This window comes from Ptychodera flava, chromosome 18, assembly GCF_041260155.1.
Source record: "Ptychodera flava strain L36383 chromosome 18, AS_Pfla_20210202, whole genome shotgun sequence".
In the NCBI taxonomy this organism is placed as follows: Eukaryota; Metazoa; Hemichordata; class Enteropneusta; family Ptychoderidae; genus Ptychodera; species Ptychodera flava.
Window position 1 is genome coordinate 28280146 of NC_091945.1, and position 144179 is coordinate 28424324.

General features: G+C 37.6%; 2 protein-coding genes and 1 long non-coding RNA gene across 3 annotated transcripts; all 3 read right to left on the reverse strand.

Moving 5' to 3' along the window:
• Positions 1 to 699: 699 nt before the first annotated feature.
• LOC139117296 (ATP-binding cassette sub-family C member 8-like) lies at positions 700 to 28843 on the reverse strand. Its single transcript, XM_070680277.1, has 30 exons — positions 27875 to 28843; positions 27296 to 27532; positions 26196 to 26384; positions 23887 to 24039; positions 20870 to 21025; positions 20516 to 20650; positions 18090 to 18252; positions 17418 to 17458; positions 16466 to 16744; positions 15521 to 15703; positions 14834 to 14912; positions 14402 to 14507; positions 14023 to 14121; positions 13612 to 13777; positions 13085 to 13222; positions 12716 to 12932; positions 11712 to 11920; positions 10715 to 10954; positions 10207 to 10364; positions 9437 to 9529; positions 8958 to 9060; positions 8197 to 8310; positions 6878 to 6989; positions 6281 to 6411; positions 5996 to 6074; positions 4166 to 4274; positions 3550 to 3653; positions 2822 to 2955; positions 2164 to 2226; positions 700 to 1650 (listed from the first exon to the last, which is right to left on the reverse strand). Exons 1-30 carry the CDS (start codon positions 28466 to 28468, stop codon positions 1510 to 1512), a joined length of 4725 nt encoding a protein of 1574 aa, XP_070536378.1. The 5' UTR covers positions 28469 to 28843; the 3' UTR covers positions 700 to 1509.
• A 4767-nt stretch (positions 28844 to 33610) lies between these two features.
• LOC139117301 (uncharacterized) lies at positions 33611 to 45775 on the reverse strand. Its single transcript, XR_011548493.1, has 4 exons — positions 45681 to 45775; positions 37516 to 37607; positions 36465 to 36923; positions 33611 to 36223 (listed from the first exon to the last, which is right to left on the reverse strand). It is a non-coding gene; the product is annotated as an uncharacterized lncRNA (long non-coding RNA).
• Positions 45776 to 45922: 147 nt separating this feature from the next.
• On the reverse strand, positions 45923 to 120893 carry LOC139117697 (atrial natriuretic peptide receptor 1-like). The gene is made up of 19 exons (XM_070680942.1): positions 119699 to 120893; positions 63805 to 64106; positions 63138 to 63273; positions 61266 to 61360; positions 59973 to 60111; positions 59014 to 59098; positions 57722 to 57824; positions 54580 to 54648; positions 53332 to 53412; positions 52881 to 52988; positions 52190 to 52261; positions 51057 to 51258; positions 50079 to 50231; positions 49574 to 49748; positions 48728 to 48874; positions 47559 to 47682; positions 46777 to 46845; positions 46279 to 46453; positions 45923 to 45957 (listed from the first exon to the last, which is right to left on the reverse strand). Exons 1-19 carry the CDS (start codon positions 120390 to 120392, stop codon positions 45923 to 45925), a joined length of 2964 nt encoding a protein of 987 aa, XP_070537043.1. The 5' UTR covers positions 120393 to 120893.
• Between the last annotated feature and the right edge of the window lie 23286 nt (positions 120894 to 144179).

Here is a 144179-nt window from a genome sequence, read left to right on the forward strand (position 1 = left end):
AGGCTCATGATAACAAGGTGAGCTCAAATGAATGGACTGTTCAGAAATTTTATTGCGTATTCCGTTTAAGGGGGGTGTAACAGTACACACCAAAATGAAAGTGCAAGTATTACTGACTGCGAATTGTCCATGACCTAGCTGGGTTGTCGCGGTGAAAGGTTGCAATTAGAAATTATCGTAATCGTTAGCGTAGTACGATAGTTTATCGGCTTGTAAAGTCAAGAAGTCTGAGACCTACACAACAAAGGTCTGGGCGATTGAGTGCAGATAGAACAGCCAAAAACGACATAAAGTTTAATAGTTTTGAATTCGTTGAACGTGGCTCTTGATATCATTCTAGAGGCCCCCCGATGGTAAATGTCGGAGGGAGGGGTTCATCACATTTGAATAAGCTTAATTCAAATGAATTTCATCCTGCTAAGACCAAAAGACATTTTTACATTTCAGACAGGTTCATAAACTCAAAGTGCAATTCACATTATTTAGCCATTCATAAGCACTTATCTTTGTTTTCTTGGATTTTTTCGTCGATTTAAAAAGAAGATTTCTTATAAATACTGTAAAATTGGCATGACGTGACGTTATGCCACACTGTTATAATTTACGGGGGGGGGGTTGAAAGTAACCTTCACTGCATATTTTGTGCAATGACTTTCGGTAATGTATGTATATTAAAAGAAGATCCTAAGTAACAAAATGCTATAATCACTAGGAATATGTTTATTTATACAATAATGTTGTACAATGTAATAAATCAATGCCAAACCATTATCGTGATGCGCGGCAGCTAGGTTGTGACTGGCCTGATATATGCATTTACGCAGTGAAGGTTCATTAGCATGTCACTATGCGATCTATTAAGATACTCATTAGGGTCTTCTCTAACTCGATGTCTTGCCTCCTATAGGATGTAATATCGACACAACAAATGTTTCTTTGTGATGTTATTTTATTTACCTCCAACACAGACTGGTCACAATCTCAGAGTAGTGTTCTTAATGATGTCGATTGCCATAGTATTGCACATTAATTGTAAACAAAACATTGTTTTACATAATAATACAATAATGCATCTAATAAGTTTAAGATTTTAACCACATGCTGAACGACAAAGGACAGAAACTATAGGAAAGGCCTCTGGTAACGAAAATGTTCATTTTACTACTATAACTTTTCTTTCTTCGGGTCAAATTTAAAGTTGAAATAGAAGATGGCTGCTGCGACACACTGACAAGGCACAAGTTTGTATTACATCTATCTATTAATCGATCGATCTGTCTTTCTGTCTTTCTGTCTGTCTGTCTGTCTGTCTGTTTATCTAGCTAGCCAGCTAGCTAGCTAACAAATTATACCGTGCTTTTTATCCAAGGTTAATGCTCAGAGGTGCTTTGAGCTTTGAGGAGAATGAAAATACTCTCTAAAACATGTAAACGTATTTTGGAAGTGTTGGCATTAGTAGGTTTTGGTTGATCTTGGGAGAGGTGAATGAGAGTTTGATATTTTGACTACTCATGTCACACTTTTGTTGACAAGCTGAGAAAACGCACTGTCCTCTTGACTCAGTAACTTGTGCGGTGTATCATATTCCAAAACTTTTCCTTCACTTAGCACCAACACCATATCGGAATCCACTATCGTAACGATGCGGTGCTGCAAGTAAAACAATGAATTCAAGTTACAAAGACAGTTTTAGGTAATTTAAGTTGTAAGTAGCGAAATACAATTGTTAGAATGTCCCTGATATATTTTTTCTGAAAGATTGTATCACGCGCTTACATCACAAGCAAAGTGTCCGTCTCGTCGTCCAGAATTAATAGCAACAAAGTTGGAGTTGTAGAGAAGAACAAACCGAACGAGTGCTATAAAGCAAGCCACTTTGTACGATTTGAAATGATGATCTAGAATGTATCCACATGGACAGATATTCCGACTCTCAAACTTTTACAATTCTTTTCTGATATACCACTGTTCGGGGCTCATTTCAAAGGTCTTTGCGTAAGAAAACTTTTCGCCGCTTAGTTTTTCGAAATTCGAAAATTTATTATTCTCCGTGGAGTTAACCCAGAGATGGCGGCCATTTTAATTTTAAATATCGGTAAAGTTTAAGTCTTTCACTTTCGAGGCGCATACTACCTTAACGCACAGAATGTCCTTTTTACTTACTGCTATGGTCAGCACAGTTATGTCTGCAAAGGCGGTCTGGATAACATTTCTCAATATTGCCTCCTGAAATGGAAAAATCCCTATTGACCAGGACGATATTGCCACTGGATATGTAGTCAAGTATACTATCTTATGCAATACGTAAATCAAATCCAATGTTTTCGTTTATGAAAGTAGCATGTTGTAAATTCTATTTTTAGCTTTCGTTGCGATATACAGAAAACCATATAACTTGTAAAATCAATCTGAGTGGGTATCGATGGAAATAAAAACAAGAACACCTGTAATCCGCCTATCACGTTAAACAAACACGAACCCTCGGGTGATATAACATATCTTTAAAGATTAGCATGCATGCATGGATTGATTCTCAAATTGAAATGAACTGCATTCGCTTTTGAAACACGATTTATCATGTTTGTTTTTGAATAGATGAAATGTATGTTTTCTATATGAAAATTTGAAACTATAATATCTTGCACTTTTCAAACTGTAAATATATGATGCAATATAATATAATTTACAATATGCTGTTATAACCTAAATTAAGGGTTTTGGAACGGGTTAATTACTTTCCAACTCAAATTGTACCCATTTGAGTGTGCAGCTGAGGTGAAATTTCACCGATACTAACAAAGTCTAAATAAGATGTACATACCGTTTTCATGTCAACCGACGCTGTGGCTTCATCCATAACCAAGATACGTGCTCTACGCAGAAAGGCCCTCGCAAGACAGAACAGTTGCCTCTGGCCGACGCTGAAATTGTCCCCCTCCTCAGTAACTTCGGCGTCTGGCGATAGAGTTTGCGAAATAGTCAATGGTCAATACAGATATTGGACGAAGGAACATCTGTTGATTTCAATACTGATTTACTCAAATATACGGAAAATACATCAAATTGTACGAACAGCCAATGGAACAGCCAAAAGGGTAAGAGAGAAAATTTTGAACCTAAAAATCACTTGGCCAATCATAGACTGGTCGTTTCTCTAGGGTCTATGGGCCTACTCTTCGTTATTCGAACAAATCAGGTTTTGTTGCATTGGGGCCTCTCCCGCTTTATGGCCAAACTTGACGCCCTAAGATTATGGTGATATGTATTTTTGTTCAATGTTGATCAAATATTCTTCCGTCTTGCCAAGTCGATAGTAAAGAGTAAACATTTAATATTTTGTATCAAATGTTGCTCCAGACTTACGGTCACTGTCAGCTGTACTTACGGTAGTTCAAAAATCAACAAACACCGCTCTGCATTACACTGAAAGATTCGAGGGCACTCTAAACGCCCTCTTTGAGAAGGGGGAGCGCCCTCGAGCGACAGATCTTTCAGTCAACGCTCTGCATGTAATGAAAACAGTAGCCAAACAGAAATTCAAACACCAACCTAACTGCTGATCTAACTCCAACACAGTTTGCTTCATCTGCGCAATCTCCAACGCATTCCACAGCTCATCATCGTTTCGAATTCCGTCCGGATCAAGATTGTACCTGCAGTCGCGGACAAAATCATGAAGTCATGCAAAATCCCCTTTGATGTTACGAACGATACATGTATCAAAATATAATCATCGACATCTGGAAATATTTGATTTTATGAGCAAACATCAATATAAATTGTATGCCAGTGTGTATAGTGATTGAATATTCCTGAAAGCTAAATTAAGTTTTTCTTGTCAAAATATTGCATGGTTTGCAGTTGACCTTTTTCACAAAGTAAGACATTTGTGAAGAATTTTGATTGAATCCCATTTTGCTGAAAAACCGTTGCCTAATTAAAAAAACAACATAACCGGCTTAGTTATTCAAAACTATAACTTTTTTTTTGCTCGAAAACATTAAGAAATTGCAGGATGAGAAAATTCCAAAGACGTTTTTGTAAAATGTTTTCTTAATGTACAACTGCAGTCTACCTTCGTTTGTGTTTGGGGCTAACTCGTCTACCTGTGCTCTGGGAATTCATGTTCCCTGGAGACGAACCTAGAGTTGGTTCATGCACTTACCTGATGGTGCCCGAGAAAAGAACTGGATCCTGTGGGATAATTGCTAACCTGCTTCGAAGAGTCAACAGCGGCACATAAGCAATATTCACATTGTCGATCGAAATCTCGCCTGTACAGACAAAGAGACGTGAGTGAGAGAGAGAAAAGAATGAGGGAGGGCGTTCCAGTTGGTTTCCCATGCAAATTTTAAAGAGGGCGCTTGGCGGTTCACCCCTTCTTAACCGTTTTAGTGCCACAGGTTATTAATAATACATACATGATTTACCTAGTTTGAAACGCAGTGATATTCAAATAGAAGAGGGGAAACAAGCTATCTATCGAACACGGACTTTGCTATTCCTAGTATTCCATAGCACCCAGGCACAAACCAATGCTTACGACATGGTCAAATCCAGGAAAGGAACCGTGAACCTGGACCGAGAAGTAAGTAATAGCGGCGGTCAAGAAAAGCCTCTCTTTTGCATTCCTGTGACTTAGAGGTATATTTTTGGTCCATATCTTACCTACAACCTTGCCTATATGCATCTAAAGTCAATCGCTTTTGGGTGAACAGTATGGGCGCCATTACAATAATATACGTAAAACATGGCTAATCGTACCGTACATGCTAGTCGTACGTAGCCCAAGAAGAGTTACGCTTTTTGATGAAAACGGAGTTCAACATCCATAATAATAATTTCCGAATGGTTTACATCAAGGTAATATCAAATAGTTGATTAAAATAATTCATTCTACATTTGTCGCTTCATACGAAAATGTTTTGTTCTGGCATTACATATATTGTCTTGGTGATTGCGGTGTGCACATCATGGGTTACGGAATGCTGTGTAGATAGCTCCATGAATAGAGACCATGAATGCCGCAAGATGATCAACCTTAGTGGCTAGCTATATATGGAGCACATCGCCATTCTCCCTGACAGCTTTGCGCTGGCCAAGAAGATCTTGAAAAGTTTTCTTTGTTTTTCTTTTTTTCTTTTTTTTTGGGGGTGGGGGAGATTGGCGGCAGCCTCTTTACAGGCGGCGACAGCTTAGACATGTTACGCCTGATTTTTGCATAGCATCGTCGAGAAGAGATGATTGTGCAGAGCTATCAGCAAGGCTGTTTGTTGTACACAGTTACAAGTAGCTCTAAGCACCTATTTAGGCTGTATTGAACCCCGGATACGCAAATTGAAAGAATTGGGTTTTTTTTGGTGAATTGTCTACATTTTCTCAACCGAGTTAGGAGCGCGTGGTAGCTGACCAATCATCGGCCATTTTTTATTTGGATGTCAAGTTTAAAACCCCTTGCTATCAGTGAGAAGATATTGAAAGAACACCTACATTAAAGGTATACTGTCACCTGTTCCAATTTTGCCATAGTTACCATGGAAAGAGAAAATCTAACCAATCACAGATTTTAAGCGGTCGGACACTTTTTAAAAACAGCGCCCTCACATGGGCATTGTCAATACGAAGGAACGCCCCTTTGACCATATATGGCCATATTTAGATTACAGGTGACTGTATACCGTTAACAGATTATCAGTCAGTACAAAATTTGCCGTCATGGAGAGCGGAGAGAGAAATAATAAGAGAAGAATAAAGATACAGATAGTTAGTTCTGCAGACAAACAAGTCCTTTAAATCCCCATTTATATGATTTGTGTATCTATACATATTTTGTACATAGTATACCTAATGTGACGCTAGCATTGCTGATATAAACTCTTTAAAATTTTACATTATCATGGTGTGTACGCAAGAACAAGTCAAATACATCGTATATTTTGAGATACAAGATCTCGACAAGACAGGGTAAACCGAGAGTGGATTTTTGTTTTTATACCTTGAAACGTGTCGATCATTCGAAATAATGCCAGGGTTAGCGAAGATTTGCCACTTCCCGTGCGACCACAGATCCCAATCTGAAAAACAGACGTTATAAATATCAATTGGTAGAACATCAGAGAATAAGAAAATTCATTGCGTACAGCATAATGTTACGATATCGATTTGTGTCCGCTGGACAATTTTTTATAAAGTCTCAACAGTTGTGTTTATATGAAGCCTATTGCAATGTTGGCCTAAGCTACTGATAATATAAAGAAAAGATAAAATCAGATCTCATTACCTTTTGTCCACTTTGGAATTTGATACTCAGATCTTGTAACACGGGTTCTAATTCGCCACTGTATCGAACGGCGACGTTCTTGAACTCTATGCTGCCTTCGTTCGGCCAATCGCGTGGAGGCTCGTAGAGACCTGTTTAAGATCACCGAACCGAAGTAATAAATTAAAATTTGCGTTTTCCGGTAACTCTTATTTTCAGTGTTACAAATGCAACTTTGGATACGTTATAAAATAGTTTATGTCTCGTAAGATAGAGTTCCGCGATCAAGATCGACCCGCCATTGACTACAAACATGCACCAGAATCTTATATTAAATAACACCTATCTACGTGGACCCTATTAATTACGCCATCATACTCAGTTGCTTGTCTTTTGTCATCACTTGCAATATTAATGACGCAACATTGAATAATGTTACATGCCGAACGACCTAGAAATGGACGCGGTTGACGAGGCATCGGTAAAAAACTACGACACAACTTAATGCGAAGATTTACAACGTCACGTGTTCTTCTCTGGCATACTAGGTCAAGGGCAATTACTGTGAAAGTAACACTTAATGTAATATAACTTCAAGTTGAACACGAAAGGAAATACCTCGATACTCTTCTCTCTTGACGTTGGTGTAATAATTGATTCTTTCAACAGCATTCATCTGTATTTCAAAATCACCCAGCATACGCACAAAACCGGATATGTAGCCGGTTAGCTGTAATTGCAAATTGAATGATCTAACTATAGGCCTGAGTTGTGTTAAACGAAATCTATCGAATAAAAAAGACGTAAGTTCGAACTCATTGAACAGAATGGTGGCCATAAAATTATGAAAGAAAATAGCGCCAATATACCAAAGGAATAATTATACAGAAAGCGAACGTTAACTTTGCACGACATAATATACGAGGCGAAGTCGGGTACATTATGGAGTGTTTGCTTGAGTCCGTTATTGGAAGGGAGGGGTGCAATAGTGTTAATATTTTATATTTGTGGCGATGCCAGTGAATTTGCAAAGGTAGAAATCATCTAAGGCCGTAATACTGGACAATCGGATATCAGTAATAATCAGTGGATGACGTAAAAAACTACGCTGGTTTTGACAAACTATAATAATATGATCATACCCAGTAGGGCCTAGATGTAGAGAAATACACAGACCGCTGTTGTCCGAGAAAGACCTTGCGATGAATACACCACATGCTGACACAGTTAATGTTTCGTGTTTTGATTCACGCATCGTAACAATACATTATAACCGGTTCACTGAATGAGTTTTCCAAAGCCGTAGTACATGCAAATGTCTTAGCAAAAAAGTTAAATCAATCTCGGCAAACCAAGCATTGTGATAGATTTGGTTGAGTGCACCGTCCATTATCGATGCTTTTCGTCGCTGATGTCAAGGACCCATCATTCATTGCACCCTGACCACGCATCGTTGTTTCAAAGATGCAGATGAAAACGCGAGTTCAACAAGACACTTTTCAAGAGCTGTTTCCTTCTAATAGGCATTAGCTTAATATACTGATACCCTCTGACATCAAACTTTTTCAGATAAAGCCAGCAAGTGATCATTTCTTCCGACGAATTGTAGAATAGAGAGAGCATTAGGCATAAATGCCCACTGTCCCTCACGGCTTTATTGCATACGTATGAGTTTTGTATGTATTAATGTTTGTATCTTCATTAGAGCTGGTGTTGAAACGTTTGGCGGTACAAAATGCCGCCTCATTCTACATCAGCGAAACAGAACAGGTACATGTGACACCTTTTATAACCAATCACCTAACAAGCAAGTCAAATTATATATTAAGGATACTACAGGGCGTGGTATGTTCAAAGAAGTCATCATTTCTATTAATATTTAAAAAATCTGAGTTCAACGACAACAGCCAAAATTTGATGTAACCCTATGTACTTACAGTCAATGAATACGTAATTGCAAGTCCGACTTTGCTTGGTTCAAGGTCGCCGAGGACACAGGTCAAAAGACTCGAGAGTCCGGATATTATCATTACCAGTGCTCCGACGAATTCCTATGTGCAGAGTTAGAGGTATGTGATCAAGTTTTATGTTTAAATAATGACCATTTATGCACAGATTTCCACAACCTGTTGTCTTTGGGTTAAGCTTATAGAAGCTTTTAAAGTTTGGTGCAGATAACACATACCCCGTAATAATTTCAATTTAATTACATAAGATTTTGTTCACAGACAGGTGCCGGTACATTTCTCGCAACTTGTTTGAACACGCAAAGCAAGATGTTACACATTTTATGGAATATTCTCAGCTCAGTCACCATGAAAATCTGATTTTATCATCTCTGTAGTCGAAAGGAAAGAGTATTTGTGCGCCCACATGATGTGCTCAACAATTAATTACGAAACAAATATTGATAAAAAGCTGCATTAGTCTACTTTCAAGTAATTTAACTGAATTTAGCTGAATGCCTGTAGATTTTTAATTAACTTTTCATTAACTCTCTCGAGTTAAGTTTATAACTCACGAACATCTAGTGGAGAACATTTGCCTTGGAATACGATATATTCTTAGTCAGTTACATCTTATATCATTGTTAAGGTACTTTTTACATATTTCTTTTGGCTTGCTTACGCAAAATGTCATCTAACTAGTGCTATTGTCTATACAATTCGTTAAGTTTATTCATCTCTCTTCGACTCACCAACCGAGCTGCCATCCATCGATTAGCAGGATATAAGTACAGTTGTGTGATGATATTCTTATTAATCTTCTCAATGAACCTCTGTCTAAATCGATCGTCATCTCTTAGAGAATTTAAGATAAAACAGAAATGCAAAAAAGTTATTGTTTGGAAGTGTTGTTTCAGAATACATAAACTTTCTGAAGCACTGTCAAAAAATACTGCTAGTTCCTGATACAACTAAAAGAGAACATGATTTTGACTCTAAGATGCTATTTGCTTTTAAATTCGAAGATTTAAACTTTTGCGCACACATCCTATATAAAATTTTTTTATTATTGTATTATTGGCATGCCAAATTTATAATATAAATCTTGGCTCACCGGACCGCAAGTTTTGTTGTAGAGAAACAAATACCGATGATTCAAAATGGCCGCAATCCCTGAGTGTATTATTTTCGAAGGGAATCGTATAATTAGAGAAATAAAGTGAACAATTACCTATAAGCCCTTATTGTCGTCAGTCCACCCAGTGTTTCGGACAAATGTGCAAATACAGGCGATATGGAAATGCTTTCGAGTCTTTTCAATTCTCTATCGATAGAATAAAGAAAAGTTATTGAAAACCTTCGGTGACGAACGGTAAGCATTTGATTCCTTACCATTTTGGTAACTTGCGCATGTCATAAGTAGCATAACATGAGACCACGTTCGAACTTTAAATCTCTGTTAACAAGTTGCCTCGGGAAAACTATCGTTGACAAAAACACAGACTTCGTCTGAAACGCAAACTTCTACTTTAAATGACGCAAACCTTCAGTAATATCTGATTAAATAATACATTAAGTTTTAAGATCGAGCGTGATCTCTACAAAGGGCGAGGTGCGAGAGAAACATTACTGCTGATGTGCCGCTAGCTCGGAACTTTATATCTGTTTGGTCAATTGTCACTATTCACGGCAACCTAGGGAGTCAATTTTGTAAATTTCAATGATAATGGTAACATTCAGCCAACAAATTGGATAACAACTTCCGAGATGCTGCACATTAGCCCGAAAATTACCGACTCGGGTCCTGTCACAAGATCATACATCGGTTCATGCTCTAAACATTACGACGTTTATTTTAAATATACTGAGTTTGTTTTGATCATTGAACTGTGAAAAGATATGACTTTTTATTTTGTGCCCTGGTGAGCTCAAACTTAAATGCCAAGGAAACTTGAATGTTTATTATCGTTACTGAGACTGGCTTTCAAAAAACCTCCTTACCTTGAAGCGGCTATATAGTACTTCATAACCAAGACGTACAGCACAACAACGGGAATGACAACGACTGTAAATATCGGGGTCACTACCGCGTTGACAATAATAGCAGACAGGCATGTGGATCCGTTTATTATCAGCGTGAATAGCGTCAGCCAAATTCTCTAGCAAACAATAAACAGATCAATGTATATGGGACTAACCAGAAAAGAGAGTATCGGCTTCACAGTCTTTTTGAAAAGGGAAGTCTGGGTACGAAACCAAGGATTGTTCTTGAAGCATGTTATTTCTGATATAAGTAGTCTGCGAGTATATTCAAATAACATTTGTATAATTGATTCCTGAATTTAGCGCCATGCCTATGAGACCATATTCTGCATCATTTATGAAGATAGTTGAAAAAGCACTCAAAGTTATTTAATGAAGTGAACAATTGTAAAAGTTCTAGTGAAATTGAATTTATTGTGCACGTGGTACTAGAATACTTAATGAATCATTAAATAGCGTAGCTTACCTGATCAACCAATTGGGTGTCATTGGACATTCTATTCAGAATTCGACCGACAGGTGTTGTGTCGAAAAATCTCATTGGTGCATGGAAAATATTCCGTAATAAATTAACATGAATTCGCTTGGCTGCCAGCAAGCACAGTACTATATGACAGCTAGTTGCGGCAAGTGCCGCGACAACATAAAATGAAGACAATATACCATAGCCTCTGAGATAGAAGTTCAATTCTGCATCAAGTTCACCCTACAATGACAAGGAAAACATTTTTATCTGACGTGTAATGCGAATCTCTGTGTAACATCGATAGCTGCCATATGACCTTCATAGACACGATGTTGTCAAAAACAGCAGACGGAAAACATGAAAACTTACGCTTCTAGAATGCAATGAAACATCTATGATCAGAAAGCGTTAGAAAAGCAGAAGTGAAATTTCAAAAACGGAAAATACTGTATTAAAACGAATGGATTGAATAGTAACAGATAGATATGACCAGAATACAATAGGAAATAACACGGAAGGACATTTACCCTAAGAGAACTTTAATACATTTCAACTTGTGTAAATTGTATAAATGACCTATGCTCACCGAATTGCCAAAGATAAGACTTGTTAAAAGTGTACATTTGCACAGCATTTTGATCCTACGTGCAAACTTTACGAAGAAATATTAGGCATAATGCAGTGTAAAGCGTCATCACACATAAAAGTAACTGACTAGCTGAAGCTGTTCTTTATATGATCGTCATATTACATTACGAGTTTTTTGCCAACTTTGACAGAATAATGGTTCAAGCATGAAAGACATGAAAACATGTTATAACATATTTAACCTTGGATCGTGGATTATTACAGGACAAAGTGGTAATAAAATGTTTTGTAATTACGTATACAGGTCTAATATATGTGCACTTGAACGTCACAGTTTATGTTTCTCTGTAAGTGAACACAGGAAACTACATATTTAGAACTCTGTCTTTCATTTCATATTTGGCCTTACTTTAGTTTTGTTGTTAAAACCAACTCCCGACTCAGACCAGTCAGCCAACCAGAAATTTGTCATTATTTGCAGCGTCGCTTGTGCAACAAATAACGACAATATTACAACAACCAAGGGAAGCCTTATTGCTTTGGCGTAGACGTAGTAAATACGCCAAGACACAGATCCACGCTCTCTCTCTTCTCTTGCTATAAAACTAGTTCCAGCTCCTAAAATCAAAACCAAAATCAAAGTTGCCCGAAGGTTTACAGGCACCAACGGTGTATTGTCGCATTCTTTATATCCTGCAAAGACACTACTCTACTATTGTTAATTTGGGCAAATGTAATGAGCTACACATATTTGGGAAAAAATAAGCCTTTTTTACATCGAGAACATATAGCTCTAGAACATTCTGGTGCTCCTTGCAACTTGGAGTAAAGCATATGCGTAGGTAGTATAACAGCTGGAAAAGATAAATCTTTCAACAGCACCTGATACCAGAACAGCCCTGTTGTCTTTTTTGACGTAATTAAAAACCTTACTTTCATGCGTTTCAAATTCTGAATTTAGGGCCGGTCATTCATTGTCATGTTCAAAATCGTAAAAAAACTATAATTTGCAACAAAGAAACACAGTCAAATGCATGAAAGAAAAATAAAAAAAGATTTACGATCGTGTGAAAAAATTGGTGTCAGGGGGTATCGACAGAAATAGCTACTTTAACTGCGCATGTGACTTCGCCAACCTGTATTTTTTTAAATTATGGTGAAAGTTTTTCTTCCTTTATGGTACCATTAATTTCTGTAAGTTTGGTTCGATGACGAAATTTTCAGAAATATAAACACGAGAACACGGTTTATATTATTTGGATATTTGTAACTATTGAATGTATAGTGTCTTTTCCATAACTTCGCTTCATTGGGTTTGATCTCGGTTGTGCATATTTCTATGTCACCTCAGTATCCCGGTTAATTTATAACACTAGAATAATCATTTCTTATCATTAATCATTCTACACCTACCTGTCTTCTGTTTTCCTTCGTCTAAGTTGGTAATTTGTTTAGCGAGATTCTTGCGTTCTAGCTCAGAACTCTTTTCCAATTCATCTTCCGATTCTCTCTCAGACTCACTGATTTTCTGGATCACGGCTTTCAAACTTGTAAAGAACGCTGGACTTTCATCTCTGACCTCGTTTGGATCGCCCTGCTCTATGATTTTGCCATTCTGCATTATGATAACCTGCGAATAGTAAGTATATCAACGTTACCAACGTAAAGGGCATCATTTTTAACAGAACATTATCATTATTACACTTGGAGTACACTTTCAAATAATCACCAAAACCGAGAAAATGACCGTACATACCCAGTTGCTGACTTCTTTATACCAACCTTATCTGCATACTGTAAATACTGAACTTGATGGGTGACAAGAATTACTGTTCTGTCTTCTTTCAGTAAAAAGTTCATAATGCCCCTATCCATTAGATATGACCCAACATGAACATCGACCGCCGACAATGGATCATCCTGAATGGTCAGAATACAGGTGCAAAATCATGTACCTTTTGTTGTTAGCGAGATTTTAATCATTTATTATTTTCTACTTGATGTGCTTATTAAACTATGACTGTCTGTCTATCTGTCTCTCTCTCTCTCTCTCTCTCTCTCTCTCTCTCTCTCTCTCTCTCTCTCTCTCTCTCTCTCTCTCTCTCTCTCTCTCTCTCTCTCTCTCTCTCTCTCTCTCTCTCTCTCTCTCTCTCTCTCTCTCTCAAAGTTTGAAAATGAAGATGGTCAATTTGTAAAAATTAAATAAGGGACCATATATGTTTAGAGTTATAAGAGTTACCCTAAAGGTATCATTCATTTTAACAAAAACGGATTCTCGATGAATATTATCACACAGTGTAATACATTACCATCACAACTATAGCTGAATCACTGTATAAGGCCCTGGCCACACTGACTCTTTGTTTCTGGCCGCCACTCAAATTGATACCTTTCTCACCAATCTCAGTCAGATCACCTCCAGGTAGGATATCAATATCAGGCTGCAATGCACAAACCTCGATCACTGTTCTATACCTATGCAAAAAGAAACACATTTCCTGTGTCTTATTTTTGATGCACGTTTTTAAAGGCATGGGGCAGATATAATGTCTAAAGTCCATTGTTATTTCTATTTTCAAACACTGACGTGCAAAGTATTCACACGGAAATAGACGTAATTCCAATATCAATGCATTCTGTCTGCAGAAAAGACTGAAAGTTTCAGTGGACAACGTTGTAAGTTCATGAATAAAATGTGGTCTCAAAGAATCTTTAAATACCTTTCGAAATTCATCTTGTTTCCAAACAAAATGTTCTCTTTCAGAGTTGCGTTCTGTATCCAAGGCTTCTGGGGAACATATGACACCGAACTGTGAGATCTAAAGAAAGTTCAGCAAAAAAGTGTACTTTGCTGAAAGATGTTAAGCTCACTTTGATCATGGCGGTTTTTCGATGGTTGTTTATTCTTATAATGATTGTAAGGCTTTATAGTGTTATTATAGGAATGAAAGTCATGACACGCGCAGAGAATACGGAAATATATTATTTTTGATAATAAAGAAACCATTTATTTACTAAAGTGATAAGAGATAAAATGCTTTGAAATTGATCAACAGATTAGCACATAACCCTTACATGGCAAAACTATTTGTTACATACCTATTGAAGTTGACTCTACCGGAAATAATATTAATCTCTTCTAACATAGCGCATAGTAGTGATGTCTTGCCACTGCCAACAAGTCCAATGACCATCGTAAGTTTTCCTACAATTAACAATTTTACAACCGTTCAACCTCTTCCGACTTGTCAATTTTTAAGTTGAATGACATAAGTTATTTTAAACGACAGCTGGCAAATATTTATTCATCAAATCCGTCAACAGGAGTTCAAAAAGAATATTTGATGTCTAGAGGGAAGGTAAGGAGAACGAGGGTCTTTGGAAATTTTCAGATTGACATGACTACGGTATGTTCTTACACTTGCATCGTGCATCGTCTACAATTGAGCTTTCTGTGGTGTCTGACATGACAGGGAAAGCAATTTGTATAAATAGAATGCTAAAAAGATGTGGAAAAAACTATATACCTACCGATGGGAATGTCTACGTCGATGTCACGTAGTGTTGGCATCGACGAGTCAACTTCCCATGAAAATGTTCCATTTTTTATCTGTGAGATGAATATCAATATGTACATTTAAGCTACAAACCAGTGCGACAGGTACATTCAGAGAGTTTTAGCAGTTTACGAAATGAGTAAAAGTACCATAGCAAGTGCATATATTGACTCCGCGTTAACTGGTCATATCAGTATACCTGTATGATATAATTATCAATAATGAACGTCGAGCGAAAGCTGAAGGCGATAGTGGAAATTCCAAACTAGTTGTATTGTATTTATGTCTAATAAGGAAAGGAGTGTTTTATTTTGAAGTATGTAATATAAATAGATTTGCATCAGTTGTATTTCTATCGAAGCGAAGCCTGTATCTTTAGCTAAACTACTCCAGAGAATGCCACAACGATTTGCCATCGCGTTGTTTCGGGATATCAACCTTTCCTGTTGATTATTATACGCCTTGATTTTTAGATAAACCAACACATATATTTATGATATATGAAGTGTAATTACCATGATGATGAAAGACTTTTATTGTTGTGCAACACAAGAAAGTGTGACCCTTGATCTGTATACTGTGTAAGTGCACGACTATATAAGACAGGTGAAGAATGTCTATGAGTTAGTAAAAATTGCGGCATTAGATTATTATTAAATACCTGTATGGCTACGTCTTTTGGAACTTTATCTGACGGCTTACTCAAAGTGTCATTCCCAGTGATTCCAAGCTTACTAAAACCCGCTGTTGCTTCGAATGTACCATAAGTTGAAGAACTCGCTGCTTCAGAATTGGTCTTTCCAAGTGTAGTTTCTTCAGTAGATTTATTGTGGTCTTCAAGTAACTACAAAATAAAAAGAATGTGAACTCCGAAGCAGGCCAGTTAAGAGAAAGATGGATAATTATTTTAAAAGGTATTACAGTATGTAAATTTATATCATCTTTATCATTTTGATATGTTCAAGAATACAAAGGTATATATATATATATATATATATATATATATATATATATATATATATATATATATAATAGCACAAATTAGTTCAAGTACAAAGTAATAAAATATCAAAATGACATATTGTATGCTTAGAAAGAGTGAGAGAGAGGCAGAGACAGACAGACAGACAGAGACAGACAGACAGAGACAGACAGAGACAGACAGAGACAGCTAGTATACAGATTTTCTCGTATTGTTTCGTAAAAAATTTATTGCTCGATGCTAAACGTTTCTTTAGTAGATTTATTGTGGTCTTTAAGCAACACAAATTACTTCACTCACTCAGTAAAAATATTTGTTACTTCAGTTTCATGCATCCTGCAATCATCAGACGGAAGTCAAAGAACCGTCACTCTCGTGGTTTGTGTGTACCATTGTGAATTGAAATTTGATAAATAATATCGGAATTGGTTGACAACATTTTGAAAACATCTGAGTGAGTTCGTTGAACAGCGTAAATTTATCAGCATTGATTATATTACTGTTACATTAGCGATGTTTTCTTTGTATGTTAAAAAAGCTACACATAATCAAAGCTGATAACGGAAACTGAAAGAGTGACAAAATAATAAAATAATTATTGAATCATTTTGTTCGAAAACTTACTTCAGACATGTCATCAAAATCATGGTCTTCATCATTGCTCATGACAACACCACTGTAGCCGCGACCAAGGTGCTTTCGTCCGCTCTCTGCCTCGGAGAGCTCAGCCATAATGAAGAACGTCTGCAATCTTCTTGTACCAACAACAGCGTTTACAAGGAAACCCAGAGTGTTTGGTACCATTGTCATTGGCCAAACTATGAGGTTGATGAGTGCTAACGATGAGAATGCTACTTCTGGGGTCAAAGGGTCTGGACTTGTCAGCGAGTATATTGCAAAAGTCTAATTGAGTTAACAAACATCAGAGTATACAATTACAAGAATTGACTCGAAGTAAAAAAAAAATACTTCAAACTATGTATGTATGTATGTATGTATGTATGTATGTATGTATGTATGTATGTATGTATGTATGTATGTATGTATGTATGTATGTATGTATGTATGTATGTATGTATGTATGTATGTATGCATGTATGTATTTGTATGTATGTATCTATTTATCTATGTATGCTATGTATCTATGTAGTATGTAGGTAGATAGGTAGGTAGGTAGGTAGGTAGTTAGGTAGGTATGCGATGCCATGCACCACGTTGCGTTGCCATGCCTTGCATTGCATTGCTTTTGGATTACTTCGCTTGTACTGCATTATATCGCATAATATTGTATGGTATGGTATGGTATGGTATGGTATGGTATGGTATGGTATGGTATGGTATGGTATGGTATGGTATGGTATGGTATGGTGTGGTATGGTATGGTATGGTATGGTATGGTATGGTATGGTATGGTACTGTACTGTAAAGCATAAATGTCATTAGATTGTGCTGTACTATATTGAATCTTAAGGATTGATAGACATAGGAATATGTGTTTTATGGTTGTGTTCGTGTGTACGTCATAAATATCGAATGTACCATTATTAACAGCGTGCATAGAAGAAAATTTACTTACAATAAAAGTCAGAAGAATGGGTACACTTTGAGCTACAACACCTGTAATATATTAGATACATATGGGATGTAAGTGTCACACGATCATGATATCAGATGCTTATATTAGTAGCTAATAACTAACATTTATATTGTACATATGTATGTATGTATGTATGTATGTATGTATATATGTATGTATGTATGTATGTATGTATGTATGTATGTATGTTATATACATAAATTGTATTATACATGCATATATATTATATATATATATATATAATATATATATATATATATATATATATATATATATATAATATATATATATTCCGAAATATATTCATTCTCCGAAGTACTGAAATAATATCAAGTGTATGTAATTTGTATTAATATGTATTTTTTATATTTCTGTGTCTGACGCCCTGAGCTTCTACACCTACATGTAGCACTATACTCCCAAAGAAGACACACATGTTTGATATGAATATAGATAGAATAGAGTTTCCATGCGCTGGTTCTGTCAATCTAAATATTGACAATATCATACATAAAGAAAGTTTTCAGTACCACTAGATATTATAGCTTAGTTTTACAAAGTATAATGCATCAAACAAAGCATCTCTGAATCACTACAATGCATTTAAATGACATGTCAGTCTCTAATGGATTCAATTTAGTCTCTACTTACTGGTACATATGAGGTAACGACAAGCCTTGATCATTTGCGTCACTTCTTTGACGCGTATTTTTTCGATAGCGGAGCAAAATTTCTCTTCCAAGCCATATAGCTTTAACAGTTTCATTCCGATCAAGGCTTCATTTGATTTCTTCAAGCGATTGTCGGATATTTTCTATTTGATATAAAAAGTTGCAATTAAATTATAGAAGCAAAATAACGCATTTTAATAGGTTACGATTCGATCTCGATATAGTTTTGTTATTTTTCCTAAACTAACTCCAAACGCTATGTTTGTCACTGAGCTTTCAGTGTCTGTCATAATACCATGGGTTTGTTTTGTACAGCAATCCACGATATAAAGTTTCAGGGGAAATTCAACATAGCTTGGAATTACATCGTGTTATAAGAGTGTTTTTTTAAAAAAATGTTTCTGGCAATAGCAAATAACGCCAACTGCATCCATTGCAAACGTTCTCCTTTGATAGATTTTTGCAACAGTTTTTATATAATCCCATGGTATTTTTCTCTGTTTGACGTCATCGTATACGAGTGTTTTTCGCGGAGCCGTACAACTTCGAGCCGAAGGCGAGAAGTTGTGCGGCTCCGCGAAAAACACGAGTATACGATGACGTCAAACAGAGAAAAATACCATGGGATTATATATTTATCACATGAACAGTCTTCTTATTTTTCTTTTGACGTAGATGGATCAAAATTATCGTAACAAATTGCATGAATTTCGTCGCGATTTGTGTTTTACTTACGCGGATTACTTTCATTTAAAGAGTAAAGCGCCCGTCGCCCAGGAGATACTTTCATTCATAAATCCCATCAAGCTGAAATTTGCTACATGAAATGGTATCTCCACCAACCAGACATACGGATTCGGTCACGTGAACCTGTCAATCATTGTCTCGCGCTGTACCGATGCCAAGGCAAGTCAGGGTGGACATAACTTTCATCGTGCTAGCGACGGATAGCCATAGTATTCAGAGTTATTCAGAATATTTACAAATAGATTTATGAAGTAAATGCAACGACACGATCAAAATAGTAATTCTCATTCTCAGAGATTCCGTGGCTTTTCAAAATATCACACAAGTTTACGACTGTGGCGAGTGCGAAAGATTCCGTTCGATGACACACAGAGTGTACCTCATTGCATGTTTACGCCCACAACGCTGCCGTCACCGTCTCTGCCATGTCAACTCGTTCGTTAATCCCGATCTCGGTCGTCAATGTTTTCTTTGATTTTTGCAGTGACAAACATCTCACCCGTAGATACATCCTAATTATACTTGACGGAACTCTGTTTTGAGTGTTATCTGAGTCAACTTTCGAAGTACATCGAGATTTCACAGCGCTGCAATGCATATACAGCTCAACAGTCAGTTGATGTCTTCGCTAGTTACGCCGCGCTGCAGGTTTGATTCCGAGCAAGAATTTACGGAATTTTTTGTATGATGAAGGAAATTTATCGTTTTTAGTCGAATGACTTTATGCTTGTGCCTGTATGTCGCTTTCCCGAAGATTATACTGTACTCATTTATTCAGTTGAACTTCCGTTGAGGTGACGATTTCAGGTTTATCGCCAACCGGGATCGCCAGGTACGACGTCCACATTAAGCCTTACTCGACTGGATCGGCGGTATCCCCATTCGATTCTCGGGAACAGCTATAGTTTTAGCGACTCGAAATTTCGCTGGACATGCCTTCTATGTTTCCATGTGTGGATTTATCGGGTCACCTTTTTTGAAAAAGTGTCATGAGAGCACGGCATCGATCACGACAAATCGGTCTATGTTCATGTCGCGACCCGCATGTATGAACCGAACGGTACCATGCAAGAAAAAAGTTCCGGTTGATGACGTACAACAGGGGTAATTCGGATTTCTTATCCGTCCTGTCTACGTCACACAGGTGGGAATTCGGGCCAGTTCATGTGATAAAACCCAATACGACGTCCACTGTTCTCACTTACAGAATACGTTCAGTGTAGGAACTACCAATCGTTGTACCGACCCTTACACACTGTACAGCGAAAAAAATTATCGTTAACTTTCTGTGCATTTTCATCGACGAGAAATGTGATAAAGGCAATTATGAGTATGTTTAAGCAGTCAGTGTATGGGAAAGTTTTTCAATGGGAGCGCGGCAACACTAACGAGTTAGAATGTGGCACAGTGAACGTCGTATTGGGTTAAATGATTGCAAAATTTATCGAAAGAAAACGTTTGTAATGAATGCAGGCGGCGTCATTTTCTATCGTGAGAAACATTTTTCTTATCACCCAAGCACGTTGTGATTCCGAGCTATTTTGAAATTAACTGTAAATCAACTTTTACGACAGTTTCATTGCGTTTTGCTTATGTATACGTATATATCCGATTAAAATTGTATTAACTATGCAAAACAACTGGCCCAAACATACTCACCAAGACTTCCCTCTGTACTCTTGTCATGAGTTTAATCAACGCGTACTGAAACGGCGTTACAAAAACGAAAATCAACGATCCTATCAGTGGTGCAATTCCCAGTTGCCAATACAAAAGCAGCAGTACAATCACAACCTGAAATTCAATTGATATGGCATCATGTTGTATTTTCACACACATTAAGCAACTAATATATATAGATAACCGAAAGTTTCTAATCATACAAAAACTGAAGGCAAGTATATAAAATGAAGGCACATCGAACAAATGCGATGACGCGCATCATACAATAATTTCAATATGTCTGTGTTAAGGTGTGTGTCTTGATAAGGATCGTGGCGCTAAAATACTTACCCGATATGGTATGGAAACCATTATAGGGACATAGGCGAATAAAGTTTGGAGAGCCGTTGAGTCTGCCGACATAAAGTTTGTAATCTTTCCTGCGCTCGTCTCGCTGTCAGTTAGAGTCGAATTTGACAGATGTAGCGACTTTTCATATATGATCATCTGCAAGAAAACAATACAGAGACCCTGCAGTGTTTTTTTCCCCTCCATACCCCCTCCCTTCTGAGAATTGTGGTCCAAATAAAGTATCATATGGTACACATCAATTTAGACCATGCTGTGCTTCCTTCGATCTATCTATCTATCTATCTATCTATCTATCTATCTATCTATCTATCTATCTATCTATCTATCTATCTATCTATCTATCTATCTATCTATCTATCTATCTATTTATCTTAGACGTTAAACAACTGATGGCATATATATATATATATATATATATATATATATATATATATATATATATATATTATATATATATATATATATATAATATATAATACTATGGTATTTATCTCTGTTTGACGTCTCGTATACAAGTCGGTTTGATTTGCGAGCGGAATAACGGAGGCTTTTGTGTGATGAAGGACATTTATCGTTGTAAGTCGAATGACTTTATGCTTTTTGCCCTCCAATATATATATATATATATATATATATATATATATATATAATATAATATATATATATATATATATATATATATATATATATATATATATATATATATATATATATATATATATATATATATATATATATATATATAATATATATATATATCATACATACACAAAATTATACAATGTGCTCGGTATCACATATATAATATAATATATATATATATATATATATATATATATATATATATATATATATATATATATATATATATATATATATATATATATATATAATATCGATATATGTTCATACATATAAAATCCCATATGGGATTATATATTTATCACATGAACAGTCTTCTTATTTTTCTTTTGACGTGAATGGATCAAAATTATCGTAACAAACTGCATGAATTTCGTCGCAATTAGTGTTTTACTTACGCGGATTACTTTTATTTAAAGAGTAAAGCGGTCCGTCACCCAAGAGATACTTTCATTCATAAATCCCATCAAGCTGAAATTTGCTACATCAAATGGTATCTCCACCAACCAGACATACGGATTCTGTCACGTGAACCTGTCAATCATTGTCTCGCGCTGTACCGATGCCAAGGCAAGTCGACCATCGGTACGGTAGACGTATCTTTCATCGTGCTAGCGACGGATAGCCAAGTATTCAGAGTTATTCAGAATATTTACAAATAGATTTATGAAGTAAATGCAACGACACGATCGAAACAGTAATTCTCATTCTCAGAGATTCCGTGGCTTTTCAAAATATCACACAAGTTTACGACCGTGGCGAGCGCGAAAGATTCCGTTCGATGACACACAGAGTGTACCTCATTGCATGTACTTTATGCCCACAACGCTGCCGTCACCGGTCTCTGCCATGCCGGTGTCAACTCGTTAATCCCGATCTCGGTCGTCAATGTTTTTGTCTTAAGGACTTTGATGTTTGCAGTGACATATATCTCACCCGTAGATACATCCTAATTTTACTTGACGGAAACTCTGTTTTGAGTGTTGTCTGAGTCAACTTTCGAAGTACATCGGATTCCACAGCGCTGCAGCATCAACAGTTGATGTCTTCGCTAGCGCTACAGCCTTACGCCGCGCTGTAGGTTTGATTCCGAGCAAGAATTTACGGAATTTTTTGTATGATGAAGGAAATTTATCGTTGTTAGTCGAATGACTTTATGCTTGTGCCTGTATGTCGCTTCTCCCGAAGATATAGATTATACTGTACTCATTTATTCAGTTGAACTTCCGTTGAGGTGAAGATTTCAGGTTTATCGTCAACCGGGATCGCCAGGTAGGCTACGACGTCCACATAGAGCCTTACGAGGCGACTCGACTGGATCGGCGGTATCCTGATTCTCGGGAACAGCTATAGTTTTAGCGACTCAAAATTTCGCTGGACATGCCTTCTATGTTTCCATGTGTGGATTTATCGGTCACCTTTTTTGAAAAGTGTCATGAGAGCACGGCATCGATCACGACAAATCGGTCTATGTTCATGTCGCGACCCGCATGTATGAACGGTACCATGCAAGAAAAAAGTTCCGGTTGATGACGTACAACAGGGGTAATTCGGATTTCTTATCCGTCCTGTTCTACGTCACACAGGTGGGAATTCGGGCCAGTTCATGTGATAATATATATATATATATATATATATATATATATATATATATATATATATATATATATATATATATATATATATATATATATATATATATATAGAGAGAGAGAGAGAGAGAGAGAGAGAGAGAGAGAGAGAGAGAGAGAGAGAGAGAGAGAGAGAGAGAGAGAGAGAGAGAAGGGTGCTCAATAGTTGAACGAGAGTCAGAGTCCTAGAACTAGAGTTCGATGAAGACGTCAATCTACGTCCTGCTCGTATATATATATATATATATATATATATATATATATATATATATATATTATATATATATATATATATATATATATATATATATATATATTATATATATATATATATATATATATATATATATATATATATATATATATATATAAAGCGATATTCCTCATTATCTTTTTCTGAAATTCTGAAGATGTTTCTATCATTCTTCAATCTAGCAAAGTCATTTTACAAATCCAGGGTCGTAATTATTAACACGTACCTTTCCTATAAACGTAATTTTCCCTTGCGGACAGGCGATTCACGTTTGCCGTTTTATCAGTGAAATGGAACATTGAGCCCACGACCATTTCGTCACTGCTGGCAATCGTGTTGTGCCAACTCACGAATTTTCAACAAAAACGTTTGCATCTGATGGTAAACACATGCAGCTTAACACTCGCCTTGACAAGAGCATGTCGAAAATATACGCGATGCGATGATAATATGCAATGTTTATGTCATACCTGCAATGCTGGTTTAATTTGTACAGATTTCAGGGTGGCCATGTTTTCCGCTTGTAGTCTCGTGGATGCTCTATATAATGTAGCCAGGAATATAACACCAATCAGGACAAACCCATTGCCGAAATATTCCGTCACTGTAACCATTACACTTTCCTGCAGTATTAATGGAACGATATAGTCGACGATAATAAAGTCGATAAAATTTATGTCAGTGTAAAGTAATTTCGCTGGAGATACAAGTTGCACATGTAAGAAAAACATATTAATATTACAAAACACGAGTCGAGATTATTAGGGACAACTTCGGCTTGTAAGATCTATGTGCCCGAGAACGTATATCTTTTCAGAGACCGATTTTTACGCTCGCTTCGTTTTCACCTCGGTGTTCAATACTGACTTTCCTTTCGTTTTGTATTCATGTTGCTCTAGCTTGTTTTTATTGACTTCATTTATTTTGAGATATTTTAGTTAGCAAACAGAATACAAAGATTGTACCGAACAAAAACAAAGTACCACCATGCCTGCAGTGATAATTGAAGACGAGGGTAGACGGCGCAGTCGAATATGTGCTGCTGCGCTATGCTGGTATAGTAAAAGTCTGGCACAAAAATCAAAATCTCTGATGTACGAGGTGAAGCTGAGTACATTGTGAACTGCAAAGTATGCTCGAGTCCATTATTGGTCGGGAGGGGTTGCAATTCACCTTTCGCATTGGCAGTGAATTTGCAGACGTAGAAAACGAATATAAAGTCAAAGGTAAACTGAGTGTAAAGCAGGTGAAGATCGTCAGGCATGATTGGTCCTGAATCTGAATACTATACATTCTTGCATTTTGCTACACTGTACACGCACAAATACAAAAAAAGAGCGTTGCATTCGTAGTTCAATTTGAAAAACAAAAGCTACGCATTTTCAAGCAGGGGACATCAAGTTTAGATATGATGTCATTTAACAAGCTGAAACAAGTGAAATGCCAGGCAAACAGAGAACAGATTTTTTAAGGACTAAGGACATCGACATCACCGTTGGTGAATGGCATCCCCTGATCGAAAAGATCATTGTTATTTGCTATAGTAATACAAAATTCAACGACAAAGAATATCACCAGAGTTCAACAATGCCATGTAAAAGTTTAAATTTCATAAATTTAATTTTCGATGGCTTCTTGAGAAGAGCTATTGTACTTTGACGAAGGAGAAAGCTCGACGTAAATGGGTGCCTGAAAGGTCTCAGTCGACAAAAAAACTGGTGAGGCTTTTTCGGAAAGTAGTCGAAACCGATGTACAACCTGTGCATTATTAGGTTGCCAAGATGTTCGATCAACGAAGAGCTCACGACCGTCATGATTGTTGGTCGTAACTGACCCTGTACCGGGTTTCTCAATGACACCGGAGTCATTTCAGTAGACGCTACCAGACAAGTTGATTTCAGCTACCGTTGTGACCCGTTGATGGTCACGGGTGATTAGAGTAGCTTTTCACCTTGCCTCGTTTACATGGCCACTGATATGCCATGATAGGCCGTGTGTCGAACCCTGCATCACCTCGGAGTTTGCAAGCCATGGTTTGAATACAGTGGTTAGTGTAGATTTTCGGATAGTCCGGCCTATTTGCTCAACATCATGGCCCCCAGTGTACTTTCCCCTACCTGCACGCGTGAGTGACTCTTATACTTTCCAGTGCACTTGTTTTCGTATTACATGAACCGCAAAAAAGAACTTTACTTCTCAGTTCTCCGCGCATTTGGTTTGATGTAATGTATTTCATTTCTGGCATTTTCCAGAGTATTAGCTTTGTTTCTCTTATATCAACGAAGTGAGACATGTAGGAGACAACGGACGGGAATGCTGAGCGCGAGACTGAGCAGACGACAAGTGCACCCGGGAGTACTAAAACAATTCTACAAATTGAAGAGAAAGGCATTATTATTGATATTGTGCACCGTTAACATGATTTATCGTCTAATGTATATCAAATGGTTTAAGCCATAATTTCCCTTCTTTTTAAATACCTATTCCTTTAGCAGTTTCTTGTCATTTTCCCCTGGGGCCACATCGCCTGATAATTACATTATAAGTCATACTAGTAATCCAGGGGATATGTCACAAAATTGACCGGTATTGACAAAGCTTTAATGTAATATTCAACAATATGATTTGAATGAAATAAAAGTAAACATTGGAATGATTATTTGTGAGTATAGCAATGCAAATAGAAGGAATACTTGGTCTATAAGGTTTTAGCCTACAAAGTAAATGTAAATTCTGTGGACAAAATCACTGAACTATTTGAGATATCTTCACGCCTTACATTTTCTTGCAAATCATCGTAATACCAGGCGGTAGCATAAGCGACTACGCCCCCAACGGCAATCGCGGGTATGACTTGCAAGGTTGCACTGACGTCGCAAATCAGAACCGATATTAGCATTACTCGACCATAAGCAGTCCAATAGGCTCGCCAGAGGGACGCCTCGCTATTGTTCTTGGTCGCCCGGATCTGTCAAAACAAGGAAGTTCCACAATAACAGTAGATTTTATGAACATTGTTTATAGTCTTAGCTACTTTTAAAATATTCTTTTTGAAATCACATAAGCAATTTATGATGCGTGCAAAAGTTAAACTCAGTGGTCATATCGTGACTCTACTCCTTCTAAAGATGCGCAAATTCCTTTTTATAGATTCCAAAACGCTAAGTTTAAACAATTGAAGTGATTATTGTATGTTATGCCTTTAGATTATTACTGCGAAAAGTCAATGCTTCCTATGAGCAAAGTACTTTGTCTTTCTTTATAGCGTACCGGCTTAAAGGAAGGTAGGTGCACATATCTTGTAAGTAAATTCACTGATCCTAAATTATATCATCGAGGTTGCGTGTATGCTGCTTGTTTTTGGAATACTTTGTCAGTATTGCTGTTGTTGAACATTTCCATAAATTGGACTGGCAAGAGTTTGATTGACTTTTAAAAGGTTTAAATATTGTACACAGGGATACGATTTCAGGATCGCCGAGATAAGGTCAAACATGTTTGCTTGTATTTCACCTACAGTAGTCTTTCTTGAAGGTAATCTGGTGAAGGGTTTCTTTTTTAGTTACTTATCACATTTTGCCTTGTTTTTAGCCCTCTAGATGGAACGACCGACAGTAAATACCAAACACGAGAATGCAAGCAATCAGCAGTACTTCTGACACGCAACTGAATATTACTGTTCAGAACTGTGCAGAACGTTCATCGTGTGTTCGTATGCACATGGTAACATATCTCTCTGTGTAGCACAGTCATATCTATACTTCAATTATGGTCCTTTTTAAGCAAACAATTTGACAAACGAGACGACTAAAAATGACGACGAAAAATAACCCTCTTTCTCTTTGTCTCACTATCGCCCCATGTGATCATAATGTTTACCTTTTCGCGTTCAAAAGCTTGACTCAATAAATTGTATTGATAGCGGGCTTCATATTCTCCAGGCAATGAGCCAAGGTCTGTGATTTCCAGAGGGCGCTTGTATCCAAGGAGGAACAACCAGTTCATTGACCAGAGCGTAATCTGTGACATCATATTTGTGTATGCGTAGTTGAAGTAAATTGACTTCTTCCTGAGGTCACTTGGGTACGGCTTGTCCTTGTAACACCAACCAAAAACCTGTCGCGAACAACGGAGCTTAAATGTTTAGGATACCCCTTGGTAATATTTTATCTACTAAATAAGGTCACGTGCGTCATCGATATAGACAAATTTTGGAGATTGGGGACCTAGGCGAGAAAAACTAGCCTTTAATTATCCATCGTGAAGGCAAATTTAATCCAACAAAAATGTAACTTAATGTGATTTTCAACTGATTGGAAAGGACCATAAAACTCTCTGAAAACGGTCACGGGGATATGTGATTGCTATAATATGTTGTTCTATTCGTCTAATGTTTCGGTTTTTTTCAATTAGTGTGCCAATGATATCATTATGGACTGTGAAATTGTGAAGTCTTACCTTCGATCTCAACAAATTCATTTCGATCAGTAGATATCCGACGTATAACGAGATGGTCAGAATGACAAGATCAAATCTGAGTATTTCCAATGTGAACTCGATGGAAAAGGTCAGGCTAACCAATCGAAGGGATTCGCCACTTATTGCGAGAATCCAATACACGAAGAGAAACCATGAAAGACGAGGTTTGTTCCAGCATTCTATGTGATGATAGAATGCCAAAGTGAGCACCGCATTTACCAAAGCTATGCTGTCCGACACATACAGATAAGGCTTCGTTGCCGTGTTTCTCGTAACGTCCGTCAGTACGCCTTCTCCCACGGCGCCCAACAGCACAACGCCGAGCACTGACGCCAATGTCCATCGTACGTAATGACCGGGAAAATGTATGAAGCCCTTCGGGTGGTGGTGGCGCAGGTCAGTACAACAACTTACTAAAAATAAAACTGCAGAGAATACAACTAGAAAGACGGAATGTACGCATATAGTAAACACATTAGATAAGCAGTAATCATTGTACAACCTCTTCTCCTGTTCGGCCAACCTTGACACGTTCTCTCCGCAAAACCAGGTTGTGGTAGTTGAGTCAGCCATATTTACTACCGCAGTGTCTTTATCTTTGGCGGTAAATACCTATTCAGTATAGAAGCTTTGTCTTCGCCTCATGTGACCTTGTTAGTTCTGTGACCGTAACCCAACGCTTTCACGTGACAGGGCACGCAAGATGCTTCGTACTTATAGGTCAGCTCTACTTCGACAGCCGACAGGCAGTCGTGCAAACCAGTCTCAGGTTGCCAACAATGTCGACTAACTGTGCCAGCTGTACCTCGTGACAGTTCGAAGGGCTCTACTCTCCTTCGAGGACAAACACGGACCTTTCGACCTTCTTGAAGTCCTTTTTCCCCAAAAAAGCGAAATTAATTCCGAACAATCCCCAGGTGCACTCCGAGGGTACAGTGTGTATCCTGAACAGTTACTGTATGACGGCAACAACAACAACATCATCAACAACAACAACAACAACAACAACAACAACAACAACAACAACAACAACAAAACACAATTGGGGTGTCAAAGTCCACATTTTATCCACACACGTTTGAGATAAAATGACACATCAAAGGGTCGCTATGACCCGGGCGTATAGCTGTACACACATGTCAGGCAGCAGCCGTCTTGCTCCTGCAAGGATGTCAGGTGTTTGACCTATTTTCGCCTCATGTAGACTTACGACCCTTGACATGTTGATAAAATCTACAATAGACACATGCACAATTTTGACCTATAGGCTAAAATATAATGAACACCCATTCTAAAGTGTTTTGCAATTGTAAATGGTTACAGATTTAAAAAGTGAACATGTTCACCAATTTGTTGGTAGCGGAGGGTGTCCTTATATCTAATTATCTGATATTAGCAACTCATCGATTTGAAATCTTTTATGTATCACTAAGTTGGCCGACTTTGAAGTGATGTTCAAAACAACTCCAATTCAAGTAACGCGTATACGTCTTGTAATCTTTTTTAGAGTGAATAGCCGTGAAGATCTTATTAAATTTTCATGAGAGTGTCGACATTGAATAATGATGCTTGTGTTTTCCTCATTGACAGTCCACAATCTACGTAGAGACAACTTCAAAGTGCAGATATGTTAAATATGCATCTTATATTGAGTTCCGATACATTGGAATGAGTATTCCACCCTACCAATTCAAATCGACGTAGGATTTTCAGTAGGCGTGACCAATCACGTCTATAGCAATATAAACATCAATAACTCATGTCTTTTCCTTTATGTTCGTTCTTTATAGAAAATACTGATAGCCTGGCTTACCGATACGGCCAAAATGTGTGTATTGTTCGGTGATTTTGATTAAAGGTGCATTTTAGTCCAAGCTAGAATTCATTTGTCGATCGTTTGCATGCCGTTTACAATGCGTTAAACTTCCAGGGCTGCCATTTACTATAGAAACGGACTCCGCGCTGACCATTAACGTTTATTTATGGGCGAGGGCGAGAGGAAAGCCAAAAATAACGGGCGAGGCTTGCCAAACGTCAAAATTTACAAAAAAATTCTTGTGCGAACGACAACGGGGTCCCAGAACTTGTCAGTCAGTAGTGCGCGCTGCAAATATTTTGCAAATCCGGCGATTTTTTTGAAAAAGTGTCTAGAACTTGGCCCACTAGTGCTTCATTTTATTTTGTGATTGATTACGATCTTTGTACGAATCACAGTTTTCGTTTTAGCTGTAAAGTTACTATGTTTACGACATTATTCATATTCTCGGGCATTTAACAAACCATTTCTGTGTATTTGTGGCATGGGGAGTCACGTGGTTCAGCTCGACCAATCAAAATGCGATGGACAGGTATGGTAATATAATGTATATTTCAACGTACTTGTGGGAGAAAAAGAAACTGTATTTGTTACATAGGACGTAATAAACTAATATTAAGACATTAAAGGAATTACTACAACTGTTAGTTTTTCACATCTCGAACGTTTTTCAATATAATTGAAGTCGCTGGAATTTTCCTTTAAGTTGCAACTGTACAATTACCTGTTACTTCCAGCAAACTTCTGAAAGCTTTTATAAAGCAAAACAGAAAATCTCCATCAAGGCAGGCAAAACAAACAATATATATCGATTGTAACCACTATTGCTATTGCTTTTGTTCACTATTCCATTGCTTTGACTATGCTTGTGAGCGATGTTTGATAGGGAGTATGTGTGAGTGCTTCAGAAATATTGTAACAACATAGCCTCTGTCATATTGAACCACTCTACTTTAAGGGTCGGAATTTAGCCTAGCAGTTTTAAGTGCGATGTCTTAACTAGGTGCTGGGTGACAAGGTGTTGTGAGTTCGAATTCGATTGAGAATTTGCAGGACTATATGCAGTTGTTGCGGGTCCAAATGCTCCCTTTCATTGCATATACATTAAATGACTTCCGAAGCCATGTGTCGAAGCTACTATGATATCAGAACAATTTCTTTGCACGACGTTCAAGGTGCATACAGTCGTCATCTCGGCATACTTCCATCGCCAAACAAGTCATAACGTATCTTCTCCATCGTATGCTATTCTTCAATTCTTCTGATACCATGAGCTCCGAGTAGTCATTTACCAGTTATCCAATTATTATGTGGTTGTGCGCATTAAATATAGAATTAAAGACCATACTTCGAATAGGTTATGTGTTCTTTTATCTTCTAAATTTCATTCACAGCTTTCTACATACTCAAAACAGTGACAATCCGGCAATTATAAAAGCATTTACTCAGCATGCGGCAATTGTATTATCCCTATTTGTAACAGTCAACCCTATTTGTAACAAACCTAATTTTCAAAAATCCTTTGCCGTATTTGTTGAAATCTTAATGAAACTGATTTTGTTACAAATTGGTTGATTGTTACAAATAGGGGCGACACGTTACCCATAATTGTAACAATCAACCCTATTTGTAATAAAACCTAATTTTCAAAAAAACTTGGCCGTATTTGTTGAAATCTTAATGAAATATACATATTTGTATGTTTGGGGGCAATTTTCTTTTTATCCTTATCGAAACTTATTTTTTTCTGAAACTGCTCGTCAAATAGGGTGATTGTTACAAATAGGGTTGACATCTCAACCCTATTTGTAACAATCAATCCTATTTGTAACAAAAGTTAACCCCATATAGGGTTAGTATGATTTCTGTCAGAAAACAAAATTTTTGACATTTTGACCGAAATTGGTGAAATTTGCCCAGATACAAACTTTTGGCATGTATCTGCACGACTTGATTATATCTTACAAGTAGTTCTCTTATCCCCAGGAACTGCACAACGAAATTTACTCTGACGAGCAGTTTCAGAAAAATGATTTTGGACAAGGAAAAAAAAGAGAATCGTTCCCAAAAATACAAATATGCATATTTCATGAAGATTTCAACAAATACAGCCAAGTTTTTTTGAAAATTAGGTTTAGTTACAAATAGGGTTGATTGTTACAAATAGGGTTGCATGTCAACCCTATTTGTAACAATCAACCCTATTTGTAAAAAAAGTTAACCCCGTATAGGTTAGTATGATTACTGTCAGAAAACAATTTGTTTTGACATTTTTGACCGAAATTGGTGAAAATTGCCCCGAGACAAACTTTTGGCATGTATCTGCACAACTAGATTACATCTTACGAGTAGGTCTCTTATCCCTAGGAACTGCACAACAAAATTTAATCTGACGAGCAGTTTTAAAAAAAAATGAGTTTCGACAAGGAAAAAAAGAAAATCGTTCCCAAAAATACAAATATGCATATTTCATCAAGATTTCAACAAGTACGGCCAAGTTTTTTTGAAAATTAGGTTTTGTTACAAATAGGGTTGATTGTTACAAATAGGGTAAACATGTCACCCCTATTTGTAACAATCAACCCAATTTGTAACAAAAGCAGTTTCAGAAAAAATGTTTCGACAAGGAAAAAAAAGAAAATTGCCCCCAAACATACAAATATGCATATTTCATTAAGATTTCAACAAATACGGCCAAGTTTTTTTGAAAATTAAGTTTTGTTACAAATAGGGTTGATTGTTACAAATAGGGGTGAACATGTCATATTTGTAACAACCAACCCTATTTGTAACAAAAGCAGTTTTCAGAAAAAATGAGTTTCGACAATGCATATATCATGAAGATTCAACAAATGCGGCAAAGTTTTTTTTTGAAAATTAAGTTTTGGTCCAAATAGGTTTGATTGTTACAAATAGGGGTAATACAGCAATGAGGGGATTCACATTTCCATAAAACATAAAGATGAAGGAACGAATAAGATAATTTAACGTACACGTGCACAGCTATATGTCAAAATTATAGAGCAGTGCGAAAGAGTAGGTTTTCAGTTTTGTCGACAACATAATTTAATATTTGTATTCATCATAATGACGAAACCAGAATTTCCGAAGTCAGTTCACTTCAATGATCATGATTATCATGTATAATATGTCGATAGGAATTGAATTTTTAATAAGTGCACCCATTTTCACATACTTAGGGCAATTCTTTTATTAATGTAGCGCGCCTTATTTCTTTCTGTGACGGACTACTGTTTTTTTCCTTCCGGGTAAATACCTTCACTGATAACCTTAAAAGATTATACAACTACAAGTAAAAGCCAAAAAGACATTTTCGACGGAGGTGCTGACAGATTCCAATTCCAGCACAATAAGTAAATGGTCTTAGATTCTTTCTGTGGTATGTTGATGAGTTTAAGAAACAATTGCTACCACTGTGAGTGCTAGCATGTTTATACTAGAAGAAAAGTAGCAGTGAGAGAGATATATCAGTGGGACGAAGATCATAACAACTGTAAAGTAAACAACATCATCTGGAAAAAGTGCAATATATCAACAAAGACAGCAGAACGGAACGTAATCGTGATCGGATTGGGGTGTCTCTCACAGTTTGACATGATGCACCACGTGACGTACAACATCGATGAAGATCGGCTCTTTTTAAAAACAGTTAGACACACGTGTAGGCCGCTTTCAGTGTGTCAGCTCTTTTGGGAAATTGTCCCTCTAAGACTAAAAAGCACAATATTTTTCTTCAGAGACGTATACCCCATCCATACCTTAAATTGACCGTGAGCAAGCCTAATCTAGAAATCAAAGCTCAAATAAATTTTGAAGACAAGTGTAAGTTGATAATGTTTAACTATATTTTCATAATTACTCTCGTGACATCAGAGCAGTTGATTATAATACTTTTTATTAATCACAGCTCTTGCATTGATAAAATCTCACAAGTAGAATACATCCGATTTAAAATTCTTTGGTCATCCAGAGGCAATCGTACGCCTTAATTGATGGGTTCATAGTAAGTAAGTCAACATTCATTAAGATAGACGTACATATGGGGTATCTTTTGGGGAAGAAACTCCAGATGTTATTGTCGTGTGTCGATCGTGACTATTGTTTTCTTCCGTTACATATGATTGCAGTTAGTTAACTTCAGTTTAAAGGATTCGGTTCAACTTGTCAGTTTACTTGATCTTACGAATTTAAATCAACATAAGAATGTTTGGTAAAAGAGTCTTATCAAAGCTATATTGCGGACCCCCTGAAAATTGAAATAGCATATATTTTGCATCATGTTCCTTCTGTCTGTAAAGTCTCGCTACAGGAACTATATATTCCCCACTCTCATGATGATACGAATTTTGTGATGCTTAACATGTTTAGTAAAACCAACAAGAAAGTAATTTTGCAAAATTAATGTTAACAAATGATTTCTTGTGTTGATCTGAAAATCCATTCGTAAACAATAACATCGCATCTCATACTTAATGCATTGTCATTACAAGACTAGAAACGCATGTCAAGGTACTAAACGTATAAAAAGAAAGTGCGTTTATTTCGTAGATCAAAAATAATAATAATGTTGTCAAATGTGATAGAATATTTGTTGTCCATTGAAATGCCATTATATCTACCAAAAAAGAGTTTTTTTCAGAAGAACCATTCCTTTGCAACAAGGTGCAAACAATGGTCAACGAAATATTCTAGCATCTTTAAAACGACTTCTTTTCTTAGACCGTCATTTGACCATTTACATGTAAATTGTCCGTTTTGACACCGAAATGCATAATTGTATTCACGGTATGAATGGGTCAGAAAATTTGTTTATTTTGTTAATTAAGTTCAACGAAAATATATACAGGTACTGCAATTGAGTTTCTCGCTATAATTAAGTCACATGTTCAGTTCTTAGTAGATAATTAAATGTTTGGAAAGGACCAATACTTGTTGTGGACCCTTAAATGGCTAAATGTCATGAATCTTTTAAGATGTCTGTGTATATATATGCATGGATAAGTATGTGTTGGTGGGTATACGCGATTAAGTGTTTGTCAAACCAAAAGGAGCACAACTGAAAATGATATTTCTAATCTTCGAAGTTCATGGATAGAATAACATGTATATCTGCCTAGTTACTTGTGGTTGCACTAGCTTGCAGAATTAAGACAAATAGCTCAATTTATTTTTTTCTCTTATTCAATATGTGAAATATTGTCTGAACAAGTTTTGATATGACTTTGAAAGTATATATACTAAGTAATCTTAGTATTGGTAAGGCCCAATGATAGTAAGCTCATTAGTATTAAAATCATCCAGAATAAATGCACAGAATTGATCTGACTTTCGACGTACATCGCTAATATTTAGTTTCAGTTTGTCCGAAAGTTGATAAGCAAGATATACTGATCACCAGTCATCTGCATAATTAATGAAATTTTGTAATTAAGTCGAATAACACCTAAACATCCACTGTTCGGACTTCGAAGGACACCGGTCTCACGTAGAATCAGTTATGCCGAAAGACTGATGAGTATGAAAACGGTGATTATAATCCATTTACATAATAATGAACTTCTGTTATTAGATCATATATTGAAGCTTACTATACAGAACGTGATCAATCACAAAGTAGAACCGATGCTGACTAATTTGCATAGTTTCCCTTTGCTAATTCTTTCCTATGTAAATATAATGTAATACCGCATGTGACCGGCTTTGAAATGCGGTCATTACCAAAGTTTGTAAAACATTTACCGACTCTGAAAGTTAAAAACATTCGACACACAGATATAGCTGGCTGAATTCGAATCAAATACTTAATACTCGAATCTTATATGAATTTTATTTCATGCAAAATAAAAATAGATTGACTATTTTACCTCATTGTTATATTGTATCAGGAAGAACACTATCCGTATTTAGCTTCCATACGATGAGGATTCTGATATTATAAAGTTTTCAACCGCGAGCCACTTAAGTTTTATATCAATTATATTTTCCACAGTTGTTTCAATTATTGTTCATTAAAACGGCAGGTGCTCTAGGTGAGACAATTCCTTAACATAGCATGGATATGGTCTCGAACTTGGTCATTGCTAAAAACGTCATCAACAATCAGTAATAACAAGTGTCAAGTATTTCTTTTCCTGAAAGTAAAAGCACACAGTTATTACACAATCTCGTTAACGTCAGTGAAGCACAATGTTAAATGGACCAGGTTGAAGCACCTTCTAGAGTTCAGCTGTTGTTGAAGTCATGATACCGCTGGGATGCAAGTTCAACGTCATACTGGTGGAACAGGAACGGAGTGAACAAAAACAGCTGCATGATGGCTAACGATTCCCCTGAGCAGCGACATGGACCGGCATTAGACTGTTGTGGTCTTATGTAATTGAGAGGATAAAGGCATGGAGGTAGACACAAGCTGCTACAGTCTCCCTCTGTCCCCCATGGTGACCATGTAATCCAAAATGACGCTTTTAGGATGCACCTTGTAATGAACGTGACTGAAATTTAGAAGGTACACAAGCAGCCATTTGATGACAGTATGAGTGGTAGTACAAGCTGAGAAATATAGAAAATGTAAGAGTCAATGGTACAATAAAAGGTCTTAAATGATAAACGCCCCTGGGGTTAAGGCATACACAAGCTTACACAGCATAAATAACTGAATACCACTGTCACTGATCTTCGCAGATTATTTCGTCAGTGTAAATTTCTATCTGTAAGTGTCTGTGTTTGTCTTACCTCCTTCAACAAGGTCCCAGATGAGGATTTTAAGGTATCAGTAGCTTACGGATAACATTGTCAGTAATTTCTGCTTGTACTTCTGTTCTGCTTACAGCTGTATTCTATATCCTCAAAGACGAATCAACATATACAAGGTTATCACATTACTAGTTTGGAAAGATATGGACGGATGAGGTACAGCCATTGTAAGATTTGGCGCGTCGTTCTGATTACGAAGGAAGCCGGTTATTCATCAGGCTTAGTGATGTAAGCCGTCCTGTGATTGGAAGAGAGTCGCAGTATATAATTCTTCGAATTTGGCAAAAAGCTATCCCGAAATCGCCAAGCTATCACTCCGAAAGCAGGTCATTTGAGCGGCACTTATCCCTTCAGGTTATTCATAATCATATTATTCTTTGAATTGTGATCCTGTCCGTGATAAGAGTTGAGCCAGTACGTTGTGACACTACCCTTTCCCTGAAACGACAAGAAATATGCCTATCACACAACTTGGACATATTCATTGTCGACTTTTAACACAAACGACATTATACATGTACTCAGGGGGTTGTACGAGATAGTGATATCTTGCCTCTTAATGGTTGTAAAGTGAAAATAACCTAAATTGGCAATAAACTCAGCAGAGAGCTATCAATCTCATTTCCAAGTTGAGAAGAAATATCATAATATTAGAGCTTGCTTGGTATTGGAACAAATGCCTTCTTATGTATTCAATAAATATTTACAGAGTTAACTCCAATGCGCATGTATGGAATCTGAAACACATTGTTAATATATACATGAAATAACACATATTTCTCTGCTGCATTCTCTGGACTTTACTTGCTAGTAAATGTAATTTCTAATTATATAGCATAGCAGGGGCTTTAATGAAAATACAAGCAAAGGTTAAAGCCAAATAAGAGGGTTTCTGAAGAATTTAACTTCATTTTCACTCACATGGCCGTACTGTTCATCTGAAGCAAATCCGATATGTGATTTGAAACGTTTCCGAAAACGGTCGTTTAGGCCATTCGGTCATGATCAGAAGAATATAACGCTAAAATACCTTCATTTCCACCTGTCCACGCAGTTCGACTTCAAATCCATTAAAGGTATTCAACAGATTGACCGTTGGGACACTGACATGTATCTTCAATGCTGCAAGTAGAAAGGCTCTATCGTCAGTAGCTTGATACTGGTTTTACAGGATTACACGATGTCCCTTAGGCATAAAACAGCCGTTTAGAATTACTTTGAACTTCAAAACTCAGCGGGGAAATTGGGCTGAGACGTCGGTCACCGGGGATGTATCACTCCCTTTATTTAAGGTAGTACGATGCACTTCGAAAATGAAAGACAATCTTTAATCGAACTTTTACTCAAACTTTCAAATATTCTCTTGGCAAATCAAGAATGAAATTCACGGGTCCGTGTGCAAAGTTTTGAAATAGAGAAACAAATGTCCTAACATTTACGTATGTTTGAAATTCATCATGGGCGCCATTCCTGTATTTACTCTATGGGGAAAATACCATTTGCGATTTAAAGAAAATAAGACGTTGAATTTTTAGTCCTTTGGGCCAAAGGCCCAAAGTACTAATGTGATGACGCGGCCTCTGTTGTTGTATACAGTGGGCCGTATGCCGTGGACGCAGGTATCTCAGAAACGCTTCAGTAACTTTTTCTGAAATTTGGTCTGATGGTCACTCGGGCACTTATCTCAAACGGTCTTTTTTCTTCTTTTTTTTTGATTGAATCATTTTAAAGTCACTTTTTAGTTTTTTTGTGAAAATCAGTATTTTCAATTTTCCTCAAAACCACTGATTTGATCATTTCTTTGTTTGGCATGGGTGTTCGTATAGTTGAAATGTGGTCAGAAATGTTGAAATTGTGGTGAGGTATGCCTTAATTTATTTTAAATAATATTTTTATCAATTTGTACTTGAATTTTAGTTGATTTTAGTCAATTTTGATAAAGTTACCATGTGCGCATGCGCTGAATACAAGTACAGATATTGAGTTGAAGAAGAACCAACGCCATCTTCTTTCTCGGTCTCGTCTGATTTACGTTTTAAACTTTTTCACGTGTATTAAAATGTGTCCCTTAAATATGAAGTTGACAGTGACGGTACTTTGGTCGCCGTTGCGAATTTTTGGTACGAAAGGCTCCTTCAATTGACAGAAGAACGATGGGCTCCGCAGACCCTACTCACCGGGTACCGGCAAAGCCATGTCTTTGGCGGCAGATCTGTCAGTTCTACCGAGAAAGGCAATGCCACTAGCCCGTAGTAGGGCTGCGATAAGCTGGCCCAGAGCGAGGCTGCAAGGATGTGACCTGTTGAAGAATAAAAATCGACGCCATCTTGTTTCTCGGTCTTGTGCGATTTATTACTTTTAAATTTTTCCGCTTGTCTTTCAATGTGTCTTATGAATATGAACCTGACACTGATGGTACTTTGGCGGTTGTTGCGCATTTTTTGTACGAAAGGCTCCTTCGATCGACTGAAGAATGATGGGCTCCGTATTCACCGGGTACCGGCGATTCCATTTGCTTGACGGCGCAACCTTCTTGACGGCTGACTTTAGGGGAGAACCATTTGATTTCTGGGGGGGGGGGGTATGGAGGAAGAGGGTATGGAGAATTGCAATTTTTTTTCCTGTCAGAGTGGCAGCAATTTTTTTTTCTACTGTCAGACCTGCATCAATTTTTTTTTTCCAAATGGAGTAGCAGTGCAAATTTTTTTTTTATTGGTCATCAAGTTTGTAATGCGTTGTATATAAGGGAGCCGTCATTATTGACGGTCTGAAACTCCGAAATTTCGAGTGACCCTCCCCCCTTCACCAACCATGATGAATTTGAGTAACCTTCCTCTCTAACTCTGAAATTTGGACCATTCCCCACTTATAAAAGTTAAATACCAATACATGTAATTGTAAATTTACAAAATACAGCAACAGTAAAGACCCTTCAAATCCTGATATGCCATGCTAGACTATCATCAGCTATCTCATGATGGTTCAAAAAAGGTGAACACATCAAAATGAAATTCAAAGTCACAATAAAATAAAGATATAAAAGATCACGCAGTATCTAATCATATAGTATATTGTTTAATTTGGATGGATATTATGACAGGGTTTTCACTAGGATATCTGACCGGGCAGAATTTGAAAGTACAGGGGAGAACATGAGGGAGGCTTAGGGGGAAAGTGTCACAGGGGCTTTCCCCTATCTTGCATGGAAATTTTTAAGATATTGATGTGTGCAATGGTGCAGTCTGGTGCAATCTGAGAGGTTTTTTAATTTGTTTACTAAGTGAAACTGTTAGAATACCCCAAGGGGAGAGCACGAGAGGGTGTTCCCCCTCTCGTATTGGAAATTTTGAGAAATTGATGTGTTTAATGGTGCAATCTGAGAGGAGTTTCAGTTTATTTTGCACTCGGTAAAACTGTTTGAAAATGACATTGAACACTGATATTTTTTACATTTTTTGCATGATCAGTTTTTGAGTCACAATATTCAACAACCAAACAATGACAATACAATTTGTGAAAAACAGTTCTGTTTGCCAGAGACTGAAGACAAATGAATATACAGGAACGGAAAATCTGTGACCTTCTTGTGTCATTTCTCCAGCTGCCAGCTTTTAATGAAAAGCATGAATATGGTATGTTTGTGATCCGGTGTTTGTGGTCAGAAAAACAAGGCTCACACATTGTATTTCATTATATTTTGTTTTTCCTCAATTTTTCATTGTCAAGGTACATCTTTCTAACAAATTTATATTGAGAAAATAATATATTGGTTTTAACACTAGTTTATTGACTCCTGTCTTGTGTTTTAAATTTTCACAATTTACAGAAGTCAAATAGTCCCCTTTAGATAGTGCCTATGCCATTGAGATATTGCAACAGAAATCCTGAAAATGATTTCTTGGGTCAGAAAATGGAAGGAAAACATTGAGTGTACTGAGGTGTAAAGTAGACCTATGTAGTGCATGCTTATATCATAAGTGCTGGGAAAAGAAACATAAGAATTGCTTGTGGTAAAACATTTGCGCCGCCTATGGCGGCGCGCCGGCAAAGAATACATGAGAATAAGGTTTCCAAATTTTGCTTATTTCTGGTGCATTGTGACAATTTTTTTTTCTCTTCTGTCTGTTATGACAATTTTTTTTTCTCAGGCCATGACTGGATCAATTTTTTTTTCTTCTCTCTCACCTGGTGACAATTTTTTTTTTCTCAAAATCCTCCATATCCCCCCCAGAAATCAAATGGTTCTCCCCTTATATCAGGGCTACCGAGCAAGGCAATCCGCACTGGTAACGTGCAGTTGTTTTGGCGCAGCGAAAACTTCAATATTTCGTCGTAAGTTGTGTGTTTATTTTGTTGTAATTATTGACTCTGATGACTGAAGAGAAGGTGTGCGCCTATTTTGATCGATTTTTGTACGAAGTACTTGCGTATCACTATCAGGCAGAGAACACACAGTTACGAGTGGAGTGATACGTACCGGCCGCCGCGTACTATGCATATAATAATTGGAAGTTGGGAAACGGAATGGCCGTTTTACGCACCCCTCGCCGAGTTTGGAGGCCGATTTCCCTCACAATAAGCCTCAACTATATACTAAACCAGCATCGATGGCCTCCAATACATCTTAGAATTCATACCTACAAGCCTCTTTGCGTCAAAACGACCTTCTGTCCGTTTTTGGGTGCGATTTCCGTGTTTTTTGACGTGATGGAACACTTTCATTCTACAGCTGTGGGCGGGGTCAGACCAGCCGCGCTGTGATTGGCTAATTTTTTTCCGATCGACCCCATGATGACCTCTCTTGTTTAGATCGCTCAGGGCCCGGTGGTTTCATCGGGTGCGAACTCACAACGTATGGTATCTTGTCACCTAGCGGAGACATTAAAATTACGCTATAGAAAGGGATTGCTGATAGGCATATTCGAGAAGACTGTTACACCGTTACTCAAAAGCTACAACCACTGCGGGGCGAAACTATGCCCGAGTGTCTCATATTCTGCGAAGCATATTTTTACCTCAGAGCACTTTTTGGCCGGTTGCTAGTGACGACAGCGAACACATTGTATCAATTTATTTTCGATAGAATATCGATCGAAATCTGCTGGCGTATCGGCTCATGCGTTCAGGTCACGTCATGAATATGTCCACAATAACCCGTATATATTGACTTACATACCATAGTACCAACGTATCCGTTGGTTTCTTGAACTTAAATTGAATCGTCGACACTCTTTACAGTTTTTGTGATGTGTTTATGTTTCAGCACATTTTGGCGCACATTGGCCAAGTTTTGCGCTATTTTTGGCTGGGAAGGTCATGCGAGTGAGCAACACAACATAGTATCAATTTCCAATAAACAATATCGATCGATAACGTTCACCGCTCGATGACAGTGGACACTTTGCGCCCGTTCGCCTCCGTTCTGTTTTATTTTTTCAAATTTACAGGAATTTTTATCGTTGATATTCGCCTAAATTTGGTCTATATTACAACAAAATGACAGATATTTGGGCTGTACAACTTATGAGACGCATACTGGTTAAAATGCGTCAATTTAAGACCCTTGTTCTGCATATGTACACGCCGTAAGATCGCCAAATTATGGACGGCAACAGTCCGTATATTTCAGTGATCGGAATAAAAAATGCAAATAAAACATTTTCATGGAGAAATTCATCATTATTCATTCAATTTCATCATTATTCGTTCAAATTGAGGAATTTGCACCGGCGAGAGTGTGCAGTCTGTTCGGTGTATTATACGTCATTGTTTTCTATGGGAATCAAGCCTATTTGCCGCGTTGTAAAATGAAAAATATATCTGAAAAAAAAACCCCAAAAAACATTAATCTAATTTTTTCATTTCGCTTTAATTCTTAAAGTGTTTGAGATAACACAGCTGATGAAACTTTCGTTTTATTTTTTTGAGTTTCCCTCTTATTTTTATGAAATGACAAGTTAACGATCGTTTGGCTGTTGACTGTGTTTTTCACCTATTGTGTATATGAATAATAATTATCGCATAGCTATTTTCAGATGCCAAAATGTCATAATTGAAAGGTCAACATATAAGGAATTGAATCTGCAACGCTTTCATCAATATTAAACTGTGCAGGAGAAAATTTGGCGAAATTTTAAACATAGAGTTGAAGGCGGATTTGACTCTCTGTGATGTGTCCGTTATGATGTGTGGTGAAGACACTGAATCATGTACGGTGCTCACTGCGAATGTACTGTGATGTCGAGTTCTGAGACGTGAAGGTACATTTCACCAACTGTTTTTTACTTGAGACTTCCAACTGTGTGGTTAAGTTGCCGCTCATCTGTGTTGATGTATCAACTTCGTTCGGTGTCTCTCGGCTGTCTGTTTTGTACAAGCATTCTAGTGAGTCTGCAGTGTTTTGTTGGTTTTTTTTTTTTTTGTACACAGGATGTGTGTGTTTCGCAGTGGGACAAGCGTTGTGACAGGGGACGGCGCCCTTGGAATTGAAATCGGCTCTATATACAAGACAGTGAAACAAAAATTACACATTACTATACATTAAACGCAAACTACCAATCTATGGACGCGGACGATGTGTACGTGTGGAATTGCTTTCCCTTTACTATATTTATACAGGGTCATAGCACTATCGATTCGCCAGTGTCTCGCCATTTATTCCAAACAAAATAACTACAATGATCCTGTTATTTACCATATCGTAATATAAAACAACTTTGGTAGAGCAGATGTGAAGTAGCCTTCATTTGGGCCCTATATGAGTTCGAACCCGATTGAAACCACCGGGCCGTATTTATGCCTCAAACGAGCGATCAAAACAAGAGAGTCATCATGAGGTCGATCGGAAAAAAATTAGCCAATCACAGCGCGGCTGGTCTGACCCCGCCCACAGCTGTAGAATGAAAGTGTTCCATCACGTCAAAAAACACGGAAATCGCACCCAAAACGGACAGAAGGTCGTTTTTGACGCAAAGAGGCTTGTAGGTATGAATTCTAAGATGTATTGGAGGCCATCGATGCTGGTTTAGTATATAATTGAGGCTTATTGTGAGGGAAATCGGCCTCCAAACTCGGCGAGGGGTGCGTATAACGGCCATTCCGTTTCCCAACTTCCCCTTATTATATGCATAGTACGCGGCGGCCGGTACGTATCACTCCACTCGTAACTGTGGTAACATACAAAACACAGAATGAAAAATATGATCGATGACACGTAGCAGGGGTGGAATGGCTCGTGTCTGACAGACCACATATACATGTATGCACATGGAAAAACAGTGGTCGGATGTTCTTTGGAGTCGATGATTTGTGAGGACGAGGTAGTCATATAAATCACAAATTGGTTTCAGGCGAGTCTGTATCAGGCGGGTTGGACAAGGTACGAGTTAACTGGTACCCAGCATGGTCAGTTTATTCCTCTTTTGTTACGTAGTACTGTATTCTAGCCTTCAATGCGGCGATGACCTTAGAATTTTTAATTGTCCGTTATAGCACGGTCAGTGAAGTTGAACCGAGCCGCGCAAAGGCAGGCATGTCGTAGTTACAGTTGAAGCTGTAATGTAAATTGAATACAGGGAGTGCACTCTTGTTTCACTATTATCGGCCCATTGCTTGGCCTAAAGACATGTCATTCTGCCTGTCGATCGTTGTCGATGCTCCTGATTTTTTGTAACATCTAAGTATATTTGAATAAACGTCGTATGAAATACGATTTCTTGCCTGTGATCTTATTGGTTTTTAATCAATGGTGGAAGATGCATAGATATACTTTGAGGAAGGTGAGAAAAGGTGTGCCTCACAAGATTTGTCAAACGTGTTTGTATTTTATATTCATTTATTCGCAAGAACCTGTCACTGTCACAAACATGCAAATGTGTGTAAAGGCAGGGATAATCCTGCACATTTCTTAAAACTCTGTAACCACAGACCACATTGGTTTCAAACTTTGTACACAGGTTCTTTATGATGACAATTACATTTTGTTCCAATTCTGGTCAAATTTTGATAGTTGTATTTGTGATCCAATTTCCCTCCCTTTTCATTTGTCACAACACGTTTCTCTCTGCAAGTGCCATCCCATGGCCTTGAAATTTGGTATGCATGATCCTAGGGTTGACCTCTGCCACATTTTATTAAAAATTATGGTGACATTTTCATATTTGCACTTTTGGAGCATTTCCTCCCATTTTCAGTCAAAAAAATCATTTTCTCCCCACTTTTTGGATGCAGTACTTTCCAACTTCATACTCTTGATCTTCGAATTGTCTTCTTTTACACGTCTGTAGAGCAATCTTTTGTCAGAAAAATCTTTTTCTCTTAATTATTCTCAATGCATTGATACATACATGTACCAAGAGCATTTTGAATCTCTCCACATTCTGGTAAAATTTTCATATTTGAATTTTTGGGACAATTTTCTCCATTTTTCGGCAAGACATCATTTCCTCTCAAATCGTTCGATTCCTTTGAAACTTAATATTGATATTCACAAGGGTAAACTAATTTCAGTATACTCCCTCTTGTTTGCCACATCACAAACCAAATGTAACCCCAGTGTCTCTTACAGTGTTTCTACCAATTTTTATATCTATCAATATTCACATCATGCATTTATCAAAATTTCTTAAAGTGTACTTCACTTAAAATTTTCACTATGAACAAAAACTTGCTTCTTGAGGCCTACAATTCCACCTGTCCACTTTGACTACTAAAACTCAATGCACCTGTCCATCATAGGCAGACCATCATTATTTCCAGCCCTGTACAACTCCTTTGTACTTATTTTCTACACGTTGTCATCCAAAGGACGTCGGTGCCCCCGGCCCCATGTTTTCTTATTCCAAGCCCCGACAAGAGGCAGAACAGAAAAACACTGGAAGAATTTCAGAGTCCGAATATCAGTCCCCGTTGCACATTCTACCTTAAAAGAATTTAATGGTCTGGTACATCAGCTATTCGACTAAATTAATGATGGCCCAGTTAAAAGGGTCACAGATCTACATTCAAGCGGTTACGTAATTGATGATGCTATCTTTGACATCTCGTGGTATACTGCGGCCTACATTTTTCGACAAAACCGCTTTTAAATATCGCCCCTTGAGATGTCACTTATGAGACTGTTATAATAAATAATAAATATTCGGCATTACTCTCTAGGTATTGTCAAGCCTAAAATGTTGAAATATTTTCGCTTACGCAGTCCGTTTGATTCCATTCTCGACGCAGTGTTGACAGTATCGCCAAAGAGACAGTACCGGGGCATCTTCAGACCAACTACGCCCGCGCACACGGAGCCTCAAAACAGAACGACACTGATACGTCAATATGTTATAGATAAGATAATCGAAATGTTTGAAGTGCAACAGAAGGCAGCAGAGTAAATTTGTCAAAATTAAAAAGTACTTTTATCTTTGAACTTATGTTGCACAGCTGCCTGGTTATATGGTTTCCCTGACTGATAAAATCAGCAACTCTGGAAATATATTCATAGAGGGCATGGCCTTCTTAAAGGACAAACAATTTTAGAGTAGGGGAAAGCGTTTTTCCGAATTTCTGTACTGATCGACTACATTCTTACTACTGAGCATGATGTTTGTATAGTACAGATTTGCCAAACGATATAAAATTTCAGCAACGACCTTCAACTTAATCATGACATTCCTACATATGCATTTCTCATATAAAAACTCTAATGCCATATGTGTATGTATGCTAGACAATGTCGATGGACTATATATTCGAGCCAAAATGCAGTCACTGGTAGTGACACAAATTTATCTTATGCATATCATACCTGTGTGTATGCCGATGCGCAATTTCATGTGCTCGCTTGGACGATGCCTGATCTTGAAAGTCTTTACAGCATCGAGCAAGGCCAGCGACATTCGGGCTATTTCGAAGGAATGCATGTTCCCATTCCGCACGGGCAAACCAGACACAACCATGTAAGCATCGCCGATGGTTTCTACCTGATAATTAATGGTTGAAGGATAGTTTATCATAGATGTACAGTTCAGTTTGGAAATTTTAAATAAAAATGGTATCTTGTTATTATCGTTTGATGTGGTGATTAACTTCGGCGTGCAAAATTATTGCTCTACTAGTTACTTCACTTAAGAATATTCCGAAACATCATTAGGCCCTATTGGTTACTCTGGTGGATGGTCGTGTTTGACGACGAATTTTCCTCACTCATTCGTTTCATTCTACGGGCCATTGCTTGTTCCGCCCGAGGGGGCTTTTTGGATTTTATTGTTTTAATCGAATATCGCATTTTAGTTTAACCTCTGACCTTATAAACATCGAAGTGATCGATGATTGCATCAAAGCACGTGTACAGGTCATTCAAAAGGTCGACAACCTACATAGAAAGAAGAAGAGAAAAATGTGGTCAAAACGTGGCGAATCGCCTCAAACGGAGACTATGTTGAATCATGTAGGTAGGTTTACTACTGTATTCACTATGAAATGGAAACATTTACGATGTTATTTAGTCTCTGACCCTTATACTATAATTACATTGCACTAGAAAACAAACTTGCAATGGCTTATCGTAAAATTCAGAAAAAATGGGTGAAATCACTATCACAATTATAACGTTGCTATATTTGAGCAATTGTTTGATGAAGACCATAGATAGTTGATCACTCGTAGTTCATTTCATGGTGCAAAATATCAGACGAATAGCAACATCATAGATGTGAATAGTAATGGTGATTTTTAGAGTTCGTAATCACACTCGAAAATAGAAAAGTCGTCAATCTAATATTTTACGACTGGCAATTTAGCATCACTTTGACAGTTATCAAAGCGAATGAATGTTCTTATGTGCACTCCATGCTCTTTGACTACAGACTTGCAGGGGCACGAGAAGATTGTTAACGACCCTCGGTAATGATATGCATGAGTCTGTGCGTTTCGTGGAATTCAACTGCAGTCATACTGCAGCAGCTTTTACAGGTGCATTTGTTCTATGAAAGTAAATTCTATCTACTTTACAGATCCAAACTATGAATCTACCCTGCATATTATGTGTCCACTCTGTGGACTTGGTTAATCAATAGATGAACAAACCTGATAAGGCGTGCTACTCGCAGAAAGGGCAGTAAAACCGACGATATCACTAAAGTAGATTGTGACTGCATCGAAACTTTCAGCCTCCACCTCTTGGCCTCGTTTTAACTTTTCTGAAACTGACCTATCAAAAAGAAGTGCAGCAATACTTCAATACCCAAACGCATTCGTTTCCACTATTCCTACTCTCCACCTTGGAAGCGAGGCTTATAAACTTGCCTACTTTTTCTACCAACCTACCTAATGATGTTAACAGTACGTACGTAGGTGGTGTAATGAATGCGTGTCTATTCATCATACAGTAAGTTAATCAGTTGCGAAATAATCAGTCATGTCGAACAAAAATTTCAAACACCAGCTGCACTTCTCCTTTTGATTGATATGGTATGCACATGTGCTTGATGTTTTTTTTAAATCTTCAGTTCAGTCAACAGCAAACTTCCCAAACCATATCCTCGAATTAGTCCTCAGAAAGAAGATAACAGATAGATATATTGATGTCTTGTATTACTTTAATACCTCATTTCACAGAATGTAATGAACAGAAATGACCAAGGGCAAGAAGTAAATTCTAACCAAACGCTATCATTGAGACCGCTTCAATTGATACTATTGGTTATCTGCCTATGTTTACTTTTGCCATGCTATTTGCATTTTTACCGCTAGGTAAATGGGGATAAAGGGTGCAACGCCACCACGTGACATTATCCTATAGCTTCATTTTTTTTCTCTTTCACTTTTGCCTCTTTCTACAAACAACACGGAATCAAAAATAAAACATAGACATTGTATGTCTGCACGCATGTACGTAGTACGTATCTATCTATCTATCTATCTATCTATCTATCTATCTATCTATCTATCTATCTATCTATCTATCTATCTATCTAATTATCTATCTACCTATCTGTCGCTCTATCTATGCATCGATGTATGTATCTATTTATCTACGTATGTATCTATGTATATATCTATGTATCTGTGTATGTATTTATGTCTATCTATCTATCTGTCTATCTATCTATCTATGTAACTATAAGTCGATGTGTAATTATGAGTGTACAGTGTATGTATCTATGTGTGCGTTTGAGTTTCAGCTGCCTTTTCATCATGATGAAAGACATTATTGTAAAAAAACCAAATTGGATCGATTGTCTACAAGTGATTACCTTGGAAGAAGACGATCGAGTAAATCTTCGGCCCTCTTCTTTTCTTCTAAATATTGCAAAGTTCTTTCTTCAACCAATCCTTCTAAATTGTTGGCATATTGTTCCATACGGGCAAGTAAGTTATCAAGTATGTTGTCACCTTTCTTCCTATATGAGAACAATAACGCAAACAGAAGTGCATTAGAGATTAGGAAATGGAGAGTTTGCAAAAGGAGGAGTTCTTTTAGGGGTGATAGATATTTTATAGCTCATTCACTGATATCATTTGAGGGTAATAAAAGTACAAAAAAAAACAGCTGACGTGATAGTTTTATGTGCATGTGCGCGCAAAATTCGTCAGACTTCGATATTTCGTCCCCTCAAGCAACATGTCACCGGGTTTTTAAAGTGCAGATATTTTGTAAGTCGTGATTGTTGGACGATAAAATCAACACAAATACAAAACAATGAACAATGCTAGTGAAATTTAGCTCAACAATCATGCTTTTGAGCAAAGTATCTAATTTCCGACAGTGTCTTCAAGTATTCGAAAACGTTTCTGTCTAAATAACCATCTTGACTGTCGTATATGAATCGAATAATATACCATTTAAAGAATACAATGTATTGTTACGACTACATATTTCTAGGACATACTATAAATAGGATAAAATGTATGCAAATTGAAAGTCCCTGCTATTTTATATCCGCAATGAATCCCGCAGAGGTATTGCTTATACCCTTTTTATAAGTACATAGAGAATCTTACTATACAATAGGGAGAATAGAACTTGCAATTGTGATACAGGCGATTAGAATACAACAAAGAGACCATGTTTAAAGTCAATAGCGATTTATCTTACATACGTTGCGGGATTTAATTTGCGTACAATTGACTTGATACTCGATATATCTGGACGGTCAGTGGGATCTTCAGCCCAGCATCGTGCCATAAGAACGTCTGCCTCACGGGGACATTCCCCGTCACCTACAGCTGGCCTGAAGGGTGGGTCTTCACCTTCTTTGACCTTGTCGACGATATCTAGGTGAAGTGAAGCACGACGTGTAAAGGGAATTTAAGTTGAAAGCCTGCGATTCGTGTGACACATGTTTTGGTGCCGTTAATCGCAGGAGTTGATTAGAGGATCTGTGTCATATGCATAACGGTAGCTATGAAAAGCAAAACTAAGAAAATCGGAAAATGTTTGCATAATAAGGATATGACGTGCAATAAATTCTCGTCATTCAATCTTCAAAGAAGTTTACATTGAACAGTCTTAGTCAAACATTACAAAAGATGAAAAACAGTGCTTGCGACGAGACACAGCACGCCAGTGATTGACTGCTCTGAAATGCACATTTTAACGCATACCTTGGGGAGAAAGGCTCATGTCACTCTGATGAAACGTTCCGCACCGTAGGGCGATCTCCTGCATAACAATACCGAAGGCATAGATGTCTGACTTCGGAGTCCCGCTTTGAGGTATCTCACCGCGTAGCAGCTCTGGAGAGCTCCACAGGGCTCCTGTCACAGGAAAAGAGTCAGGCATTTACATGTAGGCATAGGTTCAAAGCAGTATGTTGGTTTATAAACGATCAAATAATCTGGTCTGACTAGGAACTGTCTTTAAATTTCGCGGAAATGCCAACTAACTGTCAGCTTCTTTCCCTATATCCGCTCAGACGTGTCCCAGACTGATCTTACTCAACAGGTTTTTAAGTTATCACTATGTGTCTCTTTTGTGGAAATGTTGTCTCTTTACATCAATAGTTCAAGTGGAAGAAGGTGTATAACTTATAATTGTCAAAATGAATTGTTTTCAATGTTCACGCACGTAATTAAAATCTCTATCCATGGACATTTGCAATCCCTGTCGTCCATGCGTTTGTATGATGAAATATTGATGAAGAAACGTTCCGCTTGCTCTAGTAAAAATGCAAGGTTTTCTAGGGCTATTTTTCCTTTGCTCTCAAACTGTTGGAAGTCTGAACCATTTGCTCTATATCATCAAAACATCAGATTAAATCTCTGCTTGATTGACATTATCAGATACCGAATACTGAGATTCACGCGGTAATTATACTTTTGTGGCCATCTTAAGTTAGGAACTTTACTTATATATTATACAGGATAGTGAATTCAATCGCAAAGGTTAATGCTGTAACAATTGCCTCGCGATATAGTGATTCTCTGTGCCAATACCAAATTGTATTATTCTGGCTCGTTTTTTTCCTATGGTTAGTGTATATTATTATTCATGCATGTAGCAGTGGACGATATCAGACCTGTATACTAGGATCTCATATTATGAGATTTCCTTTCATTTCTGAATAAATTTTATATTCATACTCATATATACAGCGTGTTCATCCTCCTCGAAGTCACTGTACATGCCGGGTCCGCCATTTTCAACCATAGAGGGAGCCTTACTCCTGATGTCATACAATCCGAAGTCCGTCAACTTCAGCACAAACCGACTGTCCACTACACAGTTTGACGACTTCAGGTTACCATGGCACTTCAAAAAGCTGTTCTGAAGATATTCTAGACCCTGTGGCGAAACATTAAAGTTTGGTACGTGGAAAATGATTAAAGGTGTTGGGCAACTCTAATTGTGCAATTTCATTTAAGTCTCCAAAGGCTACTTACAGTATTGCCTTACGAGTAAAAGGTCAGTGTGTGAACCTAGCAATTAAACATTGCTTTGTAATAGGTAATTGGAGAGACTTGCTAATCGTAAAACGAAATTATATTTCGTATAAATTCCTGACAAAAAGGAACACAGTGTGTCGATGTGTGCAGTTACGAGTACAAGTGACTTTTAACGCAATAATCTGCACACCTATGACCGATTCGAGCTCAAGTCAGGTTTTCAAGATATCAAACTTGTCGCCCTAGATGGCGGGGAGAAATCTCATACAGAATGATACTCCAAATATTTTCGGTGGAAAAAGACTATACTCCATTACTAAATGCTTAAATGAGATTGCAGGGTGAGCATAGATCGTAGATATTTACAAAATTATGCACTCAGTCCAAGAATGTACTACTATAGTTTTCAATTCGAACGTATGGAGAGAAAAGGACCTGACAGAAACAAAACGTGGCCCATTTTTCCATGTCTACGTCTATTTACAGACACTGCTTAATTTTAATAGGGGTCCTTTACTTAACGCTGTCGTTTCAAAATTACATGGATCCTATATTGTTTTGATTACTGGTCATTTTCACGACTAATTGGTCGATGCGATCTAAACTACAAGGCTAGTTATGCCAGATTACTATTTCTTGAAAGATAAATGAACGGGTAAACGTTTTCAATTTCCGTTACTCTTAACTTGCAATGTTGTTTCCTTCTGTTCTCAACCTGATGCTGTAGAGCAAAAAGGATTTAGCTTTACTGTGAATGTTATAAATGTTACTACGAAGGCATGAGAGCTTGTATTTCGCTGATTGGTGCAATTCATTGGCAGACTACCTACCTTGCAAACATCCAACATTAATGAATATCGGAACATCCAATCAAGTTTAATGGCGTCGTTTTCGAGAATGTCCTGTAAACAAGTCAGATTAAGTGGCTAACATTTTGCGATTAAGTCTCCAAAGAATTTGCCCGAGCACTTGGAGTTTCTATTAGTACAACGCTGATTATTCCATCTATTGTTTTTGCAGTTGTTGAAATTCCTTTCCAAGACGCCTAGTACACATCTGTCATGTTGTGCATTGTATTCGCACAATTGTGTGAGTCAGTACAAGTTTGTAAAGTCCTTCAACTTGAGTATGTGAATGCATTTGTAGGCTATGTCATTATCTTTTGTCGCACTTTGCCCGTTGTCCTTTCCTCGATTAAAACCCGTCCCATCTGACCATATCGCAAACGTTCATGCCCATTCATCAGTGACGAGAGGTTAGACCTTTGACCACACGCTACGACTTAATGCAAACAGCAAAACAGCAAGCCAATCAGCGAAACCCTATTTCAGTCAGCAATCTAAAGTTACTACCCATTAAATCATTACTAAAGTAAGCAAAGGCGTATCCCCGACATCTCAACCCTTCCATGGACATGTACATTCAACAAAAGTGGCGAATTCTGACTCAACCGCACTACTGCCATAAATGAATTACCTGTTCAGGGACCGGTTGTACATAGTGATATGAATTGTAACATACCTGCAAGCTCCCCTTCTGACAATACTCAGTTATGATACAGCTCCTCTCTGGTTGGTCAAAACAAGCCCCTATAAATCTCGTTGCATTCACGTGACTCAAGTCACGCATCTGTAGTGCAAAACATATAAAAAATATATTTAAATAATAATATTTTCTTTGATGTGGTCTGTAGAGGTATGACTTAAAGGGACTACGATATCTCCGAAATTAGGATTGCTAGATTTCATAAAAATACGCGGGAAAATTTTGAAAAGAGTCATTGGCTCGACACAGCTTATCCTGCAGCTCTATTAGCATATTATATGCCTAAAAAATAAGTTGTCATGTCTTATATATATATATATATATATATATATATATTATATATATATATATATATATATATATATATATATATATATATATATATATATATGTATGTACTGATTGCTGAAAATATGTTTTGTATTACCTGTTTCAATTCCAGCAACAGTCTCGGAGTCAATGTGATACGTTTATCAGGAGACAGAAACTTGATTGCGTAAACATTGCCCTGAAGAAAGGTAAAGATAGAGAGATTCGATTGTAGGCTGTGAAAGTGTTATATCTTTTTACTTATTCGCTCAGGCAATGTTGCGATCAATGGACTACCTGATTAACAAACTGTTAATGAATAAATTTGATTCCAAATACTCGAGTCGGTAAAAGAATATTAACAGACTTCAGTGATACGATTGATTCAAATATCAACCGTAAAATATATTTTCCCGCCTCTGCATTGCGACCATACATTAATTTAATCTGCATATAAATTTGAACTGCAATCAACTGTGGAATATCTACGTAATAAGGAACATTTCTATGTCTATATAGTTCACCTGGATTGTAATTTCATTAGTTCCGTTTCCATTTATTCCTGGAGTTTTTCCCAAGCGCGAAAATATACATATGAGCGTCTGCAATTGCAATCGTCTAGACTTTGGAAAGCATGGATGTACACGGAAAGTGCAACTTTAATTAGTAACTTTGCTGATTCGTTCTCAGCTGATCTAAAGTCGATCTCCTTCAAACGCTAAATTACGACCGAACGGAAACGATTCTACATTAGGTCGAATATTTATTCAGGCATTAGAAAAGCGGCACGAATATATATAATCCTCTCTCAAACTGCGGCGTACGAAGTTGATTGATATGCGGTATCAAATTACACTATGATAACCAAAGTGTTCCCTACGAAAGACATATCGTATAACCAATGCATTCACTTTAAAGCTTGGTTACATCCCCTCTTACTTTAAGTGTCTTCCAGCTCTCTGTTTTGACATTCTGTTTACTGTGTAGCAAAATTTCAGAAGCCAAATAATCATTAATCATGAACGGTATATATGAAAGGGAGCAAAGTGAGTGTAAAAGGCTTGCCTATTGACGCCGACGGCAAGAGTTTTACTTCGCGCAATCTGCGGCTTGTAAAACCCCTTTGCAGGACAGACAAATATTAAAGGATTTAATACAGAGAACACTATTTTGATTGAGAAGAATTGATGAATAATCGTTTTTACATCATGCATTCTTCAAATACGTAATGATTTCATACCAATATATACGGAAAGCATGGTAGCAGGTGATATTTGGCAGCTGAAAAGCAGTGGAGTAATGTTCGGACTCGGATGTGCTCTTAACGTGTGTGAATAGTAGCCAGATCTAGATCTATCGCTCTTACCTTATAAATGCAGGTCTTCGTGAAAACTTGCTCTGTGTCGACATTTGATTTGAGTGACACTGTTGAGTTCTGAAAAAGCATAAGAACATCAGAAAGCCCAAATGAAAAAGCGTATTGCTATCTCATATGGCAATAGCCAAGAACGATTAAAATACCAGGATTCTTCTTTGTAAGCAACTTTCATCCATTGCTGACCGCAAACTAGTGAATTGATCTTAAGAATTTTTCCAATCTTTGTTATACTCCAGAAAGAACTCACTTCTTTACTGATGTTTTGTTATTGAATTGAACATAAGATTTCGACGAAGGTGCATAAATATGGCAAAGGAATTATTTAGCCAAATGAAAGATGGACACATACTTCGTCAATCACCCAAAACTAAATGATGGCATTTAGTGCGTCGCATTGAAGAAACGCTGGTATGTGTTTATGAAGAGAAGGTGGAAGATAATAGCCTTATTATAGATGCATTACTTGCCGCTGGCACCACCATTATTAATAAAAGGATTAATGAAAGAAATTAGGGACATATTAGGTATGTTGTACGTAAGACATGCAGTTTTTCCAAGAATCGTCTAATTATTAAGGCGTTCCTATACCGATAACATTGCATACTAGAATGAAACTTTATTCAACCAGATATAAATACAATGTTGAACATAAACCAAAGTATTACAAACTTACAATTCGAAAAATACTGAAAAATATCTGGTTTGGACCATGGAAGTAGTCCCAATGGACTAATCAAGTCCACGGCCCAAAATTATAACAGTAATAACATTTATAAAATAGTCTCACAGTGTTGAGGAGAAAAAAAGTATAAGGAATACACAGAAAAGTTTTCACAAGCTTGATAAATATGATTTTAAATCTCTTTGAAATTTACGTCTAGATTTTATTTGTTTAAGACGATACGGCAGTGAATTCCAGTGTTTGACTGCAGCAAAGACAATGTTGTGTTGAGTAATGGTAAGTCTGGCATTCGGTATTCGGTGATTGCCACTATCAAATGATCGTGTAGAATAAGTATCGGTAGGGACTTCAAAATAGTTAAAAATATTAGTCGGGAAATTATTATTTAATGAATCAAAGATAAATAGACAGGAAGAATATTTACTGAGTTTTGGAAGAGGTAATATATTTAATTGACGAAATAAAGGTTCGGAGTGTGCTGTGACATCAGAAAATGTAATAAGACGAACAGCTTTTTTCTGGAGGAGGAGAAGTATTCAATATAGCATCATATTATACTATGTTTAACGTACGTTTTCCTATCCCTGGTGAATAAACAATTGCATGCATCACACAAAATCTCGTTATAACAGTTCTGAAGGTAAGTACAGTTTTTCTGACAAATTTGACTTTTCGTACAGTGCTTATTCCATCTATTGAGAGGGATACCTCATAACTTCTGCGTATCTATCTCCTCATGAGCGTGCCGCGTAAAGTGTCCGAATGTCAATTAAAACGTTTCACAGAACGAATTACTGTGTTCACATAATGTTAGCTAGACCTTCAAAAGCTTCTAGGGTCACTTGTACCCTTGGAAATAACAGTTGATTTAAATTCTAAAGAGATGTGTATGATATTCAAGGGACGAATTGATGTTAATCTTTGTAAACATTGCTAAGATACTGTGTCAAAATGCCATAATACAGTAATTCATTTTTCTTGCCAGTTTAAGATACTCGATTTTAATGTAAAACATCGCTACTATTTCATTTAGCAATCAAGAGGCTCGTGTTAGTCCTGAACATTGTTCTAATACAATGTCCGCATTCACTCTCTGTTGTTGCGCAGCCAACCTCAGACAATATCAGCGAAGCTTGTACATTAGTGCGGATAACACGAATGAAACCACTTAACGGTTAAGAGTATAACTTCAGACTTTAATATAAAATAGACTTCTCTAAATATTTGTTAATTCAACTTGTTCTTTAACCATTGGATTTGAAATTAAACCAGGAGAATGTAAATGCTAAATCAACTTTTGTGGAATTAAATATCTACGAATTCAGGAGACAAAAGACAAGCATGGTTAATTTCGAATTTTACGTACAATGGTAAGTATGACACTTTGAGTATAACTGTTAGCTTCTCCTCATAGCTATCACTCTGAGCGAAAAAAACGTCAACGGACAGGATAAACTTGAGAAAACAAAATTAAGGATACTATCGCTCTCACAGAACCCTACCATTTCGTATCCAAAGTAATTAAAGCGAGATTGCGTTTAAATGCAAGTGCATTCAGAGACCGTCTTCGGTGCATCAACCAATAAAGTGAAATTGATGGCTGGCATTGATGGCTGGCATTTTCAGAAAGGAAAAGTGTTTGTCTGCATAGGCGAAAGTAATATGATATGCATAAAACTGAGAACAATATTAAAGATGACAGAAAAAAAATATCGCTCCTGAGACTACCAAAGGATAACGATGTTGCCTACCAAGCGCTACTATAAATACACGCGTTCGTGCTTGCGTGCATGCCAGAATTAAGCGTCATTTTGATTGCAGTAAAAACAAAAAAGAGATTCGCAAAACAAAGCCTTATTTACATAGTACAATTATGCTCACTCTGTAAGTGGTTATTCGCCTTCAGATTACAGTGAAGAGTACAGAGGGTAAGAACACTGACAATTTCTCTAACGGTAAAATTCTCTATTTGAGTAATATGTTGCGCAAGGTGTTCCCCATTTTGTTTTTCATGCTATATTGTGATACTATGTTCCTCTTTGTCTGTCGCTCTGTCCTTATCCGTCTGTCTCTGTTTGTCTATTTCTGTCTGTCTCTTTCTACCTCTGTCTGTCTGTCTGTCTGTCTGTCTGTCTGTCTCTCTCTCTCTCTCTCTCTCTCTCTCTCTCTCTCTCTCTCTCTCTCTCTCTCTCTCTCTCTCTCTCTCTCTCTCTCTCTCTCTCTCTCTCTCTCTCTCCCTCCTCCCCCAGGCTTTGCCACCATGTCGACCGTCAATTACTCATATCACGTGCCGAGAAATTTTAATTAGCACTGATAAACTTGTTGAAAATGAAATGGAAGGTAAACTTGTGAGGGTGAACAAGTTCTTTGGGCAATAAACATATATGTCATATACAGTGTGTATTGGAAACAATGCATCGCAAACAAATATTTCACAAACATAGTTACCTTCATCGTTGCTTGAGTAGCTCCCACCTTGCCATGCAAAATTATGTCATCGTAACTTATTCGCCATAGCATGTTAGCCACAGCTTGTTGCAGTTTGTATTTTCTGTAAAGGAATGCAAAGTAGCGTTAGAAAGAGACGTCTGAAAGATGGGAAGTAATGGTAATGTAGGTAGGTAGGTGTTAGATGCGTAAGTAGGGAGGGAGGGAGGGAGGGAGGGGGAGAGGGAGGGAGGTACATGTAGGTACATGTTGGTAGATACATGTAGATAGGAAGATTAGTGCGTAGGTAGGTAGGTGTTTATCTGTTTATGTGTGTATGTTTATGAGTGTATGTATATGTGTGTATTGTTTGGCATGCAGGCCATAAGGTGTACGTTTCCGTGTAAATGAATATGTATCCATATGTAATGCTGTGTACGTATGTTTCTCTGCATAAATGTTCCGTCAAAATCTCTATCCAGAAAGTTCATGTATAAACAAAAAAGACGAATGGTAAGAAAGCCTCAAAACCTCCAGCACGCTTCAGGATCAGTTTTTACACTTACAAATGTTTTGAGATGTATGTATACTGGGTTGTAGAAAAAGAAGTACCTTTGTATGGATATGTTCCTCTAGTAACCATTTCTATGAAAACGTCTGCAAAGATATTTTTACGCAATATACCGTCAAAATTACACGGGACGAAAACTTGGGTAATTAGCAGCCATTCTTCCATAAAGAGTCCTATTTACATTTGGTTGTTTACCTTACCTGAACGGGTTTTTCTGAGAAATGATTTTAATCTTCAGTCTTGTCATCAGCACAATGACACATCAGACATGTTCACTGACTGATGAAACGTCGACAGGTAGACTGTTGCAAGCCTACAAATGTGCCTACATATATCTCCCTACTTGTCCGTGATGCTCGATATCCTACATACCTACAAACCTACAGCTATTAATTAGCTACCTACCTATCTAGCCGAGTATCTAGCCGAGTGAACGACAAATCAGTGACAGACTCACAAGCGAAAAATATTCTATCCTGAATATATTGAAAAACCAATGCCTTCTCCGCCGTCTACGTTATTCCTCAGTAAATTAGTATTAGATGATCGTTTAATTAATTTGAAAAGGAAATAGAAGCAGATAGAAATATTGGCGTGTAACAGTACTAGTCAGTACTATGTATGTTTGAAATTGTCGTGATAGAATCAAACTGCGGCAGAATTTACATGTAATATTTCGAAATATGCTAACCCGCCGCACCTTAATCTTATCTTTGAACTATCGCATAAAAGCTTTACATACCTGTACATGATAACAATGACAATCGCCAGAATTAATAGCAGTCCAGCGAAGACTGACGTCACCACGTAGGCAGGGTTTATTGGCTCTGAAGAAAAGCATTGCACGATAACAAACATTTGTTTTGAAAGATTGGTCGCTTGGTATATGATATGGACTGTAGTGGAAATGTTTCCTCTCTGCTGTCAGTTGGTACATGTATCAAGCTGCATTTAATATTATGTTAGACAAATACGTTCATAAAAAGAAAGATGAATCTAGAATGCAAATGCGAACCTAGCGAATCGGCGGGAAGGTGCAATTTGATATTTGATATATGGGTGACAGCAACATATTTTCTTCTTTACCTAAAAATGGACATATTTTTACCACTTCGCTTTTTGAGAAATCTCTCTCTCTCTCTCTCTCTCTCTCTCTCTCTCTCTCTCTCTCTCTCTCTCTCTCTCTCTCTCTCTCTCCCTCTCTCTCTCTCTCTCTCTCCAAAGGTACACTAATTGTATCGAAATGTTGCTGATCGATTGTCCTCGGGATTGGAGTAATGCTTACTCGAACATTACATATACATAAGTATATATATATATACATATATATATATATATATATATATATATATATATATATATATATATATATATATATATATATATATATGCGTGCGTGTGTGTGTGTGTGTGTGTGTGTGTGTATTATACACGGTAGGTATGCGGTCACTAACATTTCTATGTTGACAAGTTTAAGTATTGCATGCTGTGACTTCGTGCACCCACTTCCTCTGCACTACTCTGTGTCGTAACAGTGGTTGTTATTTTAAATGCTACAGGGAAGTTAGACATGCTTCATTGTTGTGAGTCTAAAACATCGTAACAATGACCAATGTAGTGTTATTTTGCACGTAAAGTATCTCTAGTATTCCATAGTAATGTGGTCATATGTGATAAGCTTTCTGATGTATATATACTGACCTTTCTCTGGGCAGTACTCGTTGAAAAATCCACAGTCAGGTTCGTCCTTTGGTGGCCCGGTTGCTCCACCTGGCCAATGAATTTGTCGTCCTGGCACTTCGACGTAGGTCTTACTGTGACCAAAATAGTGACCAACAACCTGACGAAATGACAAAGATGTTCAAGAATGAAGAATGCTTAGTCCATAATTACAGATACAATCAATTGTCCTCGGGCATACTTGATATCAATGTTACACCCATACATGACCAACGATGTATTTCTTGAGGCGAGGCCCTGTGTTCCTTTGGTGTACACCTTTGGTGTATATCAGTGCAAAGTGGGCTTGTTACTTGAACTCATCAAAACTCGTGCCCAGGCTACCAATGGTAAGTCGTTATGCTCCAATAACGGTCATATAGATTCTGTTTTCCCGGAACACTATCTTCAAAAGGTTTGTTCAGTCTATTTTAGAAACACAAATGTAGAGTATATATACGTGTGTTAAGACCTCTAATGTGGTAGGTATTGTCATACTTGAGTTTAACCCCATATCTTATTGGACATTTATCATGGGGACACCTTTGAGGTCGGAGACACTTTAGAGGTCTTCACATACGTGTCATGTGTCAGGGAACACTAGTTATCAAGAGATGGGCAGGATAATTTACCAAGATTTGAGCAAAATTGAGTGTCTTCTAAAGTTGAGACAAAATAAACGATTACTATAATGATGGTGCTTGGTGACAGGGATAATCAATTCCCAACACCTGCAGGGCATCTTAAGCGTTTATTAATGCCAAGTTAAATACATGCAACGTACTAGTTTCTTCCCATTGCACCATGGAAGCTCCATTCAAAGTTGTAATGTCGTAAACGTCCTACATTCTATACATGTCATATTCGGTGTTTGGACGATGAAATATGAGGTCATGACCCTGTGCTGATGCTGCTTCAAAGTCATGACTTAAAACAGGGCACTCCTTGTCACATAAGTATTACTTTGTACATTTTTGCCGGTTTGCAGTCAATGCTCGCTCTAAATAACAGCTTTAATGTAGGAGAATTGTTTCGGCCCGGAGTACTGACAACTCGTTAGAGCATTCATCATCTCAACCACGCTCTTTTCAAGGAGATGAAAATGTGCTCGTTCAAAATACATGACTCCTGCCGACATGTAAGATATGCATTATCGCCAACTTGTATACCCATCCACGCGTACCGTTTTACTAACCGGACATGCCTCCAAAGAACTGCATGTTAAAATGATTATTTCTGCGTGCGTAAATGTTGAAACTACGCAGGGAAGGTTACCTCGAAGGTTCCCGCCTCGGGATCTGTCATGTCAAACATCATAAAGTCCGCATCACGGTCTCCATTATCATCGATGGTGACGTCACCCTGTATACCTGAGATGACAGAGAAAACGAGTAAGAGTGAGAATCTAGAGAAGTCACCGAACCCAATTCAATTTTCGATGACAAAGTTATACACCACCATAACTTGCAAACATATCACAGAAGGGGGCCATATAATTCATTTTCTCATAGGGATGCTTTGATATCTATCTTTCTAAATCGACCTTTGTCCCTGCACCGAAGTTATAGGTGCGTCATTCTGAAATGTTGCAGATGACGCCGATTAAAAAATCAAGTTCTGCCGCCTCTTTGAACGCCAGTAAGCTATGTCAAACGGCAAGATATCTTCAGCAGTTTCGATCAAACGATCGACTGAAACATTTGTTTCTTAAAAAAGTGGTAAATATAATTTCCAAATCGTCTTGTCTTTTCCTACCAAGGAGTGATGAAAGGTCAATTTATTCTTCACACAGTCTTAACTTAGTCTTCAAAAATATCAATACGGCCTTTATTTTGATGTAATATTCAGACCATACTAAATGAAATGCTTGGAATTGAAATTGGTTACTAAACTGAAAAATGCTATCAAATATATACGTTTTTTAAAAATAATTCCTTTAAACTTCTTATTTATGTACTCAATAATATTGATTGACAGTTAAAAACGGTTGACGATTACATACAGGCGCTTAATGCATAGTGATTTGGAAAGATATTTTGAGAGAAAATATCAAAAGAAAAAACTCAAAAGTGCAGAGAGTGTAGCGTTAGTGATTTTAGTTGAGGACGCCACCTATTATCTGTTTGAGAATTAATAAATTGGTGCGCCACGTTTATGAGCTACTTGTAGCACCACTTAATTCTAAATGACACAAAACATATAAATTTAAATTCAAATAAACAAATCATAAACTCCGAACATCGCCTGTGATTTACAGCGTTTATTTGTTGCCCTGCAGCTCGTAATCACTCAAGAAAATAGTTTTGCGCCACAGACCTAATAAAGACACATCGACTGGTTGTTTTCAAATCGAGCATCTTCTCTATTTTTCCGGGACGTTGCTCAATGTGGCAACAATATCAGCCATACCTTGTGGAACCATGTTGATGTCCAATTGAGCTTTAAAAAGTGCAGCGTCACTGGACATACCTCGAGTGTTTTTCATGATAGAAAATTCTGGTATTTTAGGAAGGAGAATGTTAAACTAGCTCTTCGCTCACCACTTAATGCTCGAGCAAGTCATTAAGGTGCCCGATGACGACAGTTTGACTTACTCCGCGTGTAAAAATATTCAGCTTGTCATCAAACGCATACATAAGAAGTCGCGCAGTATACGCCGACATAATACTTTATTTTCAGATCACAATCTCAGTTTATTCCTTCACGTATTTTATGTCAGGAGGTCTATAAAAATTTCGAACCTGAAAACAATTGTGAACAGTATCTGTTATCATTTTTTCAAAATTTAAAATTGAAAACTTGAATTGTCGTAAGCAGTATAGTTTAATCGCAACTTTGGGCCCTGCTGCACGTTCATTTCGATTTCTCGCCGGAGAAGTATCCGATTCCATTAATAGGTGATACAACCCATTGGACTATTTCTACAACTGGTCTTGAGATGTTATCCAGAGCTGTAGTAGATCTATTTACAAATGCAAATAAACACCATTATGGCTTCATGCATGGTTGCAAAGCCGTCAATCCGAAGCCGACACTCGAAATCAGGTAACAGTCAGGATAAAGGCGACAGCGCCGTTACACTCGCTACACAACACAGAATGATCAATTTAACATTGCCAAATATAGTTTGGAACGGGCGAAACTCACCTTTAAAAGTCCTCCCGTAGAGTCTTTTGACGAGGGATTTTCCGTCGTATGGGTCTCCGCCAGCCGCTAATGTCTCATTCAGTGCGATGGCGTATAAGATTACGGTGTCATGAGAGATACCTGCCAATACTGATACCTGGATCAAATGAAACCAGATTTAATTACTGATGGTAAAAGGATTTTAGCAACCGAAAGAGACCAGGAATGCCCGTGGCCATTCTTCTCGAGTCTCTCATGTAAACACGTTCTGCAAAACTTCATATTCCAGGTGTAGACACTTAGGGCACTCAAGCAAACGAATTTATAAGAACTAATGCACAAATTTTGAAAGGATTCTTAAGAATCGTAAATAAACTTTATCGTAAGTAAGAGTACTTTGCAAAGGGTTATTTTCTCTCCCGGGCGGTGTTTCACCGGATCATCCGCGATCTTACATTTCTGCATATAGACTCTGGTCAAATAACAAGCGGGGCATCAGTTAAAATATTTAAAAATCTCACAAGCGCTAACTTTGTTAAAAAGTAATGACACTTTACTCTAATACAACGTTGATGAATTTCGTTTCACATGGCAGACAACATTTTTGTAATATCCACATATACACCAAGCGACATTTCACGATGGAAATCGTCTGTTACTTGGGATCAAAGTACATTTTAGGGCTTACCTCTTCATCTGGACCATACACATAACCGAACTCCTCCCTGGAGCGATTTTTCACCTGCTCGGAAAACTGTTTGAATTCTTCGTTTTCGGGTTTGTAGAAGGACAAGATGAAGAGTGCTTCATAGGCTTTCTTGGCGTCTTCGTTTCTGCCGTCAGTGCTATTCCAAGAGAAGTCACCAAACATTGTCTTCTGCTTGAAGAACTCGATGCAGAAGAAGGCGTACTCGCCGTTGATAAGACCCAAATCGTAGGCATGTAGCATGAATTTCCTTACGTGCTCCCCTCTGGCAGAAATGATGATTACTGTTTCAACAGAAGACAAAAAGTCCATAGTTGTCATTTATTCTGAGTTAATAGATGATGATGATGATGATGATGATGATGATGGTGAGGATGAAAAATTAGTTCCTATTTGACGTACGTATAAATAACTTTGAGCGTAGTAAATGCATTGCTCTATTACATACACTTTTTCATATGACGTTTAATAGTTACTACGTGATTGGGTTGACATTGTACGTTAGTTCCAACTCGGAGAAACTTCAACCGTGAATTTTTGCCATATGATCAGAACCACATATATTACCATCCTACACAAAAGGTCAAGAACATCATTGCCGTTACCCGCATTAGAGATAACAATAACAGGTAGGTCTCTGTGAGCGAGTCTGAATTGACGTAACACAAAACCTTAGACATTTTGTAATTTCATAGCTTGGTTGTAACCTTAACATAAGATATGTCAGTGTTGTAATCAGTTGAATTCGGTTTTAATCTGTCACGATACTCAATCGTTTGCGTGCAGTGCGTATCAATTCGAAACCAGTAGGAATAGTTTTAACAGTTATGCAGAGATAAAAGCAACGATTCTTTGGCGACAAACTTTCGGTAAAATAAGATGTAAAGTGGTCTTGTAGTCGCCCAGTATTGCTAGTCTCTTCTCGCCATGTCATGTTTTCCTGACGTAGTCTTGCTGACAGATTGTCTGTTTGTCGTTCTGTCGGTCATTATGTCTATAAGTCTCTCTGTCTGACTCTCTGTCTGTCTGTCTGTCTGTCTGTCTGTCTGTCTCTCTGTCTCTCTCTCTCTGTCTGTCTCTGTCTGTCTGATTCCTTAGCAGACAACATCCCTGCTCATAATGGCTGTATACAATACTTGTATTGGTTTAAAGGGGATAAGATCTGTAACTTTTGATGATGTTATTTCGTTATTTCTTTTTCTGCAGAACAATTTCATTTCATTTTCTTCTCCCTAGAGAGTATAAATTCAAAGTACATCACCAGCCGTGACGATACAATGCTTGCGTATAAGATGCAACGTTATTGACCAGAGATCATTTCAGTCCGGGGTTATATTCAAATGTTACAATATCAACGGACATTATAAATCACATTATGCTCGTTGAAATACTCTCAGACTATTGCATCCACTGCACTGATTTGGCAGGTAAAGCTTGGGGCGCATTATCGTGAAAAATAGCCACGGCTGATGGATGATATTAGATATTGATTTCTTGTAAATCTGACATTTAGTTCTGTCATGAATCATTATGAGAAAGTCTAGGAGGTTAGAAAAGAGTTATATCTTAGGTCAGCAGCTCTTGCTTGCGTGCGTTGACTAAATGCTGAAGATCATTTGGTTTCAGTTAGTGCTTCAGTGTAGACGCTTGCTCTGATATACCCGCCAAAGTGAATTCTACTGAAGTAGAACGTTTCTTTTCTAAGTTTAACGACCCTGTTTCACTGGATGACAGGGAAGATATTATAGCAGCTTGACTTGTCTGATATATATGGCAACAGGGATTTCCTTCGAACGGCATCAATCTACTTCAGATTAGTAAGAAAAATAGTCACGCTTAGCAACTGATCCATCTATTCATCTCAGAGCCGTCGACAGACTTTTGATTACAACGAGTGGCTTGCCATCGCTTCTTCTAACACCGCTTAGTTGTGTTTCTCAAGCGTACATCAAACATTACTAAAGTTAATTCCCGGCCGGTCTCAAGACACGTTAAACAGGGAACCCCCTACATAATGAAAAACCCTATTTTAAGACAAAGGTGTTATCGCAGTATTCATTGAACCCCTATGTATATTTGACTCATGCGGACATGGAGCTTTCCAAAAACCCATTGTGTACAGAACGTAGGTTCACTGTGCATTTATTGTAAGCAAGAAACTATATTATGTGTTGCAAACAAGATGAAAGTCTAGTCATGTAAGATTTATGAGAAAGATCAGTACATCTACTATATTGTAGTATTCCCGCAGTGTTGCTAATCCCCGTAGGAAACCTGTGTTGGATGATCGTCATGTGGACTGAGAATCCTGGCCTTAAAACGTTGGCCTCTAAGGCTAACGAATAAAGAAATCAGCTGTATCTGATAAAGCTTTATCAAGGAAAAGGTATCTGATATGAATGAAACCTTGTTAACATTCCCTGTACCGTTGAAAAAGACACCTGCATCTTGCGAAGTCAAGAATGTGTAATGAGGGTATACATGAAGAGGCGGCGTTTAAGAATTGTATTGAAGATAATCCGAACTAACTGAAAACGCTCTTCCGCAACATCAAGACTGCATCGTTCGTGTTCTAGCTGACAAATCATGGATTTTACTCTTATGCATGGTGTTCAGATCACCGGATATTTTCGCTACGATTACTTGCTCGACTGAGCAGCAAAGACTTGATCGTCGGTAGGAAATGACTGCCGCTCTCATTTCCGTCCATGTCACACATATACCTCTCTTGTCGACTTTAGCGGGTAAGTTCCAATGTGAAGGATAGTCCCTATAGATCAGTGACGTGAGGCGTTTTCTATTAACTTGAAGACATGATCTGCATTCTGAGTTTTGACTGGCAATGTGCAGCGTCTCAGTAGGTTTAATTTGAATGGTAGATTGTCATTATTCACAGAAACTTAAGGAGTCAAAAAATAGGGCAAATCTCAACCTGATTGCCTGTTGAATAGGGACAATGAATTTCAGCCCACCAAGATCATGCATATTAGCCCGACTTTGACTGCATAGTGCTCGCATTTGACTGAAAACACTGTGCTGACTGTAATGAACAATCAGAAGATAAGGTTCGAAAGTGTGCATCGACGTCACTCAAGACAAATGGCATTCAAATATGTCGATCCTGAATAGTGAATATTTTAATATATCTGTATTTGAAAATATAGTAAGTAAGAATTACGTATACGTAGTGATGGAATTACTATGTCCGATCAAAAAAGCATGTTGTGTACACAACGGGTATTTCGTGGTGCACAAGATTGCCACAACTTAATGGAACCAATCGATGCGAAATCGGTCATTGATTTTAACATTCCCGCCGACTTTGGTGACAGGTTTGCACACGGGGACTTCTTGAATTTTCAGAAGACCAGATATTGACGGTCTGTTCAAAATGCCATCGATTAGTTGCCCCGTGCACACCGTATTCGATCACGTACTGTGATTTACGACCTGTGACGGTTCCGCATTGAAGCACATAAATAATTGTGTATGGCCAATTCAGTCATTCAATGCCGTCGGTTCCATGTGCTTGCTATTTGTACGTTCTGGCGATATCTTCCTCAGATGAGTCATGTTTCATTATGTAACTGTAACTTACGGTTACCGTATAAAATTCACTATTATGCATATCAAATTCTCTCTCTCTCTCTCTCTCTCTCTCTCTCTCTCTCTCTCTCTCTCTCTCTCTCTCTCTCTCTCTCTCTGTAAAATTTTGAACGTTGCCTCAGCATTTACCTGCTTATATAATTTGTCATCATCCGAATTACTCTCAAAAGAATTTATTACCAAGGACATGGAACAGCGTGCATTTTGTGACTTAAACATTATGTATTTTATCCCATAATTTTAATAATGATTTAGCCGAGCAGTTCTGTCTGTTGCTTCTGGCCTAGGTGACTGGATGCGGGTTTGAAGATACCGTATTTTCAGTTTTTTATGTTAGTTTTGAATTTTTACACAACGCATCATGTAATTTTGGTTTTAATTACAGTCTTTTTTAAAATGTCAACTCTTAACACCCCACAGTGTGTGCTACTCAACATTCTTCGATGAAATACACCTCACGAATGTGACCTGCACTATGTCCAATGGTTTAAATGTATCTGTTGAGACGGAGGTATTACAATAATGAAACTGGTTTATAGTTCAAGTCATACTTATTTGTCAACTATTCTGTTCTGCTGTAAAAGTAGACTATGTGTTTCATATAAGCATGTGTGTTCAGCCATGTTTTGTAACGTACTACTTAATTTTCGCCTATTACAAGAATTGTGAAGACTGTATCAATGTTTTCATTATGTAAAATTCAAAGTATCAAGCCAGCCGAGACTGCCAAGAGTCTCTGCGCGCGACCATTACAAAAGAGGTCGTGATTATAGAATCCCTTTTCCATCGCCAGGAGAATAGCGTCGGTTTAGGGTCCGGTGATTTCGAAGCGGTTGCCATAACAGCTTTCACACCTTTCAAAACTGATGTGAACGGGTGCGACCACAACAATTCAATCAATGGGAAGCACGAGAGAAGAAAAAAGATCATAGGGATGTCGGCTTTTTGTAAATGGAGCCTAAGGCAACTTTAAAGCTTTCAAGACAAAAAAAAGAGACGTAATTGAAATATGCTGCAATGTCTTCTTTGCCTTCGGCTGTTCTTTCTACGCGCAAAAATCCTCAAAGACAAGAGTCTTTAACCTCAAAAGCTTTAGACTTTACGAATACCTTAGTAAATAAACATGCGCTGTGGTTGAACATTGCCAGCAGCTGATCACATCATTTATTCGCTAAAATTAGCAGCCACCTGTATCGCTCACGGGCTGCCCATTTTCGGAGGAAAGCGCTTCTTATGTTTTGCACTCGAACACTACTGACGCGCATCAAAAAACTGCTTGATAGAGCTAAATATTACCACTTTGCTACCCCCACTACTATGTGCAAGGAAGTATAGAGGAGCAGGAACTAAAATTACTCCGAAAGTAATTCCAAGAAATGCAAATTCGCACCATTTCTGAAAGCGATTGTTGATTTTTTTCTGCGCCGAAAATGACTCACATTATGCAAACATCATACATGTCGCGGGCAATCGGATTATCTTGATTACGTTTAAACTGGAAGCAATGGGCAGCTTGTATAGGATGGTTGCCGTGACTCGACATCGAAATTGATGTGCACTTTTCCATGAAGCATAGAAGTTTCAGTTCCGCTGTGATGTTTATACGGTCACTTAAAGATTCCGAAATTTCTTACCCCAGGGTGAAATTTACCACAAGAACTGAAGAAGCCATTACGTCATTTTTCATGTATTTCCCGCGGTAACGATAAGAAAAACTCATTAAATAGATAATGAATACAGGCGTGATTTTGTAAATTTAAACGGAGGGTTTGATGTCGGCACCTTTCTGAGCAAACTGAATTGTCAAATACAATTATCAAAGGAGAATAAATGATTTATATGATGATGGAAACAGTCCATATCACCAAGCAAAATCGCGAGTACCAAGCATTGAGCACCGCCGCTTTTAAAGCACGAAGCATTAAATAGACTTGGAGAAACGTTTTTCGTGCTGTGTTTGGACAATACGTTTGATAATTTTACGCTTGTGTGGGTATTACTGACACGGATGGTCCTGAAACCCCTTCATTTTTCAGTTCTGCGCGCAAGTTCCGGTGTGCGCTTCTGAGCAAGATACTAACGTGTGATTGAAGTATTTCGAATAACTAGACTGAAACACTTGACTACTTGGTATAGAGGAAGAATGGCTGCAATGGTATCTTAACAGATTGTCAAGGAGGAAAAGATGACACCGTAAGATTGGCGCACGGTAGAGAGAAATCACAAATTTTGCAGTAGCGATTTTTAAACAATGGCATAATGTAGCTGTAACATTAATTCAGATTTTTTTGTTTGTTGGTTGGTTTTTCTTATCCGTGTTTGGTTTTCAGCGCAAACTACAGCTCTAGTCTGCACATTGCTAACTTGATACCATAACCGTGACTGTGTATATGACCTGTTCTTCAACTTGAATGGGAGTTTGTTAATTGTGAACATATCAGGGATAAGCACTGTATTCAATACTACGTTACGTGATCAACTGCAGTTCAGATGATCTGTTTTACCTTCCTTGTTCAGACGAAGCAGAAATATGACGAAATTATTATTGGCTGTTATTAGAAAGTTAAATAGTTAAGTAGAAACGTTCCATTTTGAATGACTTGCTGTTAAATTGATGTTTCCAATCTATACTAGACTACGAAGCCTCAAATGAAATGTGGTCGTGTCGCCTTCTAATGTTACAGGCGATCTGTCCGGTTCTATGCTGTTGACATTTTGAGATGAAACTCTGGTTTGCTATTGAGCATTGTCGAGAACTCACGATTGACATTTAATCAGAGTTTCCTTAAACATTCGTCAGAAAACTTTTATCACTGCCGGTGAATGGTTGGGCATATAGACAGGTGTTCTGAATTAGAATGGGTTAGGAAGACACCGAGGGCGATAGAGAGAGGTCTGCAAGGACAATGACATCCGTAACGAGGTAGAAAGGTAAACAGGCAGGCCGGCGGGAACCAATCTGAAATGAAATGCCAGTTTAACAATGGCCGGCCTTGGTGCAAGAAACCACGTGCGCCTTGAAGTCATGTGTCTCCAGCAATATCGTCACAGACGCTGACGGGCAAAGGCACAAAGGTGATTGGATGAGTGGCAATGCAATTAAAGCAGCGTTAAGCCGGCGTATCTAGACGCAATAAACACAAACACAGAGATTATTGGAGCGGAACAGGTGAAATTGGCTTTTGCTTTTATAAACCCGGAATTCATGACTTTCGCCTTCTAATGTTACCGGCTACCGACGAGTAAAACACAGGGAAAAATAGCTATTTAGTTTTGCATTGTGTCCACGCCGAGTCATAATCTCCTACACTTTTCATCATCTTATTCCCTAAAGCAATGCTAAATTAAACCTTGTAATTGCACTGTGCGTATTGTGAGATCGATCCCGGCTTCCAGACGTAAGCCTTTGATTACACACAGTACAAAATCAAATAAGTAATATCGGCATGTGAAAGACAGTTGCGATTTACAACAAACATAACAGACAAAATTCCATGAATTTTGTATGCATACTTGCCGGAAAACGTCCTGTCGACCGGAAAGTAAATGGTCCGCAGCGGTCGTCACGTACGTCCAATTTATCGGATGCTGCGTTAAAACAAATCCTATAGAAAGCACAAGTTCGAACTGATCTGATGATCGCTTAGGCTAATTATTGCATCCACTAGGTTTGACGAAGTCTGTTTACCTTCCGGGTATGATGTTAAAAGAACATAATGAATTTGCCTTCTTGCAGGCAGACATTTATTTATGGTCAACGAGAAACGAAATCTACTACTTTCCGCATAAACCTTTGGAGTCAGTATTATAATTACGTTCTGAGAAACCATTCCTTCTAACCTTAAGCTTACAAGTCTACTCTATTGAATTACAGACGTTGTGCGGATAAATGACATTTGGAATACAGAATGATATTTCCGGAGAGAGAGAGAGAGAGAGAGAGAGAGAGAGAGAGAGAGAGAGAGAGAGAGAGAGAGAGAGAGAGAGAGAGAGAGAGAGAGAGAGAGAGAGAGAGAGAGAGAGAGAGAGAGAGAGAGAGAGAGAGACAGACAGACAGACAGACAGACAGACAGACAGACAGACAGACAGAGACAGAGACAGAGAGACGGAGACAGACAGACAGACAGACAGACAGACAGACAGACAGACAGAGACAGAGACAGAGAGACGGAGACAGACAGAGACAGACAGACAGACAGACAGACAGACAGACAGACACAGACAGACAGACAGAAAGACAGACAAACAGGCAGACAGACAGACAGACAGAGCTGAAGAGAAGCAGGTCGAGGGACTTTAGCAAACATGATTGGCGTCGCTGATGCCGTTTTCCGTTCTATTGATCTAGCGGTTGAGGTGTATACCGACAGGCGAACCGTGTCCTTTTACGCGTCACTGCTTGTATTAGTTTTAGCTCAAAGATATTGGAATAATATTCATCTCAAATGTTTGACTAAGGAGAAATATATTGCTTCCATTCAGAGCTATGGAACCTCTGACCCCCTTCAGAAAGGGGTTTATTGAAATAAAAGTGTCGTATAAAATACGAAAATAGCGGTATATTGGCAATGCCAAGCTTAATGTCTATTTTATGAAAACCAACCACGCGATGCATCAACTCCTTTTATGATTGCATGCTGTCTTCAAACATAATTCACCGCACGGCATGTTTTAAATTATGTAGCTGCTCAGTGCTTTAGTTAATCCATATTATGATGGTTATTTCATAAAAAAAAACTGATTCTACGCTACAGCAACGATGAGGCAAGCTGTACGCATGCAAACTGCCATGTTTAGCTTGACTTGTCCATTAAATTTCGCATATTTATACAACACATGTTGTGTCTTTTTCATGTAACAAAACGGGGTCTTAACAGTGTTCGAAATCACGCGATTTACCGTTGGTCTTAGATAATATCATTAAAACTAACAGCTGGCGGGGTATTCTCAATGCCAAACTGAAATTCTAAGTCAAACTAGTACACAAAGCCATCACAGTTCCTCTCACTGTCGGAAACATAACAATCTTGCTCCCTCGGAACGGAGTCACTATTTTATGACGACGGAGAATTTATCATACCCTTTGGTGCAAAAAGAATAAATAATTGAGTTCCGTACAACGTCTTCAAGGCAGCAAACGCGTTACTCGCTTTTAAGCAATGGTGTGCAGATGACTAGTTATGACAGGAGGCTTTCACAATGATGGGAGTTACTACGCAAATCTTTACTCAACAGAGATATCCATTTTGAAATTTCATAGAGAGCGTCGTGCGGTCTACAACGATCGTATTGTAACTTCTCTCTAACCTTTGGCGGCCGGAATGTTTTCTTTACTAAGTTTGATAGATGTAAGGAAATGAAGAGATGACAAGGGCATGATTGCAAGAAGTCCACTCTAAGTCCACTCTATTTATCTACTCTAAATGACCTTCAAGTTGGCCGATTGCTCTGGACTTGTTGGTCGTCGTCGGCATCCCGTTCAGTTTCGTACATTGAGCCTATGTTTCCGGCTCCTTCAGTCAATGACAAACCTTGCAGGACAGCAGATGACACGATCATGTGGATGTAGTATAAGATTTTTCTCTTATCACCGATTCTGAGGTTTTTAGATGGAAGTAAACAGAATGGATCTAGCGAGAAAATTATTGACAAATTTAAACACAACAAGAATGCCGCTTTATTGGACAGACGTCGTTAATCCCCCTCCCCCGCCTTCCAGTCGCATCTTCATCATGAAGCACAAGTTGGTCAATTATCAGTTGCTTTCGTAAACACATGTTTAATAAAAGCAGGGAACAAAAATGAAGCTCGTAAACCACATATTTATCCTGCTTAATCAGTTTTGAAATGTAACCATACAACATATCACCATACCGACATTGCTTGCTGCATTTATGAAAATTAAAGACTAGAGACACGGCTCCAACAAGCTTATTATAATTACACAGGTCAAATAATCTTTATAAGCCATAACTTGCTAACCAAGCACCTCCGTATAATCTGACTCTGTCAAATAAGCACGCCCCACTTTGCCTTACGAAGAATGTAACTTTAAGTTTAGCCTGTTCTGTTTTAAAGGCTTGACAATGCGACAGTGATCGCTCTCGATCATAATAAACAATACAACACTTAAAGGGAAAAGGTTCGTACCATAAACAGAGCATCGCATAAAATCATCAAATCATCACTCACTGACGAAGAGTCGCACCTTAAACTTCTATGTTTTGAATCTCAAAGTTATCCAAATTTGACGATTTCAATCGTGAAAATGAGGTTGGCATTCTGCGTTACATCGTATTCTGACCACGTGTTACTCTGATTACAACTTCTGGTAAAACGAATGTCTTGCTAGGGTTATGATCATCCGCTAATGTGTTCGGAAATAGCCCAATCCTTGTCACGTCTGAGACACTCGGATTAATGGACCCCTGCGGTGCAATACGACATCCCAGTGGGGAATGGTGAGTGTGAATTATAACGTTATCTTCTTTGAAGATAAATTGCAGAATGATCCCAAGCTGCATCCTGCTACAACATTCGCGAACTGGTCAACCATCTCAGGACTGACATTCACCGATTATATGGACAAACATGACATAAATAAAACGCAGGAGAGCGCCACTGAATGTAGATTGTGTTCAAGAATTAGCAGCGAAACAATCTTTCCCACTCTGTCAACCTGTCTACCTTCTTCAGGCATCCCACTATTTCTATGAATCTGTAAATATGTCCATTTACCTATTGAACACTAAGGTTAACGTCATCCGCCATACAGATAGAATCGAAGGAGGATTAAAGCTATTTCGGTTACATTGAACAACACGGATAATGCGAACTGTAATCTTTTGCATGGAGCTATTTGCGTTCAACCATTGCAATTACAGGTGAAAAGCATTTGTGATTTCCTAGTTTTACACTGTAGTACGTCTTAAACAGATCAGATGTACAGACGCAATTTACTTGCCATAATTTGCTTTAAACCTGGCATCAATTTTGTTCCTCGAGAGAACTTTTAAACTACTCGCTCCCCCTTATTGTTTCTAGGCGTACAGTATAGGTAATCCACATTAACATTAATGTCAGACAATTTCCCATAGACGTGACTAATTTTTGAAGTAGGTCAATGTACTTCTATTTTTAGTGTATGGACAGTTTATTCATATTGGTACATTTCTATTTTAAATGGCGTGTTACAACAACAATATATATATATATATATATATATATATATATATATATATATATATATATATATATATATATATATATATATATATATATATATATATATATATTTATTTATTTATTTATTTACCCCCTGCAAACGCTGTCAATGCTGGACAAGGCCCCACATCACTTGTAGTGATGCTGTACCCCGGCCAGCTACAACATATATATATACTATATATATATGTTGTATATATATATATAACCGTACTCTCTGTGCCCAAGTTCAGAGGTTGCCATAAAGCCATTATGGTGATAACCGGGAGGGCACATTGTATACATTTTGTGTGTGTATATATATATATATATATATTATATATATATATATATATATATATATATATACACAATATATATATATATATATATATATATATTATATATAATATATATATATATTATATATATATATATATATATATATATAATATATATATATATATATATATATTCGGATTCAAATAACGATAAAGGTGCAACTCCTCCTTGGCCTGGAGTTACATGAATTTCTGGCAAAAACAGAAGACCATAACGAAACAGGGTTCTGATCTTTGGATCTGTACAAGATCATTTATGGTTGACACATAGCACGGTGTGTAGTTTTCTTAGCAGGTTAACGAGTTGTCTCTAGATATCATCTCGAGTGACAGAAATTACGGCGTAGGTTGTTGTATCTCGCCTTGACGCAAGACGTACTAATCTGTAAAATCATGGGGGCGTACAGTTAGGACAAGCAGCAGACTGTACCAGTTAAGGCTAAAACTCACTAAAAATACACGAACTTATATGATAATTACTGAGTGACGGCAGCAGAACCAAGAGCCGACTCTGTTATCTCCTTATTAGACACAGGAAACAGTTTGTCGTGAAATGCTACAAACGTTGAGCATCTCAGAAACAGAGTGTCAGGCGCTTTTGAAAATGACGACGACGCTGGGAATTAACACTTCGTATTATTTGCGCCGCTCGACAAAGATATTGACCTTGGTGTGACTGCAATCTTACAACAAACCAGAATGTCTAATTTCATGCAATATTGCGGGATTGTCACACTTGGGGAACACAAAATTACTACAAGTAAGTAGGATGGCAATTTCATGGAACAAATGATGGTGAGACGGCTGGCTACTTTACTGTTTTAGAAAGATGCTTGAATCTGTCTATTTTCAGCCAGCCAAGTTAAAGAAACAGAAGATGCCTACAAAGTGTTAACTTTGACCCTTTTCCGTTGGTGCACAAGACGGCTTTTCCGATGTTCAATTTCTCCATTCTACCGATCGCCGAATGCCATATCCTGCCTGGAGTGTATCCCCCACTCAGAAAGCTTACACAAGTCCAGGAACACCTGCGTATACACGGCGTGCGCTGTAGTGTAAACGCTGACAATCGAATTCTCCGCTGTTGAGTTATTATCGCAAACGGGTGTGAAAGAGGGTAGGATATCGCCCCGCGAGCCTGTGATGGTAATAAGCGTAATTGAATAACTACTACAGAAACTTGCAGAAATCGTGTTTCTCTTTTCACGAATAGCCCTGCTCACTCAGAGCCAAAAGTGCTTGTATGGATCAAAAAAGGAATCTTTCACTGCAAAAGAAAACAAAAAGAGACACTGTTCATCAGGGAATTTTTGTTATTATTTTGAAACCTAGCTATAAAGCTGTCCACAGTAAATGTCAAAAAATGCCATGTAGAGTCTGCAAATAACTGACTTTTAACCAGCTATTAAATATTGTTACCGTATGTACAGTAGCCTTGCAGCCAAGTCGGAACGCTGTATTATAGGATCGACCCCGCTAACAAGTTTATATCGGTGGCGATTGAGTGTACGTACCGATTTTTGTTTTTATAGTGCAGAAGATCGACATAATAGACGCCTGCTAGATTAGAAACGTATACGTATGACTGTGCTTTGAACTGAAAGAGTGCACAGAAAAGAATGCAATTAATATTTCGAGAAGGAATTTTCTCATCACATTGAGTATATGCACGCAGCTAGTGCTATATAAGCATTACGTGTATACCTCTCAATACATAGCAAGAATAAAAAATTGCGTTCTACCGAACATTTGTTTGTGATTAATTCAAAGTTACAATGGTTATATATTGACAAGACTTTTAAGATAGATGAGTTGCTGTAAGTTTTCTCTTTGTCTAACGTTTTCAATTATGAAATTATAATTGTAGGGACAAGAGGCATGTCTACGCGTTGAGGAACAAAACTCTGTTTAATTACGTTCATACTTACTGCGACCTATCTGAGCTACTTCTCTCAGCGTTTGAATAGTGATGGTGCTACTATTGACATATCGAAATTCCTTGACGGTCAGGTTTGTCTTCAGTGCGGCATCACGGAACGACACAGCAGGCTGTTCAAATAAGTTAGCGGCCGCGCTGATGTTTTGCTCCACAAGAATCACAACCTTGCTCCAACCAAACTTTTCGGCGATAGCGACTATGTATCCACCAAGTTGGCCGAAGGTGCCGAACGTTCGGATCATGGTCTCGTAGCGATACTTCTTAACCAGAAACATGTCATCGGGGCAGCTGCTGCACATATAGGCCGTGTTCCACACCATTGACAGTTTGCCGATGGGTTCGGCTTCAATCGAGTACACTGGTCCGAAGAACGCAGTGTATCGCTCCTTTTCCCGTAGTGTCAGGATTTTTTCCATTGTCCTTATTTCGTATCCTGAGCAATTATACAACGTCTGCGTGAGCAGGTGACCGGGTAGAAGAGTCATGTCGCGGTTTACCTTCTCCAACGCTATGTAATACGCTGCTCCAGTTCGTCCTTTGCTGTACGGGGTGTTCCAGTCGGACAGCGACAGAAGTACTTGAAACTCATCGCCGAGAGTGTGAGGGGCTATCAGAAAGATTAAAATCGCGGTGATGACCAACCTTATTCGATGAAGACATTCAACAATCAGGTAAGTTGACTGAACGACTACACCTGGAGTGCAGTTGTATCGACACATCGTCTAAAATGACTTGATGTCGGTAGGCTATAGGCAAGCAAAACGCTTTTCTTCGCGATGAAATTTTCGATCTGAAATCTATTCGACAGATTGGATGAAGAGTGACGTGCTCTGACACAGAGGGAGATCTCCGTCAGTAAACGTAAGATGTATGATGAAGAAAGGAACATTGCAGCCAAACAGCGCCCTATTTATCATGAGGCAGTACTGTAAAATCATACGTCCATTCCCATAGGGTAGCATACATGTTGTTATAGTAGCCAATCAGAGGAGCGGTTATACAGATTATGATAATGGTAGTAGTGTTTGCGATTCTAGGATACCGGTTCCGCTCGGAAAGTTGCAGGTTTTGCTAACGCCGGACGTATGGCAAATCTCGCGACACTTAAAATGTCAATAAAGCGAATCTAGTCTTTGAATACTCCGAAAAAAAGGTGCATTAACCAGTCGCACAACAACTGGTTAAATTTTAGTAGGTCACCAAATGTTTTTGCGTCATTTCCAAGCTCATCAGTCTCGAGTAAAAAACTTGACGCTGGAATTACGCTTCTAAGAAAATAATCTAATGTGTGGAAATCACAACGTAAGGCTTCGGCCTAATTGGGTGATGTAAGAAGCAATATTAATGCCATATAATTTCCATATGAGGTCCAGCTGCCGAAATGGCAGTCTTGCCTGGAGGACAGTCTCAGGGCAAAAGAGGATGGGACAAGCCTACACGATGACCTCTTGACCCCTGCCACAGGTGGCGCTGTATGAACGTTTGCAGGAGATAAAATTCCTTACTTTTGTAACTTCTTATAATTTCCATAGCGTGAGTCTATCCTTGCAATAGTCATTTTACTTGCCACAAATATACAAGTAGTACATAACATGATGTGATATTATTGTTACTCATGCCTGTTATTTCAGCGACAAGCGTAAGTCTGTATTTCGTGCACACTTGTTTCAAAGGTCAGTAGGTTATTATGTAAAATGTTCACACACGGCATGTATCCCTAGGTTACCCATTTCATACATAATTAGTTCTATAGATGATGCAGTAGCTGTCGTCTTTTATTCAGGATGTGTGCGTCAGCGGTGCGTGCGTTATAACGACTTGCTATCTTTCCCTAATCTACTAAATTAAATTTGTTGTCATTCTGATATAATTTGATCTTGCTCATTTGATTCCAGGTATCGGCATGCGGCAAAATTAGTCTATGTACATCATCATTCTTAATGCTTCAGTGAAGCTGATGAAAAATTGTGAAACTCGGCCTCAAAGAATCATACATGATTTTTCGATTTTCTATTTCTGCTTTTGATTGAAAATAACGCGGATGTAAAGTGTTATAAGCAACAGAGGGTATTAAAACTGTAATGTTGTACAAATAGACTCTATATTGAAACCGTGTATGGAAATTGCAATATTAATGTGATGCATTGAGTTTACATCATAATAAAGAGACAACGGCGTTTTCGTCTTCCGATGCAGAATAGAGATAGCATTTTATCATTCATAGGGTAGGCGGTACCTTACTTGTATTTGCAATTTGGTGATCTACACCATAAGTGAATTAATCTAATGCTCCATCCCTCAGGATGTTTGAAAGACGTTAATACCGCAACGGCCAAACTGAGTCTTCACGTTAGAGGAAGAAATTTTTACGAGAGGGCGTTGATGCTGCGTGTTCAAGAAAGGTATTCAATTTCAAAGCGGTTGGTCTTTGCAAAATAAAATCGAACAAAGATGACAATTGATAACGCTTGTCCTTTTACAGTGCATCGGATGACACATATTACATAATTGTGGAAAGTGAATACAATTGGGTGGCCCGAAGAATGTTATTTGAACGTTGTCAATAGCAAACGATATTTGGTATACAAAGTTTAAATGAAAACGCGAAGATTGTTTTCATTCATAGTAGATGTTACTTGTAATTTTGCATTGCAATTACTCTCTCAGACCCGTATGCAAGATACTGCAATGTGCTCAGAGATGTGGATTAATACTGGAGACAAAAAAGAAATTGATTGTACACCTTGACTCAATATGTAATTGTAGATTTACATCAAAGATGACGTTAGACAGTCAGTGGGGAAACACACTATTTCAGTTATTTCTGTGGCCTTAATCCGGACAGGTGACTGATGATAAATGTGTATATTGAGAAATCCAGTGTTTAACAAAGCCTAGAAATGTTTAGCAAGTGCGTAGAGATGTACACGACATTAAGCAGCGGTATCATATATACATTCAGATATGCTGTGAAACAATTTAATGCAAGGCATAATGTTAACAGATTATTTATTAGTTAGTCGAACAGAAAAATGAAGAAAACTAGATATTTTTTTTCAAACATTTACACATGCAAAAAAGTAAAACAAAGCAAAATAAAAAGGGGTTTTTTAACACAATACAGAAGCGTCATCATTGGGTGGTCATTAGAAGTTTCCAATGAAAGGGTTGTTATTTCTCGAATACATGCATATTAAGTCTGGTTAAGATGTATCAAAGCTCGTGGAAGATGTACGCAAGTCAAGCGTGAGAACGTCTCAACCGTAATCTCATTTCACAATCATGCTCAGTTTGCTTTGCAATGGTCAGGCTTTGTAGCAGGTGAGTGCAGCGAAATGATGTCATCTGATACTTAAATATCCGTGTCTGTCACAGTCACAGCTGTCTATCACAATGGGATAAGCCTTTACTGGGTGTAACAGATTGAAAATGATTGATTGATTCAGGCAAAGCTTAGTGATTATTGCAAGCACCACATGCACCTTATAACACTAACTCCAATACTTGCGTTCCAAGAGGTTACTTATATACTTACAAGAAACAGTACCTTTTATGCTATCAAAACCAGAGTACATAGCCGGTATAAGAGGCGGTTTTCACATTGGACCAGACAAGATACCAATATGATGTTGTAATACACTCATTATACAAATCACTTGATTTTAATGTAGAACAAAAATATTAAAGTATCCAATGGTTCTAAGAGCAATCATTACCGTGGAGCACTTACAAACAAACATAAGATCGTGTTTGAAAGTCTTATTGACAGATTAGCAATTGTAAGATTCCTATTCAATAGTAAATTAAACAACCTTTATAATGACTATGGTCGGAGCTTAGAAAGTGGACAATTAAAACGTCCATGAAGAGGTTAGATATTTGACTTTTCTATACTCAGTCTGAATGCAATTTTAGGGTAAGGAATAAGGGTTTGTTCATGATGAGAGGTACTTGTCTCGATCTTATGAGCGACGAATATTTAAGATCACGATGGAAATAATTCACGTTTATCAAAATGTTATAACACTTGAGATATCACAGAGATCGGTTTTATGAATACATTCATGAGGAGTATGAAGATATCCAAAACATATATGTTAGTACATAGACACGATATCGCATAGACGCGACGCGCACGTAATTGCACAGCTATCTTGGTTTCTCAGATCTCACGTCATGTCATTCTATTCGACCCAGATACTCTATGGCCTAAATACATGTTTCTGAAGGAATTCGGTTAAAGTCTAGAGGCAGGTACTTCAATATCAAATAGAAATAATTGATTACACAAACTTCAAAGGCAAATTACTACTGATTCAACAAACAACCAATACATGAAATATAGTTATTCAATATGCTTCATTTTGTTTCAGCCTTGCATTGGCCAGGCAAGAATGTGCCAGGGACAGGTGCTTCGAATGTGATGGATAAGACTGAAACTACGCTTACAGCACCGACCTAACATGAGCTCGACATCCTACACATCTACCTACGATGATCCGTGTCTACCCACTTCCCTACCTGCATACCTACCTACCTATAAATGTGCCTTTCTACCAATCACCAGCCATCCATCTACACAGTGGACACAACTATCTAACTTTACTACCTACCCATCTACATGTACCTGCCTACGAATATGCCTTACATTTCCAACTCACCTACCTACCTACCTACCTTCCTACCTACCTACATACATACATACATAAATACCTACATACATACATCATACCATACATACATAATACATACATACATACATACATACATACATACATACATACATACATACATACATACCTACCTTCCTACCTACCTACATACATACATACATAAATACCTACCTACATGCTACCCAGCGACCGACCGACCGACCTATCTCCTTCACTTCCTAATCATCTGTACATTATCCCGCTTTCGTTATTACCAAGGAGTATCCTGACTTTTGTACTGCTTGCAGAGTGTTGTCACGTGAAAGTTGCCTCACTGGGGAGTTCGGCTCAAATTGCCCTTGCCAAATCTTGTTACTTTAATACAAGCAGTCAATCAGTACGAGGCCACACGAAGAGTCACACGGAGAAAAATCTGTAAACTTAAGCGGACAAATGTCCTATTCAACTACATCGTTCCATTTTGAGGGGGTTGTTTTCATTGTTTGAGGTACGCAAAGAGATCGAACGTTACACGGGTGTCGCAATCTTTGCTGGAAAGTTTTTCTTTGCATCAAAAAGGAATAGATCGGGAAAAGTTTGGTTAGCTTTGCCCCTTTTGGAGAGCTACTAGGAGTAAAACTAGAGTTTCAACCCCTCAAGTACATACTCTCGTCACATTCACATTTCAGTCTGAAAGTGGAATTGAATTATTGAGTTCACCGACGGTCTATCGATAACTGCAGTTGTTTATATGGATGTCGTCAGTCAACGGAGTCATTAAGAGTCGTGCTTTTTAATGTCATCATCTTTTGTTTCATGCTGGTAAATCGATTCCTCCTCTATATGATTACGTCCAATAAGTGCGTAAATAGCTACCCTGGGGCTAGATTCTTGCCCCAAGTAGATTAGAATCTGCAGACCTCTGCCCTTCTCCGGTGTAATGTGATCAAGCCGAATTGATTCCAAATGTGAGGGCAAGAGCGTTCATTCTCCGGGAGTGTCTCGTTTGGTTATCGTCAAACGGGAAACGGAGGACCGTGTACTATTATATCAGTCCATTGGTAATTGTGAGATGATAGCCACAATGATTAACTATTGTGGTTCACATGACATAACGACGCTTTCAGAATATTCCACTCTTCGACCTAAGTCACCCATGGAAATTTCCATCCAACCTTGTGATGAATGAATCGAGCAGCTACTATTGGAAACGTCTACAACGCAGCATTACATTGAATTGATTGTCTCAACGTTTATGTACCATAAACCGCGATATGAGGTCAATGCTCAAATACTTCCTCTCGGGTGGAATATTTTACGGTTTATTTATGATGAGAACTTTTAAATGCTATCTTATACATTCAGTTTGCAGTCAAGAGCGCACTTTAGGTGACTAACATTCAAAAAGCCAATTACATGTTAATTATGTTGTCGGCTTGTACTGCAATATTCCTTTGGAAAAGCCTATGGTATCAACTTTTCTTTACGGGTGCTTTTGCAGGTTAGTGCTCAGGGTCTCAGACTATGAAATGAACATGATCTCAGAGTCAATTTATCATCTAACTCTTTGATAACTACGGAAATGTGGTATTGCCACCAAAGTACTTTTGGTATCTACATCGAAGACCTAATGTTATAATTGCAACTGATCCAAGTATGTTATTAATTTAGTGTACGTATTTTTCAATTATACGTTCGATAATTGAGCAGGCATAACCAAACTGCAGAGGTTTCAAAAAGGTCAATGGTGACTAGCACTTTACCAAATGACATTCATTATCTTCTCAAAGAAAGCGCAATACTTTAACGGTTGCTAATAATATGCACCTTATAAAAACACAGACGGTCTAATTACGCTATATAGAAATTATGTGTGTAATTATATAGAAGATTAAGAACAGGCAACTACACGATTAAAACGTGACATATTACAAAAAATTGTTATTAAAACCAATGTATAATCACAAATCCAATCTTTCTCGTTTACAAAGGGTAAGACATCTATTTAACTTCTTTCTCCAAACGAGCTACCAATTTTTGAGTCCGAGTTCGCCATCTTTTATTTAGTTACCGTTATTCTGTTCCATTGTGTTAACATGCAGCGTGGTAGTTAAAGGTATACTGTCACCTGTTCCAATTTGTCACAGTTACTACGGAAAGAGAAAATCTAACCAATCACAGATTTTAAGCGGATGGCCGCTTTTTAAAAAAAGCGCCCTAGCATGGGCATTTTGAATACCAAATAACGCCTCTTTGACCATATATGGGCATATTTAGATTACAGGTGACTGTATACCTTTAATACATTATGTATTGTTTAATATGAAAAAATATATTTGCGTGAGATTTCAATATATATTGCGATCTTATCTATTCCATTTGCTATCTTGTAATTCTGTGAAATAAGTTTCTAAGTTTATTTGGTACAGTGAGATACTTTGCTTCTTTCTTTTCGGTAGTCTCCATCTGTTCCAACGGTAACATGTAATTCGGTATTGCCCGTAAATATAAGATCTGTTACTTCGTTTTCATGCTTTTTAAACCGAAAGCTCATTTTGAGTCGCTTTGTTATGTATTACAGCGCGTATTCTTTATCGCAGACAACTGAGATTAGCGATCGTGCGAATAGTGATCTCAAATTTTCCAAAAAAATGAATAAGATATTCCCACTTATTCGCCACTTAGAAGTATCTTCAGACAAGAACTGATTTCCACCATCAGGCTTATGTGATCCTGACAGTGTGTTCTTCCCGTGTGTCACACACGCCGTTGAAGCCATCACATACAGCGTGTGCCCGTAAATGTAAGATCTGTTACTTCGTTTTTATGCTTTTTAAACTATCGCCGAAAGATCATTTTGAGTCGTTTTGTTATGTACTACAACGCCTATTCATTGTCACAGTATAGATTACTGAGATTAGCGATTGTGCGGATAGTGATCTCAAATTTTAAAAAAATGAGATATCCCTATCTGCATTTGGCAAAAAATTGAGGCATAGCACGGAGTGGTCACGCTTAATGCAGCAAAGACTGACGATTGATAAGATCACAATACTTAACATTGTCTCATGGGTGTATCCGTATTTATTCGTCACTTAGAAGTATCTTCAGACAAGAACTGATTTCTACCATCGGGGTTATGTGATCCTGTGTTCTTCCGGTGTGTCACACACGCCGTTGAAGCAATCACATACAGTGTGTGCCTTAGACTTATATCACACATGCCCAACAGCTTATGGTACTTTGACAAGAGGAGATAATGAAGGTTGCTGCCTCTGGAACTGTGTCAACAGCTTGCGGGAGATGTCCAGTGGGAATTCTGCCTCACATCCTTGAAGTTCATTTGCATCTTTGACAGCCTTGCAAAAAAGACACTTGATTGCACTGAGTGAAGTATCTTGTAAAGTTACACAATCTGGCGGTCGTGGAACCCTCATCAGCATGCCTGACGTCGCGATGAAGAGACACTGTCCATAACTTATATCAGAGCTCGCTATGGCAACACACTTTCTTGATATTTATGTAGCACGGTATCTTTGTCCACCTGTTAACCTCTTTGTATGTCTGTCTGTCTGTCTGTCTGTCTGTCTTTGTCTATATATCTGTTTGTCTTTGTCTATCTGTCTGTCTACAAGTATGTATGTATGTATGTATGTATGTATGTATGTATGTATGTATGTATGTATGTATGTATTTATTTATATATCTATGAAAATTCTCGATGGGATTCGAACTCACAACGTACGGCACCCAATTACCTAGCGAAGACATACATAATATGTATGCGTGCATGTATCAGCCCAACATCTGAGTATTACCTGTAATTATCATCAATACAATTGCAAGGGATTGTTGTTGTTAAAACTTTAACTGCATGACAGTTAGTCCAAATTCACGTCAGCCATCCATGTCTACCGTTTTTCCTCCACTCTAAAGGCAATGTCTGTTAAAACAAAAATGTAAAGCCGGCAATTTTGGAAGTGATTGTATTTATTTTGCTATTGCTAAGATGGGTGACGTGGAATACTATATAGCTAGACTCAAAGGTGTGGGTTGTTTCATTTCTAGGCGATACGTCCGTGTGATATAATATCCAATACATGTCTATCTTTTGCTATAGGCTATGCAGTGGCCGCTGAAGCGTATAATTCATAATGTGAATTTACAAGGGAAAACTGACAGCAGTTCAACTCTGGTCTGTCAATTTTCATTCGCACTTTCACGATGAATTACGCAAATACAACGATATACTAATTTCATAACCCAGTGTGAAGACGGAATAGTTGCTGGCACTGGCTGTATCAAAATAGAAACATCACATGGTTATCTGCTGTTTTCATTTCCTCCATATAAGAGCAAAATGACTAAATGCCAGGGGCGTCAACACCGTCTTTATCCGGTGGGTTGAGTCACTCGCTGTAAACTACAAAAAAAATACGAAAATTACTTTCTAAAGATAATGGCTCATTCTTCGATTCGACATTTATCAGTTAATAGCACCCCAGCTGACAACTTAGTTCCACACCTCAAGCATTGACATATCACCAGATAAATATGCATGAGTTATGAAGGGAAACTGAGACAGGGTGTTAAGCGAGTTCAAACATGACGGCTACACTGAAAACAAACAAACACTTTATATCATGTTTGCTTATGTCTTCTGTGCTGACAAGGAGAGAGAAACTGCTTGATAGTGAAATATACGAGAAAGCGATTGAGTGGAGGCGTTGTGTCTTGTCCAAATACAATATCAATATATTCTTAAAGTGCCTTTGCACAAACAATACATCATGTGGACAAGAAGGCAGTCACCGTAAAATTCTAAAGAAATAACGTTTTCACGTATAAACATTGTACAATTTTGTGAGAATTAAAGACATTTTACTTTCGTACTTGGTTAAGCCGTATTAAAAGAGTAATACCCATCTACATGAATATGTGTGATGCAGCGCCTTATGAGAAAATAGGTCTATGTGATGGAAAGAATAACCGTAAATTTGTATATCTGTACACATTTTAAGTGATTCGAAGTAGATACATGTAAACCTGGACCGCTTACAAAGCGTAACAAGCTTCTTGCGTCGGTCGTTCACACTATCGCTGTCTAGTATGAGAACATGTCAGACTGCTGACACAAAAATTTCCGCGCAGCCGTAAGTGTATGGCTTCTATGTCTCAGGATAAGTTCGATCATGTCGGTTGAGTCGGCAGTATTCTGCTAACAATGCGTTGTATCTAAGGTATCGGTAACATTTTTCGCGTTGATGGGACCAAGTAATAAAAGAAAAGTTCATCTTTTTGTGTCATATGGTTTTGCGCATAGAGTGAAACATATTCCAAAATGGCACTTTTTTGTTAATGTGTCTCAAAGTCGAGGTCTAATGACGTCGATTTCTAAATTTGCATAATTTTCCATACCTTATGAATGCATTTTCCGATTAAAACAAAGAAGAAAGAACATCCTGTCGAAGTACAAAAATAAGCAAAATGAGAATTCCCATTTGTCGGCGCCACGTGCAATTTTGTTTAATTATGATTTATAATTCGCGACGCCTCTCCTCGCCAGGTAAGTCTCCGTCTGCTTATATGAACGAACGTATCAATTGTTTGTGACAGAGGGCGCTATGCTAATTGCTGCAGGTGTCTTCAAAACATTTCAAAATTTACTTGCTTGCACCTGATTTCAGTTCAAGTTCATTTCAGATCTGTTCTCGCTTTTTTCACAAAGCAAAATATATCTCTCTTGTATGTTGCACATACGTGGTTACCACCGGCATAGCAAACTGGGATATATTTGAAGCAGATAATGATCTCAGATAGTTCGGATCAGAATAATTCTACTAAACAGTTACCGCTGGGAGATGCGGATACAAATCGCTGAAATATTTACCTTTCAAGTTCAAGTTACATTTCGAACACCCCGTAAAGCTGTCTGATCATTAAAAAAAATAAGCATTATCTTTTTTGCACGAGCTAGAAGATAGACGAGACAACGTTTATACCAAAGTGCCAAATGGGCAGATCACACTATTCCTCGGAGGAGACTAGAGATACTGATGCCAGCCGCAAATGTAACTCATGACATATGTACAAGTCCACTTTGTTCATTTTAGACGTCCCTATACCCCCGCCCCCGTAGTAAGACTAGGCAGGATAATGGCGTGATTGACGGCAATCGGTTTTTTGCCAACGGCGATGGGGACACTATAGTCAGCCAAACCTCTGCTTAATGTCATGTCGTACACTGGGGAAAAGGAATTGTGGTGCCGATCGGAATCGTAATGCTTTCAGTGACTAAAGCGAACACACTGGTTTGTCGGTTATGGACACCACTGCAGATCTAACCACTAGAGGGCAATTTCGTGGCAGAAGAACGATGTTCCGAGTAAATTTACCTTTCTATTGTCCAGTAGTTTGTACCCGTTTCTGAACATATATAATTGCTAATTTTCTTTCAAGTTGAACGAAAATCGAACTTTAAGTCACTTCAGAGAATCATCCGACGGTCTTAATTGTTCGTTCAAACACGCCGCGCAATCCTGTGCTCGATTGTTCTCACTCACGCTTTGAAATTACTGTTAATTGATTCAGACTATTGCGCTATCTTCTACTCGTAACACTTTGGCCTCAACCATGGCCACGCTTGCCGTCAGTGCATTAACCCTTATGCATTCACGGGATATCAGGTGAATACTATAGTATCATCAAAAAAGGCTGAAGGGTGAAGGAGGGCGTTACAAGTAAATACCCCATCAGCTTAACAGAGCACCGAGGCGTAAAACTTAACATTTGCACCGCGAGTCTAGAGAATAGTTTTGCTAAATAATGTGTAAGTTGTTCGTAAATTACACGACTACAGTTACAATAGAATTTTTTCAACTAACATTATTGTGTTCAATAAATTTTAAAACGGACTGGATAGGTACACTTTCCCAACTGGAATAAATACTTACATGCACATTTAAAGTAACCTTAGTGGAAAGTAGACTTTGGAGTAGTCATAATCAAACTCCATGACGAAAAGTGATATTTTATGGTTCATATGTTATGCTATCTTTAGGGGAAATATGATGTGAATACTGCAATGTATACACGGGGCAATGATGCATTTCCTCTAGGGAGCAGACGCGCACGCGACCGATTAGAAGCACTGTCAATGTATCATAGCAAAATTGATTCGAGGTTATGAAGCATTATACATAGTGCCAGGTGTGCCTCGACTTTGTGTTTATAATTTACGGAGATACATGTATCCCATTCCAAGAAAGGATCGACAGAAAGAAGAAACGTAATCTTTTCAAGCATTTAGAAACGTTTTCATTTAAGTAAAATGTTGTAATAGATATATCTTGAGACGACAATACTTTGTCTGCCTGTCTGTATTTTCCCATGTGTATCACATAGTCACCATCATCAAATGCGGATTCTCTAAAAGGACAAAATAAAACTATATGGTATTCGCTTAGCACTGTATAAGCATGTACAAACATTTGAAAATCCGTCTGTTTTTTCTTTATAACATAAATAATAAAAACTATGTAATGATTAATAAGTTACTTAATTCCAATAGACTGGAATAGTTGAAAATAAGAATAGTGTGCTAAACTCACTTACGTGTCACACAAAATCAAAGTTTTCAACTTTAAAGTATACATCGATGTATGTCAGAACAGTGTGAAAAATAGTTGACAGGACCCATCTGCTACTATACAATAGATGTTTATTCTTCCTAACGTTTCGGACGTACACGGACGACCTTCATCAGAGGCTGTACAGACACAGTGGAAAAAAGGGGAACGAAAATACATTTTGTTCTACTCGGACAATGAATACGATAACAAATACGCAGATATTTAGCGTATATTACAGATGGGTCTTGTCAACTATTTTTCACACCTCATGCATCCATTATCTACAAGTACCCACTGCAAACTTCACATATGGACTGTGGTTGGACTGACCCACTTGATATTCACCACTGTAATCGATGTATGTCAGAACAGTATATAACATTCATTTAGAAAACGAAAATGGATCCTCGGCGGACTTTTCAAAGGCAGAAAATTTGAATTAGACTTTCAATACTTTTGAAAATGTTTGATATTTATATGTAAGAACTAATCCCACTCCCGGTGAATTATGATTCACACGTTCATTTCAGACTAGGGCTACATCTGCAAGTAATCGAAACAAATCGATTTCGGCAAGTCATAAGATCAGTTTTCTGCCAGCAAAATATAAAAACAAAACTAAAAGAGAAACTTTAAATAAAGAAAGGAAAGCAAATCAGTGTCGATGGCAGGATTCTAAAATCTTTGTGGTCTGTAGTTTATCGTGCAATCTAATGCCATTTCTGAAGGGCCTGCATATTGACAGTGTTGTGTATTGAACTGCTGGCTCTAAGGAGCAGATTCACCGAGTCGTTGAGTCACGTTTTAGGGTAAAACGTAACACTGCATGGTGGCGCTCATCACTATTGTGGATGATGATACCTCTGTCAACACAAAACCGTCGAGGTTGGCAACAGCATCAGGATTCAACTTAACAAGACGGGACAATCTCCGTTTACTGATCACGTCTCAAGTAGGTCCTCGTCTCCGAGTTTTCAGTGACACAAAGATTAGAATGACGCAAAACATAATTAGATATCACCCTGGCATAGGCCTATAGCTACATTATTGCTAACATTCGTGAAAGCACACACGCGCTAAACGAAAGTATATCTCTGCAAACGAAAAAAGCTTAGGAGACAAAAGCAAACCGTGAATGACGAGATAACGTGTATCCGCACTGTATATGTACAAATAAGCTGGTGTACTTCATTTGTTAAATCACATTCCCAAACTGAGTTTGATTTCTTTCCGCGTTAAAATGACTTGTGTTCACATGAATTGACAAGTGAAATTCCTTGTGACTAGTACATGCCTATCAATTAGTTTCAGATAGCTTGTTACTTGTTATGGAAATGAAGGTGCATTGATGGTGTAAGGATCTCGATCAACATCAGGAACCTACGACAGACAATGATGGCGCATATAACTTTGGTCCTAACAGAATGCTCGTTGAGAACTTCATAGCATTTCATATTTGATTTTTATAGATATGAATAAGCTGTTTTATTGTTTCATGTTTCGCTTCATGAGGCAACATATATACAAGCACGCTATTACAGAATTTTAAGTCCGGAGGGCACTGAGCACGTTCAATCATGTTAGGTGAAAATGTCTTCCGTAATCATGACACTTGCGTTGATTGACGTGATGCTCATGGTTTCAATCTTACTTGGCAATATAGGGCGCAATCGACGGTTTTGCGGCGTGACCTATCTCACCCGTCTGTATATTGCAGCCATTCAAAATGCTTAACTTTGTATCTTGAAAATGAGTGATGTCATGACCTTTCATAGCCTGACTTATTACATCGCAGGGACGTTGTCCAACTAAACTAAATAACAAGTATTACAAGATTAACCCTGTCGAATTACCACGTACACATCAAATTGTCAGCACACAATGTTATCGGACTCAACTTACAGTCCAGTGACAAGAACATACCCACACAAATTATTCTAGTCTGTGGAAATGTCTTGTTAATGTCATTAAGGAACATGAAATATCAGTTAGAATGTACGTTTTTCCAAAAGTAACCAAAATGGCAATATAGCGCGGAGTTTACTCACTGTCTTTGTATCAACTTTAATCTTTCTCGTAATTAGAAAATGTACCAGTCACACTGTCAGCTTTTTTGAAAAACAATCGATTTTATAGAAAACAAGCTGCAATTTGTTGTTCAAACAGTTTACATATTTTATGTCCCCCTTTAAATTGCAACTATGCGTCATTTGACCTGTTTTCCCAAACAAATGGGCTGGCTTTACATAACCATACATTTCACATTATTTTGAGCTCATTTGCTCAATTCCTTCCGGGCAGATAGGTCCCTAAATTTAAGAAGCAATATTTCGTTCAAAAAGAGGGTAACATTTAAGCAATAAAGCATACCCAGCGACGGTATACCACGAGATTTTGGCCAGTTCACGACATATATGCACGAGCGATAGCGAGTGCATATATGAAGTGAACTGGTCAAAATCGAGTGGTATACCGTCGCTGGGTGTGATTTATTGCTATTATATCACAACAGTATATTGAAATTCTGGAGTGGAACGTCAAAAATGGATTTTTGCTCAAGCTAAGAGCTCGCGCGTGTGCCAGCCGTGGTATATCGCCAACATACCATGGTTCTTTTCGCGTCTCGACCAATCAGATCGCTTTATTTGCGCCATCAATATACTGGTATGATATAATTCTCAATTAACGTAATCTAGAAGCTTCGTAAAATAAGGTCATGAGCTAAGGATTATAATAGGCATTACTGTATAGCTCATTATAATAGTCAGATATATGCAATGATGATGATTATATTTTTCTAGGCGCAGGAATAGCATGACTTCGAAAAATGTCTCCTCTGATGACATTGATGACGAAATGATGTACATGCAAATTTGTATGAAACCGAATGTCATCATAGGATTACAAATAGAGCGCCACCAACGTCGAAAACAAAAAAAAACAAAACGCGGTATCTCGCGATCTGTGTCAATCAATGAAAGGTAACCATATTCATCTTCCCGCGCTTGATATTTTTGATCTTCAGTTGCAATACCACAAGTGTTCACTCTCACTATAATAGCATAAGCAATTTAAGTAGCAAAATTTTAAATATTTCAATTTGAAAAGAAACACTCTCAGCAACTTGACCTGTATGTGCAGATGAAGGGAGCATTATGTTATGGCGGTGGCGACCGGCCAGTAATGTTGCCCCTCTGTCAAAATAACTGAACCTCTTCCCCTGTCAAAAAGACTCCGTAGCGGTTTATGAGGACTTGATGACCACGCTCGTTTGCCTGACCACCACTGATAAAGAAAGTTTTATTACGTTGGCGATAGCTCTGCTAAGTTTGTGATGTATACATACGTTGTAATTACAAATATGTGACGAGTATTTAACTGCATATGCATACAAAACGCATCTGAATCTAGAATGTAAAACATAAACTTCAAATATAACAGTGACTATGATATTGACATGTATATTGTGCATTTAGTGTTGACATTGACTAGTGGAAAGATCTATTTTTAAAGATATGCTCTTTTCCAGATTTGCAGTGGTCTGCTATGTCTCTTAAGGTTAACCCATCCCATCTCTTGTGTTGCTGCCACGTCCATCGAGATGGCAGCATCAACTTCGTTGGGGTATATCTTTTGTTCCAATATGTCGCTGTCATTCTTCTTACAGCTTTCAAATGGCATTCCAGGTTTTGAGTACATCATATGTAATTCATTTGTTAACGTTTTTTATCCCTTATTGCCTTTGGTCGAAAGATTCCAACCACATTCCACATTCACTTATTTCTGTACTGATTTATCACTGAAACTTACTTTCAAGAAAACCTTTTCGTTCATTTACCCGCAGAAAAAAGTGTTTTGATACTGTCATACCTTCGAAATGATCTTGAAAATGACTGGTGAAATAGGCTACGATACCCACCAATCCTCTGTCACATAACATTTTCAAGTTCAAGGCTAGTAATGAGGTACTAGGTGGGAAATTTTGAATATCAAGTGACCTTCCCTGCTCTCTGTGCATTGTGAATATGTTTACGTGACCCTCTTAGTATTAGATCAATATTAGACGAACCCAAAGAACTTTGCTGCCAATGCAGAGCTATGATAACTGAACGCCGTCCTAGAGACATTGAAGTGTATTCTCATCAAATGTACTCTAACGAGGTGTGACTGACCATATTTACGAGTCCTTTCACTTATGACCACACGTTCAACGCTAGGCAGTGATATGGTGAGGACTGATGGTCGCTGTCAGCAGCTTCAAATTAAAAATTACATTGCTGCCCTGGTATTCTATACCACGGATCTGTAATGGAATCTGACATTTTTCCAGAATTTATTACTGGTACTGCCATTGAGACATTCGTAAATCTACGAGCTACATGTCAATCAGGGCTACAAAAAGGGTATTTATAGAAGGGCGTCTGACAGAACGATGCCTACAGATTTCGCTTTCCGCCGTTCACTCGCATTGATGTCGATTGTTTGGCATGGCAGTCTTCGAAAATCCCGGAAGTCAGCTAACAGTCAGACCCCAATGATTGTAGCGTACTAAGTCATCTCTCTTTAAAAGTCTACTAACCCCGCGATTCCTTGTACTTGAAGCAGCATTATTCAGTTCGCAGTAACGGTTAGGAAAACCGACTTTCTAAACCGTTGCACTTTACCGGAAGGTAACACAGTTCATTTCTGACGTCTTAGAGCTTGCAATGGCAGACGACATCAATAATCATTCTTAGATATCATTTTTTGCCTGAACGGAGAGACATTTTCGTTGATGCCTGACTTCAGTTTTGATATACTTCAAAAGTAAAATACGTCAATGTTGAATGACGGTTTTCTATTTTGCGCTGCGACTGACAAAGTGTACATACCGCTGACTGTCCCATTCTACATTATCAGAGAGAAGTAAAGGTGGTATTTCTAAAGATCTTAAAATCTTCATCCTCGTTCAATCGTGCTCTTATATGCTCTTGTCAAGGCCATACAGCATGTGACTCAAGTAAACAATTTGTCTCCTTTTAGCACATTTTGCCATTTACAAAAGACCTTTAATGTTGTTCGATACGTTGTGCCGGCGAAGTGGCCTGGAACAAGTATCGAATTTACATGAGGTATTTGCCACAAGTCACCTTGAATCTTGATTGGCCTACTAGAAGGAACGGACTTACAACGAGTGCGTGTTCATCTTTCGTTTCATCATCTGGGTATATAGAAAGTCTAGTTAAGGTACATATTGAAAAGGAACCTGGTAGTAGCTGCGATAAAGCTGTTTTCTTGAGTTATGATAGTGTCTTGGCCTAATAGAAAATTGCTTTCAATGGATTCGAAACGGACACAATCGATCCAATATTTGTATGTTTTGAATGTACAATTGGACGGACAACAAATCGACGGTTTTCAATAAACAAAACATTTCTTCCGACCTGTCACGCAACAAAAACCATGTCAAATATCGACGTTGGTCGAAAATTACGATTTGATGAGTGATATTGCAATAGTTATCCCCGATCTGTAATATCTGAAATCACAATATAACAATACAAATAAAGGAACTAATAAGTCACAACATTAATAATAAGCCATTTCTTCAAGGTCTTTCAATCTGTTGTGCCGAGTAAGACATTCCTGACATGTTATTTCTCAGAGGTCTTATCAGAATTTTCGTGATTATTGTGCACGCGTGACTTTAATCTATCGGGAGAAATGATTGTTTGATGATCGCGAGATATTTTCCAAAGTTCCCTTTTCCTAATTGCAAGTGCTGAAATTTCAATCAAACAACCCGAAATTCAGCTCGATTTTAGTTTGAAAGAAATCATTCCTAAAACGAAAACAAATCGTAACGAAGCCAAGCGAGCTGATGACTAATTCTTACATATAACGATAACAATAACCTAGTCTCGTATCTATATTACGCCTACACGTTCACAAAGTTTTGTGTCTCGGAGCAAATAAGAAATAAATACAAGTCCAATTTACATGATACAACGAACAAGCGTGCAAATTAGATTCTTTGAGGAAGGGAAAATAATAAGAAATTGGGGGAATTGGACACACATGTCGTTAACACAATGATCACTTTCAACTTGAAAATTGTCAGAGAGAACGATTTTTCTCCCAGTGATACAAACGACATATCAATTACTATATCAAAAGTAGGAAATGCATTGCTGCGAGAAAGCGGTTTATTAAAGATACTTAAAGTTTAATATTAAGATTAATGTCTGCTCCTGTCTTGGTGTCTAGCGATTTTATGACAGATACATCCATATGTATGATTTCATATTTTCTACTATTTATCATTTGTAGCGCAATTAATCATAGGCAATGATGAGCAATACGCATAGCTGAAAGTTATCTGTTAGACTTGTAGTTTTGTCGTTTTTGTTCATAACTTTCATATGTATAGGTTTCATTGTTATATGTATCAAAATTGTCTTCGTATGTTCCTATTCATATTATTTGGTTTCTCATTATTTTTGTTCATTCTGCAAATTTAGCTGTATCTGTGTCCGCTTGTCTGCTGCATTAATTTCTGGCAATTTCCACTTTTCGTCATACCATAGAATAGTCGCCATTTTCAACAAAGACCGTAGATCAATGTAATTCTGAGTATTAGGCAGAGTTTAATTTGTGCCTATGGCAACTATTTTTCAGTCTTTTCTAACGTAACAATTTGTTATAAATGATATAGTTTTGTCTTTACAATCAATTAATTATTGACATGTACATGAGAAATTAATATAATTATTTGAAATGAATGAGTACTCGTGGTCCTGCTCACTGCACGGTCTATGAATTCCACCCATGACTCACCGTATGCTTTTACGGTACTTATGATGCATACATATGAACTTGCTGTTCTACTATATTTCTGTACCCTTATGTTGTATACAGCACTTGATGATCTTTGATGATTGCCTGTTTTACTATTTACCGTTGAGTTATCGTTCTACATATACTAGCCTGCCTGCCACTAATAATTCACAGGGCTATCATGTATAGGCTAATTGGACCATGATTGGAACTAATGAGGGGTAATAAGATATCCTAGCAATGTTGATTTAAGCAGCAAATGTAAGCTCATAACTTTTCTTTTTTTTTTTGCAATGAACTTGTTTGATGGGTAATTTGTAATATTGCAACTTTCATCTATATGGCACCCAACACTTATTATTAGTTCGAAAAAATTGACAGATCGAATTATCCAAAATTAGTTCAAACCGTGTATTAGATAAATGTATATATCACAAGGCCAATATTTGGTTGTGTTGTTCCACAATAGAAGGAGTCTTGATGGATACAAGTGAGAGGTAATTTTTGCTAGAGTGCCACAATAGTGAAAGACACTGAACTGTATATGGCCACGGCAATCTAAGGCTCTTTGCATAAATAAAAGCTGTTGATATCTTTGGTATCTAGCCTCGGTCAATGTTTTCAACACCATTCGGCGATCTAATAATTTTCCAAAGGCAATCGAATCCTTTTTCACGAGAGTAAAAAAGGTCATGCAATCGAGTTACTCAGTATTGTTGCAAGTAATCAAGATTATCTACACATTATTAGGGTGACACCGGCTTTTTCATTTTTAACAAGAAACGGTATTCTCGTGAAGACGGTTAGTAATCACAGGCAAGCGGATTAAGGTCTCTCTTTTCATGCGTTTCTGAATATACCAAACTTAACAAGAAGGATACGATTGGCACACACTTACGTTTGTCTTTTTCATCGAGGTTAGTGGAGCCCGTACGAGCACAAAGAAACCCCTCAAGGACTAAAAAGGCATCCATTTATTTATTCGTTTGCCAATTAATTAATCTATTTGTACATTAATTTAGTTATTCATTTATTTATTTGTTTGTCTGTTTTTGCTTATTAACTCTCAATTATTTTACGTATTTTTATTTACTTATCCATTCATTAGTTTGTTGTTTGTTTGTTTGTTTATTAACATGTCTAAAATTTATTCATCATTTTGTTTATTTATTTATCTATTTATTTATTTATTTATTTGTTTATTTATTTATTTATTTGTTTATTGTTAGTTCTATACTCACTTGGACAATTTTTCACAGATATGTACAAGTGAAAAAAGAGATGAACCGGCCACGTTCACGTTCATATTCGGCAAAACACATCTCACATACCAAATTGTATACGTTACGGAAATTGACAAATCCATTTGCTGTTAGCTCCAGTAGAGTGTGGATGAATAAGACTACAATGTGTAAGTAACCATGAACAGCTTGCCTTACATATGTATCAATGATTTGCATGACATGTATGATTCTATATGAGTTAAAATATATCAATTTCTTATCAAAGACCCTACTTCATTAATCACTGTATTATACGGTTATTCACAAAATACGGCCCTGTATGGACGAGGGCTCAGTGAGTGACGTATTTGACGAGCGAAGGCGAGTCCAATACGTCACTCACTGAGCCCTCGTCCATACAGGGCCGTATTTTGTGTATAACCCTATATTATACACCTCCCTCCATTAATCGTCCGTATAAACTAATTCTATGGTAAATTTTGAGGGATGCGGCACGCGCGATATGAGTGGAACGCGCGCGATCTACTGCTCCGTAGTACAAGTCCCTTGCGTTGGCACGAAGCCAATTAATTTTCAGTGCAGCTCAAGCAAACTTCGCTGAATATTTTCAATTTAATTTGTTTTTTAAAATAAAAATCAATTGCATTTAGACTCAGTTTTGTGTTGAGCGTGTTTTAAACCTTATACTACGAATACATTTTGGTGATTATGTCTATAACTCTTCGTAAAATAGTTTGTTTACATCCGATAATCGCTAGGTCAAAGGTCAAACAGGCGCGTCGCGCGTCTCCCGTATTCGGGACTCCGCGTACTATACAAAATACGGAAAGTTATTGGACGGTCAAACTCCCATAGGTTACGGCAGTAGGTGTATAATAATTTTAAATATGAATTTTTTGCTCAACTCGCGTTGGCTTTAGTACAAAAGATCTTGCAAGACTTTTGTGCTTTATATCCCAAGGTGCAATCTGGAGTTGAACCACTTATGAGACACCGTATGGTATATTCTGCAGTTCACTGCAACTTCACCTTGAGAGTTAATCATGAAATACTGAATAACAGTTATTGCAAAAACCGAATTGCTATTGTCTGCCAACCCTTGAAATTAAGGGTTGCGTATGAACCACACAGAACAGCTCCATTCATTTTAAATTAAACTCTTTTGCAGGGTCGTTAAAAGCAAGCGTGTTTTGTATAAAATAAAAGTGGAGATTACCAGTATAAAATGTCTACCTGTTGCCTAGCACCAATTGTATTCTCTGAATATATTTAGAAAATTAATATATCTTGGTCTCATCACCGCATCGCCATTGATACATTGCGCTTAAAGTTGGCGCGAAGTTCTCGAATTCAAAATAATAATTGTCTTTACATTCAACATTATGTGATGAAGTCTCTTTGCCGGAACTTCTGATATCTTCCGAGACGTGTGTTTCCGTAAAGATTTAGCATGGTTACTTGTACAGCTGCACGCAGACAATTATATCAAGATCAATTTAACTGAATAGTATTAATTTCCTTATGTCCCATTTGTAATCACTTTAACTTCACATCATAAAAGTAATTCAACAACGTATTGGCATTATGCAACATGTGTAGCGTCCCCTAGACACGCAATTCCGCCTGATAAAATGCCGTCATTTGCCGCTGAACATTGTTCATTCAACCTTGAGTTGTAACAGTTGTACATTACGCTTCAACTTAACATACTCACTTGCCTTATGTTAAGCTGCAAGCTGTTTTACGCGGTAGGTTGATTAGGAAAGGGACCCCTTTTTAAAATATGCTCAAACTCGATCGCTTTCAACTCTCACGGTACAGAGTTGTGGGCTCTTTGTTTCTGACACGACGATATAATTCTTGATTACAGGATAACTTTTGATAATATATCAGTTGTATTTTATAAAACTAGTGTTCTTGCACTTCTCACTGAATTATATTGAAACATATAGTTTTAAGCTTACTAACACAATACATTGTTTACAATATGCTGCGTTCTTTATAGAACTGCCATGTGCAATACTGTCCTAATTAAGCAGTTGCGAGCATTAACACGACATATTATACAAATAAAGGATATGACTTTGTTTACAGATTTAACTGCACGTATATAAATTTGATTTTAGCAGATAAAATACTTTCTATGTGAAAGAAGAAAAACATACAAATTACACCAAATGTCACAGCCAATTGGCCTTTTATTTACTGACATAAATTGACAGACAGACAGACAGACAGACAGACAGACAGACAGACAGACAGACTGACAGACTGACAGAGGTACATGTACAGATTTTAAAATGGACTGCAGACAACAAAATAACGGACAGACAAATGGTGTAAGAAGTATATGACAGACAACATTCAAAATTTTCACTTCTGTGAAGGCCATATTAAACTTTATAGATGAACGTTTCAGATCGTATTATCGTCCTGCCAATGAGAATACCTTTTTACACATCCAATAAGATTTTTCTGTCGTAACCACTGTGTCGGAAGCAAGTCAATATATCATGTACGATCACGATCGGTCAATTAAAGTCCTGGTTATTGTGTTGATATATCGTGATATATCGGTAGTCAGTGTAATAAATCATCCTTCGGTGGCCATAAATAGCCATTGTGAAATTTCAGCAAGCTAAACATGGACACAATCAAGTATTCTCTCTCTCACTCTCTCTCTCTCTCTCTCTCTCTCTCTCTCTCTCTCTCTCTCTCTCTCTCTCTCTCTCTCTCTCTCTCTCTCTCTCTCTCTCTCTCTCTCTCTCACACACACACACACTCACACAAAGTAATTTTATGCAAGTGTTTTATCTAAGTGATATTGTATGTATGTATGTATGTATGTATGTATGTATGTATGTATGTATGTATGTATGTATCTATGTATCTATCTATCTATCTATCTATCTATCTATCTATCTATCTATCTATCTATCTATCTATCTATCTACCTCTCTAATATGTATGTATCTATGTATGTATCTATGTATGTATCTATCTTTTTATTTATATATCTATCTATCTATCTATCTATCTGTCTATCTATCTATCTATCTATCTATCTATCTATCTATCTATCTATCTATCTATCTATCTATCTATCTATCTATCTATCTATCTATCTATCTATCTATCTATCTATCTATCTATCTATGTTAGTTATATCAAAGCCGTCCCTTTAAAGTGCATAATTTAGCTAACATTGTTAAATAGATGAAATTGGAAAGCATTACTTTTTTGTACTTGGAGTGACTGCAATCGGACGAACACAAACCTTTAAGAAAAATAGCTGGTTCACCGTACTTTCGTTGCTATCCTACTTCCTTCATTTACCGAGGCGATGATCTTGGAGAGAAATGTACACATCAAAACACAGACGTTTGGAACGCCAGAATAGTAACGCTTGACCTTTAAATCTATGTTGATGTTCGAATGTATCCACAATCTGCCGTAAGAAATCGGGCCCTTTTGGATGGACGTCATTGTATCAACTAGATCCTTGCGTTCTCTGTCCAATCCGTACGCATAACTGTTCACTCACATGTAGGAGGATGTCAAGCTACAAAACAATCATTTAGGGGAGGGGACTGTCTTGTAAGAAGAAACCGAACACTGCAAGTTATTCCATCTGGCGCAAGCAATTTGTTGATATATGAACATAGTGACGGTAGTTCATTCGGAGTGGTTTGTTATTCTATTTATATAAACCAACATCAGAGAGATATTCACTGCTATCATTTTCTACTAGATAAAGACTGCGTGAAAGTATACGTAAGCAAACGAAGAGAGTTTTTTTTAGTACTTTTTCGTTTTATATGAGCGGCTATAATTGATTCGTTGAGACGAAATTGAACTTGCTGATGATTAAAATGAAAGTCAAGAATAAAGGTACATCATGCGTTGTTTACACACTGTATGACTTTTTGATTTTGTCTGTCAGATATTTTCTACGCAATGTATATACAATGTACATAAATTGGTATTTAAATGGTGTTCCAGCCAAAGAGACGTATTTAAGATTGCTAAAGTCGCAAAAACTTCTGAAAATATCATGTAGATTGCACACACTATACCCTTTTATGTAGTATAATAGTATAAGTATTTATTTATGCACATTTAATTATGAGATCGACCTTTGCCCTGTTTAACATTTTGACGACTGTAGACGTCCCGAGTTCATTCTGATCTATTATTCAAGAGCCCCTGAGCTGAGCTTTATATCCGCGAGGTGGTCTCCTCGGAATACAAGGTTTGAATTTGAATATATATTTACTGAGAGCTATATTAACGTACTTGAAGCTTACATGTTTCCTTTTTCAAAGTTACAGGTAAAGTTTTATAACAGACACACTGTGATTTCTTGATCAACAAAGACTTGACTGGGAACACTTCATAAGCAGGTAGGAGCATTATGTCAGCAGCTCGGGCAGACAGAATGTCAACTGAGATATATAAATCCAATCATTCCGATCTCGAATTTTATCGTATAACGATTTCATACTGGTGCGCATTCCTTGTCCTGCTGCTAACTTTCGTTTGAAGCCTCGAATGTCAACACCGTTTCTAACATTCAGAAATTCCAAGCATGAACTAGGGTTAATCATCTTATGATGTAGTTCTACCGTTGATGATCGACGTCCGAGCTGAGGGTAGCTATACAAAAAGATCAAGGACGGTCATTGGTGACACTTTGATATCCAACGTAAAGATCGAATATCAAATAAATTATCAGTAAACGGTGATACTACAATAACACAAATTTTGTATTCCATATCGATTTCAAAGTTTTGCTTGATCACTTGGATAATTACGTTCAGTTCGGATATTAATACTTTGCTCTTGTTGCGTCATATTTAGAGGTTATCACCCAATATTGCCTGTTCCTGTGTCGTATCAGCATGAGTGTCATTTGTGCTGCGTCAGACACGAGACGAAATCGGGTGTCTGACGCAGTACAAATGTCACCAATGCCGATACGACGCAAGGAACAGGCGATAGTGGGTAATAACCGATTTATCATATACCCATGCCCAGAATTTCAATAATACCTAGGAAAAACCTTAAATTTTTAGGCTTTACTTTCTTACGCCTTGCGCATAAATATCGAAATATTTGTGTGGACAGGTTTCATTCATAAACTATACCAATTGCAAGAAGTCAACATCACGCGCGACATCGCTGCGAGGTCTTCATATCTCAATGAACCCCAAGAGGAAAGACACTGGGATTCAAAAATTGTCGTAAAGGTGGGAGGGAACTTTTTAAGATGCAATATGCTGTTACAATTTTAACCGATCAAAAACTTTTCTTTGCTTTAAATCTCTCCTTGATCATCGTACGGCACGGAGATGGGCCGCCATTTTGTTTGTTTACACTGAGAGCTGCCATGTCAACAGGTGTCGCGCGAGCGACATCGCTGTCATGCCACGCGCTCGATATCTGTTCGGAGGTAGACTGTGCCATGCGAACGGCAGAATGTTTGCTGCAGCTTGTCTAAAAAATACAAGAACTTTAACAGAAAAACCAATGGAAAACATTACAAGACTCAACATATTATTTCCGTATTTAGCAACCCGAAACATCAGTCTTCCTCAAAGCCCTTCAAATTTTTACGTCGGCGACATCGCTTCGCAGGCGGTGAGCGGCAGCCATTTTGTTTGTTTACGTTGTTTATCATCAAATCGCAAATGTAGTTCGGGAATACTCCAAAACCGATGACGTTTATCGTGAATATCTCGACGTTTACTGTGAAATATCGCGGCTGATATTCTAAGGTAACTGTCATGGGCATGGGTATACGATAAGGAATGTTATTCAACATTCTGTTATCTAAGCTAATAGTACGAGCACACACAACTCATTATGAGGATGGCATTACGTTTGTTCAGTTCCCATGTATTAGACGAGAAGAACAAATCAAGGCCTTTAGCAAAGGAAAACTTTGATTCATAACACCTGCTCAGAATATGGCAGGTTAAGCTAAACATGACAAACTGTGAGTGTACGACCCACCCTAAAGCAAATAAGTTTAAATTAATTGAAGTAGATTTTTGACCCATATCTGGTGAAGACATTCATCAGAGATTCTGCGTAATGCTGCTTTGAGTCAGGTCATTAACGGATGCCGACGTATTTGATTTCAATCTTTGTTTTGGGTTTCTCGACAGATGTGCACAGGCACAGGGAAATTCTTGATGAAGGGTGGGTAATTGGCAGTCCAACTGGTATAGTTCTTGATTTTCACCTAGCGTATACTTGCATAGTAACTGTCGAGTATGTGGCACCGGTTGAGAATTTAATACATTATAGAACATATAAAAATTATCATTTTCAAATGTTGCGCAGTATTAACGATTGTGTCATCAATTTATTTTATATCCTCAATCGAAACATATGATAAGTTTCAATCCCTTAATATTAAAATGGATTGACTATTTATCAGAAAGTTAATAAGGCACTCAAGAAAACATAATGGTGAAATATAACCTGACGTGGATGGTAAACATTCTCAAGTTTATCTTCCGTAATATAAGAAAGAACTCCAAAGGTAATAAGTATTTTGTAAACTTTTGGCACATTATCGTATGAAGAATTTATAAATGCAAGGTATTTATTGTAATATAGGGATGCATTATTAGGAACATTCCTGTCAAAAAATCCAGCATGGGAGCCTGCATTGATTCAGTTCACAAAGGTCACCCGATCGGCTGCCCTGTGATCCGTGATTCCTGACAGATAGATTTCCAGAAGTGTCAACTCCGGAGGTCTAGTACAAAATGTTCACGAACTGATGTGCAATGACCAACGAACTATATGAGGATGTTTGTCTGCAAAATCTTCAGCTGATGTAAGAGGTATCTCTATTCACCCTGCGCTCTGAAGTTTCGTTGATCAAGTTAATTTTCCTCTATGACCGCACATGTTATACGAGACTTATGTTTGAAATGAATGAACGTGAAGATGTGTACCAGCTGTTGGGAGCTACAGATGTGTTTTGCGAAAGATTTGTTTGGTTTGAAAAAAACAGGGTTATGGATAGTTAAAAATCATGTCGAAATGCCTTGTATTTAATTTGTCAATAGATTATTTCGCAAAATGCATTGTTTGCAAGGCTAATGCCTTGTCTTAGTTTGAAGATAGTCTACTACGTTGAATAAGAAAATGTTCCTGTTGTAAAAGACAAAATATGATTAAAGATTAACACTACAATTGTATGCAATAGTATTCTTTCAAAAGTATCGGAAAACAGATTATACGTACATGAGATAATTATCGATAGAAGAAAAGAACAAACCAAGAGTTGTAGAATTTTACAAAACCACTCCCTCCACATGAGCCGAAACATACATTGTACCAAACTTTCTGATTTTTATTTATGATGCAGATGAAAAATTTGCAAGAACCAGACATTTGTATTCCGTAACAATATGTAACTTGTATACGGCGATTTCAGACATCATTTCCACAAATTTCAATGAGTTAAAAGACCTCCTTGTTTATTGTTACACATTATGACCCCGTTTTCATAACCAAGTAAAAATGTTTGCTAACGGCAAAACATTCGAAAGTAATATGTCATTCTCGTGGACATGCGCAAAATGTTGCATATCCACATGGAAAAGGCTTTTGAAAATTTACCTCCTGACGTCGTCCACTGCAATGTCAGTGCTTCCTTGTCTGGCAATGGGGGCTGTTCATCAGTTTTCTAATGATATTAACGACATGATAACAAGCTGAGTAGTCGAAAACTTGACGCTCGTTTTCGTAACTCATGCAATCAAAACATGCATGCCTTTATCAATAGCCGAGTCTTGCAGTTTTCAATACAGACGTATCCAGGCCTCGTCGAGATGTTATCGGCCTCCTCAAATCAGAAAGGACATTCAATGTGTTTGGCACGCATACGTATTCATATTATCAATATGTGTTTGTCTGTTAATCGGAAAGTAAAATCTTCCCTCCCGGTATGTTAAAAGAACATACCGTGAACGCAAATATCACAGAACGTTTAAGACGCAGACATGACATCACTCTTAAATTATGTAAATATTAAAATATGTATGATGCTTTGTCAAACATGCCCAGTCTTTGATATTTTCAATGATATGTGGCGCCCTGTTTTATAAAACCTATTTAAACATCCTGTCTACATATATGTCTGTTTAAATATCTTCTAATTCATTATCATGTCTATTTGCAAATTTTGTTTAATGTTTGTCCATAGAGCCATTTACGCACATGTCTGCTCAAAACAAGCTCTAGGTCTCCAGAACGTGACGTTTTGCTGCATATCGCGGGTCGTAGCTGGCTCCTTAACATTGTTGTTGCGCAGGGCTATGTCAGAACATGAACTTCGCTGGGCCTTCACGTGTCATGGCCTGTGGGATAGGCTACAGTTGTTCGCGAAACGTTCATGCTGGAAACCAGGGACAATCCTTTTCATTTCAGAAACACAAGACTATAAGAACACACACAACAGAAGTGCTCTGATATGTATGACAATAAAAAAACCCACTGACATTCGCAAATGTTGCCTATACTTCGCCTTTCCTGCGATATTCTGCCCAAATATGCGGACTCATATGACGTCATATCATGGTGTTGTGCTCAGGACCGATCCTAATGAACTCGAATGGCATTAGCTGCATAACACTGGCAATAATAACTGCCAAGAGGCTCCAAAGCGTTGCCAGTGAATGTCATTCGAATTCTGTGATATCAGGTATCCTATAAAACCGAACGTGAGCTAGCTAGGTGTAAGATTGTACCGTCCTATATTTGTATAAGATACATCTTCGATCGATTAAGGCAATATTTCTGCCACTTGAGAATCCTTAATGGGGACCTCTGAAGTGCTTTGCTGCCATCATGCTCGCTTTAGTATGCAACCTACTATATTCTGTCTGATTTTATTCGGATATTCCTGCGCATCTGACTTGAAATATTGCATGGAATACTATGAAGACAAGGTATACGTGACATAGCTATGGTCGAAGTTTGAACCATGAGTCTCTGTGTCAAACCAATTCAATGAGGCAATGAAATGCAACATATTCTAACGCCAACAATGATATAATTATTTGCTTCCTTCAACACGATTCCGAAAATAATCGCTCAAGAACTTTGTTTTTTTATTTTCCCTTGTATTCCCTCTTTTTCTGTTATTTTCAAAAACAAAAAACAGCTACATAAGGTTTGGGGCATTAAATCGGAACAGTGTAAACATGGATACATTTTATTGGTTACTGCATGGCAAACATCACTTGTTGAAACACTGGCAAATATGGCATTATATGTATCACAACGGTTGTATTTGTTACCGACTCTGTGTCGACGATACGGTATCACGTCGAAAGCCAAGCATGTACAACTGTTACCTCATGACTCATTCATGATGCATCGCTTTTTCACATTACCGTACAGTGTGACAGAAAGGCGATCAACGAGCAAAGTTATTGAGTGGCCGTGTGCCTTCTTTCATGGCTAACGATTTTTCTCGTGTACTGCAGGGAGGATAATCCTGAATTGCTAAACTTAGACTAATTGAAAGTACATGGAATCCATTGGTTCGATATGTGATATGTTTCTAGTGGAAATAGTGGAGTTAAAGATAGCTTCTAAATTTGGCTAAAATGTTTTAAAAAAATCTTGTCAAACCTAGACAAAATAAAATATGCACATAGTGAAATGATCTTTCAGGTATCATTACAATAATATTGTACTAATTCGTACAGTCTTTTCATGTCGAATTGAAGTGATGTGATGTGAAGGAAATATAGGACTTATTCTGATGTAGAAGACAAAAGAAGATTTCCACGTGTACCGGTATCCATTTAACTAGAGCTGCTTGTTGCAAGGACTTATTATACGATTATATTGAAGCATCACATTGTACTGGTGAGCTCGTTTTCCAAGGAACACGCACCATGGTATATCATTAAAGCATGCATGTGTCATTAACCATTGTGACAATGTCGTCAGCTTCTAAGCCATTCATACTTTCTAAGTGAGAACCAAGAAAGCATACAAGTCGTTTCTTGGAGTGTCAACATACATTACGTCTGAAGTCACAAGGCCACCAATGTACCCAATTCCCGTGTGAAACACGGACTGTAAGTGTAAAAGGTACCTGAAACGTGAATATTGAGGCATAAGCCGCCAGTCATTCACTGTAAATAAGAGGGACGGGGGAGGGGCGGTCATTAGGCAGCGTCCAACCGTTGACAGCAGGTGTTTTTTATGATGCGAATGTTGATAAAGATAAGGCCAAAGAAGGTGCAATTGTTAAAAGTGGATATTCACGTATGTCATAACGAAAGTTCACATGTTTATTTCGTCTGAAATGCACATGATCATGAAAGACAAGTTCCAGTCGGTGAGAATACAACAAACTGAAAGCGGTTTACAATTTCCTATGTATTTCATCAGATAACATAATCTATTCTTACTCATAACATTAGCAACCATAACATTGGTTTGAATATTTGATACAGACAGACAGACTGACTGACAGACAGACAGACAGACAGACAGACAGACAGACGTACATACAGCATGCATGCATGCATGCATGCATGCATGCATGCATACATACATACATACATACATACATACATACATACATACATACATACATACATACATACATACATACATACATACATACATACATATTATAAACGACTGTGCCTGTGCGAGATCATTTGCTTGTCAGCTCAAGAACTAGCGTTATTTATTGCCCGGGAGAAGAGGCTCTATTCCTAATAGAAGCGAATCTGTCAATGGATTGAACCCTCTCGACAAAGGATTGCTTAAAATAAATCAAGCTTTAACTAAACTAATTTCTTCATCGAGTGACATGAGCTCTACGAGGATACCATTGATTACATTTATTTCAACCAGACGTGTGTGCAAGAGAAAGGCAAAGCTTCGTCTCCTTTTTCATTTCGAATGCATGACCAACCCAACTGACTCAATTTTAAGTCTTTGATTTTATTACCAGTTAATTATCTTGTTCAAGGTTTCAGAAAGCGAGAGCTAGACATGTACGAAAGTCTTTTGTTTTCGAGCTACCGTCGACTTACGGGTTACGTTAGAGGAGGTAGTACTGAGAGCACAACCGAATGATTTGTGCAGTGTCTGACGAAACAAATATGGATATATATCATAGAAAAATTCTAGTTTCCTGGAGCGCGGCGGCGTCTGAAAACTGTGTTTCCTCCCTGTTCTGAATTGCGCATATGATTGTAATCAGCTAATTCGTACGTGACCTTTTGCCGTGTTGGGGTTTTGTTTTTAATTTTTGTAAGATGAAATCATTGTGCAGGTTCCAGTATTCTTGGTATTTTATCGATCGATCTTGAAATGTAATCCTAGTTCATCATGCGCGCTGTCATTGCAAACGCTCACTTTGTCGGTTTCATTCACATTTGGTTTCAGTAGTGCCACTTGACACCAATTGGCAGGCAAATAGGCTGATTTTCACAAGCAAATTGGCCTGATACGAGCCAACCGCGATATCTAGAGAGCAGTGTGAACGCCCTGATTTTAAGCCAGTGTGGTAAGCAGAACCAAATCTAGCTTGGAAAGATGCCAACACTGAGATCCAGGTAGTTGAGTCTTAGGATATTTGCACGTTGCTAAAAATACTAATCAGTGAAACTTAAATACAGATATCAGTTGAATATGCTTTTACATTGTCTAAAAGAAATCATATTTCGATAATACTTTGGCTCGATTCACGGCTAAATCATAGTTATAAAATTAAAGTATAAAATCTGTCAAAAAGTAGCTAACTAACGAACCATACTTTGATATTTGATACATCTCTTAATCATGATTTAAAGTGTGTTATATGTATATATATATATATATATATATATATATATATATATATATATATATATATATATATATATACTGTTACAACAACACAACCAACATACTATATCCTGCTGATGTGAAGCTTTGAATAAGCTATTTCTCTGATTGGTCCATTGTCACTATTCACAGCGACTTAGGGAGTCTATTTGTATTGTTTTAATTATATTGGTAAGATTTAGCTATCCAATTGGATAACAGCTTATTCAATGCTGCACATTAGCCCACTATATCTTACCATTCCAAAATCAATCAATGTATAAAATCTGGCAAAGATCAGCTGAAAAAAGAACCTCACTTTAATACACTGCTAGCTGGGGTTTCAACTCTTTACAGTGGACACGTTGCCTAGCAACATGAACACTCGATCATGGATGAATGTGACTAGTTAGCTCAGCTTAACAGATCTGTGGATTATTTGTACATTCAGTCAGTCTAAAGGTTATTTTATGCTTAGACCCTTTTCGTGTAAATCGTTTGAAGTCATTGCTGTACGTGTTTTCCCAACATGTAAATGTTAATCGACAGCCTGCGCTAAGATTTAATATCAAGAGATGTTTCCCATTAACTCGCTTTTACATGAGAGTGTTTATATACAATACAGTGACACGAATATATTGTCTCGAATCGAATGAAGTAAAATTAATTTCGTGCAAAGCGTAAATATTTACTGACAATCTATTATATGACAACACAAAGGAAAGAGATTGTGCTGTCTATATGTTATTTCTAATGTTAAATGTCATTTTAAAAATAGCTTTTAGCTTTCATTCGCTTCTTTAAGTTAGCAAATGCTTGAATAAACCTATGGTTCCCATATGCATCACAAACTGCTGTCTTCGCAAAATAAAGTCGAATTGAAGGTTGACATCAGTATTGAATAGTATAAAAATATTGACGGGTCATGAATAAAGCAGCATACGTTTGTCAACCTGGGGCCTAACAGTCGAAGCGAAACAGTTTGTTTAACGGGGCCATAAGCCTCGTCACTAGTCTTTATATGGATTTCATCAATGCAGTTGAGGTTGAGGAGAAATGGGTCCGAATGACCTGATGAATTCAATAGAGCCATAGTTGTCTGTTTATAACGTGGTCGTTACTGCATTTCTGTTTGTCTACTCGTGCTTAGTCAAATCCCGCCCAAAAAGCAATTTCTGCAGTTCAACGTTTGCAGAATGAGAATCGCGAGTGCATTTTCAAAAATACTGTTTTTTTTCGTATTGGGCAAAATTTATGGCTAGAAGCTGTAATTTACCGCATTCTTCTGAACAAAACATCGACGCTGGCTGTATGGTTACAGATAGAGATTTATCTTATCAAGATGAAACAAATGGCATATCTCTGTCTCTGTCTACCTGTCTATCTACTGTATGTGTCTTCCTCTCTGAATCCTTGCTCCATCCCTCCTTTCTCTCCTCCCAGCCATGATCATGGTATTGATAAAGATTTTTATTGTTACGAGCAAAAGAAGTTTTCTAACCCTGGTCTATAATTTCTTACACAGTGCGAGGTTTCCTTAAATCCAAACTGTGTCAAATAAATTTGAAATTTGTTTTATGGAGCTGTTTATAATGATTTCTCATGGTAACCTGTTTTCATAGATGAGTGCAACATCTATCAAACAATAACATCAATTGTGGGTTGGATACGTTGTCAAAGCATCCGAAAGCCATCCTGACTGCGAGTGGTCTATTCTTTTGAGAACTGCTGACAAGGTTACGACCAGTCAAGGCAAACTAACATGGATAGAGGTGATGAAACAAGATGGTCAATTGAAATCTTAGAATACTTACAGATGGCGACACTAGGGACAAGGGTCAGATTCGACACGTGTCGTTTTCCATTCGAAAATACACATTTCCATGATAACTTCTGCCCCGAAACAGATCTAGAGGCTCTGTAATCTTGAACCCTTTTTTATATTTTAAAAGACCTATATATAGAATATGGCCCCTATATTTACTGAAAAGCCTCATGTAACACAGCCAGTTTTAACTAATGAAACATCATATCGGAGATAACAAGGATCAATCAATGGACTGCTAGATCCACTGGATAAAGTGAATTGATAACACATTTGTTACACCTAATGTTATGATTAATTAAAACCAATTGTTGATCGATTGCATTACTTTTGACACGATAGCCTCAATGAACTTAAATAGTATTCAAGATATTCATGTCATTATACTCGCTTGACTTTTGGACTTAATTTAAGTTGTTTGCCAGTCCTGAGCAAAATACGCTGTGTTACTTGCAGCGTCACCTTAGACACATATACATATACATCACATTTCTTTTAATAAATAATTGTCAAAAGTTACTATTAGTTCGGGTCATATCTATTGCACCTTACGCGATAAATTCTTATTATTTTGATACTTTGCGCGGTGATCTATCCATGAAACGATTGTTGCTGTTACCCTGAATTTATCGCTAATGTAGAAAAAATGTATCACCGATATATCTTTAAGGTGTGTATAGCTTTTATCGATATAAAATGTTGATAAATTGCAGCAACAGCCCACACGCAGAAAACAAATTCTTAGCAAATAACTATTTGATTGGTGCCAGAGCTTTAGATATTAGATGTCACCGTTTGACCGGATATTACAGAAGAGTGAGGAAGGCATTTAACACAAATACAGTGTCACTATCAGTTTCTATGTAATTCCGCATATGATATCTTTAACATGCACAACTGTGTGTTTTTAAAGATTAGTTACTATACACAAGCTTTAATTCAAGACCCTGACCAAACGTCTCAGAATACTCGTCTCTGCTACGTGCAGGTCAGAAAAGGGAAAAAACAGGGTAGTATCAGTTTCTATGTAATTCCGCATATGATATCTTTAACATGCACAACTGTGTGTTTTTTAAAGATTAGTTACTATACACAAGCTTTAATTCAAGACCCTGACCAAACGTCTCAGAATACTCGTCTCTGCTATGTGCAGGTCAGAAAAAGGGAAAAACAGGGTAGTTGCCAAAAAAACCACCTAGATTTTTGTATATTCTTGTGAAATGAAACTGCTAATAATATGGATAATACGATAAAATGTGTCTAAGGTGACGCTGCAAGTAACACAGGGTATTTTGCTCAGGACTGGCAAACAACTTAAATTAAGTCCAAAAGTCAAGCGAATATAATGACATGAATATCTTGAGTACTATTTACGTTCAGTGAAACTATCGTGTCAAAAGTAATGAAATCGATCAACAATTGGTTTTAATTAATCATAACATTAGGTGTAACAAATGTTTTATCAATTCACTTTATCCAGTGGATCTAGCAGTCCATTGATTGATCCTTGTTATCTTCGATATGATGTTTCATTAGTTAAAACTGGCTGTTGTCACATGTGTATTGTCAGCCTATACAACTTGCTAGTGCTACATGAGGCTTTTCAGTAAATATAGGGGCCATATTCTATATATAGGTCTTTTAAAATATAAAAAAGGGTTCAAGATTACAGAGCCTCTAGATCTGTTTCGGGGCAGAAGTTATCATGGAAATGTGTATTTTCGAACGGAAAACGCAGCGGTGTTTGGGCCATGGCGTATCGATCGCACTCGGGTCAAGGGTCATCACCGCAAAACTGTGGCGATGACCCTTGACCCGAGCGCGATCGATATGCCACACACCGCTGCGTAATCACAGCTAACACATGTCTTTTAGTAATCACAATCGCATATAAAACATTAGTTAAACATCGCAGAGTGTACACTCTATTGTTTCAGCATATGAGAGTTGGCCTTTCTTTTACTTTTCATCAGTTGATGACAAGAAGAAGCCAATATTTTGTAACAATATCGAAAAGAGGCACTGTATACCAAAGTCACCCCTTTTCCTTAACCTAATAAGGCCACCTTGTCTTTCATTTAAAGTCTCATGTCGCCATATTACCTATTGTTGCATTATTTTCAGGATGTGAAAAGTTGGATTTACCTGGTAATCGAAGAGTTATTACAGAAGCTGATGGTGCAGAAATTGAAGAAGATGAGTGTAGAGGTAGCTGTCTGGAAACAAGCTTGAAAACCTCAGTTCATCTCTAATGTAGATTTAAACTTCCGAGGGTCAGTAACTGAATTTTGATAAGTTTCTGTATTTTTGTTCTGAATTTATCTAAGCTTTGGTAGAACGCTATGATCAACTAAATGTTACTGGAGAATAAGTTTCAAATACGTGTAGTCTCCCTTATCAGATGCAAGAATGGAATGAAGAATTAAAGCAGAATGCGACAGAAAATTCAGAGTGAAAAATGTACACTCTGAATTTCTGAATTTTCTGAAATTTTCACTCTGAATTTTCTGTCGCTTTCTGCTTAAATTCTTCATTGCACCCTTGCATCTGATGAGGGAGACGTCACGTCATTGAAGGCTTAAGCTCCAGTAACATTTAATTGATGATAGCCTGCTACTAAATCTTAGATCATTTTGTATTGTAGATCAACACGTCTTTTGTTCTCGATTTGTTACTGTTTTTTAGCTTTGCTTTTAGCGACGCAGAGCTTATCTAATAGGTGAATGTGAGGCATCGTCCTCAATTTTTTACATCCCAAGCTTTACCTTCAAAACGGCCAGTACGATTCCTTTAATATTTGGAGTACAAGTTCCCAGAGATTACCCTAATCATATGTTCAAGTTATGGTGAAATACGCAAATTTGTATTTTTGAGGCGAATTTTGATATTTTTGGAAAAAATCTTCTTCTCTCTCTTACTGGTGGTTCGACGTCTTCAATATTTAGTAAACATGTCCCTAAGAATGAATGAATTTTTGAACACATTTCATGTGCAACGTGTGTTCAGATATGGAACACCATGTGTTCAATATTATATATTATAGCCCAAACATGGGACTATGTGCCCGAGGGTAGGTGACCATTTGCCCGACGTAAGGAGGGCAAATTGTCTCCTGCCCCGAGGGTACATAGTCCCTTGTTTGGGCTATAATATTTTTATTACATGCCTCTCTTACACAGTTTTCACTCAAAATATTTACTTTTATTGGTAAATGATAGTCAGATGCTTTAATTTCATTTTAGACGGAAAACCGTTAAAAATGGAACGATTTTCATCATCGAATGGTGCATTGATATATATTTGAACTACTGTTATGCGGTTTATTAATTTTTTCTGCAAAATTTTCCAAAAACCGGATTTTCTATGCAAAACATGAAATTTCAACATTTTTACATCAAAAAGTTGTCAAGTTGAAAATAGTTCCGGTTCACTTTCAGTCCAATGATGACTATGCGGCCCGCGACGTCATCGACGAGTTACCATTGAATCCTATGGAGCGCGTGACGTTCGATATACGAGGCATGTAATAAAGATGTCTGATGAACACATAGTGTTCAAAATCTGCACACGTGGTTCAAACATTGAACGTTGGTTGAAACACGTAGTGTTAAATTTCTGAACGTCTGGACGCGTTCAAAAAGTGTTACAAAAGGCGTTTAATTGGTGTTCTATCCTTGAACACTTAACTTTACAGTGCAGCCTTTGTACATCTGTCTCAAATTCAGCAATTGTTTTCACGTTAGAGTATTTGTAATGTCCCTGATAACGTACGTACAACAGTTCGGGATCAGAGCGTGAGCAGAGCAATTTAACATTCTACACCACCAGGGAAATATTACATAGCGGAAGCTAGACAGAAATGGGGAGTGAAGAGTCCATAAATCGTCATTACTTGTGAAAAGAGATCGATTATTCTATATAGCGATGTTTGTTAGATTATTTGTCATACATCACTTGAGTGCGATGAGAAGATTGGCATTCATGAAAGAAAAGTTCAAAGCGTCAAAATTTAAGCACTTACTTAATAGCACTGGCAAATCTCTACAAGGACAAATTCTGGCGATGGTGATGAAGTGAATTTGTTTACCAGCCGCCATACATATTTCAGCCGTACATTTAAACAGGCCCAGGGCAAAGGAAAAGATAAGGTTAGATATATTTTTCCGGCAAGGGAAATATTGCGATAAGTGTATCCTGGAATGAGACAACTGATAATTATCTAGCGTTTTCATCTCATCGTTTTGTTTCTCACTGTTCGCGTCTTATTCGCTTGAATCCAGCATATTTGATTTCCTTTCCCAAATCCAAAAAAGTGCACGCTTCGAGCATGGCCTGAATAATCAAATACGATATGCTATGCAAAGAGGGAGTATATCTGAAAGGAGACTCACATTTCCTAAGTATAGATGAGAGGTTCCAAGCATAATAGTTGGCTGTGAATACTCAAAAGCTAACTTGGCGGCTTTTCTAGTATCTATCATCTTAGATTCAGAGTCAAAACTTTATTGATACATGTACAAATTCACCCAAAACTGATTTTATACAAATATCACCTGAAGGTGATATACAAGGAAAAACGGCGCTATTAGCAGTTTCAAGTATCGCAAAATGTACCTAAGAGCCGTTGCAAAGCTTAGAACGACACTTATAATCCCATGAGTCAAAACATAAGAATGATTGATAGTAGAAATGAAACTTTGATCGAATATATATTGTTTGCTTCTGCGCACTTATTGCCTTAATCATTGCTAACAGCTTGTTCTCTATCACCTACAGTGAAATGTCCTCTTCCCTTTGTACTATACCGACATAGATTGGCAAAAGATCGCTGTCGTTCATGCTATCATAAGCTTAGTTTGTTAAAGTCGAAATAAATAAATGCATTCAAATTATCTTCATCGTGTAGCGGAATAGTGCAATAATCGTACTTTCAATGTGACCTCGTTTACTAATACGAAATCGAAATGTAATATGAGGACATTATCACTTATAAAAACACAACATCTTATAAACATCAAACTCTATGGCTGCTGGCGAAATTCAAATCCCCCCCCCCCCCCGCAGAAATCTATATCACAGAGGGTTCACAGAGGCCACATGTGTTCTGCGATTTCTAGTCCGAAGTGAATTACGCTTATCAGGAGTTCTACTTTTCAGACGTCCACTAGAAACCTTGTTGTAGATACCACATGGTATCTATAAAATAAAAAAGCTGAACGTAGATCTCTATGTATGTATGTATGTATGTATGTATGTATGTATGTATGTATGTATGTATGTATGTATGTATGTATGTATGTATGTATGTATGTATGTATTATGTATGTATCTATGCATCTATGTATCTATGTATCTATGTATGTATCTATGTATGTATGTATCTATGTATGTATCTATGTATGTATCTATCTATGTGTATCTATGTATCTATATATCTTATCTATGTATGTATCTATGTATGTATAGTATGTATCTATGTATCTATGTATCTATGTGTGTATGTGTGTATGTGTGCATGCATGCATGCATGCATGTATCTATGTATGTATTTATGTATGTATGTATCTATCTATCTCTCTATGTATCTATGTGTGTATCTATTTATTCATGTATTTACTTATGTATCTATTTATCTAAGCATCTATCTATGTATCTATGTGCAGAGCATGTACATGTAGAAACAACGGCTATTTTAGTTTTATTTTAATACCGCACTTAGAAAACAACATTGACAACGACATCTTGCTCAGTCTTAACATACTCTATCCATTACTGTAGGAGAAGAAGCTTGGAATGATAAAACTCCGGAGGGTTTCTTGGGTGCATCTTTCTGGAACAATGGCGGCAGCTGGTGCTGTTGTGTCATCGTAATCTGGAATGTTCGTCAGGTTTAAATGCGCGTAATATCCAGCGAATAATACACACGATGTAATACGTCTTGACATAACGGAAACTGAAGTGTGAATGAAATGATATTTCATCAGGCAAATAATGCTTTGGTGACTTTGCCATATCGGCAGCTGTGACTTTGTGTCTAATTTGACGTTCTGGGAACACAGTCTTATCCCTGTAGTTCCTGAAAATGCGTGCTGCATGGAATCGGAGGTTGGTCAATAAGACGATTTTCAGCGGAACTTTAAATGAATCAAATGTCAAAGATAGGAGATTTAACTACCATATTCGATCATCGTTCAGAACGTGTTTGCTTGACTTTTACAGAGTCTATCCATAGCCTGATTACAATTTCATGTAATGACTATACCTCTATAGACTCAACTCAGGGCGATCTCTGCCGTTGTATTCGACGATAGACAACGTTGATCGGATTGGAAATGCTTATGGTTGATAAAATATGACATTAAGTAGGACATCTTGATAAGGCGGAACGATCTTAAGACATGCATCTCGATGCGATTTATCTGATAAATCTTATTAGCGAATACACTGTCAAAGTCTTGAAGTTATCCCAAGACGTATTTACCGTTGCAGCGAGTACATCCTGCGATAAGGGCCTGTACTGTTCCATTCGCTGCTTTCAACCAGGCCTGTACTTCTAGGACCAGAACATCACGCCTTTTCTCCAGATCAGTTTGAAGTCAAGGTACCAATTTCCTGTTGTGCCAGACTAAATAGAACACCCTGTCTTTCAACAAGTGTTAATGTTGTCGGCATATGCTTAGGAAATTTGTTTTCCCATGTTACTGATAAATCCCTCGCGAATGTGAAGGTTGTCATAAATAACCTCAACAATTATAAAACACAGATAGTGCAAAACAACGGGTTTTTTTCTTATTCCCATCAGAAACCTCTCACTATACGCTAGTGTTTAATCTTTTCCATACGCCCGGAATTGTAGTACAGCTTCCAGTTCAATCCAATCTCACATGAGCCAGATGTGGGGCTCTTCCGGTAATAAAAGGTACTTAAATTGTCACGTGATCCGTGCCAACCTTTACATGAGTTTTGTCACGTGTTTTGAAGTGCTGATTTTCTGTGCGTAGTAGAGTAGGTATAGGTAGGTATGTATGTAGGTATATAGGTAGATATGTAGATAGGTAGGTAGGTAGGTAGGTAGGTAGGTAGGTAGGTAGGTAGGTAGGTAGGTAGGTAGGTAGGTAGGTAGGTAGGTGGGTACGTAGGTACGGATGGCGGTTGAATGAGCCGATGAGTGGATTGAAGGATTCAAAGATGGATGGATGGTTGGATGCCTTTTAGGAAGTAATATAAATTTGCTCAATACGGACAAACAGGAGCTCCTATTGTTTGAATAACAGTTGTTTGTAACTACATATTCGATTAATATTAAGTGAACCTATCAATAAAATTATAATGTAAGAAGGCTATAAGCTTTAATTGATCTTTCGTTCCAATTTTTTCTGAGCTATTTCCTATAATTTAGGAAGACTGACTACGATTGTTGATGTGTGATTGTATTATATCATCGAAGTAAGCGGCTCATTGGTTGATAAATTCGGCTTCTGCCTCTATTGCATAAGTTCATTAGATTCACAAATATGGCAAGTATAACAATAGTACAAAAAAGAATGGGCGAATCAATTCCTTATGTAATGACGTAAATCTTCGGAATGGTAGAGTAAAGTGCAATAAGGACAACGAATTAGAAACAGAATATGACATCATCAACGATAATAACATACTTGTAAACTATTTGGTACAAGAAGCTGTAGTGTAAACCAAGAGGCATGTCGGCGTAGTACCATGACGTATATTTTTTCGACAAAGTCAGTGGCGAAACTAGACAACACTTTCTCGACATCCGAGTAATTGACGGTGTGGAAAACTTAAAGGATGAGTCAAGAGTAAAGAAAATTTGAAGAAAACTGTTTCCATCACATATTTAAAAGGGGACTGAAAAAGAAGATAAGGATTAATTTTCTAGACAAACTGACATGGTAACTATATGTTGGGGGAAATGAGTCTTGTCGGCATCATCAGATAACTGACAATGCAATGCGGTTCGTGATTAAGTGTTGCGTTATAGCGCTCCTTAACATTGACAGATGTCGGTTGTAATTACACGATACTAACGAACTGCCAAAACACCCATTTGTCTTGCCTGTGTTATGTAGCGTGTTTCCCGGGCAATCGACGAGTGTACCCCATCGCACGTGAACCTGACATCGCCGATGTCGATGCAGCCGCCTAGCGGCTTATATTATGCAAAATGCTTGATATATGTTCATTGTATTTAAGTGAATGGACGTATACGGAACACCACGTTAGCAGTATGCGTAATATTTATATCTTTGTATATGGAACATATCAATACGTTGATATACGTAACGCATACCTATGCAGAGCATGGGTCTACGTAAGACACATCTTTGTGGACCAAGCGTACATTAAACTTGTGCATTTTATTTGTAACATATGTCTTATACTCAAAGTACTTGTAAAATACGCAGAATCCATATGTGTCAATATTGTCATATATCAAGCATATGGCCTTGAGTTATGCCTTAAATAGCGGGCATTTATCGAAAAACGGAGATCATTGCTTATGTCAAAAAAACTGAGAATGTCGTCAAAAGACATTCAAATAAAGGTATCTAGATGGTTTACCGTCATATGTTGTCAACGGGTGAAATTTCATCATCGCTGCTGATTGAAAATTAGCAAAGTAATCCAAACATCACCCCGAGACTTTAGTGTTTCTCAACATTGTGCCTTATTTTCGTCATCGTACTAGCCTTCTGTGCACACTCCATACTTACATCCAACAAACCATGTACTTACTGCGAGTGACCAAGGCGACCTCTCGAAGTATGTTCAAGAATTTATCCTCATAGGACGGATCGTGATACGAGTTGTACTCCTTCAACATCAAAGTCACGTTGTTGTCACTGAACGTTTGTTCAAGGCCCTGCGCAGGTTGTCTCAACAGACCATGCATGTCCACTATCATACCTATGCGTTTCCAGCCGAAGTTATGGGCGATAGCAAGGCCAAAACCGCCAAGCTTAACAAAAGGTCCGAAAAGACGCACCATCGTTGTGTAGTCCCATTGCTTGTCCATAAACTTTGTCTCCGAACAAATATCACATATGTAGGCAATGTTCCAATAGGAAGCTAGCTTGCCGACTGGAGTGGCATCTTCTGAGCACCCGGGCCCGATGAACGCACTGTAAACATTGGATTTATATTTATCTACGATGGTGCCGGCCGTACGGGATCCCCAGCACCAGGTCAGCAATTTTTCAAAGGCCAGGGTGTGTCCCGGCAGAAGCGTTGGATCAGCATTCACTTTATCTAGCGCGATATCGAACGCTACGTCGGTCTTATTCACGACATAGGGCCTGTTAGTTAAGATTGTCATCGTCAAATGAACCCGAAACTCCGTCTGCCGGGTCAAACCAATGCAGAAGTACAGCATGACTGCAGTTGCCACGATGACAGAGTTTAATGACGAACTCGCGATAGCTGATGCCATTTTCGCGGTTTTCCGAAAACAGACACCTTCTGTATTTTTGCGGGAAAGATTTTCAAACCGTTGAGAAAAATTATCCGCGTCGCTCTCCTGAAGACTTTGACAGTGTCTTTACAAAAAAGCACTGTGAAGATACCGAATCACTGAATATTCCTCAAGTGAAGAGTTAGGTCATAAGTAGCAGTTCCTAATCGTCCTTTCGTGTGTGGCTTTGATAACGCTGACGCAATTCTTATGGAGACACCTTTTGCACTTTGAAGTGATTCCGACACCAAGCAAAAAGGATTGAAACCCCGAATGCCGTACAGTACCTTATTTTCTTCTCCCACTTTTTTCTCAAAACGCGTCAAGAGCCCAACATTTCGCAGTGTGCGACCAGTTGAATCGGGTCACGCTTCTCGTACGTGTTGCCGCACAGTGACGTGAACGAAACAGTGTCGCCGACGTAACATGTGAACTATCCCCAGTGTGAATACGTACGTCAGCATTCTCGCTCGCTTTTATGGTTTATCACTCCTCTGCTGGGCACTGTAGGTGACTCGCGACGAGCTCAAATCGTGTACGATTACGTAGCAAGGCAGCGTCCAATCATCTCAAGCCTTTAACTGTGGGATAATCCACCCGCGCAAGACCACAGTTAGAACCCACTGTACATGTACAGTCGATTTTGTGCGAATAAATATTCTATTACTGGGAGTCACAATCCCAGTCCAGCGGGAGGTATGTCCGTTTTCCTGACAGCTGAGCTTTCCATGTATCTTCTATACTTACTAAGTATAAATTTCGAGAATTGTTTCAAGAGAAACTAGAAACTATGGTAACAAATTTTACTTTTTTGCACGTTGAGAGTGCTTAACAGTACCCAGCTGCCAGCAAGACCATCTCAACGTCTAAGCCACTAAATGATTGGTAGAAATCGTTTGTACTATACCCAAATGGCAAACTCCCGCAGACTGTCTGATTAATCGGCAACATTCTTTAATGACTGCAAAAGTGAAGGAAAGCTAGACTAGACATAAAAATCGTTCAGAGCGGGAGACCTGCTTTCAACGTTGTGTATTAATGCATGTAATTAATGGATATGCGAGTATGGGGGCGCCATACATGAGTATAGCTTTAAGATCTACAGGATTTGTCAGACGCCAACACCACCTTAATTAAGGTTCCAAGACAAGAAATTGACCTTTTTAAGCTAACAATTCTCTAGTGGTTAATAAGCTCAGAACCCTCATAAATTATATATTTCGGAAAGCATACATATAGGGAAACATTTTGTTTATTATAGTGTCACCATTGTTTACATAACTATCACGTGACAGGTAATTTGCATAACCTTTCAAAAATCGGTTCAATGTTTTGTTTCAATTCTTTGAGATATGTGGCTAAAATTTTTGGGAGTGCAAGCTGTCCTAAGGATCTTCCAAAGTGCGATAAACATTAAATTAATTATATATGTTCCCTCGATTGTACGGGCTTAATATTTGTTAAGAGTTTGATAATGTAAAGGGACATCACGGACTTTTTGATATTCTGAACACGAAGTCACAATATGTCAAATTATGTGACCTTACACAGTTTTGCGTCACTTACCATGTTACAGCCTCATTCATATTATATTTATACCTGATATTACATGGTATTGCGTCACTCATCATATCATTCCACACCCTCATTCATGTCACATATATGACATTTCATATGATGTCATAATCGAGATGTACCGATATGTGACTTCACATAGGATCGTGCAATATCAGAGGAGTATATGAAGAAATGATCATTTCATTATTTAAATGTGAAGGAAAATAAAACTGTTAAGTGGAGCTAAAAATCTGAATACAAAGAAGCGCGATACCTTGTATACTTTGCGCAAATAACAATAATTCCAAACTTAGGGAGCGAGCACAAATATTAATTACTCGGAGGACTTATTTTGAAGCAAAATAGGTTTTGCTAAGTGCCTTTGGAATGTGGATGATTGCTAAAATTAACAACAGACGATAAATATGTGATCTGACACTCGTAATTTACAAATATGTGAAAGATAAATTATTGGTTTTTTCTCTCCCATGAATAGATTAACATTCATTCGACGTATATTAGGATATTTTTGTTACACAAGACGGGGTACTTTTTCAGACATTGATTATGTTTGATGTGGGGGGGGGGTCAGATCCCTCTCCGAACGAATTGAAAGGATTAACTCTTAGAGTGCTGTAATTTTCCCATCAACATTTAAGTGTAACATTATTTTACCAATTTTTATGATTTTTTCTGTAATCGATTTTTTTATTATTTTGGACCAAATGAACATCGCATTTCATTGGCTACACTTTATTTGAATAATTTTGGCAAAATCTGCAAAGAATTGATTGGGGATATTTTATTTTTTAAAATTGACAAAATTGACCTTGGCGCTCAAAGGGTTAAATTTTATGGTGACAAACTGTAAGAAATAATATAGCAGTGTAAAGTATTCTATCCATGACAGGTTTTTTACAACAGTTTTGGGAAACAATTCTCGGAACACAACATGGAAAACCATTCTCTTATCTAAATATTCGTCATCCACATTACAACAATAAGGTGGCGACCAGTTGCAATTGATATTGTTTACGTTCTTGATCCACAAGCAAGTACAAGTAGAAGATACGTAACTGAACCAAGTCGTGTGCAGTTCATACAACGTAGTGGTACAAGTCAGTTCACAACTGTATACAAAAGGGGAAATGAAGATATATATTGCCGAATTCGAGGCGTTGTAATGGACATATGATTGTTAATTTACAAGCCTTATCTCTGTTTGATATCGACATTGGTATGTGTTCAATGTCATCGAATCAATGAAGCAATCAAGAGCTGCCTCACATGCCACGCCAGGCTCGCAACAACGGAACTCTGTAATCAAAAGACAGTCTGGTCATCAACAGATGCTATCTTGTCTTCTGCCGATGGTTACACATCGTGAAAACACACAAAGCAGACCGGAGTACACTTGGGGTCAACAAAGTTATCCCACTTCGTTACGAAGTATTCATGTGACTAGAAACAAATTCTGCGTTTTGTAATTGACTAATTCGTTGTACGAAATGGCACTTTTAAACCATTTAATGGTCATTTCTAGGACATGACCTTCCTAAACAATGTTAAAATGACGTACCCTTACAGATCAGTCATTGTTTGGCGGAGTTTCCAGTGCGGCACTTTGCAACAACACAGGAAAAACTAGGAGAGCGAAGGATTTTGAAATAATGAAAGGAAATTAACCAGTACTCACTGCTCAATAAATCACATGTCACACGCAATATTTTACAGCTGGACTTGAGATAATACGAGTAATCAACGCTCATTTTGTTCGGGATTGAGGAAACAAACGATTATGTCCTTCATGATTCAGGGCGACTGATAAAAAGAACTCTCAAACCAAGAGTAAGAATAAGAAATAAAGAAATACGAGTGCTGGATTGCTAGATTGCCAGGGTGAATGAAAACCGTAATGAACGGATAACGTAGGGGCCAGCGAGTTTTTTATTTGGTCTCTTAATAAACAATGAATCAGATTATTCCTCATTTCGCTGCCTTATTACATAACAACTGTAATATTATGACGAAGAAAAACGTAAAATTAATTAGAATACGATCAAGGGAAAGTAGCCGTTACGTTCGATGGGCTTCACTTATTTTTTGGCACGCGTCTACTTCATTGTTTATGTCCTAATTGATGAGGCGTGATGACTGTCAGTCGTTTCAACGCAGTATTGGGTACGTGAACGATTTTCATATACTCGGCATAATAAGTGCTTCTGCAAATAGGACAAGAAATTAAAATCGTGCAATCAGATGGGGTATGCTCATAGACAAATAAAATATCATAAACTTGTAATTGCTGCTAGGGTATGCGCTTGACTATGTAATTCATCAATCATACCTTCGCAATAAAATTTGACCTGTTTTCGTCTTTCAATTAGCAATGACGTCATAAGGAGTACTGTAAATTTTAATGGCTTAGACTTTGAACGAACTGAAATCCAAAGACGAATTTCAATGGTGTTTGAATATTCTACCGTGATTAATCCAATATCCTAGGTAACCCTCTTTTCAGATGCCTAAAAATCCTATTGGTTCTTAATCCTTCGATCTCAGACTTCTGGTTGAATCTTTTGATGAAAAGTAAAATAGATAATACTGGCGGAAAGTGAAGGCCAATTCAGACAGTATCATGTGGTAGCAAAGACCTTTTAGTGAAATTAATTGTTACACAGTAAACGACAGATCATTTAGAAGGTAAACAGCAATTTAAAAAATACTTGCTGGAAATAAAAACCACTATGTACTGTCGTTAATCAGTTTCTTCAAAAAGGAGCAAAATTGTCAGTAGCAATGAACCGTACTGTACTGCACTGTACTTTTCATAATATGCATCATTGTGAAAATGGCAGTTCCGGTAGAACATGACCATTTCTCGCACGTTCGTCGCAAATTTTACATTTTACTAAAATGTGTAATTGAGTAAATGGCATTTTCTTGTAACATAGCATGCATGATTTTCCATGCAATTTGTTTCGTCACTTTGACGGCTCATTAATTCGTTCTTTATCTTACTCGAACAACGCCGTTGAACTCACTGATAGGTAGGCTTGTGCAAAAGGCTTGTAGAAGAAGGCGGTAATAAGTCGATTACAGCGATTAAAGTCAGCATAAGTGCAGCTAGCGAATGTCGTAACCACATTACGTCAGTACAAACTGTTAAACAAAATAAGAATTCACCTGACTCATTCTGCGCATACTCGTCTTGGGAAAGACTTCATACCACCTCTCATGTGATACATTTTTAGTTTCCCCTTTTAAGGTGTTTCACGGAGTCTCAAAAAATTTTCTAATACAACATGGTGGCGAATTTCATCATCAAATAATGTAGAGTACTATAGAGAGTGGAATCGAACCTTTATAAAGTTTAGTTGGCCACCTTTGTTTTATGGGTAAGGAGGGGGCGAGATTACCTGAAACCAAAGGTAACTTTTGCACAATGAAACAACATTTGTCTTCCTCGAAGTTAAAATAAAATTAACTTGTGAAGACATGATAGATAATGCTCAACTGCACATGCGTCAAATCTATGTTATTTTATACAGTGTAAGTTTTCTTCGAAGTGACCAAAATACTCCTGAATTTCTCGAACAATTTGAACAATGTATAAATGCTAAATACGGTGAACACGCATCGGAAAGTAATCTGCTGCCGTCGTGTGGTGTATTTTAATCAAAAATTATCTTATGCATTAGCTTCATATTGTGTATTTTGACGTTGTAGTTGTTCATAACACCACCTGATTAAAGGAATTAGAAGAGTAATTAACGCTCTGTCATTGGTCTTCTTTTTTATGGCCACGTAGCTCAGCGGATATTCATCACTTGATCACTCGCAATTTTCATACGATGCAGTGTATACATCAAACATCGGTGCAGCGCTGCCCTGCTATCAGGCCCGGCCAATTGGCATCTCGTTACAGCTTGGGAGCTCTTGCGGAGTGACTCGATGATACACACAGCAGCTGACGGAACAACAAGTAAGATGCTACCCAAGGGAGCAAGAAACGAATAGGTTTCATGCGACCCTAGCACGATCGTTTGTGTTTCCCGTCACCACACAAACCTCCGGAAATTCTACTCCTCATAGGTCAGGATATTTGATCGCGGGGCTGTAGATAAAGCTCATCTTTCTGCGCAAAATTCTCAATATGAGATTGGAGTAGGATCATATGTCGGTGTTATCTTTTACTATGCATATTCTATGACAGAGACCATTGGGAGATGGAAAGATACCTAGGAGACAGCAGTATCATCTCATTTCCGACCACTATTCTTCAAACCAACCCTGATGTCTCTACTGCTAATCCGCATTACTTGAAGAGACGGTGTAAGGATATGGTTCTGAGCATCTCAAGATACAATTTGCGGAATCTCTATTCCCCTCAGTCTAAATCGCTTTTGTTGTGTTCCTCTGGGCGAACTTTCCTTTCCCGGATCCAAGCTTTGGTGGCAATTGAAAATCCACTTTTGCAGATTCGGTTAATATGGCTTAATGAACCTGCGAGCAATATCTAATTTGCTTGTTTACATCTCCAGGCGACTGCCATTTTCGCAAGTATTGTAGGCTTGAACTTTTGCCATCTCTTTCGTAAGATGACGTCAGCTGTCTAAGAAGAAAATGTGCTGGCCGCCTGGTTGAACATGATATTTCGATCACTTTTGTTGTACTTAAATTTATTTGACTTTATTCATTGAACTGGTAACGTTTGTGTGTAAGACGGTGTTAATTATTTTTCATGCACTTTGCGTAGTAGGACCTAGTATAAATTAAGTACATGTAGTTGCACGGTCTCTAACTGAGGACGAGGTCACATGGGGAATTCATATCACGAGTTAGACATCTCGAATCATTATCATACTCGTTTCAATAACGATGAATTTTCAATTAACTTTGGAAGCAGCGAGGTCTCATGAGATATGTTACTTATCGTTTCTTGGCTCTCGTTTAAGTGTTTTTTCTGTGTTCCCCAGGTCGTTCAATCACCAAGCTTGCAAGAGTTTTGCTGCAGCTTTGAAAAAGGCGATTAATGTTCTAAGTCTATAAACGAAAGAAAGTACTCAATTCAAACTGGGTTTAATATCTCACATGAGCGGACAAGGAACCAAATAGAGTGAAGATGTTATATATGAGTCTCATAGTCAGATTTAATCGATATATAAGCTGGAAAAGCAACAATCCTGACTTTAAGATCATCTGCCTTCGGCACATTCATTGATTAAAGATTGTTGAAAAAGTTCAAATGAACCATGTACTACGTAAATCGTAAACAGTTTCGTGTGGCTAAAATGAATCTAATCCATCATCATTTATTTTAAAAATTCCGAGATACTTAGTGTACTTTTGCAGAACTCCCTCGAATCGCAACGTTAAACGGAGTATGGTTTTCATGATAATTCGTTGTTGATCGTCAAACCTCGGTGCCACAGCGAAGAAGACACCGAGTCATTGCCAGCAGTTACAAGAGTTTATCATATAAGTCCCATTGTAGAACATGAGGTTTGCATTAGGGAAGTCATATTGAATTATGTTCATGCACTGTAACTGCCTCTAGTGAAGAAGAGCTTTTACTTCCCAGAGTTCCATTCGAGAATCGAGAAATTACATCAGCAGACGATTGTAGCGAATCCTTTGGTTTTTTTATAAATATAAGGACCTGCCCTTTTGAAAATGGAGAAGACGTAACAGTTGACCTCGCTGGCGCAGCAAACGCTTTCCATGAAATTCGATTTTAAAGATATTAGTACTAGGACGCTATTAGGCAAACGGGGCCGGGGCATCAATGTACCGAATAAATACGATTATAATTCTTCATTTAAAAAAAGAAGACAACGATAGGCTCGGGGTAATTGTTTGACACGACACATCATCACAGGTGTATATCACAGTCTTTCGTCATTTTTATGGGTCAAATAGACCATTTGGTATGTTTCTCGATTTTAATTTACTAAGCATTTAAGGTCAGCGAATGTGTAACCCTTAGAGGTTTAACATGGTTCAGACTACTCCCTCCTGCCATTCCTAACGAAGTCGCCATGGTAACAAACTCAATGCTATTACGAGTTATTTTATCTAAACTTTATAAAATATAAATTTTTACTATAACCCAAACGGGATTCGAACCCCCACACACTCACGGCAACATCGCCTAGCTGCTAGGCCTCACACAAAACCAGTCGGCCACCGCTTCCAACCCAAAAGAGTTGTCACAGTAACCGACTTAGATGTTACAATTCTGTGCGCGACCGAGCAACACAGTGTGCGTGGAGCAGACGACACACAGACACAGTACACACACATATAGTAATCGGAAAAGCACGAAGCTTTTTACTGAGCTATGTTGAAACGATCTGCGTAGGTCGTTTGCCAAAAGAAATGTATGTAGTCCGACAGGCGACGTGTAGATTTATGATCGAAAACAAGATATTAGGCAATAGGCAGAAAAAAGTCGTCAGGAAGCCACAGGAGAAAGTTTGCTATATTTAAGTATTTTTTTATGATTTTTGCTCTTTGCAAGGAGATTGGCATAAAATCTTCGCCGCAAACAGAAAATTAACACAGTAACGTGCTAAGCCAGATGGAAAATTCGGCTAGCCTAATTCTATAAACCCTTGCCAATCAATTCTTGCGTTACATTATGCCCGACATACATAGGAGATAAGCTCCAAAACATTTCGTTTTGTATTATGTGAGTTATCACGTCTTCTGTATTGTAATTGCAATTCTTTAATTGAAAACTTGAAAGCTTCGCGAAATTCAATGTTAATCCCCACTTTATCTCAAGGATAACTTTATCGAAACACACTTGAGATAAAGACATTTCGAGTTGATACGAGAATTTTTATTTGTACTGTATGTGTTGTATTCGTATATTAAACAATAACATGTGATCATTAATAAATGACGTATGACGCCGATCAAAAGGACGGCACGTTGGTGAATCGTCGAGGGAATATCAAAAATATGAAAAGACAATGATACAAGCGGTATGAAGAGGTAAAACACGCAATGACAAAATCCAAACTTAACAGAACAGTCGACGAGCCCACTTTACCGTTTAGTAACGTTAACGGCGACACATTTCCTATTGAATAAGTGTTACTGTGTTATCGTATAATAGAAATGATAAAAGCATTTGACTTGCATTTGTATATTTGAGCATAGTGTATCGAATGATTAATTGAGAGAGGCCAATGCAAGATAACTTTGATTCATAGTTGTTCAAACGGAGTTAATAATGTTTGGTAGTCATTATAATTTCTCACATTCCTGGCTGCTGGGAGTGTGGGATCGAGAGTGTGGGATAAATCGATCCCACACTCTCAGAAACCGTCCCACACTCTGCAGTAAATATTACACGACCTTGATTGGATGATAAGCGGTCTGTTTTGTTCCACGCGCAAAATGTTATCCAATGGCACGACGAGTAACACACGGACTAGAACTACAAAATAAGCAGGTCAAAGTACAGTGGCAGACAACAGAGTTGTCACGATTTTTGATAATATTGTACGTGTCCAATATGAATTTAACGCATTTTGTGGTCATGTGAGAAAAAGAATCTCACACACCAAGGACCTGGGATCAGATTTCTCACACTCGTTGGGGATATTTTGTCTCACACTCGCCTGCGGCTCGTGTGAGACAAAATATCCCCAACTCGTGTGAGAAATCTGATCCCAGGTCCTTGGGGGTGTGAGATTCTATTAGTCCAACCATAACTGTTACTTCAAACTATCAGTAACAAATAAATGCACATTGACGAGGAAATTTCGTGGTCATTCGAAATAAATCGATGATATGGGACGTCACAGTTTCAAATTGAAAGTTTGTCAAAACGGTTACGATTCCGTGATCATGTTGCTAATACAGCAAAGATCATCGAAGCTGGACAGTTGCCTATATGTTACGTTACTTTTTGTGCAGCACGCAAACGTTGTGTAGATATACATAGTTACATAAAAAGAATCGAGTCTTTTGACAACACTCCTGGTAGACAAAATCAAATACCATGTATGCAGACAGACGCCTAATAGAACCTGTCCAGTTTTTTATTAGATGCACAGATAAACAGTGAGTGGAATGAATGGATGCAGTGACTCAGACGTTTGTTCACTCAGACGGAACTGTAAATTTATATCTACAATGTTGTCTGCATAGCTTGTGCGTGATACACAAAAAAGGTAAACGTAACATACAGGCAACTGTCCAGCTTGGATGATCGTCCCTGTAAGTTGCTTTAGGGTTTCATGTGATACTTTTTGCGTCATATTACGTTCATGTATAGCATATAGCACAAAGAGAAACCGGACTACAGCCCTAAGGCCTTTTGTTGGCAATAACAGCAATAAAAGGCCAGGGAAGAATTTGTGAAGGTAATGCTAACATGGTGTGCACGGATCAAGCAACTAATGCAAGTCACGAAAGGTCGTGTGTGTTCACTCATACAGTATGCTTCTTCTAGCTTGTTCGCCCTTCTAATTACTATCTCGTTATTCTACTCCATCATGACTCCATTTCTTGGTACATACATCTGTCTGTCTGTTTCTTTCTCTATCTTTCTCTGTCTCTCTGTCTCTGTCTCTCTCTCTCTCTCTCTCTCTCTCTCTCTCTCTCTCTCTCTCTCTCTCTCTCTCTCTCTCTCTCTCTCTCTCTCTCTCTCTCTCTCTCTCTCTCACAATATCATAATAGCATGTTTGTTAAACAATGCGTTATTTTTTCCCAATCGAGATAGTTATATATGACGAATTGTTCTATTTCTTATGTTTCTTGTTGCAAGAACAGCAAGATCGCGTACACCAAGTATATAACGCTAAAGAGTCAATGAATGCACACGTTTGCGTTGCAAGCCCGCAATTCTTGTATTTGCCAAGTACGAAGTAATTGCATGGAAACAAGGCAGTAATCCAAACCCTCGGGGGTAAACTATTCTCTCCATCGTTCCTACACAGATGCAATAAATACAATCTAAGATGAAAGGTTAATAGTTTACAGAACGCCAAAGAGCTTATTGGGATAAGCCTGGTAATCGCCAGCCGTAATGTCTGACTGTTCCATTGCTGACATACACTTGTTTATGTGATTGTTTCTTTTGTTGATGGCCATCAAACATTGCATGGGCACACAGAAAATTGTTAACCAAAAATATGGAATGAAGAAATATGTAAGGAGCAATATTCTAAAGAGCAATATGAAGCTGATTTAAACTTAATGAGTGCCACAGTCCTTAAGTTTGTATTAAAATGTACCAAATACATTGAGCTCTGCCTAAATCCATTATAAACGACCACTCTGCGTGTTCCGACAAATAAACATCATTTATGTGTAATGATTTGAGACGTGACTTTTATATACTCAGGTCAGACTATTTCAAAGATGCCAGCGGTAAATAACGTTCGGTATGTAAGAATAATTTTCAACTTTTGTATTTGCTTGGGATACCCAATGAGCAAACTTTAAAGCCATCATAGATATACACTTACCCTAGCGGAAAAAAAAATCAAGGCACTTTGATAGCAGAAAAATAACTTGTGCTGCATATAGTATGCCCTATGAATTAAAAATACATTTGCCATTGGCAATTTCTTTGATATTGACAACATTTATTAACCGCTTCTAGCAATACCGGTTATAATATCACTGACAATTTACTTCGTTATATGGCCCTTTGTTTATTAAATATTCATTTTCCGTGAAATTTGTCTGTGACGGCCACTTAGAAAATTTTAAATTTTATGCTTATTGACGTAATGCAATGATAGATGCTATTAGGACTTGTTTCCAGATAATTTTCAGAACGCATACAATAATCTTCTCCAAAGCGATGTTGTGCTTCAACACTAATCTACGCTTGGATTAAATTTTTCGGGTGTGTCACCTCCTATGAGAGATTTGCGCAGTGTGATGTCCAACAAGCAACGGCTTGTAGTCATCATGTTTCGTGTTCGACAGATCACGGGTGGAAGTCAACTCCAAAATTACATCTATGTATTCGCGTTAGACAAGTGAAAGAACTATTACACTCAATCGATTATTTTTCCGCACGCGTCAACGCGATGACAAGGGCGGTTTAGGACGATGTTTATAGTAATGTCTTATAGCTTTATCAGTCGCATATGAATAATGTAATAAAATAGGCATGGTCAGCGTAACTATATCTTAACTATATCTGGATGCTTCTGTCACATGTAAACATACCAGCTTTCCATTTGAAACATTATAGAGCACAGTACATCATTTCAAGATTGAAAGTCATTTTAAAAATTGATTTGTTTCATTAAACGAACCATTACTGTGTCATATGATCCAATTCAGACTGTTTGCGCCGCAAGACATAAGTATAAACCGTTTTACCAGATTTTGCTACAAAAATATCGACCCATTTCTCTGTGTATTACCGTGAACATTTATACGTCATCTAAAATTCAGGATGTTTTCAGTCGGTAAATTGCACTCGAGACCACACTGAGATATCAGGATATTTTCAAATGTCATTTAGTGTTGTTTTTCTCCGAGAAATGGAGATACGCAAAACAGTTGTGGGAACACTCTTCAGGTTACGCAAACGCTAGCAAATTACCTGTATTCAGTAACTTTAGTTTTTGTCTCGTGTACGTATTGCATTGCATTGTATGAATTCGAACCCAAGTGAATGACTTTGATATGAAGCTTTTATCACATGGATAACAAAATCTTAGTATACGGTATAAATGTTTAAAATGTGAGGTATGCAAAGGTATTATGTGAAATATTGAGAATAAAACTGTTTGTAAAAAAGTCATTGACGACTTATTGCAGACAGTCAATCGTCATAATTGCCTATTGCATATATGGTTAATTGCATTTATTGTTAATTGCATATATGGTTAATTGTTAGGTAGATGTAAACTTCAACTCCACAAGAATGTACTTGCTTAAAGAAGTGTGTGAGAGCTTTAACAAGGCTGAAGGCTCATGCAATAGAGCGCTTTCTAGATCTTCTTTGGTTAAAAAATTCCCGAGGGGAAACAAGATCGCTATACGTACTTTCTGATTTTGTGTATATTTTCTATAGGGCGACATTCTCGAAGAACTATTGACTAAACGGAACAAGAATTGTTGAAAATGTTACACTCATTAAGTATATATTTCTGAAAGCTTGAATTAATAAGGAGCAAATTATACTGTTTCTGTGTAAAGATTGTTGACATAATATAGTCGTGATGTATGGTAGATAATCGTACGAAGTGGTTCGTTTTCAGGATTATTTGAAAGAGGCCGCAAATAGTCACGCGAAGACTGACACGATCTTATACAAAAGCCTGGCAAAGACATTTCTCAACTTTTCCCCCTTATCAGAATTGGAGATTATAATCGTAAACCACACGGAATCCCCTGCATCTATTTCTGCTTCTTTACACTGTGTTTACTTTGCGTGACTTTTTTTGCAGTAAAGAATAACATAACGAGTATACAATAATGTCTATATAAGATAGAGCTACAAGCATTAGTTCTTTCTTTTAATGCAATAAGAGCTGGTAATAGTTTCCGGTGAGTCATTGCCATAGAAAGTATCATCTTCTAGTCTAAAGCGACAATTCATCGAAAAGAAAGTCACACAATTACTCGACAGTTGTCAGTAAAACTTAAAAGCAATTTATCCGTTAACGTATCAAAAGTCTTTTGCGCAATATCCCGCTCAAACACGTTCTCTCTCCACTTTCTCTTACAAGGAAAGCCCTACAGAGAAAGGAAATGGTTTAGGCATTTGACGGTGACAATAAATTGCTGTAACATAAAAGTTTCTTTTTTGCTTTTAGACCTGATCCGACACAGATTCCTCTTCCAAAGCTTCAAATATAATGGAAAATTTAATTTTCGTAAGTTTAAAACGAATACAAACGAAACAAAAATGCAATTCTTTATGGACATTCTGTTTAAAAATTCATATTTTGTAATCAAGAACAATTAGCAAAGATCGATCGGCGTGTTTTAAGGCCTTGTGGACATTACTTGTTTGGTGTTATTACCTTTTTTGTAATCGATGATACCTTTATTAAAGGTCGTGTTTACATTATGTAGTTAGAAGTCGGCGGTGATTAGTTCCCCTTTGCCTGTATTGCACATGCCCCGCTTTGTCAAAGATGAACACTTCAAGTTACAAAATAGGAGAAATTAGGGACTTCAGTCAGAGCAACAAAATTAGAATGATGAAATGATTTCGATTTGGCGGGAAATGTATAAATCATTGTCGGGGAAAGTAGAACAGAAAACATAATTTCTTTAAGATAAATGCCAAAACATGTAATTTGAGCAAACCTTTTTCAAGCAACAGAAAAAGTTATGTGTTTGTCCTCTGCCCTTTTGGTGTATTCTGACTCTATGTTGCGCTGTCGACGTCTGCAAACATTTTTTACTGAAGTTTCGGAACGACTTGCTTCGAACATACTATTGTCATATAGTTGAATGAGACGGCTTCCGATAATGATACATTAAATCTCGAGTAAGTCTTAATGGTACGATGACGATTTGAAGGTTTTCTCGAAATGATCTCTAAAGCAAGTCGGACGACATGCCGCTGAGCTGAGAGTACTCGAGTACACTGCAGCGGATATTACGAGACCCTCTTAGCTTTCGTGCAAATCAGAGGAAATGAAACATCACCACTGCAGATTGAATTTTAATGGGGCGTTCAACTTTTAAAAGTCTAATATATGTGTTTTTTCAAGTGACTGAGTACAGCATACTCAAAATGGCGTTTACTTCTTATTATTAGGTCACTTAATGTCGATCTAAGCTCTTCGAAACAGCGGTAGGTTTGCATTTTTTGTCATTACTGCTTCAAACGTGTCTCTATCGACCCACTGCGATAGACTGCAGGCAATTATTTTAGACTTATATAGTATACTTCCGACTATCTTTAAAATCATAGCAATCATACCAATCCATAATCCAATAACACTAGGTCACAATTCGTAAGACAATAGTTGTAAACATAGACACAAAACAGCACAGAACAGACAGTAAATAGACGGTACACAAACAAAGTCAAATTCAGGAAAGAAAGATATATGGACCTCTGGCCAAAAGACCAAGAAGTGATGTCAGGTGTTTCGAAAATAGTAAGCGCATCCTGCCCCACATGTGGCACCCGCCATATATCAATCTATAAGTCAGATAGATAGTGGTCACTAACTAAGGCCCCATGTCATCGATGCCATCAGCGATTATTTTTCGAAGGAGATATTGTATTCATCTACCAGCTTGCGATACCTGCCAAAAAGCGTTTGAATGTAGAGACAAGTATTGCTCTGGTGTGTGGTGTAACCTTGATTAAACAGTTTGTAAGAGAGATGGCCATGTCTCTCTACAAAATCACCATATGAACTGCATGCTCTTGCATATCAAATAAGCTGGGAAATGTATACCCCATAAGCTAATGAGAGTGGAAATTACTAATGAGGTGTGGAAAATTGATTATGCTAAAGTTGAAATCATCTCTCTTGTCATATAGCCTAGTAGGAAGGTGACCATTAGAGTCAAATTCAAGTAAAATTTCTTAATGTATTCTTACTTTAAGAATGAGCACAGATTACTACCTTTTTGTGCACTTCTGCTTCATAAACAATATTAAAAAATAACACAACAGTATAGGATATGTATGTAGGTATGTATGTAGGTATGTATGTATGTATGTATGTATGTATGTATGTACGTAGGTATGCATGCACGCACGCACGCGCGCACGCACGAACGAACGTACATGTATGTATGTATGTATGTATGTATGTATGTATGTATGTATGTATGTAATGTCTTATGTATGTATCTATCTATCTATCTATCTGTCTGTCTGTCTGTCTGTCTGTCTGTCTATCTATCTATATATCTATCTATCTAAATGCAAACACATTACCAAGAGCTAAGATGCAAGTAGGAACTATTTCAACTGTTAACGGTATACAAAGTATGTATAATAATAGCATTAAGAACAGAGAACAGTGTACAGCTTTGTGGCTTGTCTTATGCGCCACACCTAGATCTACTGCCCAAACCTGACCGTATTTTATAAAACATCCCCATGAATGATATTCTACGCTTCTGAAACAGCTAAGAAGAGTGATAATACGTCGTACAAATGTAATCGAATGTTTTCCTTACTTACATATCAAATAAACCAAAAGGCAAACTTCCAGCTGAATTACAAAAAGCTTTCTCTAATTGACCCGTATTACACAATATTTAGAACCAAACACTTTATTGGCAGCATAGTGTTGAAGCAAGAACGTTCGAATTAGTCGCTTATGCCTTTTTACGTGAATAGAAATTACCCTTTTGATGAACAAATATTCAAATTGCTGATAGCATTGTCTCTTCTTTGACGCATTTTGTTATTCGTATCTTTGATGAATTGTCGCTACAGCGCAACGAAGAAAGGTCATTATATCTGTGTGCTTTAAATGTCGAGTGGAAGAAGTATCGTTTAACATAATTTGTAATATCATACTAGTATATGTATGTTCTATTAAGCTAACATTTCTAGCCTTAGTGATTTGCCAGTAAAAAGTCAGAATTTTTGTGAAGAATACTGACATAAAAAGTGTCCCCGCCCCAGCAATTTTACTTTTCTCATCTCGCTATTTTGCAAACTCCACTTTACCTGCAAATATTTCATTTATGTCGATTAAGGTTTTCAGGGGATAATTCTTAATGTCTTTCCTGGTTATAATTTATACATGAATTTATTTTATCTCAATTCCTAATTATTTCTGTCATTGGTAGGTTGAAAAATATGCATCGAAACTGTAACAGCAAGAGACATTAAATGATTTATCCATAGTAGTCTAGTTAGTAGAGTAGTTAACAATTTACCACTTGGACGTGATGCCAGAGAGAGGGTGAGAGACAGATAGACAGGCAGATAGACAGACAGACAGACAGACAGAGCTCAAGCTACATGTGTATGACTTACATTTCAAGGAATAAACGTTGACTTATCCATTGACTTGTTTAACTTATCCGTTGGCTTGTTCGCAAAACATATAGAAACATCGACACTACTTTAACGTCAAGTACTGTTGTGTTGTCAATTTACTTATTCACGCAAGCTACTGAGGTATTTTATATGATGGAAGACAAATGAGGATAATTATTAAAGTATTGCCTTCGCTGACACTTATCCGCCCATAGCATTGGCTTAATGGAGGACATTCGTCTGTGTATCACCTCTATTTAACCAAAATTGAAGCCAACGTCGTGATCGCTGTGTCACGCCATAACCGTATATAAGAGAACACCGGGCAATTAAATACCCCCTTGCTACAACAGAGCCATTACCTCCAGCACAATCATTCAAGGCCACCCTTCAAGTGCCATCAATCAAATTTGTTATCGAAAGGAAATGTGTAATATTTATATGTAGATTGTTTGACGTAGCATTCACCTGGTTATATTATCCTGGAAAGTAAAATCAATAAACCTTATGCGGCTTATCATCATTAGATGATTTATTACAAAGAGAAATGTTACAACACACCTGAGTCTGATATATCTTTCCACGTGAAATGCTATCGGCCGTTTTCATAAGGGATAATGAATTGTAACTGTGTAATATTACGGTCAAGATCGGCGAAACCGGTTTTTACATGCATCCTACAAGTAAATTAGATATTACAAACGATGAGGCTTCAAACCCGTATGAAGACATTCGATATTCAGCTTGACATTTAATTTGTACTGGCTGCTTGTACGTTAGTTGTCTATCTAAAGGTTTAATACTGCGAATCTTGGTTTGCCAGTTGAATTATTTAAAGAAACTTATGCCATCTTGACACTGCGAGATATTAAAGCCCATGCTAGAAAAGCAACCGACATTTAAAATACATTTTCACTGCTATCGCTCTTTTGTCAAGGAATGAAGACAATAAAACGGAATGATTAGATATAATTTAGATTATTTTACTTATCAAATAAGCAGTAACACGTATTTTTTCTCTGTAGGTTAGCAGACAATTATGAGGAGGACAAGAGCGTGTTTTTTCTGTAATAATGATGCGAACATTGCACCGTTAAAGTGGAAAAAAGAACAAATAACAAAACATTCACGACCGAAAGACAAGTAATTATTAGATTCTACCCTGTTTTTCATTAATTATGCCGCGCGAGAAAATTAGCCTGAATGGCCTTCTCAAAGATGTGAGCAACAAGGAAACGAAGATCATTTCCCAGAATTTCTAGCATATATATCCACACACAGCATACCATTTAGTGCATAAAAACAAGATAATGCTATACTTTCTAGACTGCCAATAATTCAGACTCTAATTGCTGAAATGTCTGCCTGATATTACATCATGCATTGGATGTAATTCTTTATTTTGCTCAATAATTCAACAAAAGTTCTACAGGTAACGTAATTATTCTTATAAAACCTGCCCTTCGGCGTAAATAGAAAGGGGCCCCAATCTACATCTGCACATATATTATGACATTTAAAACGAAGAATTCTGATTCATATTTTAGGGTCGTGTATGCCTATCACAAACGTGGGTGGTCGCGAAACTTTGCAATCTTTCCCAAGAAGATCTAGAGTTTCGACAACTTATACATGTTTCGCATAGGATGTGTTAGGACAAAAGTTGAGTTTTTATTGTCGATTGAAAATCCAACAGAGATCTCTAAAACGAAGTTCATTTGCCTCAGTTAGATACGAGCTATGATATTTGAAATATGGGTGCCTTGTGCGCAATCTGAACCGAATTAAACCTTGCGCAACGGCCAAGAACATTCTTCAAAAGAAAACAAGACAACAAAACACTACCCTAATAATCTGATTTCATCAAAGATACATCGATTCAGTGGACTCAAATCGACCAAACGCTTACATGCTGCGGATTTAAGATACTACGTACACGTTGTGACTTGTCTTTTAAAGTGGGTGTTGTCTTTGTAGTTCAAAAACTAAATTGTTTAAACCTGATACGTAATTAAAAGAACATTATACTAGGCAATGTGCTTGCTATAAGACAATATAGACACCTATACTCATTATTTGTATTTTACAAGTCTTTTGAGTATACTCGTACATCTAGAAATAAAATACAAAGTACAATGTACACTTGGTCCGCAAAGATGAGTCTTACGTATAGCCATGTTCTGCATAGATATGCGTTACGTATATCAATGAATTGATATGTTCCGTATACAAAAGATACACATTACGCACACCACTAATGTGCGGTTTCATATACGTCAATACACTGAATATACATGAGTATATCAAGTATTTTGCCTAGTGTAAAAGTGCGCAATATTTTGCCATATTGTCCACCAAACATTAAAAGAAGTTTTGTGAGATACCAAATGCCTAATATTGTCTATAGACAGTTTTTTCTTTCATGGGAAGGTTCCATTAAAATACTTTTGCGCGTACAGCTATCGCTGAATTGAACAAGGTAACAAATAACGTCCAAGGCATTGTACGTTGGAATTTATCTTCTTATAAAGGTTTGTAACCTTTCATAACCACCTACATTTGCGCTTTCTCATTTGTTTGTTTTTTTAATTCCTTAAAATAGCCCAAATGAAATTAATGTGTAATGTATGCCCACCTGACGTCCCACACTGAATAATCATTATTAAAATCAAAGGCCAAAGGTGCACGGTTCATTTATTATTGAAGTATATTTCTGAAACTATATTGTTCAAAAATGAAAGCACACAAAAGACAGATGAGTAATCACAACTATATTGAATCAACAGTAATTATTTCATCAATATCTACAGAAGCAATTCCAAGAATGTTCATTAACACATGTACCAAATATTTTTGAGAGCACTTATGTTTGAATTGAGCGTAGAGTAATTGTGTTCATCTAAAATGCGAAAGTGAATTCACCCTTTAAAAATAGAAACAAGCATACATGTAATAATGATCACGGGATCATGATCAATATTTCATTTCGTCACGTCACATGAGTAGGGATTTTAGCTGTAGTAAAAAGAAAATTTAAAAGCGCAAAAGTATTCTTGTCTATGTACGAGTTTTCAAAGGGTGGGCCTAAAACATACCACCACCAGTACAGGGGGATGATTCCTCTCCCAGAGAAGGGGGAATGCTAACCCTTGAGATTATATGGGTTTTAAAGACTATTTTGAGCCCTTGTGCACACTCTCTGCAACAATTTATTGATTTTCAGTAGTAGAACTTTTGTGCTTTTACAGGGTAATTTTGAAGATTTCTGATGACTCTTTTCAGAGATGATTTCAAATAGTAAGTCTTAGTACATTAATTGTACATGTTCAATGCAATTAATCTTATAACATACTAGTATATTGATGGCGTAAATAAACCGATCTGATTTGTAAAGACATGAAAATAGCCATGCTATATTGGCGATATATCACGGTTGGAAAATGCGCAAGCTCTCAGCCAGAGAAAAATTCCTATTTTTGACGTTTGACGTTTACAATTTCAATGTTCTCACGATATAATACCAGTAAACCATCCCAGCAACTGGTCTACAATTGATTTTTGAGCAGTTCACTCCATTATGCGCTCTCTATCGCATACATATCGAAATATCTCTCATGGATGAGGGTTACTGCTTAAGCATTGATAGTATCATACTGAAATATTTAATATTCAGCTTGCCAACATAGAATGTGAATGTTTATTATGCATTTGTGTCATGACAAATTAATTTCAGTTTGGACTACAATTCAGTCATTGACAATTGTACATACATATAATACTTTGGTGACAAGCTGAATATTGTGTGTTTCAGTATGCTGTAGGGAGATCACTAGAAACTGTAGTGAAGAGATTTGTTTTTAAATATCAAAAGTTGCAGATTCTGTCCCCTGTTTCAAGGTATAGATGTTGTTTTTATATAAGTTCAATAGCATTCACACTATGTTAGATTTTTCCTCACGATCATATCTTACGGCACCATAGAAAACTGTGAAGTTAATGATCGTACAGTATTGCTCTGCTGCCATTTCTGAATTGCGCCGCCCATGGCAAGAATGAGACGGGCCAAATAGCATACTGTATTGCTGCATTCATGGTTTACTACGACCTACAGGGAGCCATCTACATTTTTAAGTTGAATTGATTTCAAAATCTCAAGCAGAGATAGTTCTATATCTCAAAGTCGGATTGAAAAATGGCCATCCGCCACAGTGCTTTCAACAGTTATATTTAGCAATTCCAATTCCTCTTCATGTTGTTTTAAGACGAAGAATGCCAACACGAATATCAGTTCTTCAAGTTGTTGTTTTTTATTTTTGTTTGTTTTTTTGGGTTTTTTTGGGGGTTTTTTTTAATAGCATTTTAAATAGCTGTGCTAAAATATATAGGTTACTTGAATGCCTTTGAGATAATTATTTGGAATTCAAGAAGAAAACCCCTGGTTACAAGACGGGCAATGCCATTTACAAATAAGTGCTCCATATTTTTTTTATTTTTTTTAAATAGCAGTGCTAAAATCTATAGGTTACTTGAATGCCTTCGAGATAATTATTTGAGAAGATAATTATTCGAGAAGAAAAACCTTTGGTCACAAGACGGGCAATGCCATTACAAATAAGTGCTCCGTCGCTATACGAAAGCTTACATTTGACCAAAAAAGGTGTGCTTCTTTCTAATTGTCACCTCTAAATTATAAATTATGTTGCAATATCTACCCTATTGAAAATAAATATGCAAAGATTAACTTTAGATGGTGTTCTTGTTTTTATCTTTGTTGCACACTTAAAACTACATGCCGTTACAACAGGTACACTATCATTTTGACCGGCACCGCATGTATTCTTAATACTATACCTGTTTATTGACCCATACAACATCTGTTCGAGTCTCCGAGTTCCCCAAAAATACGATTTCAGCGGTTGTGGACGAATATAGCGGGTATTTTGGGACCTAATCTATTATCAAATAAAACTGTAGAGTGAATTTCATACAAGATAGTAACACAAGACTTTCACACAGTATAATAATATAGAGAGTTAAAGTTTTGTTATATTATAAGTGTTTTAATGACACTCATAGATAGATTGATCATCTAATAGCTTTGAGGAATACCAGAATATCCAACTATCTCGGCCACATTTATGCAGATGACTTTGGCATTAAAGAAACAACAGAGTGTGTCCTCAGCATTATTCGCATGCCCTGATATATATTTCGAAATAGGACACAATAAAACATATACTAAACGGTATCACAAAAGGGAGGATTTCATATTTTAAATCATAAACTTCCCGTACTTATCCAGTGATATACCATCGGTGCACACATTTCATTCACAACTCCAGAGATAAAGGCCTATTTGAGCATATGAAGATTTTTCAGACTGTTACTCATAGCTTATTAGCACAAAGCCAATGAGAAGGGATTCTCAGAGAGTAAATTAATTATAATATAAGAAGTTACTCGGTAAATACGAAGATGCTATGTTTCTCAAGAGATGACTGATTGCATTCCCGGCTTCTAGCTTAGAACAATAATTCGCAGTTTATATAGAATTACACTAAATGTATCACTTTGGGTTGAACGTGACTGTGAAACACGCTAGCAAGGTACGCCAATCCACTCTGGCACTAAGCAGTCATGATGATCCTATTGTTATTATTATTCTATATTTGTTTTTGAGAAATCATTTATTTACACTGTACCTTGGCCTTGAATGAGACTGTCTATTGGACCAGTTTCGATATCGTGTTATTTTGTAATCCCTCATAATCTTTACGGCCCGGCCCTGATACGGCTTTTGCGGACAGACGTCGTACTGCGGAAGGGCCCGAGCGTGCGAGGGCCTGTACGCCGTACGACCAAGGTCCACAAAAACCGTATCAGGGCCGTAAAGGTTTTATCATATATCTTATGGAATGATAAATATGTAGTTTACATAATATTCAGCATCGTTTTGGAGATAAAAATGCGTGCGATATCGAAAAGTCATCGCCATTTGTGTCAATTTTTCAGAAAAGCGGTTGCAGCTTCCCGTCGCGGATTGACATATATATAATGACGTCATTTGTTTAACTGTAAACTGCGGAATTCTAGAACGCGTAAACTGAAATGACTAATAGTACGTGACCAACAGAGATCCAGGCTGAAATCGAGGTGTGAAGGACAAAAGCGTGATGTCAATTTATTGTAATTTATACAGCTACGCACGCGCACTTTAGTATACACAGGATTTAACTAGAATTTAGAAATATATAGGAAGTCGATGTCACCGGCGGCTCCACTGTCGCCAGGTGCCACTACTACGATCTGAGCGAGCACACATTTTCCTAATCTCGCGCTTGCTTTGTGTACGAATGGAACGTTTGCGGATAGCAACGCACGTAGTTACCACAATAAAGGTAGTTTAAAAATGCACACGATTGCCCTTATTTAGGCACCGGATGCGTAAAAAAATGCACGGATGTGAGGGCGCTTTTCCCCCTTAGCTTTACACAGGCACGCGAATGTAGGTATCTGATGATTTGGTATGCACCGACTTCGTAATTCCCATTAGCCTAATTTACAAACATCTCGTCAAACTTTTGGGACAGATATTTCATTCATTTTTGAATATTGATGATGGAACTCTGACGTTATTACGAATCATTCCGTATCCACACTTTCAAACGCACACATCCATATTATATCAAAATATATTCAATATCGTGTGAAAGACTTCTTGCTCTTTCAAAGTTCAGTCGACCAAGGTTGAATTGAAAAGAATGACTTGAGCAAAAAGCAGGTCGCAAGGCAGATGACATGCACAATGCTGTGTGGAAAATTATATGGAACCGAGCAAACAGGAATTACAATACGAGGGACTTCCAACAGTCCGAGGTTGAAAGGATGAGGAATGTACATGATGCATTTCACAGGATAAATACAGAAAGGATTATTCTGTCAGTTGGCTTACTTTACTCAGCCATTCAGATAGCTATAATATAATGTCTTTAGGCCTATAATTTCAAGTTGCACTGACACAATGCCGCGAAATGTCATAAAAATGCGATTTCATCACTTTACAGACTCCTCGGTGCCATTCACATCGCATGTCCTTTTTACTCAAAGAATAGCTGGCAGAAATGAACTACAATTCTAAGAATGTGACAAAAGTAATCCCAGTCAATATATGTTATCATCATTGAACATGCTATGGTTAAGCAGCGCCCTCAACTTTTGTTTCCAGTCTTCAGATTACAGTGCAGTCAAGG

What these genes read in the sequence shown, in the direction of transcription:
- LOC139117697 (XM_070680942.1), bottom strand. Translation starts at nt 120,392, where the DNA reads ATGGCATCAGCTATCGCGAGTTCGTCATTAAACTCTGTCATCGTGGCA. An exon ending in TGAACACGCTGTATATATGA is followed by an intron (nt 50,232 to 51,056) that starts GTATGAATATAA and finishes TTCCTGTGACAG; the next exon opens with GAGCCCTGTGGAGCTCTCCA. An exon ending in CTCGATCGTCTTCTTCCAAG is followed by an intron (nt 47,683 to 48,727) that starts GTAATCACTTGT and finishes TCTTTTTGATAG; the next exon opens with GTCAGTTTCAGAAAAGTTAA.
- LOC139117296 (XM_070680277.1), bottom strand. Translation starts at nt 28,468, where the DNA reads ATGGCTGACTCAACTACCACAACCTGGTTTTGCGGAGAGAACGTGTCA. An exon ending in TGGTTTCCATACCATATCGG is followed by an intron (nt 20,651 to 20,869) that starts GTAAGTATTTTA and finishes ATTGAATTTCAG; the next exon opens with GTTGTGATTGTACTGCTGCT. An exon ending in CAAAAGACGTAGCCATACAG is followed by an intron (nt 14,913 to 15,520) that starts GTATTTAATAAT and finishes TTCATCTCACAG; the next exon opens with ATAAAAAATGGAACATTTTC.